This window comes from Xiphias gladius, chromosome 13, assembly GCF_016859285.1.
Source record: "Xiphias gladius isolate SHS-SW01 ecotype Sanya breed wild chromosome 13, ASM1685928v1, whole genome shotgun sequence".
Lineage (NCBI taxonomy): Eukaryota > Metazoa > Chordata > Actinopteri > Istiophoriformes > Xiphiidae > Xiphias > Xiphias gladius.
The window spans coordinates 10,497,249-10,641,427 of record NC_053412.1 but is presented as its reverse complement, the minus strand read 5'-3'; the positions used below and the strand labels follow the sequence as shown (position 1 = coordinate 10,641,427).

Here is a 144,179-nt window from a genome sequence, read left to right as displayed (position 1 = left end):
AAAACCAATGACATTCTCATCAGCCTCAGCTGTACTTTGCGATTCGTGCTAAGTAGCAAATTTTCACATGCTAACAAGCTAAACTAAGATGCTTAAAATTATAAATGTAATATTTGCTGATGTTATGTTGTATGTTGGCATTGTCATTGTGAGCATGTTATCATGCTGATATTAGCATTTAGCTCAAAGCATTCTCCAATACTCCATCACAAGCAAAATTTTACTTAAGTAAAAGTGAAAAACAGAGCAAATGACATATTAAAAAAACTTAATATGCTGCTGTAAGTATCGTGAAATTCCTTTTCTTTATAATAAAATTTGCTTTTTACATCTATAGCTAACTATAGCAGTAACAGATATGATTCAAAAATGTGGGTGGTGTAACGCTACTTTGAATTACATCAGCTGATCTGAAACCAGGTAACACTGAAATGCATCAAATTATCTATATACAGTATCTGACCCACTGTATTTGTCACATACAATTCTTATCTTCTGAATGATTATAGGCTGTACTAGCTAAGACGACTTTAGTGTGAAACTAGCTAGTAGTTACTAAGAGCTTAGGAAGTATTTTGCGCCCAAACTTAAGGATCGATTTAGGAGCAGAGGGAGTATCATATTTTATAAGATTGTCAAATGTAGGGCTGCTCATTGTTGATTAATTTGCTCATTATTTATTTTGTTTAGTCCATAGAATGTCAGAAAATAGTGAAAACTTAGGTAAGTTTATGCCTTCAAATGTCTTATTTAGTCTCCCCAGAACCCAAACATCTCCTCTCCTCTCCTCCTCTTGTGTCCTTAAGCATCCAGGACACCTCTTTTTTGAAATTCATCTCTTTTAATCCACCAAATTCCTTTCTCCTCCCTGTGACTATCCGAGCTTTTACTATTTATTAAACGCAAACTTTGAATCCTTTAATCCTAAATGCAGCGCTTTATCCCCTGAAGCAGTGAGAAAATAAATCAGCATGGTTTTTTTTTTTTTCCTTTTTTCCAGCAGTATGGGGGCTCACAAATACCTACTTGGATCTGCTTCCCCCTGTTTACTCGTAGCAGTATGTGGGCTAACAATGGCCCCAAGTGACAACCAAGGTTAATCCTATATGTCGCCATTATGCGGGGTCAAGCTTTCTCACCATATATTTAGTGTGTCATTAATTTCCAACCTGCTACTGCTGCGGTAAGAGCAAGCTGCCGCTGCTCATGTCCCCCGGTGCTCACACACGCATGAACATTCGTATGCAGATTGATACACACACACACACACACACATGCACACACGCACACACGCACACACGCACACATGCACACATGCACACAGACACACACGCGCGCATACACACAATGACTCGCTACATTAGCCAAATAGCTAGAGCTCCGTCTCTCTTTTCCTCTCTCTAATGAGACGGGTTTCTGGATCGTGTAGTCTATTCATCATTCTGCTTGTTCCAATCTAGCTCTTCTTTTATCAGGGTTTGGTCGGAGGGCCGAAGTCGTCAGAGACGACATAAATCACTTGTCACCAGTGGTCCCTAGGCTCCCATAATGCTCTATTAGTGGGTCCACCATCATTATTGACAAAACAGCAGACAGGTATTACAGCCACAGTGGTCAGGACCATTCCTGTTCATCTGTTTTATAGAGCATGGTTATTGTTCATTATTGTTTTGTACTGTATTGCTTAAATGTGTTAATGCTGTTTTGGCCAGGCCCTCCATTACAACATGGATCATGTGTCTCACCAGGGCTAACCTGGAAAAATACAGGTCAAATAGATAAAAGTCAACAGGCTTTAGCCACCATGCCTGCTCATAACTCTGCAATGGCACAATTTGGCCAAGTGAGAGTGTAAATATGACCAGCAGAAAGCATGTCTGCATCAAGTTTTAGCTCATCCAAGCTCAGATAAACTGAATGAGATTTTAGTTTGGAGGAGCTAATTCTGGCGGCTCTGGTTCCAAAAGTATGTCCCATTCATTTTCTCTACAGAAAGTCCAATATGTACAACATATTCGAGAAAATGAAGCTGACACTGAAATTATGAAAGAGAAGGGTCAGAAGAAGGGACTAACTGAGGGAGGGATGTTATTCAGTTATTCAGTCATTCCTTATAGACATGTTACATTTTTGTTTTTACACTGCTCTGTCACGGATGACAGGTCATTTCCCCCAAAAGGCTGCAGTTCTCTCCCCAAATATGATGTTCACAATCAAAGCTACCGCTGGGATGATTGCTACCAGCAGTCATGTAAATTATTTGGATCTCCATAAAATAAAATAAATAAATAAATAAAAATCTACATAGCAGTACATATCTGCTAACATACAATATGCAAAGAGGCTTAACAGGTTTGAACTGAATGAAATAAAACTACGATAAAACTCAAATTGGATTGTATTGCCTGTGTTTGCATTAATTGTATGTTTTTTGTTTTTTTCTGATGGTTTTTAGCCAGTGAAATTATACTCATTTTAATATTTTGAATCACAGAAATTCAAGAAAGAAAAGAAAGAAAACTGAACTCACCTGAAACATTACAGAAAATAATATAATGTTCTAATGCAACATTAGCTTAGGATCATGATTTAACATCAAGTGTAGAATCCAGGCAAATGTAATGAAAACTTAAAGACCTCAGAGGTTTTTGCCAGCTGAGCCTTAGATCTCCCTTCCCAAAAACCTTTTTAAACATTTAAACCCTGAAGTGCACTTGTGCATATGGCAGGTTCATTACATGGTTCAGATGTAGAGGGCTCCTCAGTATATTTTGGTCACTTTACTGATGGTCCCATGTGAGAGAACCACCAGTATGAAGAAGCATTTAACCTCCTCCAAACCCTGAGAAACTTTGAAATAAGTAAAGGAAGATGACGGTGCTATCTCTCTTCATGAGAAACTCGATCTCTCAGCCCCCACATCTGCAGCCGGTCCCTCAGGTCTGATCAGAAAAGACAGGATATGACCTCATCCGTGACCCTCGGACCCAAGGAAGTGCTTCAAGAGAAAATTAGAGTTCATCTAGGGAAGACTTGCACGAAAGATGAGGTTACTTTTTGACCTCTCATGGAACCAGCTCTCGGATTTTGTTTTTGTTTTATGATGAACATGTGTCAAGTAAATCAGTTAATGCTGTCTGTTTATTCTGTGCAGCTGTAAAGGGACATAGTGGATCCAGTTTGGTGTACTCCCACTTTAAAGTTCAGGTGCATTCCTTAAATGGTGGATCAGAGGATACAGCATTTCATCCTTCATGTGTTAGTGGAGTTCTTGTTTCAAGCCTGTTTAAACAATGATATCAGTCTTATACGTTTCTAATGGGGATCTAGTGAAGAACAAAAGCCCAAAGAAGGCATTGAAACTAGTGAAACTGCACTGTGATCACGAGACTTGATGATATGGTGGAATCTTTTTACAGTGTAGAAGCAGTGATGTTTTTTAATTTTTTTTTAATTTTGGTTGCGTGGACAAAAAGAAATATCAAGATTTACTTCAAACCACCCGCCTGTCTGTGTGTTTGGAGGGAGGTTTTCTTCATGCGTAGTTACTCTCCCATCACCCTCCCGCACTGAACACCGTTTGTCTGGTCATGCATGGTCGTGCACGTGTGTTTGTGAGTTGTGCCGGTACCGACCGACCAAGACAAAGGAGGGGCCGCTAGGGAGAGATTGGAGGTATCCCTGGAGACACGCGCACACACATACCTCTGTGTTGACTGAGACAGAGAGGGAGGGACAGAGGGGAAGAAAGCCAGGGGAGATGGGTAAAGACAGAGAGACAGGCACGGGGGGGCTTTACCCAGCAAAGAAGGGGGAGAGAGGCTTTACCCAGCAGTCTCTGGTTGGCAGCCAAGTGCACAGATCCGCCCGACGGTAACACACAGTCTGTACACCTGCTCAAACCAGCTGGCCACCACTACCTGTCTCAGTGGCAGCTTCACCCTCGGACACACCCACACACTCACCCGGGAGGGGGAGAGTCGCGGTGGGTGGGGGTGTTTAGCTGTTGAGTGAGTGCAGGTGAGGATCTGACACAATCGGCCATGCATCTGCTCACTCGTACATGTGAAGGAAACAAAAGTAGGTGAGAGAAAATGTGTAGGTGAGTGTTAGTTGTAGGTAGAATCGTTTATCATTATAGACTATCTGTTGTTAAACCTACTGACCTATTCACTACAGTTGTTTTCAGTTTTCAGTTTTCAGTTGACTAAAACTCTGGACATTTCAATCAGGCTTCAGCAAACTGCTCTCAAATAAGATTTCGTCCAACTGATTTTAGGCTGAAAGAAAACAAAAATGAAAATAAGCCACAAAATGAAATGTTGTATGATTAAGAATAGAGAATAATTATCCAAGTACGCAAGCATACAACGAATGGGTCTTGGCGTTTGATCCACAAATGCAACATAGAAGTATAAGAATAAAAATGGAACAATGTAAGGTTATAATAAATAATGAAATAAAACAAAAAGTAACGTTAAAAATAAAGTCTATTTACAGAAAATTATGATAGTTGAAAGGAAATATGTACTGGGCTATAGAGATAGAAGTGAGGTATATGAAATATGTGAAAGTGACAAGTGCAAAAATGAGATGGGACATGCAACCAATAATTTAATGGTCTAACATTAAAATGAGAGAGAAAATGGGATCAACCTCTTATTAAGGAAACATGAAGTGTGTTTCCATCCACCTGTTTGTATGTGCATTTTCACTTTGTGCATAAAAACATTGAGAGGAAAATTTGTAAAAAAAAATCTCAAAATACAGCAAAATAGTTTTTTACGCTTGGCTGAGGTGGAAAAGTGGGTGTATCGATAAAAGCAAAAGGTGACAAAGTGCAATGGAAACAGACCTAGTGAATAAATCACGATGCACATGAAGCGTGCGACTTAAACGTCCACTGAAGCTTCCACTGGTGCGACGCGATATAGCGGAAGATGAAAACATCAGATCTGTGACTGTAACATCCCTCAAATTAACACATGAAACAAACATAAACGACCGATTTCCATCCCTTATTCCGTATTGCTTTTTCACCATTTGAGATGCGACTGGCGCTCTTTGAATTACTTCATCTTGTGTCAACCTCTTCTTCCGCAATATTTTAATGACCCCCCCCCCAACTCGAGAATTATCGCCATCAGCTGTTTATCTCGATGAACCAACAGCTAATATTCGTAAAACAGTAATGGATGGAAAATCCACAATGATTCGCATTTTCTTTCGCAGATTTTTTCGCGGTTTGGTTAAAATTTGCGATCGATTTGGATGGAAACCTAGCTATTGATTTGTTTATATTCTTGTTATATAACTGCATGGCTATAGTCTAGAACAAACGGCAGAGAGGACGATACTATGCATGGCCTAGGACATGCTTAGATAGTGATAGGGTTAGATAAGACTTAAGTGGTGACATTAAGGAAAATAAATAAAGTACATTTTAAATCAGTAAAGGAAAAAGCAAACAGTAAAAAAAAGAATGAAAGAGGAAGCAAAAGGAGGAAATTTCCGAATGAATGAACAGATTGACCCCTGGCTCCTCCCCTCCTCTGGGCGCCACAGATGTGCGTGTGCGCCGGGCGATAAACGCCAGACCAATTGAAGCGATACGACAGCGGCCGTATTCAAAGGCCTAAATGGCATTTGCATGGCGTAATTACTGCTGGCTGGCCCGCTCTTTGTGTCGGCAGCCACCGGGGTGCTGTAGAGAAGTGATTCCCTGAATGGGTGCCAGTGAAATGAGGTGGGGAAAGGTGCAGTGAGGTCGGAGCGGTGGCATGTTTGCAGCTGACTAGCGCTCTAAAAGCCACGACCGAATGGCACACTGTGCGTTTCTGTGGACACCATCCTTTTCCTTAAAGCTGCAAGACCAGCCTGCGTGTTCAACCGGGCCGTTGAGGGTAGCACCTTGCTCCCTCCCGTATTCAATTCCTCGCAGGGATAATAATGTTCTCGACATGGAAGATCACATTCAGCAGGCTTGACACCCTGACACCAGCCGCCAAGGCCTGCAAATGTAAATCTCACCAGATTAGATGTCTGTAAACAGCTTGTGTGTGTGTGTGTGTAGCCTGTAAGAGATTGATAGATGGATCGAGGCAGAGGAAAAAGGTGTTTATGTTAATACGTGTCTGTGTACCTCTGTCTCCGATCTCGTCCCCTGAAATAGACTCTAAAGAGATCTCACATCGTCCCATCCCGCGGTGTTCCTGATCCCTTCGCTTTACACTGGAACCAAAAACCCCCTCTGCTTGATGTTTTTATGGGTGTTACCCATTTAGCAGCCTCGTCCAGGTGTAGGGAGGATTTTGTGTCAGACTGTGTGTGGAAAATAAGTCTCATTTGCTGCGTTGATTTATGACAGAATTCATGGCCTTTGAAAAGTAGGAAGATTTACTGGCTTTCCAGCTTGCTGTAGTTATAGGCAAGTATACAGTAGTTGGCATGACTGGGTCAACCACTTAGGCCCCGCCACCCCCACCCCCTCACCCATGCCCCACTTTCTGTGCAATGTATTTCCTGTTACCTACATGTACATGGCAGCTTTATTATTTGCCGATGCAGAAACCCAAAAATACCCCGCGCAGTTCGTTTATTTTAATTTATATGGTTATATGCATCATATGAGCACAGAGTAATTATCTAAAATAATTAACTTATAACTACATTTTCACACAGCACCCCTTCGATAGGACAGTGCCACAAAATTATGTAACAATGCGGGATGCAAATTTGGAAAAATTTGGTAGCTGGTTGGAAGTCGGTAGGCCAGAAGGGCAAGGTAGAATATTTAAATCATTTTCTTCGAGACAAGGCGCGCTTGGCTAGTATCAGTTATCTTCAGTTTTACAGCTCGCCTTTCTGCTGAAATCTGGTCCACACTCGCAGACGTAGCTACCACTATTTCTGCATCCATTAGCAGCCGCCTCTAAGGAATGTTTGGATGACTTCATTGGCTAAAATCACCATCGCAGTGACCCATAGTATCACAGAGGGCCTGTTGTAGATCACGACGTAACTTTATAAGTGCACAGTGGCACACAAAGAAGCACACAAAGCGCACAGACCCACCGCTGTAAATCGCTCAAACCAGACTGACACTTCTAACAGTTATATTCCCTTTTTTTTTTTTTTTCTCAGTATCACATAAGTCAATCTGGAACGTAAAAATGGCTTAATGACAAACTGCTTCCGTGGCATTGCCGCCAAAATTAGTTTTTAATGCTCGATGTAAACACATTCCTATTTCCCAGATCCCAGCTGATATAACCCAGCCTTCGTGTTCTTTCGAAATGTGTTTGAGGATTAAGCCGAGCAGGTGACAGTATTGATCACTGATGCATGATATCTTATTTTCTCTCTTACTCACTGGCTATGTATGTGTCAGTGTCTATTACAGCAAAGTCTGTCTTGTACGTCTGTTTTCTGTTTTAATGTCTTTTAAACTGTAGATTCTACAGTTTTATTTGCGTCTAATATCTTATGATGAAAATGTTGTTCCCTCATTTGCCTTACACCCAAGTGTGTGGGTTTGAAAAATGTGTATTAAAATAAGTTTGCCCCTGATAATTATGTTAATAATTAGCCTAATTGGTGGAGGTGCTCCTTCTATAAACACAAATTTGAAGCCACATCCTCGCCTTAATGGCTTTAAAAGGGAATCTGCTTGTCTCTGTTTCAGCCCACTTTAATGCTGAATTTGAGCTCAGATACAGGAGCACGTCGTGAAGTCAATACTGTGCACTCAATCAGTGACTGACAAGTGATTCCTCTGCAGTAAACCCCACCCACCTGGCACTCCCAGTAGGGTTAAACAAACACAACAATTTCCAAGCAGCATTTGTGCTTCAAATCGCTGAGTTTTTTTTTTTTTTTCCACTTGCTGAGCCTGAAAAAACGTCTCTGCATCTGAGCGCCCGTGCAAGATTGTGTGTGCATGTGCAGGCTGATATGAAACTTGCACAAGTGCTCGTATGTGCCGCAGAACGGCTCTGCGCGTGCATACGTGCGCTCTTTTGAGTGTGTTCCTGCTTGCACGAGCGCGCGCGCACTGTGTGTGCGCAGCCGCCGCGTGCGCGCGTGGCAGCGTCGCCGCTCCATCTCCCACGGCATCTCCTGGAAGCTGACAACTGGATAATAGCTTTTTACTTTTCCAGAGCAGGGCTCCGGAGAGAACTAATATGATTATAAATCATTATTCAAATAGAAAGGTGAGGCGCGGCGCTCAGGATACTATGAGAGCATGATAATAGCATCATTACCTTTTATTTATAATTCAGATTTTTTTTCTATTTTTTTTTTTTTTTTTTTTTGCAAACGTGGCAACTCAACCTAATGCAGGACTACAGGGGATTTCTCTCCGTGATATGAAGAGATGTACATGCATCAAACCATCCTGGAGGACAGGAGAGAGAGGGGAAGATGAAGTGATTTGAAAGGGGGAACATTTGTAATAGGGGGGGCTGTTTGGAGGCATTTAGTTTGCTATTATGATGAAAAGCCTTTACATGTGATTTTTTTTTGGGGGGGGGGTTTAGTGTTTATTTGCCGAGGGAAAACCGGTTCGCATTTCTTAAATGTGTACTCCAGCGCTTTAGGATTGCACTTCCATAATCTTTGGAGACTCAGAAGTGACCAATTCCAAAAGAATGATCAAACTCTTCTCTTTATTTTAAATCAATTATTCTTGTATTGATTTTATAACATGCAGCTTAGAATTTTAGCCTTCCCACTCCCAGTCCGGTGGTGATCAATCCCTCCCTCCCCAAGTCAACATTGTTACAGTGACACAGTGATCGAACCCAATCAGGTCATACAGCATTTTTTTTGGATGTATAGTGCCCACCCAAAAAGCTAGCAAGACATGAACTAAAACTGAAATGCAGTATGTAAAGACTGCAGGCAGAGTGTAAGAGTGACATAAAATACAAAAAAAAAAAAAAAACTGAATACAGCCTATTAAAGTAAAAGCACATCGAGGAAAAGAAACAAAGAGGGCATACCAAGACATCAATATGTCATTTCAAATGATTAATTTAGGACGGTTTCATTCAGTATGGCTCACGACTGAAGACATGTCTCTACAAAAACCCAGCAGACACACAGATTTCAACTGGAACAATCCAAAAAAAAAAAAAAAAAAGTTCCTGGATCCCTACAATACTGCGGGTAGTATTTTGTAAAAGGAACATTTAGAAGAGGGAGACACTTCTTGGTATTGAAAAGAATCCTGTTAGCTGTTAGTGTGCAATGTAGGATGCCTTTGTTCTCTAAAAGCAAAACCTTGCGATTCCTTCTCAGATTCATCTGTGATGGCTTGCACTTGGCTGACCTGGACAGCTGAACTTTCTTGTATATTGAAATCAGACTTTGATTCAGCTCTGAGTCCTCATCCATGTCAGAGTCAGTTTCTGTTCTGACTGTAGTTTTAGGGATTTATCTGACGCTCTTATCCAGACAAAGATCCAGCGTGATTTCAATGGGGGAGCCATCCTGTGACTTAACTAACCGCTTTGTTATTCTGCCGCTGTTCGGGTACGAGCTCCTGATGAGCAGGCAGTGCATCGGATGTCACTAAAATTTCGGATGATTTAGCAGCCGATTAGTTACGAAGCCGGGGCTTTTGTGTGAAGTACGACAGGGAGGGAGAATAGAGCAAATCCATCTTTGTCAGAGCAGAAAGATGCTGCTTGCGTCAGAGCTAGCAATTCCCCTCGCTGACAATTCAGAGCGATGTAAATCTGGAAAAATAGTGAAGTGACTGAAACAATGTCATCTACAGTTTAAGATAAGGCTGCCATTACATGTCCCAAGAGTAAAGCGATTCCGACTCGGGAGCTGATTGAGGATCAGTTTTGCCTTTGAGGTCATGTCAGCTCTTCCCGTCCGCAGATAAAAATCGAAGCCTTGATGTTTGCTCCGACACAACGTTTTCTGTTTAATCCAACCATTTAATGAGGCTTTTTGCCGCCATTGTGTGCATGCATCTGTGTGTAGTGTGCTTGTCAGCGATTGCCCATACAGTAGAGGTGTGTCTGCCAATACCCTCGTGCGTATGGCTGTATGTGCGCATGGTTTTTCACTGGGTCTCACCGAGTAGGAATCTCACCATTTGTCCTCCAGCTGATTTCTGTAAATGGAAGCAAAGGGGGCCCAGCCCAATAACTTTATTTTTGGCTTTCCAGCTCTAAGGCTTAACAGATGTCACTCTCAGCTCCTCTGCTGCTCATTGAGCTGCATAGGAACATGAAGTAACTCTTTGGAAACAGTGATTTCAGTAATTATGGACATGAAAGTCCCCAACGTCACCTCACAATCATCCCCTGCCATTTTGGGTCACACAGTGCAGCTTGACACTTACACACAGCAGGTTTGCTAGAATGTAAACAAATAAGCTATAGACTTAAAACACAGAGGTGTAGATAGTTTTAAGTTTGATATTCAGACATTCCGTGAGAGTTACCCTCAATAACTTTTCATCTACTCTTTATCATTAGTTGGTCAATGCAGGATAATTGTTGACTGATGTTTTACAGTTGTTATTTTTACCTCTTGACCAGGTGCCGAGGGCTGGCACCTCGCCTGCCTAACTTGATGTTGCATGGAAGCTGGTGAGCGGTGGTTAGGGGCCGTCTCAAAAGTGCACGCAATTCAGCAGAGTTCAACCCTCAGTATCTTTACAGTAACTTCAACCAGATAAATTGTGTGGTGTCGCATAAAGCATTACCAATGTTGCACAGGGGCTTTCTTACCTCCCGAGCCGATAGTGAAGCGACTTGCGTGAAATTTACAGAAGACAGGAAACTGACGAGCTGAATTTAGGGACCGCCTCACGAGCGCATGACAAGTGGCCAAGGGAGCTTGCAGGCTTTCTTTTTTTTTTTTTTAGCTCTCTTGTTTTTTTATCATAGACATTTCAGACCAACTTAATTTTCATATGGATGTAATCCCTCATGCAGGTGCAACCAATTTATAAAAAAAAAAAAAAAAAACGACAATAAAAAAAAAAAGGGTTCTTATGGGTTGTTTTTTGTCAATAGCCTTTTTAAAAAAAATATATCGTAGATTATATACATAGATTGAATGCCGGTTAAACCCTGTTCTATTTCCACCATGCATATTTAACTAGAGTATTAACAGTTACAGTTTTTATTTAGACTCAGCTTAGACTTGGGTGTTGGGTTGAAATACATATTATTTCCTTTCATACGTTTTATTATTTGTTTAATTCAGCTACATCATTGATTATTTTGTTGGCAGCTGAACTTATAGTTATACGTATAAGAAGCATAAATGTCAGTAGAAAAAACTCTCATGCAGACAATGAAGCGTAGTAGAAAAATTTTTAACAATTTCTGGTGCAGGCCCAGCCCACTTCTACAGGTACAGATACAGCTCTGCATTGCACCCCTCATGCACATGCTGACACACAAACACGCACTCATGCACTGACAGACAGACACACAGAAATTGCACCAACGCAGTCTGCAGAAAATCAAAGTAGAACAACTGGAGCCTCCCCATAGCCGACTGCTCCGACCAATAACAGTGTTTTCTGCTTATCGGTCCTTCCAGTTGAAACTAATGGCAGCTTCCTCAGGCAAACGTGTGGTTACCTCTTCATAGAAAATTATTTCCGAGGTGCCCTTAAGCAAGACCCTGAACCTCTCATCACCTCAGTGTGTAGCACTTTTAAAGAAGAACAAAAGAAGAGTAAGGACTTTTCTTCGCGAAAATGCTACAGTGTGGATGTGAAACAGAGCGTCACTGACAAAAGAACATGCAGATTCAGCAAACCTTTCTGTTTTTTCAAATGTAAACTGGTACTGTTGCTAGAGCAATAAAATAATTAAACCCATGGTGAAGACTGTCAGAGCTGCAGGCTTCTGCTCGGGGATGATAAAGCGGGGTGGGCTGGGAGACTTGACCTTGTGGCCCAGAGGAAGGAGGGGACCACCATTAGTGTGGCACCAGGAAGGTTGAGCACTTGACCTGACAACCCTCGGTGTCCAGATAAGAGTGACGGATGAGCTTCAGATCCTCCTACCTCCTTCACTTGCATCCTCCTTCCTTTCCTCATCCTCCAAACAGCCCTGTTTTCTCCAGTGTCCAGTAGAAAACCAACCAGGTATTGGCATAAAAAGAAACAATAAAGGATAGAAGAATGAAACCTGACTGCTCAGCTCCTCGCTGCCTCAGCAACACTTCTTCATCCCACTCCTCCCACTTGCCCTCCCTCCCTCTCCCTGGCGACAGCAAAGAGACTTGTTAGAAGACTGATGTCTGCCCCAGTTTAACTAATTAATCTTTCTTGACTCGAGAGCGTTTCCTGAAGTCCAGCAAAACTGATCAGGTCACTGACCGATCTCCTGCATTTTGTAGGAGAGGTACATCACTTTATGTCAGGTGACAAGAGAAGAAAACTGAGAAATGCCTGTTTTTTTTTTGTTTTTTTTTAAATTTAATTTCTTTTTCTGAATATCTCCGATCCTCTGCAGCGCCACACTTTCCTCTACATCAGGCTCTAAACCTCTAAACCTGTCAGTGTGTTAGCACACTGAAAATTGACATGATAAATCACAAATTTAAATCATCTGTGATGGCTATGCTTTGTTCAGGTAATATAAAAGTAAATTCTATGGAGCATCTGCTTTATTCTGTGGCTGAGTTACATACCATATACTACGAACGCAACAGTTTGATTCCAGCTGGGGACCTTTGTTGCATGTGATGTGCCCTCTATCTTTCCCATTGTTTCTTGTCACTTCTCAACTATCCGCTGGTGAATAAATATACCCGGCTGTTAGCCAGTTTCTACTAGCTATTATTTTTTTTCTCTCAAGTTGACTACATCCGACCAGCCACCTTTAAGCTGCTTGTTGCAACAGGAACATTACTAATGCTTTGCCTGGTCAGAGTTTCGAAACATTTTCTTCAGCAGCAACTCCAGCTCCTGTACTGTGGCCTTTAAACCGTGGGGTATGTACTGTATGTCACCGGGGAGGAGGCACTACCCCAAAGTTAAAGAAAAGAAAAGTCTCCTGTGCGAAGTTTACACCAGATTGCATGATGTACTATAATGTAAATAGCTTCAGCCTTACTTTGCAAGATAGACAGTGATGCACATCTCCTCCTTTGTTTTAATTGAAACACGGCTACACAGCGACATTCTGGACACGGACGTTGAGCTGGACGGGCTAACGCGCTACCGAAATGACAGGGAATCTCTGGTTGTGTTCAAAGACCATTCTCAGCTAGTGGAGTTTACAGTCTGAAGTGCTGGCCGTTTCTATCTGCCGAGGGAGTTCGCCGCTGTTGATGTTGTAAGAGCTGCACAGCAGCATCAGTGATCGACTAGCAGTATACCCTGATGTATTTTTCACCAGTCGCTGGCGGCTTTGATCATGCAAATTTAAAGACTGTTTAACAGACGTTCCACCGACATATCAAGAGGAGAAAAAATACACTTGACCTTGTTTACATCCAAGTTGTTGCTGCAAATGTAAGAGGGCTTGCTCTCGGCCTTAAGACTGCGAGCTGTTTGTATTACTGTTCTGTGCTTCGAGACGAACATTTTGTTTCCCTGTATGTACGTCAAGCACATATGTGGGAAAAGACAAAAAAACCTGAACTTGAACCTGAATCAAAATGTATGCAACTTGCCAAATACATAAATTAACATGATTTCCTCGTTATGTTACTATGTGTAAAGTTGTTGGCAGTGCGTTTCTTTCAAAATGTATTTACTCTTGAAAATGAGTTGTATTTATTGTAAACAAAACTTTTAGGGGACAGGGTTGCTGTGCCTCATCTTAATCCTTTCAAACAGAAGTGTCAGTTATGCAATAATGAGGTCCTCAGAAATCTCTGTGCTCCTCACGAGTCCAGTCTTCTTTTGCCTCATCTTGCCTGCCTGTATCTATAGTCTCATTATTTCTGTGACAACCCAAAGCTTGTTAGCAATGTTCAGTGCCGAGGCAGAAAGCGGTAACCAAAATCGTTCCCTAACCTTAACAAAGTGTTTTAGTTGCCTAACCCAAACCACAATTTATCAATAGAGGTTTTGTCGTGACCATGTTATTCCTCTAACCTTAACCATACCATAGTGCCACGTGTAGATAGTCTAGAAAGAGAGTATTGAAAATTGCCGTTGGGAAAAAAAAAAGAAAAAAAGGAACTTAATCTGGTGTCTTTCAGACTCGTCTGATATCTTCGCCTTGTCTGGTGATAGGTTTGGACCATATGCGAGAGCTGTAATGAAGACTGGGCTTTGCTGAACATCTCGGCTCCTTCTTCATCCTCACGGTCTGATACGGCAGCCTATGTACTTAACAAGCCATTAATCTGATTGGACAGGTCCCTCCAAAAAATATCCTTCGTCTGACAACTGTGGAAAACCTGAATTAAGGTTAAATAAACACGTTTAAAATATTTGATTGAAACCTTAAAACTGCTACCGTACAGTAAGTCTAGCATTGTGACATCAGTAAATCACATTTTCAGACATTAGTTTAACTACAGCAAATAAATCGCTGTGGTTAAATGTGCTTTTTTTAGACCTTGGCAGATCAAACTGGGTCTTGGCTGCACTGAGATTCTTCTGTATACAGACACACACAAAAAAAAAAAGGAAACACATCTGTCTCCGTGGAAACCAGAATAGAAACAAAAAAAGCCCTTCGTAGTCTGTTTTTACACAGGGATTATTTATATTGAGCAACAAAAGTAAAACCGCGGCCAATGAAACCTCCTCAGAGAGGATTGACAGCTCATTGTCGCATCTTATGGTGTGTGCTGCTGGGGTTTTTTAGGAGATGTGCTGGATTGCTTTATAAAAATGATGCTTTTGGTGTTTCTGACATTAAAAAGACATTCCTAATGTGGACAGTAATTCCCACAGGAAACAAGGGGAAATGGGAAATGTAGTCTTAATGCTGAAAGATAACCAGCACTAACAAAATCTCTATCATAGATCATCTCTGCCATGATTTCATTTGTTTGTCACTATATCCAGATGTTACAGTTAATTTGACAATGATTTAGCGATGTTAATAATTACGGCACATAGTAGCATTAAAGTCTGACCTCTTGAACATGCAGTGTTTTCATTACACGGTAACAAATTATGTCTTGTTCATCATAAATCCAGAATAGATAATGTTGCTTCACTGTCTGGGCCAGGTAGGAGTGTCTGTCTGCAGGACGGCAGGGTATGAGCTCTTATGTCAAAGCTTCATTAAGTCCTGGTCCATGCTGATTGTTACCAGCTGCACTCCAACATACAGTCTGCGTGTGTATACATGAGTTTTCATTGGTTCATAGTGGAGGTTGGCTAGTGAGGGACAATGAGTTACATCCTGCTCTGATCTAATGAAGGTCCATGAAATATAATGCCAAATAGTATACCCGATGTTTTTTCTTTGCGTCAGAGTGGCAAGTGATATGATATAGTGTGTGATGTTAATGTCGGAGCAGCAGCACAGTAGGAACCCAGACTTTCCCAGCGCACTTCGGTAACCCAACCTAAGGTCACTGTGAAGTAACTACTGAATGTTGGGTAAAGGAGCAATATAGGTAAGGGGTAGTAATCACTGGTAGAACAGACAAAATGTCAAAGGAAAAACTAGCTCAGATCTCAGTTCTTGATTTAATTAGTGGAAATGTCTACATCTTCTGCAACCCTCCTAAAAATGTATTATCTTCATCTAAGATTATACTGATTATACTGTATTTTTCTTAAAAAAAACTCAAGTAGGGAAAGAATTAGAATACGATATTTTATATAGCCACTTCTACTGTATCTGCCATTTTTTTGAGTGTAACGTGCATTTAGAGGCATGTTGTTTCCTACGAGATGCTGAAAAAAGCATGTACTTTCTGGTCTGGGAACTGGAGGAGGAGAGTGGTTCAGTGGTTTAACCACAGGGCCACTGGTTCAACCCATCAACAGCCACGACTCCCATTAAGGACTCTGACATTATAACCATTTGTTGGCTGTTTGATAATTCCTACAGATACACGTTAAAGGACCAGTGTGTAGGATTTAGTTGGCTGCAACCTCACTGCTAGATGCCACTAAATCCTACAAACTAGTCCTTTAAAATATAAAATAAGGTTTTCAGGGGCATGTTAAAAGAGGATACTGATTTGCAAGTCACAGTTGGAGTGTCCTAACACTCAAAACTCTGGCCCCAGTAGTCCTAAAACAGCTAACAGGTTCCTGCCAGAGGACATTGTTCGGTTCAATTTGGAGTCTTTGAAAACTTTTCTCATTTAAGGCTGTTAAAAGATCATTACATTAGTCCAAACATGAGGTAATAAAAACATGGCTGATTGATTCAGTATCTTTAAAACTTAAAATTAAATAGATTATAGCAACATTCCTGAGATAGTAGAGGCAAAATGGTTGGGGCCAATAATAAGAGTTTAGTTGAACAAAATATGCAGAAATCCATATTTTTTATATCTTTTAAACAGTTGACAGGTTTAACATGTACATATTTCTGTGCATCTTCATCAAATAAATGGACTGGAATGCCATACTTTCTATACTTAGGTGGCCAAAATGAAAACAAAATTAGTCCCATAATGGATCCCAGGGGCACTCCTAAATTTATCAAGAAGGTTAAAGATGCTTTGTTGTCTCAGTAAGTACTATATGGGCCAGATTAATAGATGACCCTGATTACAAGATGACAGATAATTCAGTCTTAAATTCTGCAGTAAAGAAATGGGAGACACTTCTGATTTTTCACATGACAGGAATTTATTTCCTCTGTGGCAGCAAAACATGTAAAACCAGCCTTCAGAAACTGCTGTAGTTTCACCTTTTAAACTTTTAGGGCTAACAGACACACTATTAATGGACTCAAATCAACAAACTCGCTAGCCTACCAACATTAAGGCAGCAAACAACCCAATGGCAATTTCCAATTGAAAAAGAATATTTGCTGCTGTGAAGATGCAAATGTCTAGTGCTCAAATATAATGTTACCCACACTTTTTCAAAGAGGAAAATATAATAATATACCCAGTGATGTAGCCTGTTACCCAGAATACCATGGTCAATTGTATTAAAAATCTGCAGACAAATCCACCCATCCAGAAATTCACAAAGCCATAGAGTTAAACTCTTCTATGCGGACATGACCAACCATGTCTGAGGTCAGACATGTATAAAAAAAGGCAGTGTTTGAAATGAAAAGGTTTCAGTGGATGAGTTGATAGGCATTGACTGGCCCGTCGCAGAGCCCCCTTCCATGTTGATTTAATAAAATCACACCTCCTTCCCTGTTGGACTCTGACGGTAGATTGATCCTGACTCTCACTTGACTTCCAAAGCCAATAAACAGCTATCACATGCTGATCAAGGAGAAGTAAAACAGTTACTTTTGGCTCCCTGTTCTCTGCTTTGATGTGAAATCATAGGAGGAACTTGGCTGATAGACTAAATATATACAGACATCTGCACCTCACTTCACTCGTGTTTTATCTTCTTTGCAAACATGTTATTTTTTTCTTTTAACCGGCAACTGTCGAGAGAGTCATGGTAGGCTAATGAAAATCGTCTGTCGCTTGGTGATGGATTTCACGAACAGCCAATTGTTGCCCTGCTACTCCCAAAACTGATTTCATGTAACCCAACAGTGGCACTGTTGCTTCTTCATTTCATTTAACGTACTGGGGCTTCAATCCTTTTTATCTATGACTTGTATTGAATGAAATATAGCCTGACAGGATAGCTATAGATCCAAAACCATGTGTGCGACAGTGCAAAATATTCCACTTTTCATCAAAAGGATAGAGTTGAAGAGAGGAGAAAAACAAAGCATGTGCCAGATGAATTAGTGAGGTATATATCATGGAAAATGACTTCTTTACAAAGCGAGGGTCATGTACCTGTGCAGGATTTAAGAAGCTTCTATGAGTTATCATGCTATCAGTCCATGCTGTCGGTGCCTTATTATTTGGAGGATCAGTGACACTTGTATCATGTTTCACTCCTTACTCCTTTCGGGAACCTTCCATTGCAGCCCTGCTGGGCCCACTCATAACTGGGGGAGTTTTAGGACTTCATACGTTTTCCCGGAGAAAAGCCACAAGACTGATTTAGCTGTAATCTTATCCTATGTCTTTATAGAAGCCAGATCTGGTGATTCGCAAGCCATGCAGTCAGACTCTAGAGCTCAGTCAGAGCTATAGTATGAGCTGTGTACGTAACAGAGTCATGTCCTGAGTTGTACCACTACAGGGGTACGAGTTAAGAGATGAGCTATTGTGTGTGATGGGCAAAAAAAAAAAAAAAAAAAAAACAGCTCCAGAGGTACTGTCGGTTCTCAAAAAGGTGAAGTGAAACAACAGAATTGACAGGAAAAAACTGCTGCGATAAATGGCTGATTATGTTTAAATACCAAAGTTTTGTTTGAGAGAGTCATTTACAAGTTATATAAACCTACAGTTGTCAAAATGATGAAATTCTCCTTACAACGTATTTGTCTAAAAAGTTAAATACTTTGTGGAAAGTTTTACAGATTACAGGTTCCAAGGGACTAACATGGAATAAGTCACCCAATCACAGAAAGGGAGAGTCTCGTATGCGCTTTGCCCATTGATATAGTAAAGGAGCTGCGTGTATCACTTTAACATCAGTGAGTAATTAGCAGATTCATTTTTTAAAACATCAGTGCAGTTACCATAAACAGGTATTTCTCACTGAAAAGCCTCTTACAGGACCACTGTACGTTTAACATAGCCCGGTATCCCCAAGGCTCACATCCATATCGGACGATATGGCACCTCACAATTTATATCTATATGCTTCTGTGCCAGTGCAGGAGGTAGCGTTTGGAAGTTGAGCAGCAGATGGGTGTTAAGCAAGTTCAGTTTTTCACGCAGGAGATTTAAGTTTGTGTCCCGTCACAGGCCTGCAGGTGATCTTCACCTATTTATCGACCGTTACTCCGGTATTAGCTGCCTGACCCTAAGCGCACCCTGACCCTAACTGGGGGCCAGATGTATAAACGATCCAGACTTCACGCATACTACAGACCAGAGCGGTGAGTAATCAGAAGATCATATTACAATCTAATAGTAAGACAAATAAAATAAAATAAATTCTTCAATTTCCTTTTTTAATTCTTAATTCTTTTTGCTGTTCTTTAATTCAAACACTGGTGCTTCAGGCAGGAGTATTGAAATGCAAAGAAAACATTAAGGGCATGTCTACAATCGGAACTTAAGTTGCACCCGGTTTTATAATGATTGAGATTCATAAAGCAGAACGATGCGTACACACAGTTTTATATATATATGATGAGAACAATGCATTTGCATACTTCTATCGATGAGTGTACAGAATTTTATGTATCTCGCCCCACGTATTTTAGTTGCCTAACCCTAACCATACCTTAACCAGCATGTATTTGCCATGACCAAGATCTTTCCCTAATCTTAACTATACTGTTGCAGGCATGCACAAACATTGTAGAAAGGAACAATATTAAAAACCCTGGCAAAAGACATGAAAAACATTGTCGGGGACCATAATCTTTGGAGGTTTTGGAGAATTGTCCAATAATAACCTTCTCGTCTGGTCATTACGCTGCTTTTAGTGAAAAATCTGACGAGTTGCTGCACAGCACAAAACAGAAACTGGTTTTACATTGCTAGTAATAAACAATTTTATGCCAATTCCAGTATTCTGCAAAGGATGGGCATCAAACTGGACATTTCTCGGTATTATACTCTATCCTTCCTCTTGCTCTTTAGTGGTGAACCCCCACTGAAAGTGAAAAAATCTTAAATGTATGGGAAAATGTGGTCTTCATTTCAAGAAAACTGTTACACATACCCTATTTAATAAAGTGAGAAATATGAATGACATTTGATCCTTGAAGAAACTCTTGCCGAGGAGACTGAGGTATTGTCAGTTGATATCATGACCTAGTATAATTTGGTATAAAGAGAATGAAAGTGAGGCAGCAAGTGAAGCACATGCAGACTGCACAAGAGAAAGAGAGCAGATGAGATAGCTGAATGGAGGGGAGGGGGTAGTTGTAGTGGTCACGTCAAAGTCAGGTCAATTTTTGCTGCTGAATTCTTCAAGGCGTCTGCTGAAAGCTGGAGGGGGGCCGGCGGCATGCTTGTTTACCACTGATGAGAGATAATTTCATATTCTCTCCGCTCTGTAGTGGGAGTCACCTGATAGTCACTCATACCACTGTATGAAATATTGGGGCCACAATCACAGCAGGGCTCTAATGACATATCAGTCTGCTACAGTTGGAAGGCTATTGTATACCTTGCGGCTGGATGGGTCAATTTAGATCACATTCGGAGTATAAATTAATCAGGGAGCTTGGGGAGAGAGTTTCAATTAAGCAAAGCTGGATTGAATTATGCTCGTCTTTTTCAACTGAGTGGATTTTCATGAACATATACATACATACTGTGTCAAGAAAATGTATTAATATCATATCTACTAGTATTTGGATGGAAAATGACCTTATATCCTTTTCCCAGCTTGACAAAAAGAAACAAGTCCCTCATTCCTGCAAGCGGCGTATCAGATTCTTCCGCTTTTATGAAAGCATGCATCTGAGCACAGTAAATAGTGCATCTTTAGATAACCCACAACAGAAATCCTGATTCATGCATGCTGTTTTATACCAATGCATGAGAAGCAGTGCGTTGACTTATCCCAAATGCAGATGTCAGAGCAGGCTTTCTGGTTATCTGATCTGACACATAACATGGCAGATCTATCTGAGCAGTACATGGCACGAGACAGGAAATGAAAATGCCTTTACTCTCTTCTTTTCCATTTAAATAGTATTGGTTTGCGCAGTGATGCATGTCTCATGTTTATCGGGGGGGGGTATGTTGAGCAGCGTGGTTTTGATTTTGGTAGATGAAGAGTGCAAGCAGTTTTTAAGACCTGATAAATCCAGGCCAATCAAAAGGTAGGGAGTGGTTCACAGTCCATCATACACAAGTCTATATGTGGCCTTGGTCAACTAAGCCATCAGAATAGCTCTTTATAAAAGAACGTGCTGTTCTCGCAGCCTTGGGGGACATATTGACAGACATATGAACATCTGTTTGCAGACTGTGGTTAAACTAAAAGCTCAAGTGAGAAAAACAATTTAGTTCTGAGCGTTCAGAGATTAGTTGGTTTGTGATGGCATGTAAACTTGGCAGACGTCCGGTAACAGTGTGGATACTGCGTAGCGTTGTTTCAGAAGAATGAATAAAATGAAGAAATCAGAGGGGGACCAAAGTCACAGCAGAGAAAATACAGACTGCATTGACTACAATATGGCTGCTGTGAGTAAAAAATGTCATTAAGCCAGAAAATATTTGATTTCCCGACTTTTTGAATGGATTTACTTTTCAGACCATTTTCCTCCAATGTACGTAGCAAAAGTCTTACCACTTTTTTGAACATTAGGGGGGACAATGTTAATATCTTTCCTCAAAGTAATCCCAGCAATTTATACCTGTTAAACCCCCTGATCTGGCTCATAGGAGCGTTTCTTGAATTGGCGCCCCTAACATGTGGTTAAGGTTTGAGAACGATCGCGGTCGAAAAACACCGTTGACTGTCGGGTTTGAACCGAGAAAACAAACAGCGGTCTCCCTTGTTAAATTCGATGTTTTATCGGCGCCTCCGTCCACCCCACCATCCTCCCCACGTGGTCTTTGTGGCTCTTTAATATCATCACCTGGCCTCCTCCTTTGCTGAAACAACTGATGCTGTCTCACACAACCTTTAGACGTGGCTTAACAATGAAATGTAACTATGGGTCGTAATGAGCTGCTTGCAGAAATGAGCTATGGGGTTATTTTATATGGGAGGTCGGTCTCCCAAAAAATGGCCAGTCGAAGTCACTATGACCTGCGAGGTTTGCACGTTTACTGCCACTTAACCACTATTGGCCGTACGAACTGTTGTATAATCACAATGTTTTCTTATACAGCACACTGGCTGTGGGTTTGACAGTGTTGCTTAATGAGTAGGAATTTATTATTGAAAATTTTCTTGTCTTTTTACTACATTGGCATTTAGCTGTACTCTTTGTCATCTGATAGTTCTTCAAGACATTTTGAGTAGAACTTTTGAGGACAGACCCGCGCCTTAAATAATTTGTGAGAAACTTTTGTGATTATTGGTTTTGAAAATCTGATTAACTAGAAGTTATGTTTGCATAAGTGCCTATGAAGTGTATAATGGGATATTTTGGAGGGAGGTTCCCTTTCAGTCTGATTACCTTCTTACAGTACACGTTAACATATACAAAGTTTTAGTCCCTAATATGCAACAAACTCCAGAACATTGGATCCCACACTAGCAATAAGGCAACCTGATCTTTCACCCTTCCGAGAGTGTAAAAACCTGTGTCTGTCAAACTCTGTACACCCGGTTTGTAATTGAGACTTTCTGTTAAAAATTCTTAGTCTCCAAGTTCCCCACCAAGAATACTCAAATTATGTTGCTTGAGTTTGTTTTTTCAGGCATTGAAAAGCTCCTCCAGAGCCACAGAAGATATTTACAGTACTGTGTACAGCTGTTTTCACAGGCTGAATAGTACTCTTAATGACTCATAAACTAACTTTGACATGTAAAATCAACAGAACCCCTATTCAATTCAATATGCTACTCAATTACGAAGCAAAAATAAATAGGTTGTTAAACATTTTGAACACAAACCACTTTATCAATGTTGTCAGGATCCAGATGGTCAGAGGATCATTCTTAAATTATTGCATTTCAAGCTTTTTTTCCAAAGCAGAAAATACCAGCAGCTAAACTCAACCACAGTACACAGAGTTCATTTTCATTTTGTTTGTGAGAGGGTGTTTCACATGTGGTTGGCTACATCTTTTCCTGGAACGAAAACTCATCGTAAAGTTTGTCCTGCCACCTCCCCTGATTACTCTTGACCATCAAAATGTGGACGGAAGCACATGTTCCCGATCACAAATCAGTCAACTGACAGAGATTTGATGAAGACGCAAACAAAGTGTCTAGCTGAAGATCTGAAGGACGCTGGGACTGGGCGAGGCCGTCCCGCGGGTTTGGCTTGGCTCTGGTGAGGAACATAGGCTAAAGGAGACGTTGCTCAGCACTGAGAGCACTGTGTTACACAACTTGATGAGAAGTCAGAGAAGGCAAACGCGGAGAGGGGTAAATTAGAGGTAAATAAAGAGACACAGCTGATGAAATGGGGGAATTTAGAGCTGGTTAGCGGCTGTAGATATGAATCCTGGCTGAACCCCCTCAAGCTGGCTGCCTCCGTTGCAGCCTCAACAGGATGAGGCATTCGGGTACAACTCCGAGAGCCTGACATCAAACTGACAGCAAGACATGATATCTTATTTTCCTGAGCCTCACTGACACAAATTCAGCACTCCACTCATTATTTTTTCATCCATGTAGAGAGAGAGAAGTTTCGCACAAAAGGAAAACTTGCCAGCAGTCAGCTCCCAGATGTTCCTGCAGTTCCTTCACTTTTAATTCAAATAATTTGCAGATTGTTTTCATGACGGATAAAGACGTTCCCCTTGTCAGAAGTCTGAGTTTTTGATTGAAAGAAATCCTTGACCCTTGAGTGCCTTCAAATTAAGCTGAAGAAACACGATTGCATGTGCATGCAATTGTATCTGTCAATCTCTGAATGAATATAAGACATGTGGACAAGCCTTCACCGTATATATGATTCAGTATGTGTGTGTAAGTGAGACGGTGAGAGAGAGATTGTGTTGCAGCTCCATGTCTGTCCTGACAACGTCATTGATAAAATTCATGTTGAAAATATACACTTAAATTGCTTTAATGGCCGAAAAGTGCAAATCGCCTTTATCACCCAACATCTGACAGTCACACATATTGGTGGAGGAATTTTTCGATTTGGTTTCATGCTAATTTGAAAGTGGGAGTAGAACGGTATCGAATTGTCCTGGTCCTGTGCCAACGTGTCACCTTTCTGCAGCTGTGCTTCCCTGCCTCGCTGACAGGAGCTTCAACAATTAAAGCTGAACAAATAAATGGCTATCACAATCACACAGGGAGGCGAAATTGGCCCACTTCTAGCATATCAATCGGAGCAGATGTGTGCTTAGATAATAGAAAGACCGTAGCAGGGCATGTTTCTATCAAGTGTTAGAGCAGGAGTGTCTGTTTTCCATAAAACCTGCTTCACTGTGGATGAATGAGTATAATAGTAGCAGGTTTCAAGGTGTCTCATTAACAAATACTTAAAGCCGCTGTTATCAATATTTTTACATTAACAATGGCTCAAATGACTACGTTTAATTTGAAATGGTTCCCTGATAGTGACAAACCTACAGAGAATTATCACCGACTCTCAGTTCCCTTCAGCTCCACTGAGCATTTTAGTGTCTTTCTGCTCCTTGTTTTGGTTTTGCGACCAGCAGCTTTAATGTTTTGGTTCAGTCTCACTTTCTCAATTAATTTTCCAGGATTTTCCTATATCACAATATATTTTGATGTCGTGTTGTAAAATTACTCATTCCGTGACGGAGAATTTTATCCATATTGCCCACTCCTACAATGACAATTACCTCAATGCAATTTGTTTTTAAGATTTAAATTACAGAAGTTAAGTTTATGGAACACTATATTTAGCTGAATTTAATTGTATTTAAAACATCCACAAATGGCATATTGCACAATAACATAAGACCTGAGAGGCATAAAACTGTTTTATGATGTTTTGAATGTGGCATTTGAATGACTGGTATGAACACAGAAGCCTGTTTTCTGTATTTAAAAGCAGCTATTTACTAGCCTTCAGGCGTACGTCTTGTTTTATTGATAATACCAGTGCCAAATTACCAAAACAAAATCCATATTTTTTGAGACAATCTGTGTGTTGTGTTGGCTGTCTTCCATTGTAACATACAGTCTCTTTTATTCAGGCACCCATCCACACAGTACTTGCCCTTTGAGCTTTCACCGCCTAACTATGGCTGTATGTGTTGCTCTCCACCATGGCCAACGAGCCTGTGGAAATAGCTTCGGCCCAAGCAGCAGCGTCTTCGAGCGCTTTGCTTTACTGCCACAACTGCACATTCCAAAAGGAGTCTCAGCTGGGTAAGAATGTGCTTGGTGCTGGCCAAAAAACGAGGCGAATTAGCATAAGTGCCATGTTCGATCCATCAGAGGGGGACTCAAATGGCTGTTGGTCCTCATCCCATCCCACTTTTGGCCTTGTTTATGGAGGAAGTCGTGAACTTAGGGAGAAGGAGAAGGGAGAGGCACCCTGTTTAAGTTTTTATTTTCTCTCAAAGTAATTTGGAGCAGATTTTTTGGAATCAGTGAAAGGGCTTCGCTGTAATTCCCTTTCATGCTCATCTTCTATCTCTGAAGTCACCATGGGGCCTAAACAGCAGCATAAGGATGCCAGATGGATTAGAGGGATTCTCTCTTTCTCTCCCTCTCTCCATCTCTTTCAATCGCAACATGTTTTGTGTACAAGGATCCAGAAGGCAGATGACAGAAGACCAAATCACACTGGCTCTTTCTCACTGTCACTCTTTTTTTTCCTCACAGTAACTTACTCTGACATGTCTGTTTTTTTTTCTCCTGGAGCTTGTTGAACTGATTTCCTCCTTCACATAGTGACCTGCTTGAGCAGCTGCTGGAAAAGGATGACAAAAAAAATGCTCGGGCTATAATTGGTTCCTATCAGGATTTTTTTTTTTGTTCAATTCAAGAAAAACATAAAAGTGTCTCATACTTCTATGGTAAAATCCAAGTTTCATTTCTTTTGGTTGATCTCTTCTAAGCTCCTATTGTGTGGTTTTACTGCTCAGTTAAAATGCATTAAACAAGTTCTGAATATTCATTTACAAATAATGAATGACATGCTTGCACAGCAGGAGTCAACAATTATGTCTCAGACATAACACAAAGCTACAATAACAGCGGCAGAGAGGGTTATCTGGTGGGCACTGGGGTTTATTTGTCTTTAGCCATAAACTCCTATAAAGAAAATGGGTGCCAGGCATTGCCATTAGCCATGGGGGGAAAACTTCCTTATAAAGCAATAAAGACTGCTCCACTGCTACACTGCATTTGTATGGCATAATTGCTCTTATGAGAAACAAAGCAAAAAAAAAAAGTTGATATTGGTGTTTGTCTTTTAGCTTTAAAAAAAAAAAAAAAAATATATATATATATATATATATATATATATATATTTAAGCTCATAGTTAGTGTGCTCGTCAAAAACAGCATTGACCTATTACTGATGAGCTGCGCCTTTCTTTAGATTGCCTCACATGGTAAAACCCAGTCCCCTGAATGACATCTGGAGGGTAACATGTTAAGTGCTATCATGGAAAAAGCGGAGCTCCCCGGATCAGAGTCATCTGCCTGTGATCTGTTTGGCTGGTTACGAGGATCCTCATAAATATCTCTCACCAGCTCATCAGCTGCATTGCGCACCATTTTCCAGCTCGGAGCCTGAGCTGCGGGCTGGCGGAGACGAGCTGTGATGGATGCAGTGTGGCAGGGCCACTCGCAGCACTGAGGGCCACGCTGATAACACCAGACAGTAATTGTGTGTTTGTGTGTGGAGGCCCAGGATAATTCAGGTTTAAGTGGACAGTAAAGTTCTGTTGTACTCAGATGAGCAATGAACACAACACTGAATAGTTTGACATTTTGGAAAAACAACTTTTCACTCTCTTGCCAAAAGTTAGATGAAAAGATTGATACCACTCTCACATCTGTATGCTAAGTATGAAGCTATAGGGCCAGGAGACGATTAGCTTAGCTAGCAGTGTCAGCACTGTCCAAAGCTAAAAAGTACGCCTACCAGTACCTTTAATTTGCATAAATTAACATGTTGGATGTTATGTGTTTAACTGTAAAAAAGACAAGTTGTTCACAAGTTAGGGAGTTACCTGCTTGAAAAATTTCTCTTCCTGGGCATTTAGGTTTTTGTACCACTGAAACAATTTAGCTATTGCGCCCTGCTTCCTGTCTTTAGGCTAAGCTAAGCAGCTTCATATTTAGCTTACAGAATTAATGTTTTTTCTGCTGAAAAGATCAATACCACCCTCATATCTGTCTGGTAAATATGAAGCCAAGAGATGGTTACCTTAGCATAAAGACTGGAAACAGAGGGAAACAGCCAGCCTGGCTCTGTCAGAAGTTAACAAAATGCAACTACCAGCAGCTCTAAAGCTAAACAATTAACATGTAATGTGTTGTTCATTGCGTATTTAAGTGTATTTCCCCGACTTCTTCAGTTGTAACATACAGTATTAGATGCATATGTGCTTTGTATGTGTATGTCATTCTTGCCAGATTACTGAAAACTGTGATTCTCCAAACAGATAATATCCTCACCAATCATGTGATAACATCATCTGGAAGGAATGTTAAAATGATCCGTGAACCCTGCGCATCAAAAACATGCAAAATTTTCAAATCACTGTTTGGCAGCAGTAACGTAATCAACTGTAAAGGTTGCCAGTTTGAATTTGTGCTTGGGAATTAAGGGCGGAGTTATTGAATGAGACATGCTCTTCCCTCCCTGTTTAAAAGAAAAGAAAAAATCCAAAAACAAAGCCCTTGAGCAAGGCATGGACCTGACAAAGTCCTAAATTCCTGAGTGCAGAGCAGGTTATTTCCTCAAGGCTGTTAGTATCTTCTTTGCTGATTTCCCTGTTTAAATGCAGACTTAAACAGGGATATTCTTAATGTGACAGCCACTACGTGCTTGTGCCAAAATATATTTGCTGCCGAGACGTGTCCCCGGACAAACGTGAAATCCTCGTGTTGGTTGCCATCTCTCCTGTCATGCTTGTAAAAGAATTATTCGCTCTTGTCTGTAGCTACACTTGTGACAAGGCTGCAGTGTCAGGCCAATGAAACTACAGCTGTCGTTAGCTGCAGCGCAAAATGACAGGAATGAGAGGATCCTGTTGCTTTTTGTCAGGCTTTGTGCTGAAATGGGCCAAGGTCAAATGGCGGAGCATTGAAAATGTAGCAGATTAAGCCTGTAAAATAGCTCATAAGCGCAAATTGTTCACGTGATTTGGCAAATGTTCTGACAGTTAGTGCCAAAAAGCTGCTGCAGCCAACTTAGCTGCATATCAATAAAATACTTGTCCTTTTTTTAATCCTTAAAATTGTTCTTGCAAGAGAAAAAACACCCAATTATGAAGCCTCAAATAAGAGACAAAAACATTAAAACTTTGTTGTGTTATCCCAGGGCTGCCTCCGTAATCTTAGATGAGCTTTTCTAGGGTTTGCCTCTTCCACCACTAACTCACACCTCCCTCGGCGGCTCTACCTCACCAGGTGGTTTGACTTTGCAGCCACTTTTCCACTTGAGGACTTAATGCAGACACACAGGCCCAGCTGGAACCCATTACGCCCATGGCCCAGCCACCTAGGCCAAAAAGATAACACCGGCTCAATCAGCTGGTACAGGAGGCCATCCAATGGACAGGATGCCATTGAGTGTTTTAATGGTCTTCCTAGAAATACATTCACTCTTTTTAATCCGGACTGGGCCTCGATGTAATTTACAAATGCTTTTCAGTTATTTATAATTGGGTTGATGCAGTTTTCTATATAAAATAATATGATTATCAAACTTTTTTAGATGGACAGATTTAAAATAAACCTTTCATCAATTGTTAAAATGGACAAATAAAGTTCAAAAGTTTTAGTAAAAGGTTTTTTTTTTTTAGAGAAACGGCTCGCCTTGCAGAATTATTTAAATGAAAACATGCATGAATATAAAACAACTGAAACATGAAACAAAAACAAAGAGATAAAAGGCACTCAAATGCTCTGTAAAGCTGAGGGAAAACTGTAGAATCAAGGGATAATTCTCTGTGGGGTCATCACTTCAAGCGGCTCATTTCATTACACATCATCGTTTGATCCATTGCTAATATAAAAATACTTAGTATGGCAGCCTTAAGTTTATGGTTATGTTTGCCTAGCCAGTTTACATGCCTTTCTACGTGTCTGACTCATTGGGACAAAACAACTAGCTATTGTTGTTGAATTAGATTGCGTTATTTTTCTAAACTGATGTTAAGTCCAGCTCTAGTAACTTGATAACAGTAGTCCCTGCCAACTTGTGTTTATATCTCAGCAAATCCTCTATTAATGACCCAATCCAAAAAAGATTCTGAAGACCACTCACTGGTCGGCTAAAATGTTACCACCGCAGCCAGACGCTCTTCGGTATAATGTAAGAGGTACTGGATGTCCCATTTTAGGCCAAACGCATCATCTGATACTGAGTCAAAGTCCGTCACTATGGACTGCGCGTCTTCTGATGTGTGAAAGATCAAGGTGTGTACAGATGGTCGTCAGGTCATGGAGGGCAGTACTGCTGTGTCACACCGACAAACCACAGGCTGGTTTAGCCTCTGGCTGACCTGGCCTTGGCATGTTGTCAGGTCATAAAACATTTGGCCATTATTGGTAGCAAGTTTGTTTATTTATCTACTTTCAATTGCACTGAAAATCTATTGCAATATATTAAAAAATACATAGTTAATCTCCGTGTCAAAGTCTCCTCTGCATTTGTAGCCTAATTTTGGAGATGCAAGCTTAGTGAACAAAACTGTGTTTTTGTCTTAGATTAAGTAAGTATTCCTTAGTCTGGTTTTGGGGTGGCCTTTTCTGAGTTTGAAGTAATACAGTCTGGCGGCGGTCTGGTCTGGGTTTTGGGAGCCTGAATCTACACCGAGGGTCTTTAAAGGTCTGTGAGGTCGCTGAAGGCTGAGTCGGGCTGAACAGAGAGACATCTGTCCAGGCCTGGAAGGATTTCACGCTTCTGGCCGTCCAGATGATTTAGGCTCTCCAGGACTACCTGCTGGGAGAGGCTCCCAGCAGGTTAACCTGACACAGATGGATCCCCACGCCAGCACTGAACACACACATGGAGAAACACACGCACAGACACACACACACACACACACACACACACACACACACACACACACACACGTGCACGATGACATATCTGAGGGTATAGACAGATGCTAGTGTGAACATATAGGAGTAAAAACACATTTAGATACAGAGCTGACATGCAGAAATCCACCACTGACACACAAAGCTGATTTTCTCTCACTCTCTCTCACACACTCACTCTAACACACACACACACACACACACACACACACACACACACACACACACACACACACACACACACACACACACACACGCTGTCGGCACAGGAGGAGAACACAGACAGGCTGACTGATATACGTCATACCGCACAGGCAAGTGGACAAGGACTTAAGAGTTTATTCTTAAATACCTTTTTATTGATCTGATCAGGGCATTGTTCCAGTCGAATTTGGATACAGCTTTTTAATAGGTTTTGAATACAATTAAAAATTTCTGAAATGCTTCACATGTCAGATAGTCAATCATAGTTAAAGAATCAACTGATTACCTGAGAATAAATGGTTGTCAGCGTCATCCAATCAGCATTTCAATCTTTACCATTCAATTTCAATATAAATTCAATTAGCTATATTTTGGCTCCCCTTTCTTGTAATTGATCCTCGTGGGAATAATAAGCAGCGCAGTCAGCGATAGCGACCTTTTTTTGTGGTTTTTTGTTTTTTCAAAGAATTAATGTGTTTTTGTGATGAAAAGATCAATACGGCCTTAAGTCTGTGCGGTAAATATGAAGCTTGAGCAAGCGGTTGGTTAGCTTAGCTTATCCTAAAGACTGGAAACGGTTAGCCTGGCTCTGTCCAAAAGTAAATAGACCCACATACTGCCTCTAATGCTCGTTACTCAAAACGTTACGTCCAGTTTGTTGCTAGCCAAGCTAGCCGTTTCCCTAGACTTTATACCAAGCTATGCCGACCACTGAGATCGGGGCTGCATGCGCAGAACTAGTGGAGTGCTTCTTTAATAGAAATAAAAGGAACATTGCAAAAACTTGAACCTATGATAACATTAGCATTAGCAACAATGATTATTCAATACCCCCATACTCAATTTTCCAGAATGGTTATAATTTATAATATATATATAGATATATAGATATGTATGTATGTATGTATGTGTGTATCTATGTATGTATATGAATGTATACATGTATAGATGAGATATAGATATTTAGATATTTAAATATATAGATAGATATATAGATGTGTATATTTTTAGGTTATTAGCAAATCATTTCAAAATACTGTATATTATAATATCTTATAATATTTTATGACAACATCCACTTCACATTGCTATTATTATTAGGGCGTGAAAATACTGCAATAAATGATCAAAACCCTAAGCTGTGCTATTGTACAGGGGAGCTGGAGTGAAAGCTACATTGATACAAAGGTCCAAGGACCAAAACATACTTTATGTTATAAATAAATTTCGGACCAGCTTTTAGGTTTATGTGGTGCTTTCTATGATGCGTTTGAAATTTCTCTGAGAGTTACATTATGTATTTGTATTTGTGAAATCAAATAACTCCCATTTTAAAAAAAAAAAAAAAAAAAAAAAATCTGATTTTCTTTTAATGTTTCTTCTCCTCCTCATTTCTCCTAATTCTTTAAAGCTGGGTATAAACTTCTCTCTGTGGAGTGGCAAGGATCAGTAACATCTGGCCAGGACATGAGGAAACGCCTCTCTCTCTCTTATTCTCTAACTCACACACTCACACACTCTCTCACACACTCTCTCACACACACACACACACACAAAGACTAAGGCACACTGGTACTCAGACGTGCACTCCACTGAGCGTGAGGCTCATGAGCATCTGGCTTCCCAGACTTCCCCTACAGGGAATCAACTTTTTGTTGTTTTTAACCAACTGCCTCTCAGTTCATTTCTGGTTCTGCTCTATGCTTTTGAGTCCAGATAAATTATGGACAAAGTGTTAGTGTTGTCTTGTTTAACCCTCCTTCCTCCAACACTATAGCTAAGCTGGTATGTCGTCACGTCGGAGGTTTGCACATGTACAGTAGTTAATTAGCGGATGTGTCAATTAATTGATCCTTCTCTTTAACCACATATTTCATTTATTGTTGCCTATACGCCATCTTTAATTTTGATACCAATTTCTAATAAGGCACTCTTCATAAAGGGTTTATAAGTTATAACCTCATGAGTGATTTCTAATTCAGTTTAATGCTGTATAGATCAGATATAGGCAATTAATAAGGACATCTTTTGGGTTGTTGCTGGTGTATATCCTCCTCCAGCATCACTCACTTTGTTTCGTTTTTTTTTTTTTTTTTTGTTGCTGTTTATTTATCATGCAGACCCTTCCAGTGGACAGTTTGACCCCTGACCCCCTAAAAAAAATTGCTGCGTGGCATCTGAACCAAAAATCATTTATTAAAAACTTATCGACACTTACAACTGTAGACTCTTTTTCAGACCTATATTATTGTAAGAGCACTTGATCAATCACCTCTTAATATGACTCACTAACGTTTGCGAATAGCTTATTGGAAACACTTTTAAATGCATTTTTAAATGTAGACGATGTTCTTTTATTCTTTATTAGTAACATATTACCATTTATGATTGCATACTCGATCGCTTATTAGAGAAGGTGGAACTTTTGACCCTTTATTAATGACTTTATCAGCAAATTTAACTACAGACTGGGAGTAATTGTTGGACAAGGATTAAAACTGATTTATACAGCATTAATATATGATTAATTAACTAATAATAGAGTTATTAGCTGCAATTTATAAACATGTAGTTTTTTTTTTTGGTTCAGAACAAATTTTCAAATGTATTTGAGACAGCCCTTGCAACAAGAAAACATGTTTAATGTATACAACCAAAGCGCAAAGCAATCTCAGAGTACCACAAATGCATTCATCTCAAATTACTCCTCTATTTAATTCATCTTTTTAATCCCTCTTGGACTTCTGCTGGGCCTGTTTTGGTTTCTTTGTGAAGCAAGTGAGCCAAATAAACAGTCGAAGCAAGCTGCTGCGTTAGTATCCTCGGGGAGCCCCCTGCTTTACCATTGGCCCATCAGAGGCCAGTTTCTACACACATTAGTGGTTAATTATTATCAGCCCGCAGCCGTAATGAGCGCTGCATCGACCTGCGGCTATATGTGTAGCAGTAATATTACTTAATGGAAAAACAATCAGCCCGCTTTTCCCATTGAGCACTTTAGGGAGTTTGCATAGATAATAGTGGATTGATTAGAGAGAAGATAGGACAGGATTCTGTGTGTGTGTGTTTTTATGGGTGTCTGTACTTGGAAAGGGAGCTGGTTTGCTTTTATTTTTTATAGTACACCCCTTCTTTTACCTTTATAGTAATATAATTAAAAAGAAAAAGTTTTTGACAAATGCAGGTAAATTAAAGAAAGGGAAAATATATGTACGAGTATGAAAAAATCAAAAAGGCCTAAGAAAATAATCAACAATTTTCATACATATTCTACATCTCCTCCCAGACAAGTAAAGGTAGACACTATTGTTGTTTTGCGTGAATATTCTGACCACCCAGTGAGTCGCGAAGCTGTCAGAACTTGTGTAATCCATTACATTATTGAGCAAAAATGACCTTTTGACATGCTGACATATCTACTGACATATGTACTACTGACACGTGGGAGCGGAATCATTGCTGCTGGTGTGGACGAGAAAATCTGAAAAAAGCAAGAAAGCGCATAACGGGGAGATAAAATAAACATAAGTTGAGAATCAATTCCCAGTGTTATTAATGAATAGGCCGCTGTAACACCTCGGCTGAATGGCATTATGCAATGTGTGTGCTTTCTGCGCTCTCGTAAACGTAGGTGTATATGATCCTCCTGCAGCTACAGAGAGCATTTCAAACTCACCTAATATTATATCAAAGACCTATTAATCCTATTGAAAACTCATCGATGTGATTATTATAAGCTAAACTTAAACCTTCAAGCTGTTGGTTCCCTTTGCTGGGGCAAGCTGTAAATGATCTTCTCTTATGTTATTGATTGGTAGCACAGTCAGTTATGTTGATTTCTGAAAATGGATGTAACTGAAATATAGTGCTAGGTTCTTCAAGTCTTAAAGAAATATATATCAACACTGCCCTGCCTTCCCTCCTCCACTGATCTGTTTCTCGGCTCAGTCAGAGCTGAGTGAAACTCCAAAGAGGACAAAATGTGGCCCAACTTAACACTATAATGAAAAACTGTGGCTTTTCACATCTGTCTTCAAATAAAGCTCTGACCAAAGAAAAATCTTTGCAGATAAAGAAAACAAATAGAGTATTGCTTCAAATGTAGCCTTGCATGCTATTTTTCTTTTGTCATTTGTGAAACGAGCGCAGAGTTTCCAGGTCCTCTGGTAAGACATTCTGCCGACTCACTGCATGTGACTAGTCTGCTCCTCACATGTCACGTATCCAGTACAGCTGATCCATCAACACCTATGGAACAAAATCTGTTCAGTATTAGGGCTAAAAGCATCTTGCATATTACATATGGCTATTCTTTCCACTTTATGATGATGATGATGATGATGATGATGATAGTAATGATGATCATGATATTATTATTATCATTATTATTATTATCATTATTATTATTATCATTAGTACCTTACCTTGCAAAAGATGCAGTTAGCACCAAAGAAACATTTCCCTTCTAACGTTTTTGAGGCTCAAAGACGTCAAATTATTCAGTGTTTCACAAAAAGTAAAGATAAAAGAGTAGTACAGAAAATGAATATAGCAGAACATTGTTTTTTTTCTACTTTTATACCCCTTTAATCTTTTCACAGCCCCTCAGATTTATCTTGAGACCGTTTGGAGGGGCCTGACCCCTGGGTTGAGAATCACTGCACTAAGCCTTCAATCTCTATATATTAAGTAGTTAAAACTATCCCCACTTCAACCAGCTACAAAAGTAAAATGCTGCTTACACACTGATGCGTCACTATTCATATATGATAGTATACCACTCACAGGGGAGATTTTCTGTGGAACGTCTACTTCTAAATACATTTTTGATGATCATACTAGTGCCGTGCATTGTTGTACTTTTGACGCAAGTGAAGGATCTGAGAAGCTCTTCCACCGATGAACTCGCCTGCACTTGACTTGGCTGGACTGGAAATACGACAAGTACCCGCACAGGCACGCTTACCGGTATCATGTGTCCCATATGTCATCAGTTATTTTTTACCGTTTGACTTCAACATAGAGAGAGAGTGTAACCAGAATGCTATACTTACATACAGCCTGATGGAGCAGCGTCACACTGCTCTGAGGTCTGTATTTGTGAATTCCTGTGGAGACATGGGAAAAATGCGCACGCACACACACACACGCACACAACCTCTGATTTCCCATCCACCAACCGAAAGAGACTGGTGTTTTTAAAAGGTTGACATGTAAACTTCTAGTCTTAGATGGTTCTTTACCACACACTTGTCATGGCGCTGGGGGTAAAGTTTATCCGCTTGCACTGCAGTTAGCTTTTACAAAGCCTCTCCTCTAAGTTTTGATGTCGTTCCTTTCTGAGAGCACTGGCTAATTGCTAGCAGCGAGCCAGCCTTTTCCTTAGTGGGTGGCAACAAGGAGCAATTCAACAATCAATTTCTAACAAACTAGGATAAAAACTTTTCTTTCTTGTCACATTTCATGTGATTTTTTTTTAATTTTTTATAACTTGTAACAACCAAAAAAAGAAAAAAAAATCTTTATTTATCTGTCTTTTCTTTTTCTTTTTTTTTTTTTTTGAGCGTTGCTCAAGGACTCTTCTGAAAATGTTTTGGGTTTCGGGTTGGACCTCAAAGACAACCCGTCTCACTTTTAAAAATCTAAACTTTCAGTCTTTCCTCCACCAGCATGTGAAGTTTGTCTCGGTACGTCTGCTTTCCAGCACGTTATAGCGTTGCCGGGGGTCGTCCACGCACTGACACAAATCTGATCCCCAACCAGCTGTTAGAGACGGCTCATCTTCTGTCGACAAACATCTGCGGTTCATCTCCACAGTTTGACGGGAAATGCAGGACTTCAGCTCCCTTATGCTCCTCTCTTTCCTCCCATTCTCTCATTCCTGCTTTCTCTCTGATGTTTGTTTTTGTCTCTAGACCATCTGCTCTTGATGATTTCTGGAATACAGAGTCTAATACACAGGAGCAGGCGGAGGTGAAAAATGTAGTTGACATTTAAGTAGAGCTTCCACTTCTACTTTGTTTGGTGAATGACTAGAAAATCACAGTTTATTCCAAATAATTTATATTGTGGTGAATTGAACTTGGTATTCTGTGCGTGTTGTCACCTCTTGGACATTATCTTTCACTTGAGCATGTCTTCCACATTGCATGTTTGACCTTTTTTTTTTTTTTTTTCAGTCAAAACACTGGAGAATGTTTGCCCACTGTTTCACTGTCAAATTGCAGATGATTCATTACCACAGCAAAGACACCGTATCCTTTGCTGAGTATTTCAGCAGTGGTTGTGATTATGAGTCCAACATCACATGAAAAAAATATCAACATTTTGTAGAGGCTGAGATGAACAGTTACTACAACACACAAGGAAATGTCTTTTTCTCAGGACATGTTGCTTAAATATGGAACATTTTTCTAACAATGTATATTATGTATAAAAACTACTGTTCCGCTCAAAACTAGCTTGTTTGAGTTGAAAAGTCAGTCAAGCTGAATTTTGCAGCCACTCTGAAGAATACTGTACATGTTATGACCCCGTGTTATTAGTTGCCGTACCAAGTGCAAGAGCACCCCGCACTTCCGCCCCTGTAAAAAGAAGCTCAACTGATTGTGATTTTTTAAAAACATTTTTGCAGTTCTTAACCGATTACGTTCATTGTCAATGAATTGGTGGATTATTTTTGCGGTCATGTAATCATCTGCCCTGTAAAATGTCTGAAATGTCCAATCACAATTTCCTAGAAACCAAAAGTCCAAAACGTAATCAGTTTACAGTGATATAAAAGCAGCCAATCATTTGAAAAGCTGGAACCAGGGAGTGTTTCAAGCTTCTGCCAGACAAATGACTTAAACGATTAATCAACTATCAGATCTTTCTAATCAATTAATTGTAGTAGTACGCTGTACATTTTACAGTTGAAAAATAGACTTGTCAGTGCTCTATGGTGGACAAACAATGTAAGGATGACACTTTCTAAGTTGCCTCAAATATACACTATCTCACTTACTTATTGGCTTTCATATATACTGATCCTGATATATCTGTGATAAGCTAGTGTTGGCCACTAATCAGCCATGTTGATGTTAGTTCATTTTGCTTTGAAAATACCCAAAAAAAAGGGCTTTTTTTTTTTTTTTAGCTCAATCCTTGTGAAGAATGTAGTTACATTTGAGCTTGAACTATAATTATTTAAAATTAAAAGATCAGCTGTTCCTTAACACAACAAATGGCTAAATGTGTGTATGTATATTTATATGTATATATATAGATAGAGATATAGATATAGATATATAGATATATATAGATATAGATATATACATACATACATATATGTATATGTATATGTATATATATATATATATGTATGTATATATATATATATATATGTATATATATATGTATATGTATATATGTATATATATATGTATATATATGTATATATGTATATGTGCAGTCACACTGCGTGCAACTTTCATGTGTAGAAATAAAATTTAGACAAAAGTAGAGATAAATATAACTTGAATACTTCAATAATTTTAGTATACATGCATAACAATACCCAAAACATAACATTACCATTGTTTGATCTGTGTGTTGTCACCGTGAACAAACACCACCACAATGATATCATCAAACAGTTTTGAAATCATAACCAGACAAGCCCCATTGCATAGATAATGAACACACACGTACATGACAGGAAAGCAGAATGATGGAGATGATACACAAGTGCACTGAGAAACTGACGTCAGAAACACACACACACACACACACACACACACACACACACACACACACACACACACACACACACACAGACAGAGAGACACAGAGTTATGCTTTAGATGGCATGTCAGAGACCACACATTGTGCTGCCTGTGTGTTAAAACAGTTATTCACGGTCTCGCATTCTGCTGGCCAGATCCAGAGATGAGTTGCCCCGGTAACCTGAACTTTTGGCCTCCGTGCGTGTGCGTGTGTGCGCTTATGGCGATGCGTGCACACGGGCATGTGAACATATCTTCGAGAGTGCATGTTTATGTGTTCATATGGTTGAATGTGGATGAAAGATGATGAGGATGATAATGATCAGATAGATTAAGAGCTAAACCTCGGCCGGTGCACTTGGAATCGTATTGCAGTTACAGTACTTGGACGCACCCAGTTGTCCAGCAAATGAATTGCTTCAGCGAATCGGGTTCATCGTCGCTGATGGAACAGATAGACTCGCTGAATATGGGAAGCTTTACTGTCTTTTGTCAAGCGAGGCTTCATAAATAACTTATACTTCCTCTCCTGGATGCCTGCCAGTGGCTCCTCACCATAAACTACACAAGCTCCGACGTTTTCTCTGAGCAGCCGACTGCAAAATGGACTGCCGGCTCTTGACCCCTCGAGGAGTTCAGAGCCATATTTGAGCTGAAATAATCGACCACCCTCCTTTCACCACCTTGTGTGTGCATGAATGTGCGTTTGAGTATCTATAAGTAACCCAAGCCTGTTAAACCCAAACCTTTTATTTTTGACATAAAAACTTATTGGTTGATAATTACGTGTGTAAATGTATAGTGTCTCCGTGTGTTGACACTATGGTCATGGTGTTACCGTTGAGGATGAATTAGAATTTACACTATACTATTTAGATACTACAAAGATACTGCACCTATTGTGCATATTTTTCCACTTTTGAAAAGAAGATAAAGGTTGCTTTACAGGCTGGAGCACGTGACAACCCTGTATAGCCTATGAATGTTGATACAAGACATTTTCCCCTTTGCCCACATAATGTTGGCTTTGTACCTTTAGCGGTTTACGATGGGAACCTTTAAAAGACTCACTGTTTGCGAGGACTTGTCGTGCTACAAAATTTGCTTTCCATTTGAAAATGGAAGCCAGCGAGCTAGGTTAACCTAGGAACCCGCTTCCATCTCGCATCTTAAAAAAAGCACTAGGGATGTAGCTCTCTAAAATGTTCTTAGACACTTACTGGGAAGGTTGCACCCCCATTTTTCAATGATATCTAGCGTTGTTCCTTTTGACTTTCAATGTACATACTTTAAGTTACTCGGGACCGAAGTGTCTGCCAAATGAATGAAGTGTAGTTTAAAAACAGCATGCACTCAGAAAACGGAAACTATATACTCGGAAAGTGGAAGGTACTGTAGTTAGCCTAGCTTGCTAACATAACTTTTTGCTCGTGTTATTTCAACACCGGCTGAGTTATTAGCAGTTCGCACGCTCTCTGTGTCGTTTCCTTCCCACAATATTGAAAGTATCGGCTAAAAAAAACTCTATTCCCCCAAAACAAGGCAGTCTGTACCAAAAATTCACACTCTGTAGGGGGCGCTATTACTGCCGAAAGATAAATGAAACTTGAAGGCCATCTTTTTGGTGGTTGCAATTTTGATTAAATAAGCACACAAGTCAAACACTAAGGATATAAACTGATTTTTTTGTCTTTTTTCTTTTTTTAATACTACTGGCCTGCTGTCATTCAGTATTGCCAATTCCATGCTACACGCACACACTCAGATACACTCAGTGCAAGCACATGCACAAATTTCACAGCTTATAAAAACACCTACGTGCATACATGCACACAAAAGTGCCACCCCACATTTATCATACCACTTGAGCAGTAATAGTGCTCCCATCAGGGGGAAGGTTTTTCTTCCCCCCTGACAGCAAGAAGTCTTCCCATCCGCCGGGTGGCCACAGAGGGGCCCCACGCACGGATGACATCAGCGCTGAGCCTGGAGGAGCCCGTGACAGCCGTATGTAAATTGAATATGACTAATCGCTTCCCCGCCTCACCTCTCGCCACCTCCGGGGCCGCCACGATGAAAGACGGAGGAGAGGGAAATCTCCAAAAGCGCGTCCGCTTTTGAAGTCTGGGGAGAGGGTGAGAAGGTAGCCAGCCAGACGGACAACACGTAAGGCAGTCAATTTTTTAAATTTTTATTAGCCATATAAAAAAGTGAATCCACAAATAATAAAAAAAGCACATACTAAAACAGTGGCCCGTTGTCAATCTACACAGGGCTCCATGCTAGAGTGTTACTGGACACACATGGATGTTGTGGTATCTGTGTTCTCATCACTTAAGGGCTGAGTTGACCAACATGGCAATCTCCCATAAAAATGTGGTACATTGCTTTAACAGCGAAGTGTAATGCCTCTCAAGGGGGCAACAGATGAAAGCAAAGTTGAATTGCTATTCTCATCGATGACCGTCTTCTACCCACAGCTTTGGTTTCCCGCAAGTGAAGTCGTTCACACACACACACACACACACACACACACACACACACACTCACACAGACATAGAGTAGAAGAGACAGAGTGAGGGAGGCAGTGGGAAGATAAAGTGCTTCCACATGTGGAAGGCATGAAGAAGAGGCAGAGGTGCATGTGACCACCCATACAACTGGGGAATCCCAGGTGCCCCTGCCTTTGTTCTCTCTTCGTTTGCGTGTGTGTGTGTGTGTGTGTGTACACGCCTCTATCAGAAACTAAGCGTGAGAATAAGAGTGTAAAATATGCAACCCACACATCACTGTATGGTGTCTATATATATATATATATATATATATATATAATATATATAAAATCATATAGATGTATATATATGTCTTTTTGAGGAATATATAGTCCTCAAAAAGACATGTATATACATAATTTTGGAATAAAAACCTTTAAATGTTTTCTTCTTTTTTTATGAAAAAATGCACAATTTTCATGAAAACGCTTTAAATACACAGCACCTCCATGTTGTTTGGCAATCAAAGTTTTTACACTGACTAATGCCCTGCATGATTAAAAAACACTCACCCGTCTAAATTGATGTGTTTTCAGCCACATAGCTGTGGCTGGAGCTGCGCAGTCATTTCCTGACGCTTGCTTTTTAATTAGAGTAAAATAACTGTCCTCAAGTGCACCGCCTTCTGAGTAGCACGCTATATATTGAAAAATTGCATCCTTACGTTCTGGATCATCCTAAAAAAAAATCAGACTAAAAAAGAACACTCATTTCATACAAGACTCCCATAGAAAAATTGCATTTTTTTAGAGAAAGAAACCGCCCTTTGAATGGACTTTCTCAAATCTGTCTTTTTTATCTTGTTTTTATGACACAAAGAAGCATTGTCATATTTGTAAACTTATATTTTTTTACACAATTAATTTCTTCACACAGCATTCACATGTAACAAAAACAAATAGCTGAGAATTTTCCCCTCACTTTTGGCCTGAACAATGCAGTTTGCATTACATATAGTGTGTTAGTGCTGCCCCCCTCCACCCACTCCACACGCCACCCTGCTCAAATCACCCCCTGAAGGGCAGAGTAAACAAGTGGCACTGTGTATATCCTCCATGTAATCTGGATTTAACTCGGTGAGATCACGGCTGTTGGAGCAGAGAGCCCCCTGGACGCTCAGCTGCATTGTGGGAGGTTCCCTTTCAATGCCAGCTTTGTCTGTTTGTGTGTGTGTGTGTGTGTGCGTGTGTGTGTGTGATAGTCCAGTTGACAGGCCACAATAAGTCATGAGTACAGTTCCACATGGTGACAATTGATATTGGTGTATGCGTACCCTACTTCCAAAACAAAAACACTCAGGGTTAAATAATCAGGGTTAAAATAATTCTTATAGTTTTTTTGAAAGCTGAATGGTCTGACATGGATACTGTCCTCACACACACACACACACACACTCACACGCACACACACACACGCACACACACATATACACACACAAAAAAACACACACCGCAAATGTTATTCCAAGTCAAGTGCGAAGTGGACTTGACCTCTCAAGGGTTCACAGCCAAACCAATAATATTTGAAGAGTGAAGAGCAACACTTCCTCTTCATCCCCAAGTTAGAGCTGTAACTTATCCTTTGTCATACATTTAACTTAATGATAAATTCAGCTGCATTATACAATCCTTATTTGCTGGTTTGATTTTATTCACAGTGTTTACATATTTGGTCAAACCCGACTGGAATCTAACCTCTACTTGTGTGTTTTACCATGGAAGAAATTATTATGCCCTTGAAATGTAGAATTCCCTTGAAAACAGCATGAAAATCTGGTTTAGTAATCTGTCTACACCATGAGCCGCTGTCGGCCTCTTTATGACAGAGAATGAACCGACTAGACGGCTAAAGTGACAGAGCTACATCAAGTAAAAGCTAGCTGGATAGCTAGCCACAGCTAGCCTTAGCTGAAGCTACCTATAGATTTTTTTTGCCTAGCCATATAAATGAAAAGATACACATTTTGATGAGCTGACATGTTGGTACTTCGGTTTGTTATTCCACATAACTAAATTAGGCTGTAGCTGAATTAAGTCATGATAGAAAACGCTAACTAGCTTAAACAGCAGTCAACTGCCATCTCCGCTTCTGACGTCTATGCTAGCTTTGGGGAAACTCCAGCTAGTGGAATTAATGGGATTTGATGAGGTTAAGTTATTTTGAAGTGACATTTTTAAATATATGAGATTATAAATCAATTTATTACATTGATTTCAGTATGAATACTAAGAGTAAACACAGGCAAAACGGTGAAAAGTGTTATTCTAAATATATTTAGGTTCTATTGCTTTATTTTGTTTCTAAATTGGCATAATTCGAAGGAATTATTACATTTCTTTCTGTCACAAAGTGCTCTCTGCCTTTGTATTTCAGTAACCTTTTCTGTATCTTGTTTATTTGCTGTTGTACTGTTAATTTCTTTTAAGCTCTTTTGTGAATTAAAAATGCAGCCTTTTTTTTTTTTTTTTTTTTTTTTTCTTTTTCAAAATCTTAAAATTGAAGTCTCCTGAGGTGGCCCAGCAGACCTACCATGTAATCTGTGATATCATGGCTTCGTGCATACTTCCTCTGTCCTCTTGAAACCCTATGTTTCCACTTGTCTTTCTGCTGTACAAACAGCAAAAAAAAAAAAAAATGAAAAGAAAAGAAAAGAAAAAAGTTGAAATGCTGAGATTGCAGTGGCTTTTTACTGCCTGCCAAAGGCTTCTCCTGCTGACTGAACAGTCTGATTTCTATACAAGTGCACGGACACACTCCACTAAAACCGGTGTTTAATTAAACAAGTGAAGACTGTGTTGCATCATAGAGCCTGATGAGCTGCACAGGACTTTATCCTCTAGATGGGAATCCAGGGAGAAAATAGATAAGAATAGCTTCTTCTATAAGTTCTTGCAGTGTGCTTACTTGCAAGTGTTTTCTGTTTGTGCGCAGCATGACAAATTGAGAAATTTTGTACGCAGTCTCAATCCAAAGAGCAATCTGAAGTGAGACCAAATCGGCATTTACAGTTATTTAGGGAAAAAAAAGTTGGAAAAAGGAGAAACATGAAGGACCGCTCTCTTTGTCTCCCTCCCCTCCTCTCTCCTCGCATTATAGAGGCAGCAGCTGGCAAGGAGAGACTCCCAACTTCTCTACTGAGCACCAGCACCGTCACAGGGTAGTGATCTAAGAATCTCTTTTAAATGGCTTGCTGTCTGTGTGCGTGTAAGCCCAGGCTCTCTTTTCCTGCCTTTTTGCACATGCTTGTATGTCCCTGCATGGGTGCATTTCATTGTGTGAATCTTCCTCTCTGTAGCTGTAATTGTTTATCCCCTAAAAGCTTTTTCTACTTTTGTGTTGACATGTATTTTCCAGCAGTGTGTATCACACTATATAAACAACACTCTGAACACTTAATTTTCATGGACGTGTGAGGTCACCCTTCCCACTTTGTTTGAATGACAGGTGGTTAGCCAGCATGCTTCTGTAGCAGACCCTAGTTTCTGTACTGTGCACTCCCATTATCTTATAATGTTACAGCTGGAAAAAAAAACAACACACTTTTTCTAGTGGTGAATAATTGAATCAAAACATCAGGAAACTCGGTAAACTGCAAATATTCACCATAAATGTGCAAATGTACACAGAATTTTGAAACCTGTGACATTATTGTACACTACAGAAACTACTTACTGAAACTAAACTGTATTTGCTTGAAACCCAATGGAAATATAATTAAAATTTTTTACCTTGGAGGTTTTGTAGGATAATAATTTACTGATTTTTTTTTTTACTTGATTAAAAGTAGAAATGCCACAATTTAGAATATTTTAATTATATATATATATATATATATATATATATATATAAAGTAAAAATACAGATTTGTCAGCTGATGCATATTTCAAGTGTCTCATTATGCAAAATGACCCCTTTCAAAATTTTAATATTAGTATGTATATTCTTGTTTTGTTATCACAGATTTTTTTAGCATATAAGCAAAATTTTGATGTTGTAGCTGCTAAAGGTTAAGCTGATTACCACTCAGTATGGGTAGTTTATAACAATGCGTGGCCATCCTTTGTATGTTAGATTTTAGTCTGCAAAGTAACAATTAAACTGCAGTTGTAAAGTGAATGTAGTGGAGGAAAAGGTTCAATATTTGTCAGTGAAATGTCGTGAAATTGCAGCCTTAAGTGGCAGAAAATGGAAATAGCCTACTTGTGAAACGTGTGAAAGGTATTTTTAGAAGGGCTATCAAAGGTATGGAATAATGACTTGGGGCAAAACAACACAACATCAGTGCAGCGTGTGAAGTCCACAAGGTCACCATGCACTGGCAACTTTCCGAGGCGATGCAAATAGGCTGCATTTTTAGCAGAGGGCATGGACAGAGAGTGGAGTGGTGTGTGTGCGTGTGCGTGTGTGTGTGTGTGTGTGTGTGAGTGAGAGAGAGTGTGTGTGTGTGCACGCGTGTGTGCTTGTGTGTGTGTGTCTGTCTGATATAAGTCCCCATCTTCAGCATGTCCAGACTCTTTGATCTAGTTTGCTGCTGCTGCATTTATTGCCTCTTCAGAGTAACTTTCCCGCTAATAGAAACCTTATTTAATTCGACCTAACACGAGGGGTTTGCAGTGGTGCATTATCACACACCAGTGCAATCTTTGCTGCAGTTTCTGGATATTATATAACATCATTGCTCTCGGCTGAGGCTGATAATGCTTTGATTTGTGCATGTGTGCTACTCACTCTGAATCCAACTCTCCCCCCTTTAAACAGCAGAGATTTCCAGTGTGTATTCTCCTTTTATTGCTTTCATTTGCATATAAATTAAATCCATATTGTGCCTGCGAGGCAGACTATGCTAACTATGCAAACGATCCTGGGCTTTTCTTTGTTTTACAGATAAACCCTCGGCTTCCTCTAAGTGACAAGGTAGGAGGGGGAGAGAGAAATCCTCTCGCTGTATCATAATTGTATGAATTTTAAATACACTGTCATAAGACCCTCTTCCGCATTCACAGCAGGGAATGAAACTATCATTATAATATTAGAGCTACAGGGTTAGCTGACCGTGAAGAGCCAGGCAGCCTCTTCACCTCTGCTCACACATGCAGGCCAGATGGCCGAAGAGACTGGAACAATGGACCTGTGTGTGTGTGTGTGTGTGTGTGTTTTCTAAATATAATGACAACCTCTGTCTTAATTCCTACAAAACATTGCCCATGAAATTGTTTTAAAGTGTCTTCAGCTTATGCAGATACTTTTTCAGGTGTATTAGAATATTATTTCCTGATGTATAAGAAAATAAGCTACACATTAGCTCCTCAAAGTCCCATTTGATGATATTAAAATTAAATTAGATTTAGTGTCAAACAGAAATCAAGTCCTATGAATATTCATTCATATATTTAAGTGAATAGTGAAATTTAATTAGTGCTACTATTACTGTGGGTCCCCTGGAAGGCCCTTCAAGGACCCCTGGAGGTTTTCGTTGCAGCGGAGACGCTGCCTTTAAAGGACGGTTTACCTGCGCCAAAAGCTTGGCTGCTGCTGAAAGAAAAGAATCCGTGTAGGAATTTTTTTTTTTTTTTTTTTTAAATAATAAATTATCCATACTGTCGACAAAATGATAAAATGATACCTTTGCCTTTTTTCAAGTCCACTCCTATTCACTTGCTGTGACTTGGGCCTTTTCCTTCACAATCCACTTCAAGCCGTTACCCTTTTAACTGGCGCAGTAATGTCTGCTGATGGTTTGCACCTACACCCTGAAGTGTCTAGTCCTCATAAGCAGATAACCTCGATGCTCTCAGGCAAACATGTTCATCAAAAATCGGAAACCCGCGGAATAAACTGCCTGTTACCGAACAGCCAGTGCCTCAGTCCGCCCTTATTGAAATCAATGATTAACAGGCTGTGTACTGTGCGCTTATTAAATCCCCGCTCTGTAGGCAGAGCTGAACGCGAACGCAGCAGCAGCAGCAGCAGCAGCTCTCGAAATAATTAAACAGGAGCGCGGAGGCCGTGAACTCCTCCGCTGCAGAGCTCTGCAGGCTTGTTAGCTCTTAATTAAATAATCCGATCCGCGATCAGTTGTATATCAGCGAGGTAACAAACAGAAATAATATCACCCCCCCCCCCCCTGTCAGTGTTGGCTGTTTAGAGCACGGTCGTGCGCGTCATGAGCCACTTGGAGCGGCCTACTTAAGTCGTTCACTTTTTCACGAAATAAACAATCAAATCAATGTGAGCTCTCTCCTCCTGCAGATTTATAGGTGTTAGGGAAAAAAAAAATCTAGATTATATCATAGTGGAAATTGTATCGGCGAGAATACTTGAAGGTTTGGGGGAAAAAACAAAAAACAAATCTTGGCCTCTCAAGCCTCCCATTATACCAGATGATTTGTAAGGAAGGAGAATGAGTTGGGGCTTCACATTTTAATCCGTGGTCTAAAAACTAAATATTGGCGAGAATCAATGCAAATAACATGGAGCTCAACTGGCTTATATAAGTGAAAGTATGTAGGGCAACTAGAAGCTGTAAATCCATCCCCCTACAAGTCATAAAAACAAGGAACAAAGAAAGAAAAAGAAAAGGGAAGAAAAAAGATGCCAGAGTAGCCTAAATATGGGTTTAGGTTGTTTGTTGTTACTAATATAAACATGTTACCATAAATTTGAGACTTACAATATCATATATTCACGATTCCTGTTTGACCACATCCCTGGAGATAAAAGGGAACAGTAAAAGGGACAGTTTTTCCACACCAATAAAAAGCTTTCACATCAATAAAATTAAAGTTATGATAGTATTTTGTAAATTTAGTGCCCCGCTCCAGAACCCCCTTCCAAAACAGCCCCAAAGAAAAACCAACATACCTTGTTGAAATAATCATGCAAAAAAACTTTCTCATAATCAAACAAACTATTTATGCACAGGCTCTTAAGTTTTTCTGCTCTCACTGACCTTGGAGTAAACACACACCCACACACACACACACACACACACACACACACACACACACACGCTATCCCAAACACACACGCCATGTCACAGGGTTCACAGCCAGGCTCTATCAAACCTGAACCTGAGGTCACGTCAGGCCAAACAAACCAAATGAATCTCATGTAGGAAAGAAGTGTGTCTCCCTAAAGAAGAAGACTGCGAGGACTTTGTACACTGACACTTTTCTTCACTAAATGTATTCATTCCACTAAAGTTCATCGAGGAGCGCCTCGGAGCGAAAGTTTAGCAGAGATGTGAAATTTCGTAAATGCCCAGAAAAGATTCACAGGTCAAATGTTATCCACTATATGGAAACAAGCAGTGTCTGATTATAGTGAAAGACGATCTGTGAAATAGGAACTGTGGGAGGCCTCTTGTGTGTGCGTGCGTGTGTGTGTGTGTGTGTGTGTGTGTGTGTGTGTGTTTCATGTTTCTGTATTTCTGTCTCTGCCTCATCTCAAGTATCAAAATTAAAAAAAACAAAAAGCTACATAAGCCTCGTAGGTATGACCATATGGTCTGAAAGAATTTAAAAGCCTGTTATTAATTACGGTTTACTCCTTTAAACGTGCTGTGGGAAATTTATGTCGCCAGTCTCTTTATTTTATCCCTATTTTATCTTCACAGACAGTTTATAGGGATGTTGGGAAATCCAGCTAAGCCACGCTTGTAATGTGGTTTATGTGTAATAATAATAATAATCATAATAATAACTGTTTTTATCCTACAAATATTGCAACAAAACTCTTTTAAACGCTTTTAGACTGAATTATCTGTAGAGAGGAATGAAAGAAAGAATAATATAGTCCATCAATCTACCGTTCTCCTTTTTTTTATTTCAGACTACATGTGAACATATTAAAATCTTTGGCTTGTTTGAGTCTGCGGACTGATGTGTTGAAGGAAAATATGGCGCAAGTATGGGGGACAGGAGACCACACGAACCTATAGAGCCAATTAGACATTCTAAAAACAATGAGAACAGACGGAAATGATGAGATGGGAGATGAGGCTGAAATTAATTATACTGTATACAACATGATAACTGTGTGGCTATATAAACTTTAATAACGATCGTTCATTTATATAATTATGTCCATATACTGTCACCATAAACAGAAATCTGTGTTTTTAAATAGTGTTTCCCCTACTTCCAGTTCATTTTTCAATAGCTCCAAAAGCCAAACAGTCAGGTAGTGGCCCTCAGCAGGGAAATGTCCAGGCCTCTTATTCACTGTCCTCCTTGTCCTCCTGCACGGTTGTTGTTGAATGGTTGTAAAGTCCTTGAGCCATGAGCTGCAGGGCCAGGCCGTTCTTGTAGCCGCTGGCCTTTTTAATCTTGGCCCTCTTATTCTGGAACCAGATTTTAATTTGGGACTCGTTCAGGTTGAGTTCCTGGGCCAGAGACTGTCTCCGCTGCTCCGTTATGTACCGGTTGGCCTGGAACTCAGTTTTCAGTCTCTGCAGCTGCTCGGCCGTGAACGCTGTCCTGGGCCGCTTGTCTTCCTTGCTGCTCTTCTTCTTTTTCAGTTTCCGTGTCCTTGGGCCTGGCGTGGAAACAACAATGGAAATAAAATATTTATTCTACGGCTCGACAACGAACACAATGTTACATTTGAGGCGCACAGAGTTCCTCTAATATTCACCATCCAAGCTCCGGCTCATATCGACTGATGAGTGATGATAGCGGCTGATTATCTGTGCAATGTGATCAAACGTAGGTCGCCACACTGTCCGGATATGAATGTGCTGAATGCACATTTTATTATATTTTTACATACATAGAATTTCAGCATTTTACCGTCACCTGCCTCACTCCTAGCTCTAATATGTGATATATTAAATATGCACGCATCGAGGGTAAATGACACCAAAAACAAGGCCATACCTTGCCCTGTGGGCCTCATTCCAAACCAGGCATTAAACATAAAAATATACAACTATTCAATACCTTTTACAACACGATAAAATACTACAAAGCACTGATAGTGTGTAAATAGCAAGAAGAGATTTATAGAAACAGAAACGTGAGAATTACAGTTGTTTTAAAATCAATGATAAATAAAAGCATTATATATTGACTGAGAATTTTTCCCCCGCCAAACAATATACAGTGATGGGGGTTGCAAAGCCACACAATAAGGCATGATCATTACTTAATATTCAACTTATATTAACTAATAATCAATCGGAGTAGAGCTGTAGAGGTCAGAGGTTTGTGTTCATGACTGTCTTGAATGTGAAACATGACTCAAAATCAGAAGAGGACAGAAAGCAGAGCCAACTGTCCAACAATGGAGAAATACACCAATAAACAGCAGGCCAAACATTTGTTGTATCTGTCACAATTTGGAAATTATGGTCTGTTTTAGATGGAAATGGTCAAGAAAACATTGCTGGAAAAAAAAAATCAGCAGATCGTCGTAGACCTGAGTAAGATCTAAAGACTGTTGAGTCTCTCATTGCCTCATCTTGCTGTTCTCATAGTGTTCAGTTGACATAAACCGGTTTGGCGGTTTTGGAGCCATTAGATCCAGGCAGGCCTTTGCGTAAAGTCTAACGCAGGCCCATGACATCGGACTTGTTAAGGCGCCAAAACAAGCAGCAGCCCGGTGCCACGGTTTTGACAAGAGTCCCACTGCAGACTTCTTGGGTCCACATCATCGCAGTTTTCTCTGCAAGCCCCCCACACACACACACACACACACATATCCTGTGATACAATTAATGGAACCCATCCAGGACCATGACTTCTTAATCATATAAACATGTCTGTAGCGCACGGACCTGGCCTGAGTCCATGCCTCAAATAAAGCTCAAGTAGCAGAATAGTGATGGTAGCCTGGTCACACAGCTAAAACGTAGAATTTGCATTTGAGAACACATTGTCATCGCCGCTGCAGGCCCAATGAAAGCAGTGATTTAAGGACGCTGTGCCGTGCACCGTGAATGCGTCGCGCAGCCAGACCCGGGTGACATAAGCTGACTGTTAATTTGATCCGAGACGAAGGCCAAGAAAAGCACAGGAAAAAAAAAGAAAATAAAACTATCATTGCCATGGAAACTCCAGACCCATTAAAGACAACGAGATGTATGTAATAGGAAGACGCTCGAGGCCAATAAACACAACAAAACTACGTGTTCAGACGACATAAATCTATATCGTTTTTCATACGTCGCTTTATACGATGTGGTTAGTAAATGCTGCGCACATTTATATCAACGAGGAAGCCTAAGGCTTTTTTTTTTTTTCTTCCCCCCCCTGTGTTCTTGCGCTGCTCTTATTATTACTTACAAGAACACTTGACGTCCTCCTGCAGCTGTACAGTGCGAGCGTCTGCATTATCGTAACCCACCCAAACCTGTCCCCGGACACTAAATCCATCCTCTGCAGCAGCCGGCAGGGCGCAGAAGCATCCAGGTAAAGAGAACCAAAACGAAACAGAAAAAAAAAAAAAAACAGAATTTGGGCTGAGTTGAAAAACAAAAAACCACAAAACAAAAAAAACAAACGTGCGGGTTCCTAGTAATGACCTGAATGTTTTTTTTGGGGTTACACACACTTCAAACCAAACCACTACAATGGCGGAGATTCTAGTCCACTCCATCAGTAAAACCACCTTTATTTAAAACCATGTCAAAACCACAGGGAAATCAGATCACTGAGTAGTTCAATCCAAGAGAAAACACCTTAAACTCTATATGAAACTAAGTCCTGTTTCGCATAATTTATGTGGGTGAAATCGTTGGGTAAAATCCAATAAGGTCCTAAAACAAACCTCTCGGATAAATACTCTAATAATACCAATTAACTAATAATAATTAACAATTTGCAGTGTTAACTGTGGTGATATGTTACTGCTGTACCAGCCTTTTAAATCTCATATCAATATAACATTTATCTAATTGAATTATAGTTTAATATTACGTAAACGCCCGTCTTTCGCCCTACTCTAAACCATCCACCAAGATATCAGAGCATTTGCGCTGTGTGTGCTTTTTTTTTTTTGTCTCACCTGAAACCAGAGCCCAGCGGAGCGGTAGCCTCCCGCTAGCGTTATTGTCAGCTTTCGTGGTATTTTTGTCAACATACTCTGCCTTTGCTGACAAAAGGGGGGGGGGTCAAAAGAGGCCCTTTCCCTCTCGCCCGCCAAAAAACAGGTAAAATGTGCACACAAGCGTGTGCAACATGCCTGTATTGATATTGCATCTATTAGGGAGGGCTGCTAAGCGCGTTGTGACGAAGCTGCGCCTTGAACTGCACTGGGAATTATGCAGATTTATTGAGCCGGCGTATTGTACGGGCCAAAAGTAGCCTAAATACCCGGGAACAATTAATAGATACAATAGCCCCATAATGCGCTTTTATGCGTGTGTGTGTGTGAGCTTGTGAGTGTGTGTGTGTGTGTGTGTGTGTGAGAGAGAGAGAGAGAGAGACAGATAGAAAAAGAGAGGAGTGAGGGTTTGGCGGTGAGGTGTTCAGTGACCTTACGCTTCCCTCGTGAACCCTGATTTCACATTCATTTTTTTTTAATCTTTTGTTGTGCCTGTTCCGTATTTTTCCTTCAAAATGGCTCTTATTTAAAATAAATTAAAAAAAAAAAAAAAAAACCAAATCTCGGTTTCGACTGGCTCAGGTAAAAAGCCCCACGGGGAATCATTTTCAGAAAAGCGATAGCCCACGTCGATACGGCAACCTTAACTTCCCTCCCGTAACTTTGAGGGTGGCACGGCTTTTTGGAGCAAGTATGTCAGACACTACGAAGGGGTTTAATATCACTGTGAAGAAATAAAAAAAAACAGGGAGGCCAACCCAAGAAAATTCCCCAGCGCTCAAGCAGCCGAGGCGGTATAATTCAGGGACTATTAGCTTACCAGATGAGGGCCGGTCCGAGTACCGTGTACAGTAAACCCAAGCGGGCCACAACAGCGGCTGGCTTTCTTTCATTGTGGGCGGAGAACTTCCATTGCTGCCACTCATAACCATAATTGACGAGGGGCTGTCTGCGTATCTGCCCGTCCCGTTGCTCGCCGGTTCGCCTTGTTTCGACGAGTTCTGCTTGGACGAGGGCGAGGAGGACGCGGACGACGAGGAGCAGGGCGACGACGAGGTGCTGTCGCTGCTGCAGTTGGAGTCCAGGCAGAGGCTGCCTGTGTGCGCCGGCGGCCTCGCTCCCAGCGGGTTGACGTTCTCTCTGCCCGGCGTCTGGCTCCGGTCGCGGTAGCTCGGCTCCTTTCGGCAGCCGAAGTCCGGCCGCAGGATGTTGTCTATGAAAAAGTTCGTGGTTCTGTGGGCCTGCTGGGCGGCCTGGTGGGGTAAAATCATGGGAGGGGATGGGAGGTTTGGCGACAGGGACATGCTCTCCTCCTCGGTCGAGTCCCGGCCGCTGTTGGGCTCCTTCTGCTCTTCCATAGCTGGCGACGGTAAGGAATTTCGGCCTCTCCGCTCCAAACTCCACTTGTTGCTCGCTCTCCCGCCCCCTTCGGTATCCAATTTAGACAGACAGCATGTAAAAACAAGCCTTGGCGCTATAACAAATACCTGTGTTCATTTATAATATCACCTACAGCGGCGACATGTCGTCTCCTAATAGCCTTCCGAGACCGGGCATAGCGAACGGCTCCACGTTATAACCAGTGTCCCTGTCTCTTCCCGGTGCAGCATAATATCTGTGTATTCGCTCTTCCTAAACTCTCCTAAAACCGTTATCCCCCCCCCCTCCCCCCCCGTCTGTTTTTTTTTTTTTTTTTCTTCTTCTTCTCCTTTCTCTTACACCCAGCCGGAAGCACGTGTGCGCGTACACACGCGCAGCAGACCAATCGGGCGCGGAGATCGTCCCTGTCACAATCGACGACGGCCAATCGGAGCCCAGGGTGCGCCGCCGACTGGCACGCGCACTCTCAGCCCGCGCGCAGTTCGATCAATTTCGGCGAGGCACGTGCATACACATGTACACAGCAAAACAAAAACAACAGCGCGACAGCCACCATTATGAATGTTACACAGCACGACGGAAAGTACGTTTTTTTCATTTCAATACACGTTATTTAATCACATTTTTGCTTTAATATTTTAATGTTTACTTGTAAGAACGCTGTATATAATGAATGGCGAATAATGTATATAAAAAAGAAATACATCTTTATGAGAATTTTAATTAATTAATTTATTTTTTTTTTAAGCTAACTGACCGCCTACAGGCTCATTGCTGGGCGGGTGTGTTGCCTCGAATGCATAATGTAATATCTTTAACGGGCTTTGGGATACCCTTTTATATTTCTGACTGGCTAACACCTACGGGACAATTAATTAGCCTAAAAATCAGGCACGATTAGCACGAAACGTCGCTATTTTAAAGAGAAAATGAAAGATGTGCCCTTATTGTCACCGACCTCAGTGATTCTCGAGGCTCGGTGTTACTTTAAAGTCTGTAGTAATTTTCGGCGTCACTGGCATTTTTCTTCTTGCTTTCTCCTATTTCCATTGGCATTTGCCTTGCCCCTCTCCTCCGTATGTGGAGGCTCCTGTTTGAACCATTTAGGCCGTATTTATAATTTAAACAGCCAGACTTTGCACAAGCCAGCTTTTGGCAACAGGATAAAAAAAAAAAAAAAAGGAAAAAGCTCCTCACATTCGTATCCACTAATACAACAAGTAGAAGTGTAAAACATTAAGTTTATAGCAACACGAAGTGGCCTAGGAAGCTGGAATGAGTCCCGATAATAAATAGTGGTTTTGTAAAATCTCCAGAGTAAGATTAAGATTGCCACCAGGCTCTAATTGGCGATTTGAAATAATAATATTAATAATCATAATGGCAACGGCGTGAAAGTGCGGACGTGTTGATGTTAACGCCGCCGCAGTGAAATCTTCATCCCACAGGCCGAAGCGGGAAGCCATGGCTACTTAATTAAATTCCAATTAGGACAGTATCAATATGCTGTTTAGCCGCAGCGCCATTGTGAGTAAACGAGCACTCTTATCTGGCGCCGCAACGAGAGGCTCCTTGAGAGGGGCCTGCAAAAGATAATTTATAGCTTTTAATTAGGCTTCATTCCGCCCGATCAGCCCGGCGTTCATCACGGGGAGCGGGCTGAATGGAACCGGAGTCAAAGGCGCTGTCACCGGTCCCTGGCAGGGCCCTTAATCAAAGTGAAGCAGAGGCCGCGCTACAAGCCACGTAATTTCCAAGGTGCTGATAAAGCTTGTTGAATAATAGCGGGGGCCCTCGGAGACACCATTTACAGAAATGACTTTATTGACGGCTTAACGTTGGTAATTCATTTTACCTTTCATGTATTGGGGGCCGGATTTGTCGCCGTAATAGGATGATAAATGCACCGACGGATCGCAGCCCCGGTTTTATTGAGTAGGCTATAGACCCGAGGTGCTTCAGCGGCAGGTGTACACACACACAGACACGCGCGCACGCACGCACGCACGCACTCACACATGCACACACACACACACACACACACACACACACACACGCACACACAGTGTCATGATGAGCTTCGCGTGGAAAAGCCGATGTTCTGTTCGAAAGTAAAGCCACGAGGGTGTGTGTGACTACACTGCTTCTCTGATACAGAAAAAGAAAACTAGTGTTTCCACGTTTTGTTTTTTTTAGGCCACCCAGTAGATCCCTTCCTTCCGGTGCGAAATGAACCAGTGTAGCCTAACGCCAAAGGAAGGAAAACGGCCGTGCAAACGTTACCCTGCATTCTACATTTGTCTTCTTTTATTGTCTCTATCTTTTTTCCATCTCAGTTTTTGCTCTTGTTTTTTGGTTTCATTCTGGCTCGTTATCTCGTCCAAATTACAGGCCTATAAAAATAGTCTGAAGCCTATCTGAGGCCATGCTGAAAGCAACCAATATCATCTCACCATGCAAACTGTTCGCTTCTAATTATCTCTGGGAATGAGTTTAATCACCTCCCTGTAGCCTGCTTTATCGTTTTTCCTATGATTATAAATTACTTAAGAATGTGTTTTAAATTTCTAAAAAAAAAAAAAAGAATCTACATTTAAAGTTATTATTTTTTTCATTAAGAAAAAAGTACTTTTTCAGTCAATAAAGCACGTTAGGCCAATACTCGGACGTGATGTGTAGCTACAAAAAAAGTGGCCCGTGTGAGCTTTATTGTGAAGAACTATTTCACTGCTCAGTGAAGACAAAGAATCAAACAAATTCGGGAATCCGCTAAAGGAGGAAATAACAGATGCTTATTGTTTGCATCAGATTTACCGAAATAGTTCAGTCCAATCTTAATTTTTAAAAATGTTAAAATACACAACAACAACAACCGCTTCATAATCTCCAGACACCGTCATGGAGAATATTATGAAAAACTTTCGCCCTCAAATATGAGGGCTCAAATGATTAAAGTGGATTATTTTTTTCACTCCCAAAAAAAATGCATTTATTATAACAATACACGGATCGCTACAAAAATTACAATAAAGATCTGCAACTTCTTTCGTGGTCACTAAATCTAATCCGGCTATTGGCTCATGCCCACCAATGGCTTGAAAATACAAAAATGCCTCCCTGCGTTGTCGAGGAGAAAGTTTATCATGATACTGTTACTTCTTCAATTTTTGACTTTAGATTAAAACATTTGAATCGCATTGTCCGACAGATAAATAATTTGCCAAAATAATGTGTTAGACTCAGGAAAGTTGTGACGCTTTGGCTGGACTCAAAGCCTCGCGGCTCTGCAGCTGCGTGCCTGTGCTTTCACCTAGTGGCGGAAGATGTGAAACAGTGGACTGTTACAGAAAAGGATTCTCCCCATCTACCCAGGTTTCTGGGTTCATGCGTGTCCATTCGGGTTAAAGAGCAAAATGGGCAGATTTATCAGAGCCTGTTATTAGTTTTTGTTTGCTGAACAGTTCAGGTAATGTTAGTGTGTTACAGCCAAGAGGGACCACGTCTTACAGGAAGCCGTGCAGGGTTCTGTACACGTTTTATTACAGAATACACCAGTTTTAATGTATTCCCAACAAAGTAAAGATTAGTTTGATTTCATAAAATTGTTTTCGGTTAAAGCTTCCATAAAGCAGACAGTGTAATACCTTTATAGGGCAGTAGTGTAATGCTCACCTCACAAAATTCAGTTAAAAGGTGCAGAAAGGGTTTCTAAATGGTGAATGGACTGCACTTATACATCGACCACTCAAAGCGCTTTACACTACATGCCCCATTCACCCATTCACACACACACACTCATACAGCACTCTTTTCTATACATACTGCGCTTTCTACACGAACACACACACACACACACACACACACACACACACACACACACACACACACACACACACACACTCGCACACCGACGATACATCGGGGGCAATTTGGGGTTCGGTATCTTGCCCTGGGACAATTCGACATGCGGACGACGCGCTCTGCGTCCTGAGCCGCAGCCGCCAATCGCTGCCCGGTGGAGTCTTGGCGTGAAACAGTGTGGGAACCGCTGGGCTCAAGTAGCCACATCTGGCAACCTCCAAGCGGAAACCAAGTGCAACCCTCTGGCGACATCTAGCGGTTCAGACGTGTAAGTGGTGCATGCATCTTTGACCCGCGTGTTACTGCAGACACTGCATGTGGCAAACAGCATGTTCTCTTAACTCAAAACATTCCAAACCACCGACATCAAAGTGATTTCTCCTAGAAAAATAATTCCCTGCACAGAAAAGAAAAATACTCTTCAATACAGTGGTGGATGATGACTAAATACATTTACTCAAGCGCCACACTAAAATACAAATTTTAGGCACTTGAGCTCTACTTGAGTATTACCATTTCTTGCCACTTTGTACTTCGACTCCAGTCCAATTCAGAGGCAAATAGTGTACTATTTACTACATTTATTTGACAGCAATAGATTAAACTATTCTAAATTATGTGAGTTAGCATAAAAACTAGCTCCACCTTAACCAAGTAAAACAATACAATGGTGCTTACACATGAATGGATTAGTAATAATAATATATTGTAGTATGAAACTCTCATGGACTACTTTCTGCGTTCAGCACTTTCACTTTTGATGCTTTAAGTACTTTTTTGGTAATTACAGCTACTTACATGACATTTTCGATGAAGGGCATTTACCTACAATGTTTACATTGTGTTATTGCTACTATTGATCTGAATATTTCTTTCACCTCTGCGTGTAAACAAGAAAGAAAAGAAAAACAAAATCAACACCAAATCAAAAACTCTCCTACTACACATTGAGCTAGAACTTAACTTAAAATATAAATGAATATATCCAGGCAAGCTATTTCATTATATAGGTAAAAATATTTTATGTGAGCCTAATCCAGGATGAATATTTATACATTAAGACACCTAAATATATTCATTTCTTGGGATAAACAACATATCTTTGAATAATATTCATTTGACGTTTCACATACAGCAAATACATACAAATGCATTTTTAATTTAATTTAATTTAATTTAATTTAATTTTCATTTTTCGATGACGACACTCATTTCTTTCAAAAACAATTGCACAACTACAAATTAAGATTTTTTTATATACCTGTTCAAGGTTTCTACAGTATCAGCTCTTTTTAGCAAGGCAACAAACGCATCCTTGCACTACTCTGCATGTCCACTAGATGTCGGAGTGAAACAGGGGGAAAAACTTGTTGAAACGTTCTGCCCATTTCAGTACAACCAAGGAGAGACAAAAACAAGGGTTACGAAACACAAAAGGAGCATTAATCAATGAAGATTAGTGGCATGCAAGCAAGATGGATGGGCTCCGTCCACAGTGGTTATGAATATATCTCTTCTTTCATAAAAGTCATCAAAGCCAGTAAAGCCAAATGCAAAGGCTGTTTTTTATTTAAAATGGCTAAAAAAATAACTTGTGTTTGTTTAAAAATATCAGAGTTATAAAATCAAATTTATCAACTTGTCTAAGACATAAAAAGTGCAGTTGTGAGGTTGTAAAAGCAGTCTACAAAAACAGCAATAAACAGCAGCACAAGACGGAAACATCAAGACAAAAGAATACATTTACGTACGTTTATCATCATTTGCTGATTCTGAAATCTAATTCGAAGATCAAAACTGTTGAAGCAAACATCTGATTATCACCTTCTTCAAAATAGTGAATAAATCTACGGTTTTCCAATCTTTCATTGTTTGATATTTTTCAACGTTGTGCCACAAGTGTCAAATTTAAGTAGCTTTGCGGTGATGCGAGGGCAAACGGGCAAATTTACAATTTCAGTCCCATCACTGTCTCCCATACAAGACCCTTCAAATATTGAAATGCCAGCAATGTACAGAGGACATGTTTGGATACTAAATGATGATTATTATTCACAGAGTTTCCCATCTCTCTCTCTCTCACTCTCTCTCTCTTTCCCTCCTCCTCTCTGTCTATCTCTCTTTCCAAGGTCCAGGCTCTCCGCAGTAATAATAGATGAAGGGCTCCTCTCCCTCATCCATTAATCAGGAGGGAGGCTGAGGTAAAGGAGGGCTGATCTTTGGCCTTCGCTCACATGCACACCCACTCACCTATCATCAATAATTGAAGAGATATTAATGCAGATAAATAATTAAGCTTTGGAGGATCTCTTAAGAGTCCTAATGAGAAGTGGGGGACAAATTGCCCCTTAGTCTTATTACGTCTTGCTGAGAAGTTTGTGAAAGCTGAAGGTGATGATAAATGGGCCCCATTTAGTAACCGGCAAATTAAATCGATGCAGACACTTTGCTTGGCTTGTCTACAAAATTACCCGTCTACATTGCTGCGGGATGTTGCTATAAAGTAGAAATGTATATTGAATTTTTTGTCTCTATACAGCAGCGTTGGTCAGTGTCAACGGTATTACATTGTCGTCGTGGGCATTCTAGCATGCTGACGATAGCATTTAGCTCAAAGCTGTGCGCGCTTAAGGGCAACACATCAAGGGCATTTTCCCATTCGACAGTTTCTCTTCATCCATTGCGACTGTAACTGCTAGAGAACCACAGAAGAAGAGGAAGTGAAGGTTTGGTTGCTGAGTTGTTTCAGCCTGGGGAGCGGATTGCTGCGTCTCTTCAGAAGTGGTGCACGTTGATGCTGGGAAAATTGGACAATGGCATCGATCTGCTTCGACGCGTGTCAATGCACCAACGGTGTGTGGGCTTTTCGACACGTGTCACACACCGCCTATATGCGTTTCCCTTCGGCCTTGTTATTAATGATGGCTATGTCAGTTGGTATATCCACCACGTTGGTCAAGACTGAAATATCTCTACAACAATTGGATGGATGGCCATGAAATTTAGTATAGACATTCATGATGCCCAGAGGATGAATCCTACCGACTTTGGTGGTCCCCTGACTTTTTCCTTTCGTGCCACCGTGACGTTGACAGTTGTAGTTTTCAGTGTTCGGTGAAATGTCTCGAACTGTCAATCCATCCAACATGTTGGATCGATTGACATGAAATTTGGTACAGATGTTCATGTTCCCCTCCGGATGACTTGTCGAATCTTGGTGAGCCCTCAACTAGTGCCATCATCAGGTAAAAATTGAATTTGCTCAAAACTTTGTCTTATGGCCAAACACCTGCAAAACGAATGACATTCCCAAAGAATTACACCTGCTAAACATCAGCATAGTAGTGTCACCATTGTGTCATTGTGAGCATGTTAGCATGCTGACATTAGCATTTAGCTCAAAGCAATGCTTTGTCTAGGTACAGTGTCATATGGCTGCTTGCATGATTGTACTCTTAGTCTTGTTGTACCATTAGGGCAGATAAGAGAACTGTTATATTTGACTTCCATCTATGGAGGCCATCATAGAGCCAACATCTCCTCTTGTGTGGCTTTTCATGTCCTGAACACACGATTATTGTTATTATTTCATTTTCCCATTTTTAAACATTTTGAAACTGTCCTAATAATCAGCATCGGCGTTTTTGTTTCCCCCCTTTAAACAACCTGTTTCATGACACACATCAACCACATCCTGCAGTGAATGCATCATTGTATGTATGCGTGACTGAAGGGGTCTCACTGTGTGTTCACTTGTGTCTGTGTGCGTGTGTGTGTTTGTGTGTCCTCATCAGCCATGCTGCCTGGGGCCTCTCTAACCTTTCAGTCGACTCTCTGAGGATTGTCTCTCTCATCTGGCATCCTCAGCCTGTCACTGTCATCAGCTAGAGGAGAAATGAAAGATATAGTCCTCATTGGCTTTGTTACAATAAGAGCCACCTGCTCCATTGACTTATTTCCTTAACCTTTACTCCCATATATTAAGAAATGACAGATTGCATGACATGGGATTCCGAAAACCTCCTAAGAGACATGGTGATAAATTAAAGATATCCTGGATAAGTCATTATCAGATTTGAAAGCTGACGACGGCCATTTTACACTGTTTGAGTTGTCCAAGGGAAATGATAATAAAGCAAAAGTAAATGCTACCACTAAAATTTTGCAATAGAGAAAAAGTTGAAGGATCACCAAAGGAACATTAGTGTCTATAATCTTATATTGGACTGAATTTTAGCACAAAACGAGGCTGTTGGCTTCATATTAACAGAAAGACATCAAAGAGCTTCAAATTAGGCAGGAGGTGAATGGTGGAACTATTTTATAGCTTCTAAAACTCCTGTCTGTCATGACAAGCTGAGGGAGAAGACAGGACATAAATAATGACAAAATGAATGGGCAAGCGGAAGTGGAGGAGGAGAAGGCAGTCAGCAGGGAGAGGTGGATGATGGTTGATGGGATGAGGGATAAAATGTGTATGTGTTTGTGTGGGTTTGTGTGTGTGTGATTGATCTCTTCATAGTCTCCTTTAGCCTCTCATTATGGCCCGGCCCTGAGAACAAGACAGAGATGGGTTTCTGACAGTTATGCCATTTTCCTGCCTGCCTGCAAATCATCTGTGCGCACGATGTGTGAGTTCTTGTATTTGCGCATGTCGGGATCAAAAGTCCTCACAAAGATAGAAACTTGCCTTCGACTTGATAGAGTAAAGCTTGGGTTTATGGTCTAAAAGTGAGATTAAGGATTACATTTAGGGAAAAGTTGAATTTATAGTTAAAATTAGTTTTAAGATTAGAATTTGGATCAAGTTTAAATTTGGCTAAGGAGTGTAGAGGAGAGGGTTAGGCTTAAAGGAATAGTTTGACATTCTGAGAAATACTCTTATTTGCTTTAATACTGAGAGGTAGATGCAAAGATTGATACCTCTCTTGCCTGAACGTTGAATTTGAAGGAGACTGTCCTCCCAGAAAGAATAGCTCCGTAGCTCGTTTGTGCCAGCTATGGCCTTCAGCAGCAGCTGGTTTAGATAAGTTGTGCTGTAAATAACCAATTCACGTTTCAATATCAGTTCATAGCAGCTACATTAAGTTTGAAATAGGACATCATGCTCAAGTGGTAGCTTCATGAGTGTGACAAAACATTACAGTGAGAGTTATCTTCATAAAGTCAAAGCGCTCACAAACACTGAGTGCAAAGGTAAGAGCCTTTTTATAGCCTTAAATGACCATATTGCGTATAGAGAAGATTTTTTGCCTTGCATCAGGGTCAAATATAATCATTTTCACTATGGTTATGGAATGTCCTCTGTTTTACTTCTGCTAAGACAGGCATATTATGGCTGCAACCCATGACTGTTTTAATTATAAATTAATCTGCTGAGTTGATTAGCTGCTTAATTGTTTGAGCTATAAAATGTCAGAAAATAGTAAAAAAAAATGCCATCACCATTCCCCAAAGCCCAAGTTGGAATGTTCAAATGTCTTGTTTTGTGTGAAACAACAGTTCAAAAGTCAAAGACAATTACTTAAAGACAACAGAGGACAGAGAAAACCACAAATGATCACATGTGAAGCTGAAAGCAGAAAACTTTGTATGTTATTTTATGTTTTTTTGCATTGCAAATTACTTAAATGATCAGTTGGTTATTAAAAATTGTTGCATTCCCAGAATAGCTCTCACAATGATGTTAAAATGTTTCAAATAGCAGCTTTATATCAGTGAAAAGCAGTGTCTACCAGCTGCCACTGCAGCCTTGAAGGTTTCTGTCCATTCATGTGTTTTAACAACAATACTAAGCTGTGACACCATGACACCACTGTTTCAGCGACCCTGGGCACATCGATACGATTGCTCAAACTCCGAGGTGTAAGTGGTGCAGGTGACTGATGATGAAAAGAGGTTAAAAATAATAAATGAGGCGGCTGACACACTGCACACTAAGCCCGAGACAAGAATGGATAAACACACGTGCAAGTATTTACAGTGTTGTGCAGCATTTGACGGAAGATGTGTTCACAAAAGTGGAAGTTAATTGTCTTTGCAAAAAACAGCCACAATGACCCACACAATGTTATTTGTCAAATGAGCTTAACCCTGAGTTTGCATTTACATGCATTTGCCTTTATTCTTTTCTTTTATTTACCCTCCATGAGAAAAAAAGATGTTCAGTCACTACTTTCTGTTTCACCCCGTTCTCTCTGTGTCATTTCTCTTTCCCCTTATTTGGCCGAATAAACTGCAGGGGAGCTGTAGTTTTCAAAGTGCGGACTGACAGATGAAGTGAGTCAGCATTTGGTTGAATCATTATCCAACATATAAATCGTAATACTGAGAAAACATTCCACGGAGGCAAAAAAACCCTTGAGTCTCTCAGCCTCATTATTTATTTTGCTGTGTATTGTTTAGGTTCACTTTGGAGACCTTTGGGACAGACTTCGTTGTCGCTGTCACAATGAGAAAGACATAAAAAATGAGCAGTAAACCAAAGGTTTTATATTATAAGACATGAAGCAGTCTTTAACCATTTCCCATTTAGGACTAAAACACTGATTCTACAACTCTGGAAATCTGCTGGAGGGATGAACACCATTCTTCTAAAAGATATTCCCTCATTTGGTATTTTGATGATGTTGGTGGTGAGCGCCGTCCAACACGTCAGTCCAAAATCTCCCATAGGTGTTCAACTGGGTTGAGATCTGGTGACTGTGAAGGCCATAGTATATTATTGACATCAATGAATTTTAGAAAAAGAAACGCGTGGCCACTCTTGATTCTTAACAGTGATGAAAGAAGTATTTAGATCAGATAGCAATACCACAATTTAAAAATACTCCATCACAAGTAAAAGTCCTGAAATCAGTTTTTTACTTGATTAGAAGATCAGAAGTGTTGCAGCTAAATGTACTTAGAATATCAAAAGTGAACGTACTCATTATGCAGAACAGCCTTCTGTCTGCGTTGTATTATATTATTTTATTGGATTATTACTGCTGCTGCATTAACATGTAAGGAGCATTTAAATGTCGTAGCTTGTCGAGTTGGAGCTAATTCTAACTACTTTATGAACTGTTGGGTTGTTTGATCTGTAACAGTGAGTAATACTTTATAAACTGATCACGTTTTGTGTGTAAATCTGCAAACTACCTAGTAAATTTAGGCGTGAAATAAATGTAATGACGTAAAAAGCACAATATTTTTCTCAAAAAAATGAAGCTCCAAGGGTGATGGTCTGTTCAGCTAACTGTAAAGTGTGTGTTCAGATCGCTTGCACTCTTGGACTGATTATATAACGTTTAAAATCCGTGAGTCTGCAAACAGCAAACGTCAACATGCTTAATTTGACTTCGCTTAGAAGAGCAGGTTGGCAGCTTGTGATGCTGAACTTGTTTTTACAGTATAGGCTATCTTTAAAAGCATAGCTTGGGGAAAATGCTTATTTGATAGAGGAAGATCTTTACTACTCTCATACAGCTCATACATTTTCTGTACAGTAAATATGAAGCTAGGGTCAGCTGACGATTAGCTTACCTTAGCATGAGGACTGGAAACAAGGGGAAAACAGCTAGCCTGGTTCAGTCCAATAGTAAAATCACCTACCGACTCATCTAAAGCTCACAAATTAATACGTTATGTTTTGGTTGTTTAATTTGTACGAAAAACTGCACTGGAAAAACATCAAGTTGCGGTTTTAGAAAGGAGTTATGTGCTGGAGCTGCGTCCTTACTGTGGCAACCAGACTCCAGCCGCGTTATAGAGACGACACTGCTGTCCTCAGCATGTGCCAAAGTACACCTTTATGAGCCAAGTGAGTATAATAAAACACCCTTCTCTGCTCTACCAAAAAGTCACGCTGCTGTTAATTCAGCAAAAAGAAAAGGGAGTAACCTATAGGAGCAGCTCTAAAATGATCACATGATTACTCACGTGTGTTTTGATCGGCAGTAGCCAGTCAAAGACAATTTACCTTACACAACTCCCACTGTTCACTCTTAAATAAAATCATAATATTTTACTCAGTGATATGTTATCATGCGAAAACATTTGTCATTTGAATTTTTAAAAAAATGTACAATACTCTCCCCCTTTCCCCCTTCTAATAATTCTCAAACAGTTCCTAAAAACTTAATATATCCCTTAAACAAATGGTCCAATAAAGTTTACTCTCCTAAGCAATCAAACAGTTATTGTCCCACTGCACACAGTTACATCTTTAATGTGCCGTCTCTTCAGTTGAATTTAGTTTGCATTTAGTTTTCCAATGAGGATCTTCTTCTCCCCCCGGCTGCGTCGATTGTGGGCACGCCAGCTTGAAGATAAGCAGAGGGTTTTTTTAGGTGTCAATTAAAGTGAAAATTCTCAGCTTTCATCCTCTCTGCAGGTCCCTTCAGATGTCCCTCTTTATATTTTCCTCATGCCACGCCGGCATTTGCATCTCAGGCATGAACGTGGATCAATCATCGCGGGGATAAAGTCGGTGGAGTGAAAGAATGAGGAGAGGTTTTTAAAAATGTCCTGATGATTGGCTGCCTGTGCGGAGAGCTTTGTTGTCTGCCATTTTTCATGGCGATTCGGCAATCAGACACTCGCGGAAATCATCTGAGGCAGACTGCGTTTTGCTGCTGGAGACGCGCTTGTGGGCAGCAGGCGGGTCTTTTTTGGCATTGTAAACTCTATTATTAGATTAGACTCACAGGATTTAATTAAAAAAATCATAGTTAATGAAGGTGACAGGCAAAACAGGCAAAACGCACACACATAGACAAAGACACACACACACACACACACACAAAACCTGGCAAAGCTCAGCAGCAGAGTGCCGGGCAACACATGCTATCACTACTCCAATACGATGCCTGTTGCTCAGCTGCCTGTCAAGCCAAATTTCCCTGAACACAAAGTGTGTGTGTGTGTGTGTGTGTGTGTGTGTGTGTGTGTGTGTGTGTGTGTGTGTGTGTGTGTGTGTGTGTGTGTGTGTGTGTGTGTGTGTGTGTGTGTGTGTGTGTGTGTGTGTGTGTGTGTGAGAGTGTGTGTGTGAGGCCTTGTCCCACTTATCTCATCCATCAGAGAATTTCACTACTCCGTCTGTCAGTCAGCAATCTCTCACAGTCACCCCAGACTAGGGGGATGGAGCAGCCTGATCATCTATCGTGTTGTTATATATGTGACTGTGTGTGTGTGTGTGTGTGTGAGAGCATCCATCTGGAAGTCAGTGACACATACTGCTGCTGATGTCTCAGTTGGTGTCAGCAGCTCCACTTTTCATCCTAAATGTGTCTGCAGTGGGGGCTGAGAGACTTTATAAGGCCATCATGCTTTGAGCTTTAAAAAGTTTAAGAGGCCTCTGCTGGTGACATCATCACTCCGGTTCACATTTCTAAACCTCCCTGAGCAATGATCATCTCAAACAGTGAGTGAATCCAGCCTGGTTATAGCGTAATAATACTAAATACTTTAATAAACCTCTACGGAATGTCACCTTAAAACCTTCGCCATCTTTTTGAGGACATAATTTCTTCGCCTTTATTTATCGAACCTCAAAATTACACTTAAAAAAGGAAGAGCTTACCAGGGACAGTTCACTCTACATAGGCCCCACATAGTTCCTACTGTTCACTAAAAAATACTTCAGTTTTTTACTCAGTGATATGATATTCGGGAATAATATCTGCAAAATGTGAAATCAACAACAATCTAATATTTACTATACTTTATAAATAGGGATTAATAAATAGCGATTGGCTACAAATTGGCTGAAATGGAAGCAAAAAGAAAACTAAACTGGAGCAGGGAGGAAAGTCTGCTACTGGCACGGTCTGGCAGGTACATCAGAGAAAACATATCAGGAGAAGTTAGTGCCACTCTTTCGGCCTGGTGTGTCTCTCATAAGTGTGGCCATTCCGGCTGTATGGGCCATGCTAACTTTGAACAGTCCACCTCTGCTGTATAGGTTCAGGGAAACAACGATCGGGATTTACAGCGATAGGGATCTACATCCCGGTAGGTAAGCCGGCAAGTCGCCCATTCCAGGTAACTACTTTCTGTGTTTACTTTGTGTCGGACAGACAGCTGTTTGAAAGAGTTAAAATAATAAAAGTAATGTTCATTTTGAAAGCTGTGGGAGGCTTGCACAACTTGCCCTGATATATGTTGTTCTGCACAAGTGTCGTTTCCCCGATCTCTACAACAGAGGTGGTTAGCGCAAAGTTAGCGCAACCCATGGAGCCACCATAGCCACATTTCAGGGAAAGACACAGGGTTGAAATAAGCTGCAATTTTCCTTTAAGAGACTTGTTAAACTTTTTTTAAAAATTGAGAGCATTTTTCAATACTTGAGAAATGTGTTAAATATAGACGTTTTGCTAACATTTGCATATGGGGGTCAAGTCCAAAATGGTTACAATGTTGTCAATGAACCAAACTAAAAACCAGCCGATGAAGACAGAAACTGCAGACCACTAAGGCTAATTGGGAGTACGTTATGTGTTAGGCTTACACACGTTTTCTTCACACAGAAATTGCTTGTAATTTTTTCTATATATGCACACAAACTGTACCATTTTTGTCATAAAAATGTGGCGACAACAGTCTCCCAGTTTGTTTTTTCCTTGAACAGCTAAAGAATAACACAGTCCCTTCTGAAGGGAGGACAAAGTTAGTTTGCAGAGTGCAGGAAAATCTGCCAACACCTTAATAGAGGTTTATCTAACCAGACATGCTAATATTTGTTTTCCATGATTTCCATTTAAATTGACAAGGATGGTGTGTAAACAGCTGCGTCTGTGTGTTCCTGAGGGCATGGGCAGGAGTAGAAAATGACGCACACACAAAACAGCCACCATCCTAATGAAGGCTTACAGCAATATTTGAGTTGGGTACAGTATTTGCAAATCTCAGTACAAGTTCATTAGAAGCGAAAGAAGATACACAGGCTTATTCTATCGAATAAGCACAGGAGAAATGTACCTATTATAAAAAATTACATATTCTTAAATTTAGTCTTATACAGTATTTTTATGTATTAACTTAGCGCTAGGGCTAAAACCATTGATAATTATCGATTAGTCTGCTGATTATTTTTACAATAAACAGCATGTGATGTTATTAATACAATATAATGTGAGGTTGGCAATGTATTCAACAAATATATATATATAAATATAAATATATATATATTATATATTATATAATATATATATATATATATATATATATATATATATATATATATTATATAATATATACACACGCAGCTATAGTGGCTCGCAGTACAAAAAACAGCCCCACCCGACTAAGTGCTGGGGAGCAGAACGGCATCTAAGGTTCACTGACTAAAAAATGACTGCAAGCTACAGCAGAGCAAAGGACATTCAGGGAGGCACCTGGAACCTGTAGGAGACACCGTAGAGAGGCAGGTTTATAGGTTACAGCGCAATACAACGCATTCAGACAGGCGACAGTTTTCAGGCAAAAAATATGCACAGACAAATTTCAGGCCACTAAACAGCAGATTGCTCGTAGAAATGTACCTCTGACAAAACAAACACCAATTGTCTGAGAGCATATAAATGACAACTGTTCCATACTTTTGTATGCGAAAATCATTTGCTCATGTCTGAAAGCTTCCTCTGTACCTTCTTTCTTCCTCTTGCCCTGATGAAGAGATTTTCACACAGTGCAAACGTTTTGTCAAACAATATTTATTGGCATATATGAGAACAAAATAGAACAGATTCAGTATTAATTCAAGACATCCATTGGTAAGTTTCATTTGTAAGTTATTGGGTCATTTTGTGAAACACACACAATCAAAGTACTAGCTTAGAACTTTTTGTGTCTCACCTAATGCGTTTCCCATGTGACGTCTGTCGGCTTTGGCACTTTCCACTGACGTCATCAGACCATTTCAGTCGATCACATGTTCCAAAACAGGTGCAGCTCATCAAGTTAAGGTGCATTGCATTTGAATCATGGGCATAAGGATGCACTGTATGCCTGTTTATGTTGTTCGTATTTTGCAATTAATTCTGATAATGTGCTTACTTTTGGGAGAATAAGAAATAAAATTGGACACTGGGCTTTCAAAACAAGTAATATCAAGGGGCTTAGATGTATTTTAGCTACCAAGGCAAAGGCCTGGTCACACCAGAAATTGGCACAGTGAACATTTGTAGTAGGCTAGTTTGTAAACTAGAGTAAACACCGGGAACATGCTAGCACTAGTAAAATTTAAAAAAAAAACATGCTAGCTCTAGTCAGTCAAAGTAGCTTCTTTCTGTTGTCTCTATACTGGGATGTCTACGCCTCCTTGGCATTTAGTTCTCAAGTTTGTACATCATTTCATTTACTAAAGGCGGGAAAATAGCTCTCCAAGCTAGCTAGCTTGCTAACTCTTAGTTATAAGCTTGTTAGCTTAGTCGCTAATGGGAAATTCAATTTCTCCAAAAGAATATCTGTACCACTGACTCGTGTGTGGTTACTATGAAGAACAGTTTATACTCCCAACATAAGAGGTTGAATAAAACTGGATGTTTCATCACAGCTAATGAGCTACGTTAGCTTCCTCCATTTTGGACTCTTCCAAGATGGTTTGCAGTTGGTTAAGGCTGCAAATTTTTGGGTTGAAGTTCACCAAAACTGAGCTTGATGTATAAAGTGTGTGCAGATTAACTTTGTCCCTGTGTGTAAATCCACTGATTGTGCCAATTTCACTGAAATCTGCCGATTTTTGCAGCAAAAGTTCCCTGTTTTCAACGCTGGTTTGACCAGGCCTTAAGGCTTGACACTGCTGGCTAATTCATACTCCCAAAACTGCTAATCTGATGTTAATTCATTTCCTTGATTTCAATGCATTTGCGTCAAAATATTACATACTGTACTATACGAACCGCTATGCCTGTGAGCAGCCAGTAAGGCTTCACCTTAACTCAAAGAAACTTAAATAACATATTGCTGATACTACATATTGTCTGATGACGGCAGCCTCCAGCTGACCTTAAGTTAAATCAAATACAAATGAAAAGATGTCTCACTAAATAAACAGACCATACAGTCATGTTCTGGCACCTATCTTCAACAGAAGAGAAACAAATTAGACCACATACTTTGCTGGAAACAATTTTCAGTGATGATTACTGTCCATGGACCTGTTGTGATGTGTTTAGTCGGGGTATAAGATAAAGCCAGAAAAGGTGCTGTACTTGTTGTTGTTGCCTCCATGGGCTTTGCCGCCGTCCAGTTTGACGTAGACCTCATCTCCAGAGTCCAAGTGCAGCACGGCACTGTTGCTGGCATAGTCGTAGTTCTGGTCTGCATCCTGAGCGATGGCACTGGCCCGAACCTGGAGAAATACAGGGACACGACTCCCTGTATTAAGCGTGAGCTAATAAGGAGGAATGTAACGGAAATAGAAACTGAGTAGAAAAGATCATGTGTACCTGAGGGGCAAAGAGAAACAGCAGTGGCGCAGCCATAAAAGTAGCATCTGGTGTGTGAAAGGAGTACGTGTCTAATTCTAAACTACCTAGTGGAAATCACAGAACAGGACCATTGAATAGAATAGAATCAAATAAAAGTTGACCTAAACCCTTAATCTGCATTTGAATTTAACCCCCTTTCAGCATCTATAATTAACAGTGGTAATGTTAAGACTAATGTCCGACCCTTCGTCCAGCTGGAGCTAAGAACATCTGAGAGTAAACCCTCATCCAAACAGGATTTACGCATGAGTGCCACTGCCAAACAGAGCATGCAGACATGCTTGGATTTGACCAGACATATCACAGATGTTACCTTGAATTCATTAAAGATATGAATTGTAAGAATAGGCAGTTATGTAAATCGCGTTAAGGTGAATAAAAGATCAAGCCTTAGGCGATGTTTTGCACATCTTGCGCGTAAAATGCGCATTTTTACATATTGGCGAACGTGCTATGGAATATTAGTCTAACCTCTTTTTATCTTCAACCAAATGGAATGAAATCTGTTTGTTTGCTGTCATTTATTCTTAATGTAAAGCGCTGTTGTTAATAATGAGTTAAATGTTTCCACCAACAAGTGAAACTGCGTTGGAATTTCGTATAAAACGGTACAGTGGTCGTCACTGTTCGTGCTAAACTATAGCTGTACCTGTCCGTTTTTGCACAGGTCGGCCCACATGCTGGTCCCGTCTCCTCCCCGCATCAGCACATGGTAGGTGAAGAAATAGATCCCGGACACATGGCACGTGAACTTCCCGGTGCTCGGATCGTAGTGGTTTCCCAAGTTTGTAATCACGTCGTCGAACTTTAACACCTCGTATCCCTCGTGTGGATTCTTCAGACCGACGTAAAAAGCGATCCTGAAACTGTTCGTCGTGGAGTTGACACCGTCCGTTTCTCCGTTCTCAGTCCCCACGGCGCCGGCTAACGCGGGGAAGGCGAGCTTACTGTCCCCGCGCTCTCCCGGTGGCCCCCTCGGACCCGGGGGTCCCGGTTCTCCCGGCGGGCCCCTGGATCCCGGTTTGCCCGGTCGCCCCGGCTCCCCGCGACTCCCTTGCGCCATCGGCGGCAGCGGAGCGACACCGTTCACGTTCTGGATCACCTCCATGGCGGTGGCCCCCGCCGGTTTGGGGCTGTACGGGTCGCAGACCATCCGACAGGTGCCCATCATCTCGTAGTAATGAGCGGAGGTTTCCGAGGTGCGGAGCAGCAGTAGCGGGACAGCAATGGCCAGAGCCAGCAAAACCATCGCGACGGCGGTCACCAGAAAGACCACCGACCTCTTCCTCCGCGCGGGTGGGGGACAAATGGATGACAGAAGAGCCGTGGAGCCGCTCTGAAGGGGAATCGTGACAGAGGACGGACGGGCTTTCAGGACGATAAAAAACAAAGGACTAAGTTCATTAAGTGCGCATCCCTCGGTCCGGCTGCTCTAGATAGTGGCTCCAAGCCCCTGGGCAGCGGCTGTGACCAGGGAGCGGGGGCGCGTCTGGGCTGGATGGATGGGAGCGCGCGGACAGCCGCATCCAGCTGCTTCCAGCTTTCAAAGTGAGCGAGAATAAGACCGGAAGGTAGGCGGTGGGGCCTACAAATTAAAACAGTATCTTACGGACGATTTGGTTTACCAACATAGAAAATATAAGAGAGTGTTTAACAGAGTATTTCTACACTGTGGTATTAGTACTTTTACTCAAGTAAGAGATTCTGAATACTTCTTCTGCCACTGTCCATCTTATGCGGCTTAATACTCCTAGTCCACTACATTTCAGAGGGAAATACCCCACTACTCCACTACATTCATTTGACAGCTATTATTAGTTGGGCTAGTTCTTTCAGAGTATTTTTTTACATAGAAAAATATGATGCATTGGTATATTTAACTGCCCATATTACACTCCTGCAACTACAATAAGGCACCGTGCACTGATAATAAAGATTTAAGGATACAACAGAGGTAGTTCTGCATAATGAGTATTTTTGACAGGTTAAGAAATTAATTCCTCTTATTTTTTTCATTAAGGTACATTTGTGATTGCAGGATTTTTACTTGAAATTAACTATTTTTATGATACTTGAGTAATCTGAATACTTCTTCCACCACCGCCTCAGACTGACAACTAAATTATGCGACATACAAAGCCGATTGGCAGCGTCTTTATCAAGGAGGCTTTTACTTCTAAGCGCTTCACAGGAAGTGCTGTGTTTGATTTCGATTGGCTTGGCAAGAAGAGCATGGCAAAGCCGGCGCGTAAAGTTGAAGTCTGCGCAATGTTTATTCAAAAATGGCACTAAATGGTTCCAAACGATTCACCAGTATTTACATGTAGAGACACACCTCAATCCTACAGCTGGAGGTATAAACCCATGCGTATATATACATAGCCTTAATATTCCAGAGGACTGCATATTTATTTTCACAAGTCTCAACGGTATGGAGACGTTTACATAAGTTCTTACGGGCAGAATACATTAAGGCCCAACATTACCACGCGGTTTATTCATTCATTCCCCTTTGGGAGCTCTGGTTTCAGAAACGGATCCATGAATTCTTCAGTCATAAAACTCTGGATTTGGATTTATGTCTAACCCTTCGGACAGATTGTAAGTCGGTGCTGAAAATGTGTTTTCTTCGCGTATCTGTCGGGTCATCATGCATGCGTCAATTAGCAAAAATTAAGGGTTTAAATTTTGAGGATTATTAAGGTGAATGTCCAGGTACGTGGCTCCATAACTGCATCCAGTAGACTTCCGAAATCAACAGAAATGAATTCAAGATGTCGGTTATTGTTATTTTCAACCTTAATGCATCCAGGTTAAAGTCGGATTTAACAAGTAGCTTAACCTGGTGATAAGAGCAGCTAAATACATGGCTAAATATTTGTCTCCGACCATGAGGGGTCTTTTCAAAGTCAGAACCAAACGCCTGAGGGGCAGGATCACTATGGTGATATCAAATGACCAGCTGCATTGGTCACTGTGCACAAACATACACAGAGTCCAACCCCCCCAGCCCTGGGGTGTGGGGGGTGGATAATTTATGCAGGAAATGGACCAGAAATGTCTGATGGCTGTCGACACCTCCAGCCCCCAGCTCCCCAGCTGCAGGGACATATTTGATGTCTTGTTTCACGAGGTGCAGAGCCACAGGCCTTGAATTTAGATTCTCCAACAAATTAAAATTCTTGCTGGGTGCAAGCGATCATTACTCTATTGCATACAGATTTGTCTTAAATGCCTCTTTAGCGCCTTTTGTTTCTTTTCCAGTGAGGCCACTATGCACTTATTCTAATCGTGTGGTTTATGAGCACATCGGCTGAATACGACTATTATCAATGCCTTTCATTGATTATTTCCAAACAGTGCAAGCTTTTGAGACACTCAATAAAGACAGCCTTTGCTCATTAGAAATAAAAGCATCTATTGATTTTGTCCTCAAGCTCAAAAATTCCCCCAAAGGACCTATAACCCTTCAGAACGGTGGTTTTGGGAGCTAAGCACCTGGAATTGGAGCACAGGCGCCACATCCACAGTAGAGGCTTTAGAGCTCAAGGCGATGTGCAGAAATCTTCAGAGGCCAGAGACAAGGCTTAGCTGAAGCCCTGTGTTCGCACTGCAGAAGCCCCACACCCCCCTTTCTAAGCAATTTCAACTTGTGCTCAGCTCAGCTTTAACTCCCCAGAACATGGCTCCGGCCGGATTGCTCATGTCTGAAGGTGAGAAGGAGCACGAGAAGTCATGAGAGCTGGGTCGAAAATGAGACTGCTGTTAGAATTTGAGGATCTGAGAGTCCTGGCGAAGCTGGAAATCTCCTGTCATGTTGTACATTTTTCTTCATCTACCGCTCTCTGAAATGAACAATGCAATAATCAACTGCAAAACAAAACCCTAAAAATAAGTATCCAGGAAGGCATACAGAGCACATTATGCTCCCGACTCTCTTACACGACTGCAGAAATGACCTTTACTCAGGATCTGTACAGTGAACTGTACCTTTAAGCTATGGTGAGCCATGCACGACACACTGTCCACATTATGCACTGGAGCTGCTGAGATGATCCCTCCCTGCGGCGCGGCCATGCTTCTGATAATGCTGCATGTTAGTGCACTGCCGTGTGATACACACCAACCATATGGCGAGACAAACAAATCAGTCCATCGTCAGCTGCCGTCAGACTTTAAACTGTATGTGATCAGGTAATACTTGAAACCTGAAGACTGTTTTCTGTGTGCTTTTGTTTAATGTCTTTGAGGGAAATTTTAGAAGGGCACAAGAAGTATGGTTGGCCCTGAGGGCCCAAAGTACTGCCACTTAAGAAAACGCATGCAAATAGAAACACAAGCACCGGAAGAAAACATCTTCACGCATTCCACAACGCATATGGAGGATAATGAAAAGCGGTGCACGTACAGAGAAAACACAACCAAATGCAGACAACACCAGTGGTGGAGGGAGGGATCAGACCCTTTACTTAAGTAAAAGGAGTAATACCACACTGTTAAAATACTCAAGTAAACAAGTACATGTCCCGCATTTTAAATTTTAAAGAACAGAAGTATTAACAGAAAAATGCACTTCAAGTCATAATCCTTGAGATTTTCATGAAATTTAACCCCGTGTTTGCTAATATTTATGGCTGGCATTGTCTCTGCAATAGCCATTCAATGATTTACATTCTATGATTATCTCTATATATAGTAGTTTTTACTGGTAGTGTCAGAGTCTGCCATTCCAACACTGGTTTCAGATTGCCTAACTAAACATGAGAAATTATGTTATTATTATAGTGTTATTGTTCATTTTGATGCATAAATGTATAAGCAGCATTTTAGTGTTGCAACTGTTCAAGAGTGGGGCAATTTAACCGCTTAACAAACCGTTGAGTAGTTTAACCTTTAACAGTGCATCATAATTTAAAAGTACAATATTTCCCGTTGCAATGTAGTTGAGTAGAAAGTGGAGGACCGAAATTTTGTTTGTGTTTTGTCTATCTGCAGCCGTTTGCTTCAGTCGCAGGCGTTCTTTGGTTGTATTGTGTTGAGCTGTCACGGCCACCGTGAAAAAGGGATGACAACCCTCTAATTAAACATCGGATAAACATCTGCTGCAAGGACACCAGGGAAAAGTTGTGTATCAGTATGATTTTATTACAGGATGAATTACAGGCGAATCACTCTAATTACATAAATTTTGGAAAATCAAAACATACTGTATATACTAATTTAAAATGTCACATGGTGTTACTGCAGATCTGTGCGGAAACCTTCACTGAACCACTGCAAGACAGCCATGAGAACTTGCAACATCAGCTCCTGTCTCGCCATGTGACCCTAATCCCTGATGAAGGGCACTGGAGAAACCACCACCCTTGAAAGCGCAGAAACAAATGTCGGCCTCCATGTAACGTTTTGACAGTGAAGTCCTGTCAGATGTTAACAGAGCTGTACCTGTCCAGCTCAGGCTAACCATTTATGACCTTGTCTTTACTTGTCTGCCGCAGTATTTCACATCCAACCCATTTACACACTGTAAATCGGGATTAAATGTGCTCTACCCTCATTAACTGGACTTGTTGCATGTTGGACTAGGGTTGATTTTGTGTTGTTTCTTTATTCAACTCTCTAACTCTTAGGTTAATGTAAAATAAGCCAGACCCTGCCGTATACTTTGTTGGTTTATCATTTTAAACAGGCTTATTTTAAATAGTAGTGAGCTGAAATCTTTCCCCAGTGGATCAGAACAACTTCAGCTGATTTGACTTGTAAATTTAATGGCTTACCACATCGGGAGACACCAGTAGTTAATACCTATGAATGAAGAATCTCAAAATCAGATATGTGTGTCTGGGACTATGACCTTGAGCATTGTAAACAAACATGGCAGAGAGAGGGTGAAAGAGAGAGGGTAGCAGAGCAGGCATTCAGTGTGTGTCTGTGTGTATATCTTAGCGTGTGGTGACACTGATGCAGCACTGCGAGCCGGGGGGTTCAACCTTTTGCAAGTGGCAAAGGCAGACATGATGAAGTCATGTTGACAGTGTGTAACCTGCGGTCAGACATCTTTTTAACATGATTTTGCTTTTCAGGGCCGGTGGTTATCATATACACCAGTTCTACAGCAACAGGGGGAAAATGGGAACCTACGATTAAAAATATACTCACAATGCCAAGCGGTTCCGGAGATACAACTGAAACTATTGTTGGAATCTAAACAAGACTGGAGAGTCCGCAGTCATGCTAGAAGCTCCGTGAGGCTATACTCACGCACAGTGGTGCCTTCAGCTAAATGCTAATGTCATCACGCGAACATGCTCGCAATGACAAGGCTAACAAGCTGATGTTTACCACCTTAGCTTAGAATGTTAGCATGCTACTATTTGCTAATTAGCAATAAAGACAAATTGGAAGTTTAGACCTGATGAGGGTGCTAGCTTAAAAGTTAAGTGATCACCTAAGTACGTCCAGAGGGGAACATGAATGTCCGTCTAAAATGTCATGGCAATCCATCATCACCACACATCAGCCCATTTCATTTTATGGTGTGCCACAGGGGTCGGTTCTTATCGCGGTGCTGTTCTCTGTGTACATGCTGTCCCTTGGCCACGTGATACGTTAAATCCAATTTAACCAGTTCCATGTGGAATCTCCGTTTTTTTTTTTCTAACTGGGCAACACTGCAAAGATCAGACCCTTCCTTAAGCCCAAAGATTTGGTAGAAGTCATTGATGATTTTATTACAACGACAGTAACCCCTCGTTCACCTGCCTTAGCAGTTCTCCTTTATCCCGACTCAGCTGGTCCAGAACTCTGAAGCCATACGTCACACCAATTTTTCGCTCCTCGCCATCGGCTCCCCTATCATTTGAGGACTGATTTTCAAATTTTCCTCTTGACACCTGAGGCATTGTTGGCCAGTGCCCTCTGAGTTGTTGCGACTTCTGATTGTTCCAGGGTCAGGGCTGAAAACACGATCGTGCTTCAGGTGTTGTCGTCCCTTTACTCTGGAACAGCATCCTGCAAAGTTTTCAACACATTTGTTTTCTTTGGCTTCCTCTTGATTTTAAACCTTTTTGTTTTACGGTTTTTGCACTTCATTCTGCTTATTTTTATATATTGTCCCCTCTGCCTCCTATATCTCCCGCTTTCCCTTTTTCTCCTCCCTGCACACACGCACAAAGTTTCCATTTGTCCTCGGTGTAAAGTGGAAAGCGTTTGAGGTGCTTTAGATATTCAGACATTTGTCAGCCCACTGTTCTGCTTTATCTTCTGCAGACACGTGGGGGCGTGGCCAGGGCGGGGCTTTGACCGTTGCGTCACCTTATCAGGAAGAATCGCACCAGCTTACAGCGAGCGGAAAAGCGTGGTGAGTGACTGAAAATAAGTAAGAATGCCACTCTAAGTACGGGCAGAGGCTAAATTGTGTCATGTAAGCTGTCGTTTCTTTTTTATTTATTTATCAAAATGTTCCTCTTTGTTACCTGTTTGTGAAGGAAGGGTAACTTTGCTCCAAAGTAACGTTTCCAGGAGTTCGGGCCAAGGACAACAAGCAAGGTGGCTTCAACCCGCTGTGCAGTTTGAAGAGAATACGGATGCGGAATTCTGTCAGTTTTAATGTTTGATCGCTCTCCGGTCAGTTTTACTAGACGATACAGCGTTGCTGGAAACGCTCCTGGATTATGGCGGTTTTCTGGTAAATCCGGCGAACAGCTGAATGGCTACCTGTGTAAAACTTACATAAGAGTTGCCCCTGACTTCGGAATGGCAGACTCGCTTAAGTGCGCATAAAATGACTTTCATGTCGCCTGATGTTTTTCGAGCCAGCTGGGCATAAGCAAAGCAGTCCGTTTATGCTATTATTGGATGCCCACTCATTGCTCCGACAATGCAGAGTAGCGGATCTAGGACGTGTCAACTGAGAGAGACAGAAAATGGGAATCCTAGTTCTGTGGTCTAAAAAGGAAGCAGACTTAGTCCTTCACCTGTATTTCATAAATTCTTTATTACTGTGACTTTTATTGTAGGTCCCATGCTGGATGAAATAACAAGCCTCAACCATCTAGACCCAACAATCAGTGTCTGTAAGTAAATAACAAGTCAATAACATTGAAAGTTCTTTGCTTTTTATTCTCTTTTCTGTTTCTTGACCTCACACCTCACAAACCAGTAGAGGTTGCATGTAAACAAACATAAACCAAAATCAGGACCCCGGTGTCTTCTCCGTAGCCTTGTCAGTCCGTGATGCCTGATGAGATGTCGAGGCCTTTAGTCCGGGGAAGGGGCGGAGGGGGAGGCTCCAGGCATCTTGAAGCCTCCGTGGCTGAACCCGGCGCCCCAGTGATTGGCATCCTGGGGACGGGCGACTTCTCCCGCTCACTGGCCAGAAGGCTGGTGGCCTCCGGCTACCAAGTGGTGGTGGGGAGCCGAGCCCCCAAACGCTCTGTGGCTCTGTTCCCTGAGGAAGCTGAGGTAACACACACACACACACACACACACACACACACACACACACACACACAGTGACACTGACACTCACATTCAAACTCCTCGTGTAATTGGTGTTTTTGTTTCTCTCACTATGTCTATAATTATATTTTTACTCCGGCTTTCCCCACTAGAGATAATAACTGTTGTCATTATCCTGAATACATACCTAATAGATATCTTAGTTCAAGGTGTGAGACAGTTGTGGTATGGGAACAGTAAAAAGTGGTTTATCAGTCTTTTTGATGATCATTTCCCTTTTTATATCATCAGTGTTTAAGTATCTGTCAACATCTGCATTAAAAAAAGCATTCCCTCTATCGGTTGTCTAATATTTTACTGGCAGTGCATTTTATGACCTTTTATTTGAAAAACTTTACCAGTTTTGCTTAAAAAGTGTTGCTACTTAAAAATGCATTTTTTTTTTTAATTTTTTTTTTTTTTTTTACAGTACAGTATCAGAATCAGCCGATATGGGTGGAGAATATCTAATACTGACATCTTAAAAAAAAAAAAAAAAAAAAAATGATCAGTGCAAGCCTAGACCTTTGAATGAAAATGTGAAGAACTAATTCCAATTCATGTACTAAAACTCTCAGAGCTGCATGATTTCTGAGGCAATTTTGTGATGACAAAGCCCAACAGAGGTAAAATGGTCTTGTAACTGACATAACAATTTTAATCACTTATGTGATTAATATAGAAATAGCTGATATTTACTATTAATATATTTTTTATTATAGAAATAGTTTGACATTTTCATCTGTAGGATGAATATGAAGCTAAAGCCATCAGCCATGAAAGCGGACAAAAAGAATCTAATAAATAACGGGATACATATGTTTGGGATAACTCTTAATTTGCAGTGAATGTAGGTATCATAAGTATAATGATGATAATAATAATAAGAATACTAAGTGTTTGAAGTTATCCCAAAAATAGGAGTTTAAGAGTTCTTGAGGTGACTATTTGTCACACTTAAGTGCATACAATTATTATAATGTCTAATGATGTTCCTGTGATTATTATAATAGTCTTCTAACGTGCATCTGCTCCTCTTAATGTAGAGCATGACCTGACCATTTCAGTCTTTGTCTTCCAGGTGACCTCCCAGATGGAGGCAGCCAGTCAGGCAGACCTGGTCTTTGTTGCTGTGTTCCCTGAGCACCACTCCACGCTGGTGGAATTAAAGCCGGCACTAGCCGGGAAGACACTGGTGGATGTCAGCAATGGCTTGCAGATCAACCGAGATGGGCCTTCAAATGCCGAACAGCTGGCTGATCTGTTTCCAGAAAGCTTTGTAGTCAAAGGGTTTAACACCATATCAGCGTGGACACTCCAGTCGGGCCCTCGGGATGGAAGCAGGCAGGTAGGACACATCAACAGCCCCATATGGTTTACGTTCATGGAGGTCCAGTGATACTTTTAACTTAAACATCAAATGTGTTGGGGAAAATGAGGATGGAGGAGTTGAGATTTAGGGAGTAAGAAAGAGAACATCTAGTGAGGAACTCTGCCATCTTACATCTTTTTGTCATCGTTCCTCTTCAGGTTTTCCTGTGCAGTGACAATAGCCAGGCCAAGAGCTCAGTGATCCAGCTGTGTCGCAGAATAGGCTTTGTCCCTGTCGATACGGGCCTCCTCTCCTCTTCTCTGGAGATCGAAAACCTTCCCCTCTATCTATTTCCCTCCTGGCGCATTCCCATCCTCTGCACCTTGGGCCTATTTATCTTTTTCTACCTGTACAACTTCACCCGTGACATCTTGCAGCCCTTCATCAAAGGAGACAAGAGAGTTTTCTACAAAATGCCCGTTGAGACTGTCAATGTCACTCTTCCCTCCGTGGCCTTGGTGATGTTAGCGCTGGTCTACCTGCCCGGTTTGTGTGCTGCTTTCCTCCAGCTCCGGTGGGGCACCAAGTACAATCGCTTCCCCAACTGGCTGGACAGGTGGCTGGCCAATAGGAAGCAGTTTGGGCTGTGTAGCTTCCTGTGTGCAGTTCTCCATGCCATCTACAGCCTGTGTCTTCCCTTGAGGAAATCTGCTCGCATTAATCTGCTCAACGCCGCTTTCAAACAGGTGAGAGGAGTCTGTGCAAGAGTGAGATAAATGCCTCAAGCTAGTTCTGACGCTTCCATGGGACAAACAGATGTGAGAGTTACAGTGTTAAGGGATCAACTCAGTAAGGGTCTGACTTTCTCCTCATGTAGTGTTTAAATTATGAGATTTTATTTGAATCCAGTGTGCACTGGGTTTTCCCTGGTACAAACTGCTTCCAGGAAATAGCCGCAACCTCGTTGAATCAAAATGAAAGTATAGAATGCTTAAATACTGTTACAAACAGTATATTGAATATGTTTTTGGACTGTCGACAACAAAGGCATGTTGAAGACATCACCTTGAGCTCTGAGATGTAAAGAGTGCCGTTTTCCCGGTTTTTATTTATTTGTTTTATTTATTTATTTGTTTTTTTAGAGGTCCCACTCTATACTGAGGCAAGATAACCTCGAACTTCCTAATACTATCCTCATCCCCTTGAGAGAAATGCTGTCACAACACCAGAAGTTGGTGTGAATTGTGCCACTCTGCGCCCAAAGGTCCTGAGATAGTCCTGTAAATTGGAGTCCAAGCAAGCTAGTTGCTTTCCAGACAGAAATGGACAGCAGCACAATGGTACCGACTTGAGGCATACACAGCTTTCTAAACAAAACAGCTAGATTGGTGCTGGTCATTTTATCCGCACCGTTATTCCTCATTCTGCCCTCAGTAGTGTTATCTTACGGTTTGGAGAGCTAATTCACTTTGGTAGTATGATATGTCAGTGAGTCCACAGTGTCAGCTCAGATGCTGTTGACGTGGACTTTTTGGCTGGCGCTAATGCCCGTGCTTTGAAACCACTCACAGTCAGTAGCTCACGGGCAACTCCCATATCCACTACAATGAAATTGTCCTGCAGTGTACCTCCAGGGTCGATTTTGGGCCCCGTTCTCTTCTTTATTTACACGCTTCCCCTGGGCCACATATTTGTAATCATAATAAATAATTTCATTTGTATGCAAATGACACACAATTAAATCTTCTTGTCAACCCCACCGATTTCTGTTGCTTGGATACCCCAGGAACAAGCTTTGCTGACATTAGGCATCGGATGTCTTACAACCTTCTCAAGCTTCACAAGGACAAAACAGAGCAACCCAGCCTGAAAACTGACTTTTGAGAAACGGCTACAGGGAATGAAGCAATCTTACTTTTATCAGTTGCGAACCACCTCTAAAATCAAGTTAGTTATTTCTGCTGTTGACCTGGAAAAAATAAATCATGCTTTAATTTCATCCCGTCTGGACTATTGCAACTCTGTGTACATCAGTCTGTAAAAAAAAAAAAAAAAGCATTAAATCGTCTTCAGCTGACCCAAAATGCGGCAGCTCGGCTTTTAACTTACAACACCAGTCTTAATATCCCTTAACTGGTTTCCCATTGCTTTTACAATCATTATTCATTCATAAAGTATTGAAAGTTTGGGCTCCAAGCTACATCTCTTGACCTTTTTGGCCCCTCACAATCAAGGGCGTACTCTTAGGTTGGCAGAAAAAGCTCTTCAGGGCAGTTCCTAAGCCCAGACTTTACACAAAGGTTGGCAGTGCTTTTGCTGTTTTAGCTCTCGGAATGAATTACCGATCACAATATGCACAGCTACCCCTGTATTTTCTTTTATCGGCGAAATCCCCACCTTTTTAAATTGGCCTCTAACAGCCCTGTATGATTTCACTAATCAGAACTTATTATTTTATTAATTTTATCTTATGTTTTATTTTTTTAAGCACTCTGTAAATATGTTAAGAAAAGTGCTATAATAAATACAGTGATTACTACTTTTCATTATTCACGTGAAGCGGCATGATTTGTACCATATAATTGTAGTGATGTAGCTGTTGCGGTTGCACAAGCAGTGACCAGCGTTTCTGGACTTTCATTTTGGTACAGAGGATTGAAATACCATGCAAACGTAATCATGTGACCATATACATGAAATCAGTGTACTATTGTTCTGCTTTCATCAGCGCGTCGATGCATCAGCCAAAAAACTGCTCTCCCAATTGTATGCCAAACCGGATTGTCGCTACATATGAAGTGCATCCCAAATTGCATCGCTGGGGCTAAATCTACCCTGGACACACTTAGGAGTTTTGGTGTTTATTGTCCAGGTGAAGGACGGGGTGGAGGACTCGTGGGTTGACGAGGACGTGTGGAGGATGGAGCTGTACCTGTCTGCGGGCATCATGGCCCTCGGGCTCCTCTCTCTGCTGGCTGTCGCCTCGCTGCCCTCCGTGGCCAACAATGTCAACTGGAGGGAGTTCAGCTTTATACAGGTACACGCAGACATTTCGTGTTAATAAATACTGACAAAAGGGCTGGTTCCTGTTCCTCTTGAATACCATAACAGGGTGGAAGACAAACAGGTTTCAGACAGATTGATGGCCAAAGACTCACACACATGAAGCATGACACATAGACAGACAGGTGTCAGGTGCATGTGTAGACAGTGGCACTATGTCTCCTATACTATATGCTCACGTGGTCTTGCAGTTACAAACATACAAACACCGTGACTCCAAGTGTTTGTCCTGCTGCAGCTTCCCCAGATTTGGCGTTAAACTTGGGCTGTGACAGAGCCGTCAGGAGTGTTCTGATTCACACACTTCCTCCTCTCCTCTCCTCTCCTCTCCTCTCCTCCTTGACTTCCCCCATCTTGGCTTCCATTTTTCCAGGACCCGAGGTCCGTCTGAGCTTTTTTTTCCCCCCATTAATCTTTCTGTAATCTGGTGGCCGTCAGATTAGTCATGTGCCGACAGCCTGCGCGATGAAAGGCAGCTTTCTGCCTAGGACATCTAGACTTGCTGCCCACAGCTACACACCTGAAAGCAGAACATTGTCCACTTGACCTGTATCTTTTGACTGAGGTGACAGTAAATGTAGGGACCAGACTAGATCTAACCTTCTTTTGGAAAACACGCTGCATAAAGCTGACTTTTGAAAATGCTCAATTTATTTGTTGATTATGCTGTATTACTGAAAATATAGATTATAAATAGAGATAATTACTGTAAAGTCATACCCTAGACTTCATTACTTATATTTATAGTATTAGAACATATTCAATAAATTAAATGAATTTTCAAAAGTTGTTGTTCTGCATCATCTCAAATACTGACTTCTGCATTAACTGCACATTTTTCCTCTCTTATTTCTGTTCGAAGAATCTTCAGGAGACAGCACGGCAGACTCAAAAGAATTAAACGTTAATGACCATTTATTTTAACATGCAACAATGATTAATATTCTGTGAGGGACACAAACTGTGTTTTGTGGGCTCATGTAGTGCTGATGATGCAGGATGACGTCAGCATAACTGTCCAATGAATGTGTCATCTGTGAGGTGACTTGATGCCTTGAGCCCTTGGTTTGTTTGTCAAACGTCAGTGTGGACACGAACCGGGTCGGAATGCGTGTGTCGTCTTCTTTTTTTTTTTTTTTTTGCTTGATCCAGACAAAAACAACAGAAATGCAAGTGTGACCTCATTTGATTGCGAGTTTTGAGGCCAAGGTTGTTAGTGTAGCATTTTGTGTTAGGGGTTATTGTTATAATTATAATTGCTCACAAAAAAATCCCCAAAACAACACAGTGGTCACCACATCATGTAAGAAGACTACAGATGGAAAAGATTTGGATTTGTAAAAGAAATATATTTATACAAAAGAAGTACACAATAACACTTTTTTTAACGAATACAAATCCTATCTATAAACGCACAAACTTGAATTTCTCATGCAGCTTTACAAAGGGTGATTTGCATCTACGAACTTTGGAATGATTTGTGAACGTCGCTTTACAAGCTCAAGATCTTTTTGACCCTAATTTGAGCCCATAATTATTCTGTCCTTTTTTTTCCCCCTCTGAATAATAACACAATTTCAAATTGCCGCTGTTCCCCCTCAGTAATTTGAGAGCACTGCAATAAAAAGTCATCACTCTTGTCATGTATAAATAATTACGATCCACTTAGTCCAGGTAGGGTGTGCGGACGAGGAAAAATTAGGCTATATTTAAGCCCTGGCTTCTACCGGAGTTAACCTTTTTTGTAATTAGTGAGCACACACACACACACACACACACACACACACACACACACACACGCTGGTGGGGTTCATTCAGGTCATGAGTGGTAGGTCAGTGTGTTTCCTCTGACGCCTCAGTAGTCTGCAACAGAGTGAGCTAATGTGGTGGACTGGCTGGACTGTCGTGAACCGAAGAGGAGTCACTCTGACTCTTTCTCTCTTTTTTTTTTTTTTTTTAAAGAACAGTCTGGGTCACATAGTTGGAGGACAGGACGGTTGTTACGGTACATTTCTGGTGCTTTCGCAACTGTCTTCACTTCCAGATACACCCTCCTGACACCCTTCTTTCACCTCCTGCAGTCCACACTAGGTTACTGTGCCTTGTCTATGGCCACCCTCCACACACTCATCTTTGGCTGGGACCGCGCCTTCCATCCGGCCCAGTACCGCTTCTATCTGCCCCCCACCTTCATACTGGTCCTGATTCTTCCGCTTGCGGTTCTGCTGGGCCGCCTGGCCCTCTTCGTGCCCTGCGTGGCCCGGCGGCTCGGGCAGATCCGCCGCGGCTGGGAGAGGAGCCGACACATCCGCTTCGCCCTGCCGGATGCCGACTGCCACAACGGGCTGGATGATGTCAGTAACGTGTGAAACGCTGCCTGTTAGATGTGTGTATGAAGATCCAGACGAAAAGGTGTAAAGGTAGAGCTCTTTGTGTGTGCACTCATGAATATAAACACTGCCCAACCACACTCACACAGAAGATAAAAGATTTATACATGGTTGGAATGTATTGAAGGCTCGTTTCTATGGCCTATCGAGAGATTTCAGATGTGTGTTTCTTTTCAACAAATTAGCTGGTAGCTCCTTGACAGTAGAGATGTCGGCCTTATTGCACTATGCATTCAAATAATGAGGATTTAGTTCGTCCTCACACTTTGTTTTTTAATTTATTATTTTCTGTTGATATTCAGTTTGAAATTTCAACCCAGAGCTAAGGAAGAATATTAGTTTCGGGTTTGATTTATGCAAAACAGTCACTTTTACACGTCTAATGAACCTGCTGAAGACTTTATCACAGTAGCAGCAAGACTGAATTTTACACAAGTTCATATCTGAGTCTTTTGAATGAGATTTTTTCACTCTGATCATCACAAGTAGACCTTTTTCTTGGTACTTGTATTCTTGTCATCAAAAGGTTTTGACATCCGCCTGGTTGCACTTCAAGACTGTTCTGTACCGGTTTTTGTCAGACAGCCTTCAACATAGCCTATCATCCTGTTTTGTTTTTGTTCAGGTTTCTCAATGATATGATGTCAGTCTTTAAAAAAAGCACAACCGTCCCCAGCATTATTATTATTATTATTTTTTTTTTTTTTTTTGGGACCCTCCCAGTGAATAGCAGCACCTTCCCTCCATTTTCTCAAAAATAATTTAACAATAATGAGCTGCTGCAAGTCCTTTTAACCATCAGAAGAGTTCTCTACCCACACTTAAAACAAATGGAAAAACACCTTGAGGTGAAAAATTGGCAGAATGATTCCCCTTAAAGTAAAAAAGGCAATGCATGAAGAACATCAAATATCTAAACAAAACATTAATTTTTCACAATATGCGCCACCAATCCCCACTTTTTTTTTTTTTTTTCCCTTTTTACACGTCATGAATTATTTTTTTTTTTAGTGTTGTACTAATCTGACCTGCTGGTAAGTACCCATCAATACTTACTAACTATATTTACCAGTAAAAATCAGTATTTGTTACTTACTAAGAACTCGATGTGATTGATTAAAAAATCTCAATGAGCTTTTACAGAACTTAACTTTTTCTACTATGAACATAATAGACACCGTTTGCTGCTTTTTAGTGATTTCAGCAGTTTTTTATGTTTTATGTGAGTTTTGTTTTCTTGCCAAAGATGATATTGTTGTTGAAAATCCATCTGAATCTAAATTAAAATGTCATAGTAGTTTACTGAAATGTAAGTTAGTGTCTATCACCATGAAGATATGAATGTAAAGATTTCAAATGGAAATTTCTATAACATAGAATAAAGCATTTTTTTAATCAACATTTTTTTCCACTGTTGTATTGACTCTGGGTCCTTACTGATGTGAAACACGTTTGCAGATGTGAGGCTTATTTGGTTGTCTAAATGTGTTTATCAGCTTCATGTAAGGACTTCTCAATTGAGTCAGAGGCTGAAACCAAACATAATTAGCACAAGTTATTTAAGGATTTGACTGACACCCACCATTACAAAATCAAGTAAAAGCTAAAAATGCCACAGCAATGAACCCATCAGATCATTAGATGCGTGGATGCTGCCATCTTGTGGTGAAGAAACAATGTTTCCCCTGTCACCCCAAGCAAAAAGCGTTTTCCTTGACATGGAGATGTAGTTTGTAAAAACACATGAATAACAGACACGTTTTAATGCAGCTCTATCACAACAGAGTCAGCAAGCCCTACGAAGCATTGGACAAGCGTTCTCTAAAAGCTGATGGTTTCTTGTCAAATGTATGAAAGAGGCGTGAGGTTTTACCAAAATGTCTGTTTTGCCGTACAGCAAGTGTAACTGGAAACCCGCAGTGTCAACTAAAGGTAACATGAGTGGGCTTATTATGGAATAGAAGCCATGGCAATGCCAATTATTTCGACCTCAAGATTCAAGATATATGTAACAAAATATGGGATAAAAAAAACCTTGAGTTGTCATATCAAATTATACTGTTCCCTTATTAACACAGAGACACAGCTGCCCTTGCTGACAGTGTTGACTCAAGAAACTACCTCCGGCTTTATTTTCCTCTGCACCTCCCAACACAGACAAACTGCAGGACAAGTTGGGCAGGCACTGATTCCCATCTGTGAAGTGCATTCAGCAGCAGAAAAGGTGTGTTTCACACTGCAGTCATGACTGTAAGTATGATCTGTTTTGAATTGAATCTTTTCCGACAAAAAAATAGTCCGGTATTTTTTACGGTATTCTTAAGTATCTCTCGGGAAAGTTGGCTTACCCGGATTCACCGGGACTGTTATAAGGTTGGAACAGCAGGAACTGCTCTGCTTAGCTACATGTGTAGTCTTGTGTGAATGTAAGGAGCCGATAAGTCTAAGCTTGTTCCTGATTTGTTGAACAAGAACAATTAAGTTCACACTGCCTTTTGTAAATGAAGTGGGTAAGTAAGTTAGGGCTGTTTCAAGATGATTTCAAGACCATTTCTCTCTTCCTGTCAGGAATCCTTTGACAAAGCAGCACAGGAGGTAAAGGAACTGAAACAAAGACCAGACCAACAAGAAATGTCTGCACTATATGGTTTATATAAGCAAGCCACGGTTGGTGATATTAACATAGGTGAGCCACTGTACTGTATTTGTTTTTGAAGGCTTTTCATGTTGTGGAATTCACATGGAAACACTAAAAAAAAAAAAGACTGTTCCCGTACTTGTCCAAAGGAGGACTTCCAGTAGGGTGGGGTTGAGACAAATATGAGGTCTGACAAGTTGGGTGTCATTTTATGAATGATGCCAAAAACTGATTAGTTTATGTAAAGCTGTTTGTTTTTTGTTTTTTTTGTGTGTGTGTTTTTTTTTGTTAATCCGTACTGGAAGAAACATTGCACTTGAGAAAAAAAAGCAATTAATACTAAATGAGGATTTTAAAGCCCCTGCTAACTTAGTTTCAGGTGTTTAGTATTTCATGATAAAAGTAAATATTCATGACTAACTGAAAAGAAATAAAAGTAAGTACTGTACTTAAGTACAAATTTGAGGTACTTGTTTTGTTTTTACTTTACTACATTTATTTGACAATTTTAGTTACCAGTTGCTTTATGGATTAAAGCTGTAGATACAAAATGGTTATTACAGAATAGCAAAGTTCCAATAATGTAATATATAATAATCATGGTCATGGCCAGGGTTTTATATCGTAATACTCCTATTACAAGTCCAAGAACCTGACCCCCTGCTGTAAATGTTATGTTTTTAATTACTTGTATTTTCGTATTTTGTCTACTAAGTTAAGGGTTGAATTATAATTGCAGTGTTCAACGTTTTGCGCATCTTTTATTTCCCAACGCTGAGCTCTAAATGCTATTTCAAAGCCTAACATCCTGTTGAGAAATGCCGAATCGTTTATTGGCTTATTCATTGGTCCAAAACTAGTCAAATTTAAATATACTGAGTTAAAAAAAGCTTGAATCTGCCTTTAAAATACCTTTCATACAAGTTTTTAATTGTAGATTGTTGTTTAGTGGCTTGACAGTTTGAATTAGAATACATGACGAAACTAAAAATACAAAGAAATGCAATGCTTATTGCAAAGCCCAGTTATTAATGGTTGATTTTACATCCACAGGGCGTCCAGGCTTGCTTGACTTCACGGGAAAAGGAAAATGGGATGCATGGGAAGCAAAGAAAGGTCAGATTTATCAAACAACAATCAAATAAGGAGAGTTACATCAAGGGCTGCAATGTAAAACATAGTGTAAAACCGATATGCCTACAAAAGAATGTTTAAGGGAAGATTATTCTTCAGTGAAGCCAAATTTGAAACATGTTTACAAAATTGTCTACATTTCCCAAAACTGTCATGTTTTTTACCATGACATGAATGAAGAGAGTTTTTCCTGTAAAAAAAACCAACTCCTTTGTTTGTTTTCTGTTTCCCAAACCAACAGGGCTTTCCAAAGATGAAGCAATGGCCGCCTATGTTGAGTTGGTGGAGAAGCTGAAGGCAAAATATGGAATCTAGAGGCAGTTTCGCTGTCGTATCTTCACTGTAATATCTCCCTTATTTTTACCAGTAGAAACTGCAAGTTGAAGGGCCACCCTTTAGATTTTACACGCTGCTACACTCCCACACAAGACAAAATTGGTTAAAATGCTGGACAACAATGCAATTTGGAGTACTTTCTGCTACGCTACATTGTTTTTTCTTTATAGGAACAGGTCAGCGTTTTGGGAAATATACTTATTTGGCTCCTTACCAAGAGCATATTTGTATGTCTGTATGCTAATTAGGAGGCGGGAGCCAGCAGGCCACGAGCTCAACTAGGCATGTGAAGTGGAAGCAGCGGAGAAAGCTACCTGGTCAAAAGGTCAAACAATCCAAACGATCTACAGACACTTTCACGCAGCAGGATAGTTGTCCTCCACCGCCTCCGCTCTTTACGCCACCTCTTGGCAACAAAGTGAATAAGTCTGTTTCTTGAAATGTCAAACAATTCCTTGAAGTGCAAATACAGTAAACATTTTCATATAAAAACAGTTTCAGAGCATCTTTATACAGGACTGGCTATCAAAAATAAAGCCTTGTTCTTTTGGCCTCAGACTCAAGCTGTTTCTGTCCCCAAAGAAACAAACCTATAAGGCCAAATGTCCAACAAGTTCAACCCCTGCCGACAGTTTCACCACATTTATCTGCGTAAGAACCACATCGTCCCACACTTGGCCGAATGAGCGCAGTTTGGGTGAATCTCTCTCGCGTTCAGTCCGCTCCTGCAGTTTCTCCAACTCGTGGCGATCACAGCGCAGCGGGAAATTCACTTGCATGGTTCAGGACAGTCACTTTAATTTGACTGAAGGTAAAAGGTGGTTCATGTTTTTGGGACGTTTGTTGCATTTTCTAAAAAGAATACTTTATCATTTTGGGAAATAACGCTTCTCTTTTTTTAATAGAGAGTTAGACGAGAGGATGGATAGCAATCTCTTGCGGGTACAACAAGACCTCAGGAAGTCCCTGGTTCCTCTCGTTTCTTGGCAAGAGCGCAAATCAGTGCATTTCCCAAAAAGTTCAAATATTCCTTTAAGACCACAAAATTAGGTTTTAACTTTATTTAAAGGGGAGTTCCACCAGTGTTGAGCATGACAATTGGTTCACTCATTTCGTATTCGGTGTTTCTGGGGCAGATTTTGTCAAGTGTGAGAAAAACAACCCCGATGACGTCACTGTGACGTCATGAGGTTTACGTCGGATTGAGCCTGAGACTTCAGACTGTCAACGGAGAGCCCGTTTTATAAACCGGGGGCACGGAGTTTGAAAGACGATCGGATTCTGTTGAGCTGCATATGGGAAATGTAGGATTCAGTGTTGTTGGAGCTTGATAAATAAAATAATAAATATAATAATGATCCTAATTTATAACAATACTGAGGGCAAACAGTCAGGATATTTTGGAATCTACTGCAACAATTTTTTCCATTCCTTCTTTAATTTGTCTCTTTCAAGTCCCCCATCTTTATGGAAGTGCAATGCCAAATAGCTGGAGTGGCCCCCTTTGATTTGATTTTTTTTTTTTTTTTTTTTTTTAAACAGAATTTCATCAGGTTTAATATCCTCGTAACTCTGGGCAGTGGACGGAGAGTCTTGCTGGATTCCTTCCGTAGTCCGTCTGCCAAAAGTTTACACATCAGCACAATTTTGGGACATTGTGACAAGTACTAAGAACAAGTAAGCCCGATAGCTTACGGACTGGGCCTCCACGGTAGGAAAATATGCATTTTGCAGTACCACTGTATTTAAACACTCAAGCTGCAGTGGCGTACTAACTGACAGTCCACACTAAGCCAAGATCCATTATGTGCGAACGGCAAGAGAGAGACAATGAGCCAATCCCGACTTGAGTCACATGTCCACAGTATCGATAGGGAGTCCACCGGCTGATGGGCTGCCTGGAGAGCAAGGCAGCAGGGAGACCTGTGTCTGAGGAGACCCACTTTGGCTGATGGAGCCGTGATGCTGCCTGGGCCGACTGGGCAGGAGCTGAGTGAGCCTCCACCTCCTCCACCTCCTCTGAATCTCATGCTGCACCTGGAAGTTTGCACATCACAGATCCCTAAGTTGCTCCACACATTCGCAGCCCACATTGCATTGAGGAGTTTTGGCTCCAACTGGCTAGCCGGTTCTTACCTCTCCGTTCATGAAGCAATAAAGGACAGCGACCACAAAACCCTTGGAGATGTGAAGAGAGAGAGGTCAGTGAGTGAAGCTGTATTCGTCATCATTTGAAGATGATTAGATGTTTTAGCTCTCTTATGCATGCGGCTGATTTACCTGTGTGGATGACAGAGCCAGCTCTGCAAAGGTCCAAATCTTAAACACCAAGCTGCTGACTTCCACAGGTAAGAAAACAAACAGCATGTAATGCAGACCAAACAGAGCCACGAGAAAAAAGGTGGATTTGATCAGCCTCCTGGTTAAAGAAAATGAAAGAATTAATAATAAGTACACAGAAAAATAGTCTTCGCAGTTTGCACATATTTTTCTGTGATAGCGCCAAATGTGCGGAAGCTTCTCTGACTTTAGGCTGCAAACTCCCTTCTCAGTCTCTGCAAGAATGATTGAACGACTGGCAGGAAAGCAAGCAAACATTTTGCTTGAAATAGTATGATATCTAACAGGCAATTACCTACATTTTAACGTACTTGCGTTTTCTTCTGTCCCTGCAAAACTAACCTAGTTGTGCATGTACTTTTACTCAGATTAACAAAGCAAATGCCAAGGATCTTTACTCCCTTACTCTATGCATAATACATGGCCTATTCCTCAAGACAGTGCTTTTACATATAGAAACGACTACTGGCCTCAACTTTACATGTCAGATACATAATATAACGGAGCAACAATGCCACAGTGTGATCACGACTCACTTATACTGGCTGAATTCATTCCTCTGTGCGTCTGGCATTCTCAGTTTGCTCACCAGTATTCTCAAAATTCCCAAGAAAAAGACGAGATTCATCTGAAATGATCAAAACCTGTGAACACAATTGTTACGCTATTTTGTAATAAAAACTAATAGTAGGACATTTTGGGAAATATGCTCATTCACTTTCTTGCCGAGAGTCAGATGGGAGAAGACCGATACCACTCTCACGTCCGCATGCTAAATACGAAGCTAGCACAAGCAGCTGGCGACCTTAGTTTAGCATAAAGACCGGAAACGTGGAAAACAGGTAGTCTGCCTCTGTCTAAAGGTGAAAAAAAAATCTGCCTCACAGCACCTCTAAAACCCAACGTGTTATATCATTTGTTTAATCTCTGGAAAAAAACAAAACAGTGTAGAAATGACAAGTTGTTAATGGGGGTGTTATGTACAACACTATTTTCGGATGGGCTGCAGTGACTTCCTGGAATTTTTGTCATCACTGAGGTTGCCAGGCAACCAGCAGTGACTGGTCTGGCCCAGAAATACTCTGGTCTGGGCTTCAGAGATGCTGCTAAATGGATTTTTTAACCATTGGTCAGAGCCAGGCTAGCTGTTTCCCCGTTTCCGGTCTTAATGCTTAAGCTAAGCTAACCGGCTGCTGGCTCTAGCTAAATATTTAGCCTACAGACTGGGGGGTGGTATCAATCCTCTCATCTAACTGTTGACATAAAGGTGAATAGGTGCATTTCACAAAAGGTGGAACGATTTTTTTAAATTGATTTTTTTTAAAAAGGAATGAAATTTGAGTAAAAGAGAGAAACTGATTACAGATATCGTTAGAAGAACTGGCACTCGAAGTATCCACCAAATCCATTCATGGCTTCTGGTTTCCCAACAGCTTTGGCAAAGAAATAAGAAAGAGCCATAAAATCTTACTATCCGATTGCCTTCAAATGAAAATGAATGAATGAAACAGATTTTTACCCCCCTTACCCTTCGTCTTCGTAAAAATACTTGGCACAGCCCCAGGAGACAATAACAATCAGTGGTAAACCTGTGTGAAGAGATCAGTCTTGGTTAAATCTAAAAAAGACGCAGAGTCAGTACCTGCTATATTGAGCTGTGAATATGTGCATGGGTGTGAAGCAGAGACCCTACCCCAGCTCAGGACGATGTACCAGGTGAGGTGTTTCCTTAGGGAGAAGAAGGAGCGGCTCACCAGGGTGAAGAGGAAGTGACCCTCCACCAGCAGCCAGCTGTAGTTTGCCAGGATGGAGTAGTTGGAAAACATCAGGACCACCTTACACACCACCTGTCGCGCAGGGTTACAAGAGAGAGGGTGAGTTAGTGTGCGTCTCGGTTTTGCTTGAATTCTAATAAAATTCATCAGCACCATCTTTTTACTGCATCATTCATCTAACCATGAGGGACTTTTCCAGTCTAATTTTTAACCTTTTGGCGTATCACATCTTCCTCTTTATGTTTTACACATTGAAGAAGTGAAACTCTGCACACTAGGGATCGCTGGCTGGGTTTTTTTCATGAGGAGCAAATGTACAATGAATGTCTGTAGTAGATTTTAGAGAGCATTCGAGCTTCAGCCGGTAATGTACCACAAAACTGGGTTCATCTGTTCATACCGGGTAGTAGTCACAGTGGTAGAGCTCTTCATCAGTAAATAGCAGAGAGTCTCTGATGAAGATGAAGATGGCTCTCAGGATGAAGGAGACGAACAGCTGGATGTGAATGTAGTTCCTGGTACAGTGCAGCTTCCTGAAGAAATATTAACATACGCAGTTTCTTTTATCATATGATTCTTCAGCTCTCATGTGGCAGGTTCGATCCATGATCCGTTGTTTGCCTGTGATATGCAGAAAAGGTCCAAAGGAGGGCCAGTGCTAGATCAGATGAGAAAAAACAAACAGTTTCTTACCTAAACAGGCAGAATATGGTGATGGCAATGGTGAGAGAGATGAGAGAGAGCGCGTATCCAGCTGTGTACATGGTCTTCACGTAGGAGAAGTACAGATGGGAATCTGAGGACTGAACAAACGGAAGAGAACAATGCTAATCATTTACAAAGCAGTATGATCTGACAGTGTATCGAACACTGCCAGTCATTAAAATGGCCACAGTTTTGCTTATAGTAATGTATATAGTGTATATATAGTAATACATATGCTGGATTTAGTTGGTGCTAAGTCGCTGACTGTATTTTCTGACTATATACGGTACTTTAGCCCATGACTTGGAGAATCAAGCAAATGAGTTAGACATTTAGCCTGAATGCAGTGCAGGCCATGGATAGAAAGACATGTCTTGCTGGGAAGCACAGAAATACCATCTATAGTGATACAGAATTCTTTCAATCCTGGGTGTATTTTATGCCTCATAGTTAGGCTGTGTATTGGATAAACTACACATAATGTCCGTATATTAGATACCACCGACCTCTCCAAGAAAGTGGAGAATCTCATTGAAAGTGTAGCCGCATGCATCTTCATGTGGGACGAGTAGGTCTGTCCAGCCACTGGCAGTGCAGTTGCGATGTACTGTCCCTGCAAAGTAGCAATAAAATCACAGGTCATTTGTCTATAAAGGGTTTGTTTTTTTTTTTTTGCTGGTCAGGGGTCTTTGTCGTGTGTGGATCTGTGTTCTCCGATTTATTGGACGGTAAAAAAAAGCCGCAAAACCATTACTTTCCCTCTTTGGGTGCTTCATTAAACCTCTGGTTCTTCCAACAAATCACTGCGAAATCTATCATTCTCATCTCCCAACGTAAATGTGGCACTCCAACGTGTCACACGGTCTCTATGTACACAAGCACTTAATGGTCGACTGTTTGGATAGAAACCTGGACTGCGAGAGGCTGTTTTGGTTCCTAATAAAAACAGTTTTTCCTGGCAAATAATTAACCGGTGCAACGTTGTATACATAAGGGTTGTGTGAATGTGTGTCGCCGTGTTTGTGCATGTGTACGCAGTAGCTCACCTTCTGAATTGTAAAACTCTGGACATGGTTGAGAGACGGTTTCCCCAAGAGCAGCAGGTGGCCAGCAGTTCAGGTCATCCCACATTCCCTTACAGTGCACACTGATGTTGTTTTCTTAATAGATAGAGCAGAAAAGGCACGTTTTTATTTTGTATTTTGATTTGTTGGGATTTCACACAAATAATGGAGACATAATAAAAAGTAAAATAAAACAAAAGTCATGGCTCTGATTGAATGTTTTTAATTGCAGGGTAAACCCAAACCACCATATCTAGAACAACCTCGATCCTTCAATATAAAGTGCGTTCTGTTTCTGTCGCGTTTCGTGCCCGCGGCCTCCTGGGTGCATTGTGCGATTACGGCCGCTAGGTATCGCTAAAACATTGCATCAAGTTTCTGTTGGTGGGGAGAAAAAATTCTCGAGATTCATTTCATAGGTCACCAACATTTTCTCAATGGAACTTGTCGCCGAGCGGTAAATCGTTTGCTCTGTATGAGCATCAGATAAAACAGCAGATCCAAAAAAAAAAAAACGGTGTCGACTCACCCGCTTCTTTGTGTGACATGAAAAGTAGCACATCTTTCATGCACTTTTCCTCCTCTTTCACGAGATTAACATGAGGATGACAACCCGACGATGATTTTGCCTGTAAAAGACGGAAGTAATAATGCACTCGTCTTAAAGATTTTTTTTTTTTTTTTTTTTTTTTAAATAGATTCATCGCAAACATGCATCCGTTTTCTCACCTGTGGTAGCACCAACAATCCTAGTAGTGCAACTTTTTTCATTGTGTCAAACAGGTCCCCTTGGTCCATCAAGACAGGTGCCCACGTCCGGACGTCAAGCGGCGTGTCTGATTCGAGTGGAGAGCAAGCATCCTGCCATGGAGCAGATATATGCGGTCTGAAAATCAAACGTAGGCCAGGCTCAGAGTGTCGATAACTACTCTGAGTATTCTCCAGGACAAACTGATAAGCTCTTTTATAAAGGTAGCTATTATTTAAATATGAGCGACCTGTTAACACTTTCAAAATAAAGTAAATTGTTTACGCGCACAGGTATGTGTGGTGCATCAGTGTGAAAACACCAAGTATATCTAGGGGCAGATCTGTAGCAAATGCAAATGTTAATTTTTTAATCTGTTTATAATACATATACATCCAAACAAATAGAATGCAATACACACCACTGTATGTCAATGGTGTAGGCTTTTATTTTGAAGGTGAAACGGCTACCTTCAGGTCTTTATTTGGAGTTTTTTTTGACGCAGTTTAATGGAACTTGCCGCCAACAAATCGTATTCGCCCACGGGACTGTTTGTCCCGCCCCCCCTCAGAACACTAGCGTCACTATAGCAACGACAGTGTTTGATAGTGTTGTCTTCTCCATCAACAGTAGGAGAAGGTAGCTAAACGAAATGCTAATGGTACGAAAATAAAGGGATATGGCTGTTGAGTTTAAACAACTAAAAGCGGCCTTTTTTCTAAAACATAAGTAAGTCCTGAAGTTGCCTTGCTTAAAAGCTTTTCATTAGAAGCCGATGAAACCTTTGCTATGTCGCCCCTCTTTAAATTAAAACCAGTTTAATTAAGCTAACTAGGTAGGTCATAACATCTGAGTTATTAGCTTTCTTGCTAAAGCTGCAGACTGTTTTCACACGTCTGCAAACAACTGCTGTGCTTTTGGTGTGAGTGGGTATTAATGTACTATTAATAAATATAAGCAGGCAGCACAAATATTCTCCATCTTTATCTTCTAAAGTGTGAAAATTAATTTAAAAGGCAAATTCAGTAAACTGACTGAGTAACCTGCTGTCCTTCCACGTTTTAGAATATTTCCCAACCCGCTGGTGTCTCCTTGACTGTCCTCCAGCCTTCTGTCATTTCTCCCATGAGGAGCCAGAGCTGACCTTTTGCCAGGATGGAGGTGGCTCTCTCTGCCCCGCAGATACTCTCAGAGCCCCTGAGGAAGGGGACTCCTCTGCCTCTGAGCCAGCTGGTGGAGGAGAGCAGGAGCAGAGCCAACATCCCAAATCATCTACTGGAATCAAGTACATATTAATAGAGAGCCTTAATACTGTTTACTGCCAGTAATGAGTATTAAACTTTAAGATAACAAGCAACTTACATACAGTTATATCATTTGTGTTATCTTGTCAAAAAAAAAATCCTCAAAATAGCAACATTCATATTTCAATTTTTTTGCATGCTTGGTACACCTCTTTGCAGATGTGAATAGCCTGCATTCAAAAAAATTTTATATTATGCAAAAAACTTATTTAATTTCAGTAATTAGTACGTTTTTAGTTGTTTATTTTTTCCTCATAGAAATCTATGCCAAACTGAAAAGCAACGGCCTGATCCAAGCAGAGCCCCCAGAGCTTCACTTCAGTGGGTTTGAGCTTGCGAAGGAGTACTTAAAGATTCTGGTGAGGAAAATACTGCTGAAGTTTTGATATCCTTGGGAGTTTTTACAATTAGTCATTTTAATTTTGATTTCACACGGTACATTAGACAGCCAATTTACAGATAGTAAGTTATTGTTTTGAATTAATATTATAGTGCCGGAAAGCTTTGCCTGTCATTCCTTTATTAGGACGAATAATAATTCCCTTTCAGTGTGAAATATAAGTAAACAAAAACAATGAAGACCAGACAATAGGGATAAAAAAACACAGTATAATACAGTAATCACAATAAATACAAGACAAATAGAAGTTATGTGCAGACTACGTGCTGAGAGAGCGAACTGTGTATGTACCAGGCTGATTTATCACAGTCAGTGAAGAGCCCCGGTGCTATAGTGTCATCAGCAAACCTGATGATTACCTCAGCATATGGTTGGTGTCCAAGAATGGAGTGTTAGTAGACTCTGATGCCCTGACAGTGATGCAGCAACATACTATATGAATGAATGAATAACATTTTTATCGTGTCAAGCTACTGTATGCCCAGCGACATGGGCTTACAAAACACCATAAATTATTTAAATCCAGAACCATAGTGCTGCATATACATTGTCAAACATTAAAAAAGTCTTCAGACCTTCATTGTCTTCAACAAAATGTATAAATCACTGACAAAAACATTTACTATATAGTACTGGAGAAAATTAAATATTCATTAAATAATCCATCTGGCCTTCTTTTCTAGGCTTTTGAGAAAACGTTAGCAAACTTAAACACATTAAAATTAAACAATCATTCCAGTTTTTGATCATCTGAACACCAGAATATTTCAGGGTTTTGTCAAGCAATTTCATGGAAAATTAACTCTCTCAAATCATCAGAATTTGCACAGTACAAAAGAAAATGGGGCTCACTTTCCACTTCACCCATATCACACAGCTCGGAATATTTTGAATCTGCTAAATTCAATGGCAGAATAGTAGTAATTAATGGAAGAATAGTAGTTGTCTGCTGTCCAAGTTAAGATCTTTGGCTTCTAGATAAATGAAATATAACATAATAAAGTTAATATTACAAAACAATTTATTCCTGTAGATAAACAGCACATCAAGCTCATTAAAAAACGTTTTTGTTGTACTGACCCTGGTACCCAGCTAATGTCTTCTTGATTTGCCGTCATGGGAGCAAACACTGTAAGGCTCCACACAGTATAGAGCAAAGACTGTATATAAAAATATACAAATACACAGTTATACAGAGTCTTTGTTATACTGTCAGCATTTTGAATATTTTAAACCCAAAATCCTTGCAGATCTGAATATAGCATCCACGGCTCTAAGCAGGGAGTAGAACTTGGTACTAGACCAGGACCTCGGATTGGGTTGTTTGGTAGCAATATTGTGTCTTTTACAATCAATGTTTGGTGAAGTGGTGAGAAGGTACAGTTGCAAAATCTGCTAATTTCTTTGATACGGAGTTTATCTGTATGGTAAAGGCTAGGCAGATCTCAGTAACCTTTAGGACTCCAGCAAAAGCACATGAAGTTTGTATTTAGAAAAACAAAGTATTAAAATAATTATAAAAATCCTATCCCATCTTAAGTTCCTCTCCTTTGGTTTCCATCGTGGATGAATTTGATTTAATTAAATGCACACTGATTTTATCCTCTCTAAGCATGATGGGGCACTGTAGGCTGGATTCAAGCAAGAGGAATTTGGAAAACAGTTTTTCTCAAGTGCACACGATTGGATGGAAATGAAATATTCTTGTCTCTCTTCTCTTCTTCTCCCTCAGAAACTAGTCAACATCTCATCTGAAGTTGTGAATATTCATATCATTCCCACCCAAACCAAGCACTTCCAAACAACTTACACCAAAAAGGTATTTTTTTCATTACAAATTCCTGACCTGTATATAAGATTATGATTCTACTTGTCCACTCGTGCAATCAAATTTGTTTGTGACGATTCAGCCTTGTTCCATGTGTTTTCTCCGAAGTATCGACTCATCCCTGGGCTTGCCTACACACTGAAGATTGGATTCTGTCCTGACGAGTGGCGTTACTTCTATGACTGCATTCGGGTTCACTGCAAGGTTCGGATCCAACCGTTGCAATGCCACCGTGGTCGCTGTGCTAATCACAAATGCTAATCTCAAAGGACATGCCATTGACATTATCAGTTACTGGAAAGCCACCGCTAGCAACTAAAGCGAGATCATTTAACATACAGTCTCATAGAGTCCAGCAAATAGTCAAACAATCACTGCTGTCTTAACTTATCTCTTTTTATGATACTTCCCCATGTTTACCCTGAAACCTCTCTTATCTCTGTGTTTCTTTCACTCTCCATATCCTCTCTCTCATGTGTTCTCTCTACCTTGTTTATTCCACTTGCCTACACTCACTCTAAGGGGGAGGAGAACCTGTTAATTCCAGTTCATGCTTACCCTGTCATCGATGACCTGCACATGCCTCCTCATATCAACCTATCACCCGTACCACTTGGACAAAGGTGTGTGTGTATGTATACTGTGCACTGTGTGTTGAGATCCACAGTGGATTTTTGTTTGCTGACCTCCAATCTGCCTGAGGGATTTCCAGTCTCTTTGTAGTTAATCCGTACAACGAACCATGCTTCCATTCAGCCATTGGTGTCAAGTCATAAAAAAATAATCTCATCTTTTTTTTTTTCTGCCTGTCTCTAGTGTAAGCCATGCTATTCCTCTGAGATGCAGCTGTCCCATTGACTTTGAGTTTCAAGTGTACGTTATTCAGCCCCATGAGGCTTTCTACATCCATCCCCTCACAGGTAGGGGCTAGCGAAACCATTCATTTTAACATCATAAACGTCTTTTTATTTCATATGATTTCAACATTACATTTCGTGACTGAATTGTAGTCCTTTTAAAGATAACACATTAGCACTCTGCATTTTTACCCTTTATCTAACTGTGAAACACAACTTTAATTCCAAATTTCAGAATTTGCCTTTCAGGTTAAATGGATAAATAAAGTTGTTTTCCACTGATAGTACTATTTTAGGCTACAGAAATTAAGAGCACATCCCATTTGGAGAGCAGGTGAGCTGTGCTTTCTCAAAACCTTGCACGGCTATGTGTTGTGTATTAAATAAGTCACTACAGAACTTGAAGGAGGCCTCCAGTTTCCACTCACTGACATTAAGCAGTATTCACGGTCTGGGAAGCATCATAACACATGGCGGAAAAAGGCACTTGGGATCTGAATTACAGCTGCAGTTTTAACTCGGTATAAACCTGGAATGAGAAAAAGAGATACAAATGAGTTTCTCCTTTTGGAAATTTTTTAAATTTTTTTTTTCTTTGTCCTCTCTACATACACAAAAAACCACGGCCATGTTACAGCATCTGCAGCTCACAATATAAAAGCATTCAGTGACACAGTTGTAATTCAACATGTTATTTTTTTTTATTTTTTTTAAGTCATTTGTCTCTTATTTGTAACCAAGGTCATTACTCCATACTCCTGTCAGCCCTATCAGATGAGCTCAAGTAACCCTGCAGAGACGTAATGTTTCAAATGTGTTCATTCCAGTTGATTTTAAAGTGGATCTCACTTTTTCTCATATAGTAGTGGGTATTGTTACAATATACTTATATATTGTATACGTGTACTATATTTATACATTTCAATTGTCCATGTTTGGGTTGGTTTAGTCAAGTTTGCCCTTCTACTACTACCACTGGGAGTGGCAGAAACTGGATGTTTTAACCATTCTACTTTTATATATCTATTTCAACCATGTATCCATTAGTCTTAGCTACCAGATTCAACTGTTTATCCAGTACTTTTATCTTACAATTTCAGCTGTTTATACATTTTATTTTTTAGCTAACTGTTTTATTCACAACTTTAAGCTAACTCTTTCCACCGTATATCCATTACTTTTACCTAACTATTTTAAGTTCTGCTCGCGTGATAACTAGTTTCTATGCACTCTTAATGGCAACACGTGGTGTTCAGGTGTAACAACTCACTTAGGTTGGGCTGAGGTGTGTACTGTGCATTCAGCCAATCGTAGCTGGTAGGTTACTGCAGACTTGCCCCCTGGTGTGCATGTACCACTGGCTGGAAATCACTGACTTAGCAAAGTCAAACACACAGACCCATTCATCCATATTGTTTTATCTTTGCTATTGCAGGTGTGATACCAGCCAATGGTGAGGTGAAGCTCATGGTGACCTTCAGTCCTTCCCAGTACGAGACTTCTCAGGTCACCCTCCAGCTGGTCATCTCACAATTCAACACCAAACCCTACCTCTGTACCATCACTGGGAGCTCTGCCCCTCACACAGCCCTCAGGTAATTAGAGCAGTTGACTGTTCAACTGAAAAATCCAGAAGTGGCCAAAAGGGCAATGCAACATTGTGTTCAAAGATTTTTAACACACTTTTAAAAATAGTTTGAACGAATGAAAAATCGCCAGCTAACCGAATCTTCTTTATAGAGTCACTCTTTTGCATTAAAGGTGCACAAATAGTACACATACCATTATCTCGCCTACAGTAATGTCAGCTGATCAGGAGCCACCAGAAATTAATTGTTTACGGGGTGGTGATGTGTTTTTTTTCCACTCTAATGCATCTTGCTGTCTTACTCTTATTATGCTATCTTATCTTACTGTGCTATATCATACTCTAAATATAGATTTTGCTCACCTCATGACCTCACAAGGTCATACTCATTCTGTGGGTTTTATTGACACTCTATTATGTATAATATAGTGTGTTTATATATATATGTGTATATATATATATATATATATATATATATATATATATATATGTGTGTATATGTATATATATATATATATGTGTGTGTATATGTATATATATATATATATGTGTGTGTATATGTATATATATATATATATGTGTGTGTATATGTATATATATATATATATATATGTGTGTGTATATATGTATATATATGTATATATTTATGTGTGTGTGTGTGTGTGTGTGTGTGTGTGTGTGTGTGTGTGTGTGTGTGTGTGTGTGTGTGTGTGTGTGTGTGTTTGTGTGTGTATACGTGTACAAATTTTTTTGCATCCATGTTGTGCTTTACTTAGTTTTCATGAGCTTGAGAAACCCTGAATAATAAAGTAGAATATTGAAGTAAAACCTTTCCCTTCTCTTCTGCTGTTAAGTTGTTCCAGCTCTCAGGTTGCATGAGCAAACAAACTACCAAACTCCTTTGTGCTAAAAACATGCACCCAACTAGATTCAGATAAAATGGTCTTGTGTGCTGGTTAGAAGTTCCCATTTGCTTTTTTCAGCTATTATAAAACTTATGTTAAATTTTGTTCCCATGAGAAAGAGGGTGCTTTCCATCAGACAGCAGTAGCTCCATTCACTGCACTATCTTCTATCAGTGTTATCTCGGCCAAAAGTTAATAATTCATGAAAATAGCTTGGTAGCTGGTGCAGTGATATCAAGATGGATATGCCACCCGATGGATGTTTAGCATATAAAACATTCCCCCTCTGTTTGTCTTTCCCTGCAGTGGAACCAAATAAAAAAAAATTACACATGTGCAAGGGAAAAATTAAGAAATATATGCTACACCCAATGCCCTTCCAGCTTGAACCAACTCCCGACAGTCACTTGTTGCTAAGTGTCCCCTGCCCGACTAATCTGATGTATAGCAGGTAGAGGCTATTTTTAAAATAAACAGATGATGATCATTTTAATATCTGAGTGACTTTGCTTCTGCTTTGCATTTACCATTAATCTAATCAATCTGATGCAATCTAATAAAACAGTCCTGCAGTAAATTCTTAAATAAATCCAGTTAAGCTTTGTGACACTTACAATGTTCAGCTCTTGTTGACACAGTGTCAGAGAGGTGTTGTGTCAACTCTGTGGTCATTTAAGGCCACGATTAGTGATGCTGCTGCATTGGACTGCATTGCTATATTGAAATGTGTTTCTAATGTTTTGTCCACCCGCATTTATAAAAATGAGCGGAACACTGACACTGAAAAAATGTGACAGCTGGAAAATTTAAATATAATGACATTTTTTTATCTGGCTCCTGACCTCATGACTCAGTCTCCCTGTCACCCCCACAACCCTCAAGTCTCTAACTGTCCATATATCCTTATATAAACACCCCCAATTTAGAGCCATTCTTACACTGATTAGAACCAATCCTGAAATGATTCCATTCAGATCTTTCTACTACTAATGACTTTGCAACCTGAGTTAATTGAAAAAAATGTCACTTGCTTTCAAATTAGGATTATATAGTGTTGAATCTATTTTGGCCCTTACTGATGTGCACAGTTATCTTATAATCAAAGCAAGTTTTACCCCATCATGTCTACTTTTATTTATTTCTCTGCATGATAGTCAGCTGGAAAGAAAGTTGGGTCATGGAGTTGCAGTGCCTGCAGAATACAAAGGACCTTCACCTACCACCCAGGTGCCTCCTCAAAGTAAAACCAAATACAGATCAACCAAGGAGCCTGACAAAGCAAAGGTATTGTAGTTAATTAAGGGAAACAAAACATTTTTCTTAATTTTAAACGGCCTTTTTTCCCCAGTTAGAAACCTAGTGATACTTTGTAAATCGAAGAGTAAAAATGTTTATTCTAGACATCACAACTATACTTTCACTATACTGGTCATTTCTTGCAGTGATGTTGATTCATCCTTCATGTCTCGCTGTTATTTCTTTACCTGTCCTCTAGACATTGAGAGATCAGCCTGGGCTGAAGCCAGCGGTGGATGTCTCTACCCCTGCAGGGGTTGCAAAGATGCTGATCAAAGACACCAATAAACTCAGCTCTAAAGCCCTGAGGGAAGGTAGATGCAACCCACTGATCTACTCTTTCATTTGTTATGGAGTTTGTGTGACATACCTGTCACCTCATCAAACTTGTTTCTATATGTTATAAATGAACTACATTGCATAAGGGTCCTGCTACACTCTCCCTTTGCACAAGTTCCTGCCATGACGTTAACTGCATTTCAGGTTGTGCATATGGCAAAGTACGCCTCATGTCTCTTTTTCTCCTGGTATCCCCTTCACTTCAGCCATGTCCCGTGGCAGTATGGTTGGTCTGCAAAACAGGCAGATGAAGGAGGCCCTCTTCATAAAAAAGGTTCAACAAAACGTGAAGGGGGAGCAAGCCAACCACGTCGGCAGGTAGGTTGGTAGGTTACTCAAAAATATAAAATTTCAATTTTAATCCTTGTGAATGTTTTGATAGTTGCATTTGTATTTCCTTATACACAAACTAATGTTAAGAGTCAAATTAAAAGCATATGTACAATAGTAGAACAGGGACAAGATGAAGATGTATCAGCTAAGACAAAATAGGAAGAAGATCTAGGAATAGGCTTTACTAATCAGCATTAAAGGGATACATATGCTTTTTTATAACACCAAGTAAACAAACTGAATATAATTTTTGGAGAGGATGCAGTGAAAACCACGTTTTATTTAGTCTTATTTTTTGTTCTTGTCCATTGTTGAAGACATTCTGGAAATAAAAATAATTACAGAAATGGAAAAACTTATTAGAAATATTCTTATTTTAGGTGTCAAATTTGTATTACTCTGTAGAATGCCAACAGAAATTCCTTTTAAGAATGATAGACTGTATATTTACTTTTTCTTTTAAAGTTCCTCTCCACTCAAAAATATGATTTTCTTCTTTTTGCCACGGTTGAATGTTGGAGCTTCACTGAACATGTGTATGTATGGGGAGTGTATGTATGTGAGTGTTTTCACATTCATCTGCTGAAAGTGGAAAGTTTCTATGTACTCACTGAAAATCCCATTTTAAGCGCTGGACCTACAAACATGATTTGTAACATCACAAATACTTTGGAAGCCAATTTGGGTCCAATATTCAACTTGCAATAGTGTGATGTGGAAACTTGAAGCCCAACAGTGAAGTAGGAAACACTTGTTGTCCAGCAGTTCAACCTAAATTTATAGATTCTGGATTTTTAATGAGGGAGAAGGAGTAGATTTAATTTAGAAGATTTTAACAAGATAATTGAATTTTTTTTTTGGTGAAAAGAACATGTGAGTTACAAATTATTATTCAAAGTAGTGTAATTTAAATACCTGTTAAAATATGTCTGTAGGGGACAGAAATCATGTCCATGCACTCACTGCAGGAAAGAAATAATAGAAAAGCAAACCATTTACACCAATTACCAATCAAATTTAAGTTAGAAGGACACTTGCATGAAAGTAGAATCTTTCTTTATTTTAATATTTGTTTTTTCATGAAAGATCGTCTTTGAACTCTCTTATTCTGTTACAAATATTGCTGTTTTCAGTACATTTTTTGTTTTTCACGAGTAATTAATAATTATGTATATTTTGCCTTATATTCAGGCAAGTTCATCTGGGTAAGGACCCTGTGTCGGAGCAAACCAGGAGGCAGATACTGGAGGAGCGAGAGATTGCGCTACATGAATACATGGTAAGATTTTTAAGTTATTTTGGACATAGAGAAATAGACTGTCCAGTGATATTTTTACAGCAAGTTCTTTTACAGAACTGTTTTATGTGGAGCAGGGGTTTACATAGTCTGATACTGTGGGTCCCCCATCAGACAAAGCCGAGACAACTGCGCCCCCCTAAACTCCCCTATGTTTTTTTTAAGCTTTTATTTGTTTACATTTTGACCTATTGGCACCACTGTTGATATCTAATCACTTATGCTAGAGTCCATATGCATACCAATGTCATAACCTGATGCAGCTGATGTTTTGTTGGATATACATTTAGATTTTAGCCATTTAAAATAAATCCCTCTACGTCTGTGATTATATTGAGAGTCACCGAGGGTATGTTCAGACTCAGCCAAAGTCACCTCAGTTTTGAAATATGAGTCTGTGTGATTTTCCCCGGAAAAGTTATTTGAATAGTTCACACAGCTCTCACAGACACTTAACAGCACTTCCTCCCCCATCTCCTTTCAACCTAGACTGTTTATAATGCACACACACATACACACACGCACACAGATGTGTTCCCCGTTTACAGCCGTCATGTCACTACATTTCAGTATTTTATGTTTTTATGATAGGAAGAGCGAATATGTTCTTCTATAGGTCATCTTTGAAATCTTGACTGCAGGCCAAAATGAGCCAACTGATAAACCTTCTTCCTTCTTGCATCGAGTGAAAGTGTTTACAGTTCTGCGACACAATCGTTTTATTACCCAGACCATTTTGGCAAATGAGGCCGTGCTCCAAATGATTGGTAGAGGTTGCTTGATTCACAGAATTAAGACATACCCCATCAATATAATTTCTTCCTGAGACAAAGAGAAGGTATCCTCATCAGCCAAGGAATTTCAAGTTGTCCTCCACTATAGAAGATAAACTTGTTGAGATATTTTTTACGTTGGCCTTGCACCATCTATCACTGCCAGAACTATTAAGGATTTGGCAAAAATAGAAAGAACAACATCTACGTTTGCTTATATGCCAAATACCGTTCTCCCTTTGTACTGTAACATTTATAGCAGGTTTCTTACAGTTTCTTACCAATTCTGACAGCATGACACCCTATGAAATGCATGTAAATTCATAACACTCTATATGATAAAAGAGAAGCTACCCATTGTTTGATAGTCATCTACTTCTTGTCAAACTAAAAATAGTCATTTGTGACTGTTGCTTTAGGAATTGATGTTTTTAGCAATACTAGCAGCATGGCTGAGGGGATGGCAGTGTCGTTCAGTTGGTCCACCACTTTGTTGCGGAGTACTGAATGGATCAATATGCAGATTTTCAGTTTGACCAGAATGTTGGTTTATTAAGAAATACCTGCAAAACTATGACATTCCATATCAGATTCAGCTGTTCTTTGTGTATAGTGTTAACTAGAAAATCTTATCATGCTAACACGCTAAACTAAGTTGGTAAACATGGTAAACTTTAAACCTGTTAAACATCAGCATGTTAGATTTGTTACTGTGAGCATGTTAGCATGCTGACTTTAGCATTTAGCTTAAAGCACAGCTCTGTGCCTAAAAGTACAGCCTTGCAGAGCTGCTAGCATGGCTGCAGACTCTTGTTTTAATCCTGGCACAAGGTTTGTCTCTTCTGCAAATACTGTGTAGTATAGTATATAAGTATATAATGTATATGTACTACTACCTAATTGTGTTGTAGGTAAAAAGGGGAGATGTGAGGCAAGAGGAAGACTTTGTTTCTGGACAACCTAAACTTTCCTCCAGACGAGTGCTTTGTGAAGCTGGACAGGTAAATGTCTACTCTTGTATGTTTACTTTGACACAGAACTTTCACTTTTCACTCAGTTTGCTTTGCTGGTAACATGAAAATTAATTACTCCCCACATGAATACATCACTGGTTGTGTAAGTTGTTGTTTTCAAACTGCTGCTGCATTAGACTGAGGTTCCCATCATCGCTAGATTAACTTGAGCATCACGCCTGACAGGTTGACTTACCGATAGTGTAGTGAAGTGTTTCTTCAGCCCTAAGTAAAGTATCTGAAAGTACAATATCTCTCCACACCAAAATCTGGAGCTGAAACATCTTGGTTGCAAAGACAGTATTCACAATGTTCAATATTTTGTCATGGTAAATGTATGGATAAGCCTCCACTAGGTCCTAGCAAATCAGGATGATATATTTTCTTTTATTCTTCTTTGTAGATGAGGACTTTCACTAAAAATCCTGTCACTCAATGGTCTAAGATTAAATGAATCTGTTGCTTCCAACCCTTTTCTGCAATTGAATTCAATCTAACATTCACATTTTACACTCCTACTTTCCTTTTCTCATTTAAATACTGCACTACTACAAGCTGAGACCTCATGAAATTTCACTGTATGGTTCTTTTCGTATGCACTCAAATAAGCAAATGAAAGTCAGCAATAAATGTCTTTCTAACCCCTTCCAGGCCCCAGAGGGAGCCCCATCCTTCCAGTTTTACTCCAGTTTTCAGTGGGAGGTGAGACAAAGAGCCCTCAGACTGTTCCAGCAGGCTTCACGCAAGGTACACAGATCCAAGTACCATAAAGTCACCGAGTTACATGTGCCACTGCACACATGCATGATCATTTACCGAGATGCACAACACATACACACACTTCCCTCTTCCCTCAGGAGGCGGCTAGTATCCCTGCGGCCCTGTCCCTTTAGTTCAGCCATGTGTAAATTCCTCACACTAAATGTATAATATTCTGTTCAGTACAGTCATTTTTTTTGGATGTAGTGCATTCCAGTAAAAGCAGCGTAATCTCACATGGCCTCTTAAAGCCACAAGAAGAGCATGCCTCTCTTTTCCTAGTGGAAGCAGTAAGTGTTAGTGCTATTGCTGAACACTGAGTTGACCTAATAGGTTGCTATTCATGTGGGGGTGCAGTCAAGTTAGCTGACTCAAGCTGACACTCTTTTTATAAATATAAAGTACTAGTAAAAAATAAGTATGTATCTCCTCATGGTTATTTGAGTTATTGATCTGTACAAAATCTTAATTTGCTTGATTGATTTTTTTAGCGGGTAACCCTTCATCTTCATCTTTGTTTGAATTACTTTTGAGTCAGTAAACTTCGTAGCCACTGTAGCTAGCAGTAACGACAGTGTTTGCCACAGGTCTGATGGTGATGACTGATAACTCGACAAAAAGGGCTGAACAGACTCCAGACAGCACAATCAACTGTCACAACAATCCCACTTTTAGTTTATAGCTGTATAATATCTCCGGACAGCCACAACTACACGCAAAAACAAGTCATAAGTAGTGGTACTTTCTACACTAGGCAAGAAAAAATATTCAGGAGTTTTGTAAATGAAATTTAAAACTTTTTAATTTCTTCCAAGGCCTTTTAAACAATTTTAAAGCCCTGCAGTTACCCCGTCACAGGATTAATTATAGCACTGGTAAAACTGAAACAAATATTTAATACATTTTTTACTTTTTTGTTCTGAAAACTGACATTACATTATGTTTCTTTTGTTCTTCATGTGTCACTGTGTCTATATAGTATCTTCTTGTGGGATCATCATGTAATAAAGAAGTCTAAAATGTCTACAGTTTTGGAATTGGTATTCATGTGAAATCTTTCTCTGGCACATCTTCTGAGAGTAGAAGAGGCGTATGTGAATGACCAGTGACTAATGTAAAGCGGTACCATGCTGTTCTGCTCTCTCACAGGTTGTGATCCGATGTCGCATGAACCGGAGACTGGCATGTTTGAAGAAGCTGGCAGTGAGCATGAGGAACCTGCCCTCGGCACAGAAAGGTTTTGATTATCCTATGATCTCCTCATTCAGAAATAATCTCATTATGCCGTGGCAGCAAAGCATGCTTTATTGATTTTATTTCTAGAGTGAAAATTGAAATGAAATCCCTCAGGTTATTATGAGGTTCTTGGAATATATATGCATGCCTCAGGAACAGGGCTAATTATCGTACTCTGTGCATTTAGTTATACTTTAAATATTTAACATTTCTTACTGACCATAACAACTAATGATGTACAAATGTAACTCTTTAAAAAAATGTATCATCATCTCATCACTGCAGTTGAAGAGAAGAACACGTGTGATCTGAAGATCTCACCGGACAAAGTCTTTCCATTTTCTTTCCCCATTTTCTCTGATGAAGATGATCCACTGGTGAGTAATGTTACACATTTAAAGTACCCAAACAGCAAACTATAAAAAGTACGGTCCTAATGCAGATTACAAGTTGATAGTAATGTTTGAAGTATACCTGCCCATTTATGTGAGATGATTGTCAGCAAAAAAGTTTGTCACTTGTTTGAAATCAGTTTGTCTTTTTAAATCCCAAATTAACTAAATGGGAGCTCAGCAGAATGAATACAGCTTTTCGGATTCTGATGTATAGAAGACAAAAAACCAATGAAAAGTGAGTGCTGGCTATTGTCCTGCACATGAAACAATTTTCATTCATTATTTCCCTTGAAACACGTCTTTGATCTAACTGGAATCAAATAGGACTCAGTTTCCCACACTTAAATCTTTCATTTCCCTGATGGGGAAGGTCTCAGTTTTCAACTGAACAAATAATGCCATTTGTCTCCTTGATATATCTAGGCTCACAGTAATTTGGTCACAGTGCCTGTGGATCCTATTGATGTGACTGTGACGGCACATATTCCTTTCTTCAGGCTTCAAGTAGGTATTTACTGCAGCACCTGCTTATCTGAACATCACACTGATAAAGCAGCAGATATTTACCCAGCAGCAGTGGTGGAAAGTAAAGAAAAATATTGATGTGCGTGTATTTCATCTGATTATATCCACTTTATGCCACTTTATATTTCTACTCAACTACATTTCAGAGGGAAACATTGTACCTGCATATGATAGGCTTATAAAATGCAATGCTAGTAAAAGTTTAAACCAGTGGTTGCCCAACCCTTTTGGCTTGTGAACCCTGACAAAAATCTGTTTCTGGTTGGGGCTCCTTGTCACATTTCAGATGTCTATGAGTTGTTAGCAGGTGCAGCAAAGAGACGTTTCCTGTCTAAACTTCTCACATAGTTGCTTTCAAATAACTGTTCCTAAAGATGTCAGATCCAGTAAAGATTAGATAAAAAAGAATACAAATTTGTGTCGCTTCTTCTTAATCATTTTATGTTCCCCCAGATTTATTTTGTGACCCTTTAGAGGGGTCTGACCCCTTGCTATTCTAACCATGTTATTTGTTGATATTGTTGTGGCACTCTAGGTTCCTCAGCACTATAAGCTTATGGGCTACCAGCCTGTGTCAACCTGGGAGGCATTCAACTCTTATATCCCCACTACTTTGGCCAGACCTCTGCGCACTGGAGCTCTGGTAAGTACCTGGATTCATACATAGAGATTTAGCCAGTATTACGGCAAGATATTTATTCATTCGTTATATATCATCTGTACATCATTTATTCTAATCTTTCTACTAATTAGGTCTTTGATTGCCTTTTAAAATTTCTCTCATTCTGTTTTTGTCACTTTCAGGACGAGATTGGAACCCAACCTCCCCCAACAATGGAGCCCAAAGCAGAAAAACAGCAGCAGCATGAACATGAAGAAGCAGCTGTGGAAGCAAAGGAGGCTGTTAGTCTCAGCTTCACTGCCCCTGAAGCTCTGCTCAGACCTTTTCCTGCAAACCCACTCAGAATCTTTGTGAGACTCCTCATTCGTTCTCATTAATCCAGACAAACGTGTGTGTTTTTCTTGATGTTTTTCACAGTGACAGTATATTTAAACTACTATTGTTTCTATGTTTTTCTCATGATATTGTTGTTCAGAATCCAGCTCCGGGCCTACAGACTTACAAACCAACCCCTAAATACCTGGAGAGTGATCTGGAGTTCCACCTCTGCCCTCTACCCAGGTAAGAAGAGTCATCTTCAGTTACATTATCCATTTATTCCTATTGAGCATCAAAAACAGTTGTGCAAGAGTGCTTTTCATATGCAGGTACACAGTCCCTGAGAGCAGCATAAGGACAAAAACTCTGCACACTCAGAAGAAATTTCTGGACCGCAAGGTAATTGTACAGACTTTGTAGTTTGTGAATTTCTTTGGAATACTTTTACACACAAAAAACACGTTAATGCTGGACTGAAATGATTGATAATTGAAGCAGGCATTTTTGAAAGATGAGTAATCCCTCTCAGTAAAAGTTAATCTAGCTCCTGTTTTAGTTCTGAAAGGCTCCGATACAGATGACTGTTTTTTTTTTTTCTTGATCAACAACAGGAAGTGATAAAAGGGGTAATGACATGGAAGAATTTTGATTCGATCACCTTGAACTGTCTGTCCAAACAACCTGCTCTCACCAGTGGCTGTGCCCTGCCCAGGTATGTGAAATGGGTTTTGTGCTTTGCTTGGACCATTAAAGTGATAGCTGGAATCTAACAGAGCTACATTATAATGTGAGCTGTGTGGTAATTGCCCTTTACCTACCTGCCTTGTATTTTGTAGAATAGATTTTAGTCCCACGTTTGATGTTAACTGCAGGAGTTTGCTACCTTTTATTAACACTACATCACTATGTACAGTATCAAGTTGTGCCTCGTTTTTGCTAAACAAGGCAAAAAGAACGACTTAATACTGACGGCAGCCACCCAGAAGTTAAAAGAGAAGGTATATTCACACAGAGGTTCCCATGTTAAACCACCCACATGTGCAATTAGTTGCTGAGAAGCTCCAACTGGAGCATTGTAGGATCAAAAAGTACTAGTACATGTTAACACTACCTGTTTACAAAGTAGAAAGTGGCATTTGTTCACCTCTGCTGTCCATATCTTTCTAGCCCAGGGAGGAATTTGAATTTATGACCCCCTGGTTTCAAAACTGCTGATGCAGATTTGACTTCTGTCACAAGCAGAATTTTTATAAAATATATAAATCTAAAAAGAAAAACAAGATGTGAATGGGAACCTTAACAATGGAAACCGTTATGTGCATATTCACCATTTTGGAACATTTTATAAACGAAAAAATTAATCCAGTAATTGACAAAATAGTTGGCAGACTAATTGATTAAATTATCGTGTATTTCATCCCTAGTTACATTTGAAAGGTTTGCAAGACACAGACCTATGTCCAAACAGACAACTTGTTTCTGTCTACCTCTTTCTCTTTCCTCCCTTCGAGTAATACCAGGAGTAGATATTTATCCTCTCTATGACCCCAGGACACAGCGTGAGTATTTAATAGCGTAGGATTCCACTCATCATCTCACATACGGTTTTACGGAAACATGACTTCTCGCACTCCTCCAAATAAATGTGTAAGAGCCCCGTCCACACAACCTCCAGCACCTGCCAGGTTGCAGGATGTCAAAAGTGTCTACTTGTAACATATCTGGAAGAAATAATTTGACATTCATAGAGTTGGAGTACATTATTTTCCACTCAGAGCAGTTACTTTGGATTTCAAGTATTGGTGTTTCTGATTCATTACAAAATAAGATGCTTTTATTTTAAATCCCATTGGGTTTTATAAAGATATAAGAATGCTTTGTAGAGAGTGTGCTTCTTGTATTCATCAGTTCTGCTCTTGCAAAGTAGCCTGTAAAGTTTTACATTCCTAAAATCAATCTTGAGTGTTGATTGTGATTAGTTTTGTTCCTCGGGTTTTAGAACCTTGGATTTCATCAACCTGACAAAAACACAAATTTTCACTTGATTGTAGTGCAGATGACCACTTTTAGTTCCAGTTTGTTTTACTTGATTTTAAGACCTAGTTGCTAAAAACAGTATATCATTTGGAAAGGTAGAAACCTCTTTTTATAAGATCATTCTTTTCTGTAGTACTATTGTAAACTTCTCTGTTTGGAGAGTCTAGGTTATATGGAGGCCAAGATCCCTGCACACTGTCTCCACTTACACTGTGAAATAATGATTTATTCAGTCTTTAGCCTAAATGGGCAGTGAATAAATTATGATATTTTGATGTAGCTGATGTATTAGTGTATACCACATGGGGCCATCCTGTTCCACTGGTGGTACACTGTACGCTTCTCTACGCATCCTGTCACAATGAATACAACTCAGGACTGCAAAACACTTTCTGTTTCTGACCCTTTCTATAAAATAACCTCATGTATATTGTAATTTATCTTGCGTGATGGAAATTCTTGTCTAAAGATCATATAAGTAACAAAGTGAAAGTTGCAGAGGTAATTAAGCAATGTACCCGGAGAGATCTGAAACCATTTTAAGACTTTATTTGACAAGATGCCCAAGTAATTTGGGCATCCACTTTTCACATGATGTAATGGTGAATGTGTTGGTTTGACTAGTATTTAGCTACATCTCTCTCTCCTCTCTTTTCTGTCTACTTCCCATCTGTCTTCACCTTCCTTGTCTTACATAATAAGATGCCTGGCAAGACAAAATATTCTCTTTATGCCTGTCAGCACTGCTCTGCAGGATAAGTAAAGATATATTCTTGTTTTTTATGCCAGAGATGCCTTTCCCCAGCCTCCCTGCTCAGGCTCATTAGTTTTCTATCACTGCCTCACTGGTTACATTCAGTGTCTCTACTTATCTTACAAACACAAACAATGTGATTTATGTCAGCTGACCATTATAGCAAATGACAAACGAACTTGACAGCAATTTGACGTTGGTAGAAAGAGAGATGTGTTTTCCTTATACAGTATGTGTGAAGGATTGAAATGACTCTGTTGTATCTCGACTACAAACAAACTTTAAAACAGCAACTCAGAGAGTTACTCAGAGGTAGAGAGTTTACTTAGTTTGCAGCCGTAATTATTGTGAACCACATAAACTGCAACGGAAGCCTGTTATAGATTAGAGTTTTATTAAAATGATTAATTTTTTACAGCACACTGTACTGTTTTATAGCATAGAATATTTGTATTCCCCAGGCGCTGGTCTTGGTAGGGTCAAACTAAGCCCATAGTGGCTGTAACTTAAGTGTTTACTAAATAGAGATTCATGCTCCAATAAGTTAAAACAGGTTGAACCAAACAGGCTAGTTCTACATTAGTCTTTACTTAAAGTGGCTATAACCTTTGTTTTTAGAATAACAATGTATCAGATGACTATGTATGTGAAAACAATGTTACATTGTGAAAGGGGTTCGCTCATAGTGATTAACTCACTGGGTATTATCACTTGAATCTGTGGCTTCCCCTCGGCTTTACAGAGCTTTGTAGGGTTTTTTAGATCATTGTTTAGCCGCTTCGGGCTGCAATTTTACTTTTTTTGCTCACTCTTACAGCTCTCACAGCATCATTTACCTTAGGCAGCTGATTTCATAGAAAAAGCTTTAAAACCTACACTACAGACAGACCCAGTTTGGTAAAGACCAAAAACTGCACTAAAAGAGAGTGAATCTTGGCCTTACATTCATCAAGTGGTCGGAAACAAAACTTCAGAAGAATGTGAATTTTGCTCCATAACTCCTGGATGTGTAAATAAGCAACTTTTTGAATGTAAAAGGTGATCATATGTGAAAGTTGTGTTAACAACCTATTTCTGCTGCCCGAAAGTGGCCAAAAAATCATTTATTACTGGCTTAGTTGCCAAGTGTAACGTGTAGATAACTGAGCTAGCTAACTGACAAAACTAATGTTAGCATGCTAATATATGACCTGTCTAGACTGAGGACTAAAAGCTTATATGAAATATCTACCTTGAAACATCAAACTGCTGTTTAAACAGTTTAAAATGGGTATATTTTAAATTACATTTCACAAAAATTAAACAGTATACCTAAAGGTTTCAAAACGCTATGCTATTAACATTACACTAAATGACTAGCTAAATACTATTGGTCACATTATCATAATGGCATATTTCCCACTTTACAAAACTGCATGAATACTATCAACTGTGAAACAGACATATTTCTCAATGGATGCTTATATACTGTATATAACAAGCTCATATGTACATTTACAAAGGAAGGGCTGTTATGTTTAATATATTATTTAGCCTGCAAATTGTCATTGTAGTAGTAAATCACTAGTTTGAAACTAGTTAGTAGTTACCAAGAACTTAGGAAGGACTTTGCAGACAAAGTTATTGATGAATTTACAAATAAGTGGTGCAATCCAGTCCATGTCATGACACCTTAATTTGCAAATTGTGACTGTACGTCTATGTGACCATGTGTCCCCATGGCCCTGCCCTTATAAGTTGCTGTTCAGAGCGATATCACAGCGTAGAACACGGTTGCTTCCCAAAGCTTGTCAGTGTTTAAAATCTATTTTGCCTGTAAGTGATACCAGCTTTTACTCAAGAATATATTTATCATTCCTGTTCAAACTAAGATTTCATACAATCATAAGCAGTCCTTTTGTTTAAGTAAGATCGAGTAGATATCTGACCATTATCTCGATTTGGTAATGTGTGGTCTGACTCTTAAGGGGAAAAAGCAGTGTGTGTGTCTCCTATAGGTCCATCGACTACAGCACAGATATACTTCCACTCACAGCACCACCTCCTCTCACCGCCCTTCCTGATGATTTGACATCACTAATGGACAATCCGTAAGCACATACAGCACTAATGACACTATTGATCTTCATGTTGGAAGCTTCTTCTGTCGGGTTTCAAGTAAGATCACTGCTCTGATACTCAGATTATGTACAGTATGTTTTATATGTGTGCAGGTATGAAGGCTCAGAAGTCAAACTGACTCCAGAAATGATCAGAGCAGAGTTCTTGTCTGGAGAAGCTCTGGTCTCCATTGGCAACCTCACCACAGGAACGGCAGCCAGGTAGGTCTACTGGTATGATGTTTACGTTACCAAGACAAAGATTTTTCATGCATTGACAATGAAGAAGAGATTTGAGAGATAAATAGATTTAGGTATAAATCTAGGTTAGGTTTTTAGGTATAATGAATGGTTACTCACCTGATGGAAGTACTTCCCATGCAATAAATAGGATGAATGTTCAAGTATACACACACACACACACACACACACACACACACACACACACACACATTGTAGATATTGGTAGCTGGAGTGGGCTATGAAGATTGTGGTACTTTTAGATTTAAGAGGGGAAGTCCTCAGGATAAACCAAATATGAAATTCATGAATGTGTACCTGGACTTCCTTCTAACACAAGCTTCCTAGGAGCTGGAACACACTGCATGATGCTACCTTTTAATTGGCAGATATTAGATATAATAGATAAAGATTTATAACTATGATTATGACTATTTATAACTTTTCATTATCTTTGAACATTAATGAAGATTATGTTTTGATGATGGTTGAAGTTTCAGCCTTGCATAGTTCAGAAAAGACCCAAACACATTCTTATATAAATTCATAGTGTACTGAATACTGTTGTTACTTTTTCATATTTTTTAAAAAGTTTTAAAACCCTTTTAGAAATGCATTTTTTCATATCTTGACAAATTTTTGCACAATGTGTCGGAGATTATTTTAAATGATGATTTTTTTTTTTTAATTTTAATACTGTGTTTGAATGTGTTTTATAATAATTTTGTGAGAATATATAACATTTTCAAGTTTTTTGTGTTTTCAGCCTTTTAGAGAAACATTTTAATGCTACATTTAAATGTGTTCTTTAAATCATATTTATGTGGGAATTTTTTACATTTTCAGGGTTTTCAAAGTGTTGCCAACCCTTTTGTAGAGTTATACTATCATATTTTGACAAATTGTTATATCATGTGTCTCATTTACCAGTCACTCTATTCACTGCTGAATCTGTCCAGTTCTTCCATTTGTAATGTTAAATTTCTTCTTCACAGGCACCAGAGGGAGATTCAGATGGAAGCAGCCCAGAGGTCTGAGTTCAACCAGATGGGAAAGAGAGTGATGACCAGGCTGAAGCAACTTGGAGCCACCAACAGAACTCCTCATTCACCACGAGAGGACTGTGAATAGGCAAAACAACCCCACACACTTCCTAGAAGCACATGAAGACCTGCAAATGGGTTATGTGCGCACACATATTGTACATACATTCACACGAGTAAATACATTTTTGAGGATTACAAATGAGCATTACACCCATCCTACCAAACCATAAAAGATTCTACATTGTCTGCCCTCCCACTTCTGTAACATAAAACCTGGTTACTTTCTCGCCCACCTATAAACCTTCCTCCTACCCACTCAAAATTACCAGTAAGCTCCCCTCCTGTGCTCTCACAAAGCCTGGAAATTTGTTATCCCTCCACCCACACAGATCCATACATAAGCACAGCTACAGAATATTCTAACAAGCTATGTCACATTACTGACGACTGCATTCAATTAATTATAATCCGGCATTTTTATACTGTTTATGTTGTTGTAGAAGCAAAGTATGGCCGCGGTTATCGCTATTAAACCTTATTATGTTCCAAACAAAAGTGTCATACTTGATCTTTGGTGACAGTTACATATGATTGCACCTTTTTGGATTTAAATGCATTTGCCTTGAAAAGTAATTCCCATGCTTACTGTTGATATGACAGGGAGTATTAATTGAGTTTTTCATTGCTAGAAATGCTAATTGGGGTAAAAAAGAAAAAGTTACATCAGTTCCTGATATTGATTTATATTCAGCTTCTAGTTTGTCTAACTGCTTGTTGATTTGTAACCTATCCTAGGAACATCAATTAAACATTTCAAAGTTCGTACCTAAGTGGCTGTAAAAAGAAAGCTGCTTTTGTCAGGATTGAATTCTCAGAAGAGCTGACAGGCCCTGAACTCACTGGGATGGAGTCCTGTACAGCACACGTGTCTGCTCTCACCCCTAGAGGGAGCCCCAACTCTATGAGTTGTACAATTAGAGCAGGTTTCCAAATTTTATTTGTCCTTCAGTGAGTGTGGGTGTGTACTCACTTAATGGCAGTGTACTTTAAAAAATACATTGATAGTACAGTGCCTTTTTGAACCCCCTTCTACAGCCAAACACTTACCTACAGTTTTTAAAAAAAAGGGTCACACACAGGAAGCCTGTAGCCACACTACTTCACTGTCAGAATACACTGAGTTGACAGTAGAGGGTGGATTTCACTGCAGCTTAAACTCCATTGAGAAATATATATTGTATTATTAGTGCTCATGTAGTTTTTTTTTTCTTCTTTGCAAAGGTTGATGCTTGATTTATATGCTTCACAGGAAGCAATACTATAGCTACATTTTTAATTAAAGCCACAGCAGTGATATACATTTAATAAGCAATAGAAAGTGTAAAAATAGTAACAGAAACATGTGTGAGAGAGAGACAGTGTATGTTTGATGTGTGTGAAGAGACAGAAAGAGAGGAAAGGAGTAGATATAATACGGTAGAATTTCTGATTATATAATGTATTATATTATACATTTTATTCACCCAGCAGTCAGTATCCGTTTTCTACCATTTCCAGTAAAAATATAGCATCTAACAGGGTTTCTTTGACTTTACAGTATAGCTTTCACCCTGCCAATACAGGATCTATTACACTTTTCTCCATCCTGATTGAAAAATGCGGTATAACACAACAGTGAAAACAGGAGCAGTTTTGCTTCATGCAGCTCCATTTGCGCGGCACCCGATGCCAAGAAGATAGCCTCGCGCAGTTGACATGTTCGTCCCAATGGCCTGGCCATCCTTAAAAATCTCCAAAGGAGGACAGAATCAAAGCAAGATGTCATTTGTGAGACAGAATCTGCCTCTATTACTCCATTGGCGACAATTTACAACAAACCAACAGTAACCAGCAGCAACAGACGTGATTGCAAATTTAACAGCGTCCTTTTTTTCACCCGTCCATCTCTCTTCCTTGAACACACTCCATCCCTAAGTCACAGTTACGGCTCTTTCCTTGCTTTTCACTTCACAAATTTCACTGAATTACTGCCTAACACTTCATGCGTGAGAAATTATGTCATGGTTTTGGTAGGTTTTGCCTCAGAGCGATGGCTCCTCAGAGATACTACATTCTCCCTGAAATTCTTTTGACTGGCAATCCAGCAACTTCTGTCCAAAGCTGAAAAAAAACTTGGTTCGACTTTGAACAAAGTATTTGGCATAGAGTGTGTTTTTGGAATGGCTTCAAGTAGAGCCTTGAATGGCTTGAAGCCCTGAGACATGCAAGATATATTTCACATCAAATATAAAGCACTGACCCCCAAGGCTATTTGAGTATTGAGTAAAGCTAAAGTGTAGAGTAGAATTAACTTCTTAATTCATGTCTTCCACCAAAGACAGAAGAGAAGGTAGAAGTGTCTTGTCACTGTTTATGATAGAGTGGAAGCCAGAGATAACAAACAAACAATCTCCACGTCAGTTGTTTACCCACCATAAACAACTTTGCTCTGAATAATAGCCCTGACATCTTCACTGACTATTTCTGAACTCGGCTAAAGGTCGTGCAAAAGTCTGCTCCACATCTTGTCCTTGGTGATAGGGAGGCGTAATGGCGGTGGCAGTGGCAAGGTGCCCTGAACCATTTGCAGAACGAATGTAAGGCCTATCTAAATTAAGCAATGGCACGCTTCTACTTCTGTCCAAATTTTGTGCATTTAAGGGGAAGGAACAACCGTACCGCCATAACACGGTCATGACTGTGACCCTCTCACGCTAGTTTATAGTGGAAGCAGCTCAGAAAAGCAACAAAGGTTGAACAGACTCTTTGGTCATGCAATTGCCGCTCCTTTTCCACTTACTCAGAATCAGAGCTCCAAAGGCGTTTCTTATACATATAATTCACTCCATCAAAAAGTCTCTGATTGCAGAAACTAGATGGTGTTATGCATAATAATTTGGAGTATATTTATAAATGTTCCACTCATGACCATGTGCTAAAACTAATTTAACCCAGTGGGCCCTACAAAGTCAGGATGCAGTCAAAACTGGTCAAAATTGAGTTAAGACTGGAACCTGACTTTCGGTGTCAGTTTTACCGTTTGAGAAATTACTAATCTAGAGAAATGTGTAATTTTTGTGAAAACGTGGTGCAAAATTTTTCTAGAAACCATAAAACCGAGCTAAATCTGCACTTACTGTGGTCTTCACCGCTTAAAGACATCCAACGAGACAGCTAAAACAGTAGAACTACATCAAATGTAATATAGCCGGTGAACAAGCCACAGCTCGCCTTTGCTAAAATTAAAACTACATTCACTTATAGGTTTTTGCTAGCTATTGTTTATCTGTAATTCAAAAATATGCACGTTAAAAAACAAACAAAATCTTGGTACTTTAATTTGATATACTATGTAACTAAATGAAGAATTTGCTAAATCTAATCATGACCAAAAGAAAAAAAAAAAAACGCCAGCTAATGGTAACTAATGTTAGCTTAGCATAGTAGCAGTCACAGCTATCTCAGCTTTTGACTCTAGAAAATATGATTTGTTGTAATTAAGCTGCCTTTAGCTCACGTTTAAATTTCAGTGATATCAGTATTAAACGTAGATGGACAGAGCAAACAGATGCATTTAGTTCTTATGAAGTATGGACTGTAAATAGTTAAGGTAAAATTTCTTTTCTTAAACAAACTCGGTAAAATGGACAGGAGAGCTGAAGAACATATTTTGTTTGTGGATACATTTTTTCTCGCATTTCGTGAAAGTTATCCAAAGGCAGAGTGAAATATCTACATTTTTCTTTAGATATTATGTAGGTTCTATGGCAATGATTTTAAACATAAGAAATGGGTTTTGAACATTTTAAACCTATTTTTCTTACTTTTGTAGTAACTGCTCTCTGTCGATAGAGGACAGGAGCATTCAATATATGTACAACAAAAAATGGCAAATGAAGCTGTCTGATAGGTTTGCCTTGCGACCCCAAATAAAATATGATGCAATAACTTAAATGTAGAACTACCAGAGGTATAGCCTGATTTGATTCGACAAATTTTCAGAGGTTATCAGTTCAAACTAGTCACAAGTTAGTTACAGTAGGAATTATTCTTTTTTCTGTCTGCTACATATATGAAGATCCTTTAAAATCAAGGGAAGATGTACTAAACTTAATTTCTTTTGAACCTTCAACCTTGATTGAATAGTTGATATATCCGTTGATCAAACTTTTTTCTATCTTCTTACAGTGGTCAAAGTGAGTTGCAAAACTACTAAGAATTCCGTTATTTGATAGTATTGATTGGCTGCTCAATACTTTGTAGCTTTTTTTCAATTACCAGAGTAATTTTTCAAGCCTGAAGTGGTTTTGATCTTGGAAAAATAAGGAACTAGAATCTCAGCATCATATCTTAGACCCAGAGTGCTATGTGATTTCAAAAATTACGATTTGGTCTTTCTCACTCGCACACTAATAATTGTGGTGCTAAAAGTCCTTTTTTTTTTTTTTTAAAATGCCAGAGTTGTCATCTCTCCATAGCCTGCAGCCCTTTTTCATAATCATGCAGAAATCATGAGTCACCTTTGAGTGAGTTATATGGAGGTGCTGTGTTTTTTTTGTTTGACGCACTTAAACTCCAGTTATTACTGCTTGTGTTGAATGAAAAATCAAAAATGCGAATGATGTTATTCTCTTGTCTTGTCTGTGGGCTTTTTTACCTTTCCTTTTAATGTCGTTTACATTTTTTTTTCTCAATCATACCAAGCCTTCATTTTTCTTTACCCCTACATACTCACTGAACTTCTACTTTGGAATAAATTACTCCTTTGTTCTACAGTAGCTTAGTCTTGATTGCGCACCTTAACAAGAGAGAATTGCGCTACAAAACGTTTATCACTGACGCTTCTCTGTTTGCAGTGTTAATATGTTGTAGTTTGAAATGTCAGTGTTCTGCAACCCTTGACATAGCCTCGAGCGATGTAAAATTGCTTTTTTTCTGAGTCATCCCTGGGTATTGTGGTTACAACGCTTGTAATGCTATCAGTCTCTGTTAGCTTTATAAAATTATTTCTCCTTAATGTTAGCCCCTACTAAATTCTATCAGACTGTCAGATATGTGAAAGCCACAAATAACTCACCAGAGTAAATGCAATAGTGATGTTTGAAGAGTTATGATGGATTCTAAGATGCATGAATAAATGGAAGTTTTTAGCTGATTAGGCTGAGCTAAAACCAGTGGCTGTGCCTCTTTATTCAAAATGGATTTGGCACATTAACAAATCTCCATCTGTCATCGAGGAAATATTTCCCCCTGCCATTGCATTTAAATGTTGTCTTGGCTCCATGGCCTTAAGGCAGAGAAGCAGCGATGTGATGGAACAGATTCTTTACTCAGTCGTGCTCCTAGATAGATGTCTTTGGGGAGAGAAACTGAAAAAAGGCGCCATCAAATGTTTAATTCAGTTTCCTGAAAAGACTGGTTTAAACTTACCCCAGATTAGACTAATCAAAGTAGCGCAGGGCAGAGCGGAGCCAGAGGCCAGAGACCTGTAGGTATTTGCTCAATTAAATCGCTCAAATAGTGTTGTCATATGTGTGGGTGAACCAGTGTGAACGAGTTTTCCTTCAGTGAAATTTAGAGGGTTTCTTTCAAATACCAACTTTACCTGACCACCGTCGTCTTTTGAACACACAGGATTTACTCAAAGAACCTGAAACTCGGGTCTCGGAGATTACACCACATCTGAAAGCTTCCAAACAAGGGAGACCAACAGGCAGGCATCACAATACCCAACCACTTGACAGGGGGGCTAATACTCTGGATTCTGAGAAAAAAAGGCTAAATGGAATCTGGGTAGTCTTAAAACCAGTTTAAGACTACCCAGTTCATGTATCTGTCTTTGTATAAATGTTCTTGAGCTAGAACTCTCTGCTTTCATCTCTGAAGGACAGCAAGTAAAAACTACTCCTGCTCGTGTGTATGCATTGAGTACACGCAGCATAAAATTTAAACTGTTGTAAAGGACTAGGGTGATTCTTTATAATAGCAGTAGGAGCAGAAGTTGCTTGCAAACTTGTCTGCTAAGTAGCACTACAGTCCCCAGAAATACTTCTGCCCCATGGGTGAGGCCTGAGTCCAATCTTTTTAAATTTTGCATCAACTTTCTGGTGTTGCTACCTCTGCCAAGAGGTGATGTTTTCATCTTTGTCTCTTTGTTTATTTATTTGTCAGCAGGATAACCTCAAAAACTACTGCACTGATTTGCAGTTAACTTGGTGGAGGGATGTGGCATGGGCCAGGGAACAACGCGTTTCATTTTGGGACAGATCCGGATCATTTACCGTGAATTTGAATTTTTTTTTTTCTCTGAACTCTGGTAATTGTTTTTTGACATTTGCCCCAGTGGAGGTCTGCGATCTCTGAGTGCCCGTATAGTTCTTTGGCGAGTTTAATTCAGGGTATGGCAGATCAGAAATATGATTCATATCAATACCAGGAAATACATTTCCAAAGATTAACTCTTCAGGAATCTTTGCTATACTTGTCAGTTTGATAGGCAGTGAATATGGCTGGCTACATAAAGAGCTGTGCTTTCATTCCATGTGGTGAGGGGTGTGCACTGTGGCATTAGGGTTAGGGTTAGTGCCTATTTAGGCCACCAACACAAAAAAGGGACCACATAGATCCCCATGACATTTCTGCTGGAGGATTTCAGGGTTAAAAAATGTTTTTTTTGTACCTCATTCAATTCATTTTATATGTCTGAACTTACACTATTCTGTCTCTTATTTTCAGAGATAAGACAATTTTCATTAAACCATTCATTAAAACCATTTCCCATAGAAGGAAATTTGAGCTATTTTACACTGTTTTTTTGTGAATGTATTTTCTGTTTAAGGTGGAGCTTTACAAGTTGTCGGGGTCAGGACCCAAATCACTGCTGCTTGCGGGCATGTGCAGTGGTCCCAGCTACCTTATTAGAGGCTTTCCTGTTCTCCTTGCATCTTGTCTGTAGGTAATCTTGTGAAATTGCAGGGTTTGTCTAAATATCTGCACCTTACAGCCCTGAGACAATTTGCTATATATTTCCTGTACTTGGCAAATGAAGTGATTGTGATTCAAAGTGAGACTTGTCCTATCCTTTAAACGCTTTATTAAGACTGTGAAGAGGGCAATGGGGAAGTAGTTAGAGGTATACAGAAGAGAGACGGAGACAAGGCAGAAAGTAGCAGAACACATTACACACAGAACACAATTCTACCATAAAATACTATAATAGTAAACTTTATTTTAATAGCACTTTTTAAAGAAAAGTTTACAAAGTCATTTTAAAGACAGTTAAACTGACTTAAAATGTTTTACTTAATCTAATTTGCAAGTGGAGTCTTTGTACCTGCAAATCATTTAAAGCATTATGGTATCAGCCGATACTTCGGAGGCAGTCAATATACAGCTACTTAAAGGAACCTGTGAGATCTGTAGTGCATCTTTCCTTTTGTAAGACATCAATATAAAAACCTGTAGGGTATTCATTTCTCAATGGGATCCAACTGCCCGAACCTGTCTTACCTCATAAATGATCGCGATTATGTAGTGACCTCACAGACTAGGAAATGTGATCATAACAATGATAAAAATAATAATGAATTGAGCAGAATATAAGCAGAAATTGGAGTCCGATTTTGAATACATGTATATCAGATGAAATACATAAAGCAGCAAAGTTATAATTAATAGATTCAGTATATTACAGTCCTTAGAATTAAGCTGTGAGAAGACAGTGAAAGACTAGAAAAGTTATGTGTTCTCACTGGTGAAGAATCTAAACGGTTGAGGTTGTAGTTGAAGTGGCAATAGAAATAACATAATAGACAAGTTGAATTTGCAGTTGAATCGGAAGTTCTGAAAGCACTTGAAGTGGCAATTTAAGTGTTATCACAGAGTGAAGTTTAATTATCAGCTGAAGTGCTGAAAGAGGTTGAAAATTCAGTTGAAGTTTAGGCACTGGAAGGAGTTGCAATGTCAGCCATAGTGTCGAGCAGGTGATAAATTGACCTGGATGTTAGAAATTATCGCCAGTTCAAGCATATAAACCGAGAGATGGTGGCAGTTGAAGTGGTGGCTGAAGCGTAAGCACTGACAACAGTTGAATTGAGTAACTGGTGTATGAACAGTGGAGGTCGTGGGAGTTTGGAGTGCTGAAGAAGTTTTATTGTTGTTGTTCAAAAGACCTGAGACCTGACAGTGTCAGTCAAAGTGCATCCATTGAAAGGAGGCGAAATGTCAGTTGAGATTGGTGCAGTTGAGTTTAAGCAGTTGAATTGTCAAGTGCTAACAGTAATAATAATAATAATAATAATAATATTAATAATAATAATAATAATAATAATAATAATAATAATAATAATAATAATAATAATAATAATAATGATAACAATATTGAAGAGTGCTTTGCTGAGAATGAGCACACTAGTTAGAGTGTTTTTTTTCTCAAATGGCCCCGTATCATTGTCATGTTTCTGTAATATTGATAGCTCTTTTTAATTAGGTTCATTAGAGAGCCTTAAACCTGCAATTCTTTACACAAAACCTGCACCACCGTCAGGGTTAATCCTTTCAAAAGGCCAAGAGTATTGGAAAAAGAAATACTGCTCTTATAGCACACTTGTTGCGAAAGCACTGCTTTCAGTGCCATTGTAATGTAAGATAATTAGAAACCCTAAGTGGTCTCAACATTGGTGCAGTTCTTTCAATTAGAGCCACCCCCCCAGTAACTGAAGTTGACGCCGCACACCGTTCAGCCATATGACTTGAATACTCAAACACGGTAATACCCGAGAATGTCACCGTCGCTTAAGGACTGAGAGGCTTCAGGTGAAGCGCCTCGAAGGGGGGGTATTGCTGTTAACAACAGTTACCAGCGCATGACTGCCGTAGGAAAAGATGTTTCAATGTAAGACACAAAACAACATAGGAGAATCAGAAAGTTGGTTACTAGCTGCGTGTTTATCGCTAATTAGTTTGGTAACCACAGCTCAAACGCAGTGAAATAAGCTTTACAGGCTCCGAGCTATCTATCCAATTACTGAGCTAGAAAAGCCCTTTGTAGCCAAGAGTATTCCCAGTGAATGCTTGTAGTACTCCAGTACCGTAGCATTTCTTTTTTTTTTTTTTTTAATAATCTTTCTGCCTTCCCGTTTGATTTCATTATATACGGGTTCCTTTGAGATTGGGGTTGATTTCAGGGGAGACCTGGTCAAGACGAGAAAAATTAGAGAAAAACAGGGTAGAATTGTTCTCAGACAACAAGCTTGATTAAAACATAAACACTTTCCCAGTTTCATAGTCACTTGTCCTACGGTAACAGCTGAATAAAACTCATATTTGTAAATTGTTCTTGAAGAAATAATTCCGCTTGCCCTGTGATGTCCCTCCAATTAACACTTGCCATACATAATTACATTCCACTGTGTGCTTAAATATTACTGCATAACAGATACCATGGGATCTGGGGAATCCTTCCAATTAAACTGACCTTCAGAGTTCATACTGTTGCATCATTGACTCGCCCTTCCCTCTGGTGCAGACATTTGAGTTGTTGAAAAAATTTGTATGTAATTTGCAAGTTCCTCATTTCAGTCCGCCTTAGGAAAAACCGTTCCTGTGAGATGCTGTTATGGTTTGCGTTACTCTTGTAACCAGGCGGAGAATGTGTGGAGTTCGTTGAAAGTCAGACCATCCCAGCATGTTGGAGGAGCAACAGGGGAATTTATATAGTCATAAATCACAAAGTTGCCTCAGAGAGCTTTATTTGACACCCTATCCTTACCCTTACCTTAGTCCCGTTGCTCGTACTGTTGTTAAACTTGTCAGGCTGATACAAAAAGCTGACACTACACTTTTACAAGGATGAATTGTTCAAAATTTGAAACAAATCATTGTAATGACTATGGTCTGTAGCCAGTAAAATTAATATTTGCATTTGAGACATTTTATGCCAACTACACGACTTTGGCAAACAATTCTAGAAAACATTTACAAATATGGGCTGTACCAAATTTGTTCAAGATTCAATGAAATACGTAGGAGATGATAAATCAGGGGGAAAAAAAAATCATCTATAGAAAAAAGAAACCCCACACATTAGGGCTCATTTGTTATTAGTCATTGGTAACATCTTTGAATATGCTGAGCAACTGACCAGGGGCCATGTTTTTATGTACAATCCATTAGATCCATGTACACTCCAGTAGAATGCTGGCAGCAATCGCACCGCTAAAGACTTTCATTTGCACCGCTACAGTGGCGCTTTTCCCCCTTTTCCTTTCTCCGAGCAGAAGAGGACATTAAGTGAAAGTGCGTTGTCATACCTTACCGACGGCCAGCCTCCAATCAGTTTGTGACAGACATGCATCAGCTGCTCGCATTGCTAATTATAAAATATTTGGTATGCACAGTATGTGAAATGCACAAAATATTCTATAAAATTATATAATATTTAATTTAAAAGTGTGTAATATAAAATGTAAATATAAAAGTGTGTAATATAAAATTACACACTTTACCATACTTTTATTAATGTATTATAATGCTAATATATTCCTCCAGCCTGTGTAAAACAGACAGTTATATTCCCAATATTAATTTAATGCACCATCTAATGATGGTCATCAAGAATGCATGAGGTCAAATCCCTTGCAGTGATGACTGCCATTGCAGTAATGTAAAAAATAAACCCTCTCCCGCTCAGGCATCTTGGTTGTGTGCCTGGTGCTAAAATGATTATTTTCTTTTTTTTTTTTTGTCTGCCTCCATTCCTCTCCTCTCCGTCAGTCATTTTTGAGCAGGAGAGCTTCATTTCTAACCACTGCTGGATTTTCGTATCCTGCCATGCACTGGGTATTGAGCTGTAATCAGAGATCGCAGTGTGTTTGGTGAACCTCGGAGCCTTTTGTAACTGCATCCTCTACCTATGAGAGAACAGGTTCGTCGTTTTGATTTTTCAGGAAGAGACACGTTAGAAAAATCATTAAAGGCTTGCGCTCTCTCTACTTTCGAGGCATATTCAACATGACCTTGAGAAGTCCTTTCCCTTATTCTAGACTCATTTTTCTAAAATGAATTGTACAGAAAGCAAAGCCGTTTAATTAATAGACCTATTTCCTAATTTTGATCAGCAGTAATGCAAAAATGTTCAAGCCATCAAAACTGCTAAAAATGAGAGATAATTAGAAAACAAATTGTGGAAATTTCTTTTCTCTGTAATTGTTTGGGTGTCTGCATTCGCAAAATGAAAAGGACTTTGAGCCCAGTGTCTTCCAGGAGAGGGTACATGGTGAGAAATAGTTTGATTTGAGTTTTAATGTTCTAACAGTACATCAGTTAGGTGCTGTCAAACTGTGTTCCCACACAGCTTTAGTAAATGCAGCACTATTTTTGTTTTGCAGGAAATCTAAATTGAAAGACAGTGGAAAATTCTAACTGCAATATGAAATAAAGGGTGCGTGCTACATATGTGGCATTAGCCCTCCTCAGCTTTTAGACAGACTTATGTCTTATTTTACAGGATGACACAATGCCAGATTTGCTGTTCACTTTTTCCTTTTTTTTTTTTTTTTTTCCCCCAGCTTGCACACTTAACAGCTCAGACACATTGAGGAGCTGCTCACTTTTGCGGCTGTACAACCCCCCCGTTTTGTCTGATGTATCCCCACAGCCCTGTCAGATGGGCCCAAGCATCTCTTCACCTACCTGTCATGTTCCAAATGTGTTCCTCTAAAGTGATTTCAAAGGGATTGTATGTGTCAGTGGATCTTACAATATTTTTTCCATACAATTGAACTGAGGTCGGTTTGGTTAAGTTTGCATTTCTACTGCTACCACTTAAGAGTGGCAGGAGCTGGACATTTCAACGATTTGTCCATTGCTTATAACTAACTATTTCAACTGTTTATCCCTTTACTTTTAGCTAATTGTTTCATCCATTTACCTATTACTTTGGCTAATCCTTACAACCATGTATCCGTTACTTTTAGCTAACATTTCACCATCTTTTTCGTAAGGAGGGCAAATTTATTTATTCATTGAATTAAGATCAGAGAAACTCTCATCAGACAAAGCCTGTTTACGATTAAAAAATGGCAATAAACGAAAAAGAGGAAGAGCTAATTTATAAGGTATAACTAAGGTAAAACATGGTCACACATTTGACATTTACGCAGTATGTTTTTAGAAGTCAAAACAAGTCACGATAAATAATGCAGTTTCATCGAAGCTAAACTTCAAGTGTTTGACATACTGGATGTTGGCTACTCAGTGCTCCTTACCATAATGAGTGTGACCTTAAAAATGTTGTAACCTGGACATTACCATATATTATTTCCTTATTTATCAAAATGAGATTATTCAGACTATTGTGTAGACTTTACTGGAATTTTAATAAATATCTGTAAGCTTCCCTGTTTCATTCCTCTGAGGTGTTATGTGTAGCAGAAGGACAGACGGACAGAAAGACACAATGCCCAGGGATGATTGTCCCTCTGCTGATTTCATCAAATCCAATTTTCATCAAATCAGCATCAATTATGCCTGTGCATTGTCATCTTAAGATATCAAAGGGCTACCAGGTCTTTACTCCTTTCATTTAAATTATGCCTGCGCTCCCCCAATCAAACATTAATGATGACCATTATGTTGATTTTTAGAAAAAAATAAAGTTACAAAACTGCTTAACAACTGAGAAAGATATAGAACTGATAAGATGACAGGAAATATGTCACAGTACAATGAAATAAATAGTAGTAAATAAACTTTTCAGCAATTATGCAACGCATGAATTCATGCAGTCAACAAAAAGACTAGCCATAGAAAATGAAATAACCACAAATCAAATAATACTGAAGGTGAATATAAACAAACAATAAAAGGGAACTTAACAGCAACATGAAAATAATAAGAGATTTACAAAAACAGTATTGACTCTGTCAGCCTGAGCTCTCCGGGCAAATTGGTTCAAAGCCAGCCCTTGCAAAGTCTGAAAACTAATCAGTAAAACTTTGCAATCAATTATAAAACAGGAAATTAAAGCATGGGAGATATATACTTTTGTTATCTGAAGTCTTCAACCTACATCATTCTGCACAGGAATAATTTTAAGGTTTCGTTGTTAAGTCAGGTAAAAAAGGATGATAAAAACTTGTATCATCCTCACTTTCTCACCGAAATTCGGAATGGATCTAATTTTAGAAAAAACAACAACAAATAAGCCTTAAAGTGTGTCGTTCAAAACTGATGCTTGGCGGGAATCACTCTCAGGTCCATTAAATTTCAAACACAGGACAGTTTTCAACATCCGCTTCGTAATGGTTGAGAAGCAGTTTATCAGTTTCATTTAGCTTGGCTGACACGTAAAGCTGGGTGCCGCCGACATAAAGCGAACGGTGACGAATTGATCAAGTGACTTAGACTGAATTTAGTGTTTCACCACATTATCAATGAGTGCAACGGGCTGTTAATTGACACCACTGACACTATAACTTGCAAATGCTGCACTGAACTGAAGCAGCACCAACAATGAGCTAAAGACTCTTTGAGTGATGACACTAACAAAGTGCTCCACAGGAAAGGGCCTGGCGGGAGCCGCAGTAGGAAGCTGTTTCCAGCTGTCCTCAGAAGGGACCAAGCATGGCAGTATTGAAAAAAACTCAGGACCACGTCCAGAAGACGGAGAGCTGTTGACAACGGAGTGGAAACCACTGTCAGTAATGATGTTCAGCGCAGCAGAGGCTACTCGCTCTGATCATTTAGATACATATTGACACAGCCTATGACGATACTGGGTTTACAGCAACATCACAGAAAGAATGGGGCCTGTACAACAAACTTCATACATAAGCACTTTAAGACTACTTTTGATAGATGACAGTGTCTATGTGGTTATAGTTGTTAATAGCTAACTGCTCTGATTTACAGCCATTTTTACCGTTTACATAATGGGGAAATCTTAGGGCCATTATAAGTGTCACACCTCTTTTTATGCTGCTAATTGGCATCCAGTCGAATATGACACACCTGCTGCATTCAAAATGAATGTTTCAGGATGTATTTCTGTTATGTCCCCAATCCGGTATGTATTAAATCCCATTCTGCTCTCAGCGCTTTCCAGATTTATTTAAAGATACAGTGGGTGAGACTCCCGAGCTCCATCTCCGTGGCCTGAGGCGGACGTCGCCCCGCTACAAACAAGCCCAACCAGCCTACAAATTTCACTGTCATCTAATCTGTGTTGTCAGGCGATGATCTCGGGGGGGGGGGCTAAATCTTGTGAAGCTACCCACCTAATGGTAGATTGCAATGTCGGCGCACATGCACCTGGGGTGACCTCGGGCCAGATAGAAAGCAGTTAGCGAGGTCATGGAAAGGTGAAAAAAAAAGACCACACAAGATACTAAAGGGCAAAGAATTGGAATGAATGTGCTGAGGGTGTCAGGGCAGAGTATAGAATCCTGTCTCGTTCTGATCCCAGATCAACGTCCGTTGCATGCACTCCCTTTATGCGTCGTCGAAGTGCCCCGCTGATGGAGGCTGCAGTGTGACAGCCACCTTTTAAATATGTGGAATGCTTTCAATTAAAGCGTGCTTTAGAGCTGCCTAAGTGGGATTTATGCTGCCAGGCTTCATCAGCGTGTGTGTTTGTGTGTGTGTGTGTGTGCGTGCGTGCGTGCGTGCGTGCGCACGCGCCCGTGCCCGTGCTTCGGGAAGGATTAAGGCCCATAGCACAGTTTTAATCTCAGATACAGATTATGACTCGGGTTTCTACGAAAGGCTTCACTACTGTCAGATACAGTATCAGTGGTAGTAGATGCCCCCCCTACGTTCGGGATGTGACGTGTTTACCTTTACTTTGTGGCCAGTCTTTTTCCTTTGCAACAATGCAAATTCTTTATGTCGGAAAGTTCTCTAAAAATCCCCCCCTGCTTCTTTTCCTCTACCAAACACTTACGGCAGATGTGACAACGACAGGAGAGAAGTGGAAGAAGAGGAATGAACGAGATGAGACATCATCGACTTCAGCTGTTGTTTAACCCTTATTAGCACGTTTGTGGTAACGCGCTCTTGCAGTGGCCTCGGGCTTGGAAATTTCACACATCCATAATTTTGTTAACCTGTTTTCAAAGCTCTTTTTAATTAAACCATACGGTTTTGTTGTTGCCAGTCTTGCTTTTTATTGTTGCGCACAATTCGACTGGTTGAGGCTGTTCCTACTGTTTTTCTGCATGACAAAATACCACACAAGTAAAAACTTTCTCGTCTCTGCTGCTGGGCCGTCAGTACTTTGCCTTGCTCAAAGGCATGTCTCCAGTAGTAGCTAAAGCCACAGAGTCTTAGTCATCCCATCCGACTGCCCAGGTTTCCCCTGCTACTCCGGGGCCTCAGAGCAGCAATCTTCCTGTCACAAGCCCACTTTTCTGTCACTTTTCCCCGGTCACGGTCTATTTCCTGACCACTTATAGAGATTTGCTGGTTGGATGGAAGTGTACTGAACAGACTTTCAGTGCGGTCTGACCTACCGGCTGCTATTGCATGTGGAGGAAGCTTAGCTAATGGTCTGTTTGCTGAGCCAAAGCTTGGATAACACGTTCAGTGAATCTCTTACCTACTGTACATGTTATTAGTGTTTTAGTTTTAATTTTAGTTTTCCGTTGTTTTAGTGTAGTTTTTATCTATGTTTATTTAGTTGTGTTTTTAATATGGGTGGTCTTTTTGAAGGCGTGGTAACATAATTTGTTGCTTGCAACAGGTGTTAGGACATTTTCCTTTCGTCGGTCAAACCACCACTTTGGTCCAGACTGAAGTATCTCAATAACTATGATATGTTTTTCTATGAAATTTTGTAAACGCATCCGTGGTCTCCAGAGAACAGATCCTACTGACTTTGGTGATCCTCTGACTTTCCCTCTAGAGCCACCATGTGATCGATGTTTGTGGTTTTGAGCGAGACCCTCTCAACAACTATTGGATTGATTGCCATGAAATTAAGGTTCAGACATTCGTGGTGCCCAGAGGAAAACTTGTAATAATTTTGGTGATACTCGGAATTTTCCCCCAGTGCCATTATCGGGTTTACAAGTATCTCTGAAGAGGCGTAATTCCGCCGTCTGCTGTAGTTTGTGTTTAGAGCTAATTATCAAATGTCAGCATGCCAACATGCTGAAGTAAAATGGGGAACATGGTAGACATTATACCTGCTATTAGCATATGTATTTAGCTCACAGCACTGCTTTGTCTACGTATAGCCTCAGAGAGCCACTAGCATGGCTATAGACTCTTAGTCTCATAATTAAACTAATTAAACTAGGGTCCACTTTTAGATTCTCAAGGCACAGATCATTCTTAAATCACCTAAAATTGCTAAAACTTAAAACATAATAAGTATATTGTGTTGCTAGTTAGTTTAACATGTAGTCAGGACCATTTTCTGCAGGTTTATTTTACTCACAAAGCCCCATTTTTAATATTCAGTGCAGAATATAACATAATGTACAATGGTTTTGTTTCATGTACAATATGTAAAATATGTATGTATCCATGTAGAACTGAATATATAGTTGCAGCACAGATTTGAATACAAGCACAGACACATCCTGCGCACGATGCACTTGTCAACGCAACTGAATACTGCTTGTGAGTTTTTTTTTGCACCCACATCCCTTCACTCGCTCCTACACACACACACACACACACACACTCGCAGGTTGTTTATCGTCTCCGCATGGTTTCATTTCAGTCCATCAAGTGAATTTTTTATACCCGTTAAAAAGCATTTATTCATAAAAATATTGGCAAATCTCCTGGCAAATCACTGAGAATGAATTTTTACCCCTCCCGGGCTGTCTGAGGCAGCGCTCCCTATCTGGAGGGCAAATGCAAAGAGTGGGTCGCTTTAGCCTGCATGCGTGTACACCGGTGCAAACAGCTAGTAATAATCTGTCGGCAGTTATCAATGTCAGCGATGCCGCTGTCGAATCCCTCTGGGAGCGCACAAGCCCACATGTGCGAGTACACTCAAAGGCATGAGGGATGAGTGACACAGCTGCTTGGGAGAGACAGAAAAGGCCGGGGATTACCAAGGGTTACCCACTGCTATTACACTATGCATGTGTGTAGAAGTGTGTGTGTCTATGAGTGTGTCTCCGTCTTTATGAGGACCAAATGTCCTCACAAGAAAAGAAAGATACAGAGCTTGTTAATTTTACTCTTTCACTGCGTTTGTCGTGTGTGTGTGTGTGTGTGTGTGTGTGTGTGTGTGTTCGCGTGTGTGAATTATGTGTGAAAGAACTCGACCTGTTAGTGTAATATGAATTCTCCCAACTCACCTCTAACCATCCATCATGAGTTTTAGTGCAATGCCCTTCCGATAAACATCCGATGAGATGAAATATTGATTTCCCTACCACACTCTCACCCAAACACCTAGACACCGTGCCCTCCCACCTAATAAAATTCTACCCTCACAGCTTATGTCATAACCTCTGTGTACTTGAGGGTCATAGAGCATGTAGTTAAAATGATTTGGGTGGTTTTGACTGCACTAATTGATCACTGGTTTATTTCTGTGTTCCATATTTCTCACAGAGCAGATAGGAAGAGATACGCTTAAGATGCATTTTACATGAGGAATACAGGTGGAGGTTATTTAAAACTTTATGGATTGAGTCCTGGTGAATCCTAGAGCACACAGAAGTGGCCTAGATGTGTTTTTTTGTGGATTTGGAAAGAGCTGGTGCTGCCCATCATGTCCTATGGGACTACAGACTGCCTGGGTAACTGCCAGATGCCTGAGCCTCTGAGCTCCAAGCTAGAATTGTGTCACCTTGGCACAAAGGCAAAGCACATTTAAAGTGGACAACAGATTCTCCTTGTGCTCCTTTTCCTCTTTTCTCTGTGTGACATTCAAAGGGTATAAAGGTGCAGCTGAGGTCTGGAGAGAGTCCAGTTCATTGATATTAGGCTCTTAGCTGCTCTTCGCCGATGACACTGTTCTTCTGATTTCGACGAACCGTGATGTGCACCGGAGCAGTTGTTCTTGTCCTGAAAACTCTGGCAGTAGTTCAGGTACCTTGGGGTCTTGAAGTTGGGATTATTTTAGTGCTTGGGAAGGAAGCTCCCTGTGTGCCTCCCTTTGTTGGTGTTATGCACAGACTGATCCAGGACATGCTGGTGGAGCTCCCAGCTGGCCTGGGGGGGGGGGGCCTGTAATTTTTTTGTTTTTTTTTTTGCAACCCAGTTTAGATGAAACCACGCCTACATCCATGTCGGTTAGAGTTAGGGATAGGGCTTCGGTCGTTCCGTTGAGGCTTTCGTCATTCAGACGCCCTTTGGGGTAGATTACTCGCCTGATTCCGCACCGTTGAAAATGGCCCAAACTGCTCAAGTGATCTGTCCATTACTGTTCTGATTTAGAGAGTATGTATGTATCTTAAAGGGACAGAAAATGTCAGAAAAAAAATCGACTTAGATATATATAAAGTAGAGATACTCTCATATTGATTAAAATACTAAACTGACAGCATTTTGAGCTACTCCAGTGTTGGCTTTCAGAATCCTTGGCTGAAATAGAGCTAGTATTTACAGTGAAGATGTTTTTCAAATTGTCTTTCACCTTGGAGATCCCACACAGAATCTGGAATCATTTTCTCTACCTCCTTAGAGAGTGTGTGTGCTTGTCACACGCTGGATGTGAAACTAATTGCTGAAAACTTGTTCTCAGTTTGTGTGGGATAATAATTAGCAAAACAAAGCTGCCGTTGAAGAAGAATACTCCTGTGGATTCATGTACACAAATATTACGGTGACCAGCAGCACGGAGATCTTGCTTCCACTGCCGGTCCATGCTTCCTACCAGCTCGAGGGGCTCTGTTCTGTAGCTTAACCTTATCTCTCACTATCTAAATTTTGCTACAGGAAGCAATAAGATATTGCTATTATAATATGATAAAAGACATCAGTATTAAAGAATTAGGCTATGACTTTTAATTATTTCCACCATATGTTATTAACAGAAGTTAGGTCAATCGACCCTCTGGAATTTGTGAGCTACTGGTGGTGCTATGGAGCAATGTTTTGACGAGCAGGTCCATATTTCGTTTGCTCCACCAGCACAAACACAAGGACAAGTGCGCGAGCATGGGGTTATACGATACACGGTCCTGTACTGACAGTTTCCCTCCATCCCGCTGAACACACAGTTGGCGGTGGTTTTTGAGAAGTGTGTTAGTCCAGCAAAAGGCAGGGGAGTAGAAGAAGATGGACTGTTACATTAGCTTAGCTGTAATTTAATGTTTTAAGACTCTGTTTTCTGCTGTAAACAGAAGAGTAACATATAGTTGCCTTTTAGGTTGAAATGACAAACTTGTTAAAAAACAATTGCTTATGTTGCAGATGTGGAGCAACATTAGACTTCATCTGAAATCACTTGAGGTTGTCAGTTTCGTGAACTGATGAATCAAGGTCCAATATTATCTCACCCTATAGCTCTATTTTGGTCTCACTCAACTCCTGGTGGAAATATCTGTCTCTTACCTGATTAATATTCAATTTTCGTCATCAGCTAGTTGCTAACTGTGTCTATCCGCTGTTTGGTGTTGGGTTAGCAGTGTACGGTGGGTTTTGAGAAATTTTTTGTTGACAATAGCTGCCTGATGCATTTAGAAACAAGGCTGATGAGAGTGTTGAGACTGAACAAAAACGGTGACATTGGTCATGCAACCAAAACAATGAGTTAAAAGATGCTAAAATGCTTGCAGAGCCGAGGAGAACTGCAGAGTTGGATGATAATTCTCTTGTCATTCAGAGTGAGAAACCCTGAATGTAAATATACTGTAACTGTTTGGGTACTAGAGAAAAATCCACAGGGTACATTTAAGTTACACTTTATGGAGAGATGGGATGCGGACACAGGTCCTGCCCATCCACCTCCAGCCTCCCTCCTCATGACTTTGCAGTCAGGACGTCACTTTCTGCCTTGAGACTAAACTCGTATAATTTTCAAGCTGTTTTAGCAAACAACAAATGCTGCCTTTTTATCTGGTGAGGACATTCTCAACAGCTATCACGATCAAGGAGTGAGCGACCCTCTCTTCTACCCCAACAGCCATGATCAAGAAGCTCTCGGTCAGAGCACATAAACCCAGTTTTCTGTGGAAGAACTGCTCAGTCACCAGCTATTGAAGACTCCTGTTGAAATATAAAAGCGCATAAGTCCTAACAAAGCCCTTCCCTGGCTAACTGTCAAGTTTAAATGAAGGTATACTTTGAAAGGAGGCTGTTGGTCGGGGTGTGGGCTCCCCGAGGTGTTTCTTTGTGACACCAGTGAGGCAGACTGTTGCTCTGTAATGAGCTAGGAAACTGCACCCTACTCCTTAGTTCTCTGGTGCTATTTTTGACGAGAACTGACAGTGTGTCCATTTTGCTCAGAGAGAAAGGGAGAGGACAACAGAGTGACTGGACTTTTTGCTCTGGGCTGGCACCGGGTCATCCGACAAGCTCATAGCTGGGGTTAGTGTTTTCTAAGGTGACATTCCCTGTGAACATTTTATTTCTTTTCCACACAGATGTTCCAGACATGACAAAATAAAGTTGCTTAGTGTTTACTTTCTTTTTTTTTTCAATAATACATAATTGTTTGGAGCATTCAGCAGCACCTAGTCAATTATCTAAAAGAGGACTTGACATCGAGCCTTTATATTTATAGCATGGAAGCTACATCGTATGTGCCTCATAACCATTATAGCCTTGGAATAAAGGGTATATAGTTATCGTAAAAGCTCTTCATATCCATTTAAAACTATTGTAGAGTGGAGAGTAGGTTTTATTTTATAAACTGGTCACGTTCTGTGCAAAACCTGGCATCTATACAAAAGTTATTTTTTCCTGAATGTCAACCGAGATGTTCTTTTTCCTGTTTTTCCCTTTTTAGCATCCCCTCATTTTCATTTTGGACATTTTGACACTTATTATTATTCTGCTTGCTTTCGGGGGTTTCACAGGCCCAAGCAAAATGGGAATTTCAGCGCTGTCTGCACAGCTCCACACGGAGTTTTGAGAGAACTGTTCCCGCGGAAGCGAGGCTCTGCATATTAGTGATGACTGCAATCCGTCTTTTCGGTGTTGTCTGCTGGCTATGGATCAGCCGCTCGTTTCGGCCATTGGAATCTGGTGGGCGAGTGAAGCGCAACAGTTGATGTTTTCATGACGCAATCCCAGTATAAAGTGGGTAAAGCACATCATCAGTACCTCAACAGTCTCTTTTATTTAGTTGTTATTCACTTAGCAGTTCAGCCCCTGGGTGCGTGACTCCGTGGCACAGAAAGGAAATGCTGTACAAGTGTGATCCGCATAGATGTTGCAGGCGGCTACAACGTGTCATTTCAAGAAGAACAAAAGAGTTTCCAAAGAGCTGAAAAAAAGTGTATCATTCTTCAATAACAAAATTATTGTTGATATGAATGGAAACCTAAAACAGTTGGCTCCTTTTCTTTGTCTGTTTACTTGTATTCAGTGGCAGCTGTTGCTGTTCATTTTAGTATGTTTTATTTATTCCACACAACCTGTAAATTTAAAATGCATCCCTTCCTGTAAACTAAAGGATTCTGCCCAGTAAAAGACTGACCAGTCCAGGTTCAGGGACTTTTCAACACCCACTGCAAAAGCTTTTATGACCTGGATTGGGACCATATCATTATTGTTTTATATAATAAGGTAGAAAAGGATACAGAGCAGCAGAATGAAAAGGTTTTCATATAAAAATGAAAGCTGCACTTATCAACAGTTTTGTATTTTTATAAGACTGTACACTACCTACCCAGTACCAAACGGTGGACAGCCAAGGCTGGTTAGATTAGTAGAGCATTTAGCTGTTAAAGCGCCAGATGTTTTTCTTACGAGTTATTGGAAACCAAAACGTAGGTTACCGCAGCTTTAATTTTATTATAGGAAGTATGTTTTTACTTCAAATTGATAAACAATTGTTTAAAAATCAAACCCCAGAGTATAACATGACCAAATTTAAGGTCGTGTTGTTCTTTTTAAATATTCAGGGCTGATTCTGCAAAAATACAAAAATCACCTGCCAATTAATTGGCATTTACTTTTCCCCAAACACCAAACCGGCATTTGAAAGAAACGTGGAGTGCACCCAGTCTTACCATGCTATTCCAAAGGTTCCCAAATGGCATTTTGATTTGCATGTTTCCTCTTACCAACAAGCAATTAAGGCTTGTAGCACTCAAGGAATATGACGTTACTAGGTAAAAATCACACACTGTGGTTCAACCCTTCAAATATATGCAATTAACGTCTGCTCTCCTAACCTCACTCAGCCCTCCTGGCTCTCAATAATTATTTTCAGAGCTCTCACTACCACATTAAATCCAAAAATACAAACGTGTATTTGCATGGTATGTGCGTTTTTCTTTCAGTCTCTATGAATCACTAATTTTTTAGCGAATAAATACATACTCAGGAACTGGATAAATGAAGAAAACCCATTACTGTTCATGTTCTGACACAAATGAACAGGCTCACAACACACAACATGTTAAAGCTATATGTTCTCTCCCGTATTTTTATTTATACTCTAAAAAATCCTCCAGCTAACCAATGGTCTTATACACACACACACACACACACACACACACACACACACACACACACACACACACACACACACACACACACACACACACACACACACACACACACACACACACACACACGTACACACACAAACACAGTGTAGGAAGGCCTCTTAGCTATTCCTGCCTCTTCCATTTCAGAGCAGCAACGTGGTGCATTTGCTGATGCACTACACTTAATGGCAGAAAAAGGTATACGCTCGCTCTGTTTTGAGGAGAAGTTTGATGAAGATGTAGAATCTGAGTTCACAGAAAGGACTGTATGGACTGTTGCTGTACGTGATTTGTCTCCGATGTTACTTTCTTGTGATGGAAATGCAGAAAGTGCATTAGAATCAGAAATGACTCAGACACCAAGGTAACCCATCAGCTCACTGAATATAATCTACTCTCCTGCACTAATGCTGTCTAAATGTGGCCCCGATTATGCATTTTCCTTTTTTTTGTGTAGGAGCACATGCATTTTAATTTCTTCAAACTTTTGAACTTCTACAATAAATTCAAAACTTTACTTTACTGCTGGGAAGAGAAATTCAAGCTTTCTAATCACAGCTGTTCGGGAGATATTATGTTGAGAGATGGCAAATGTTTTTTAAAAGAAACAGACCTTTTGGGAAATATGCTTTCTGGCCCAGAGTAAGATGAGAATATCAATACCACCCTCATATCTGTACATAAAATATGAAGCCACAGCTAAGAGATTGTTAGCTTATCTTAGCATAAAGACTGGGCCTCACACTGGTCAAAGTTTAAAAAAAATCCACCTAACAGCACCTCTAAAACTCACTAATTCATATGTTATATGTTATATGTTGATGCTTTCGAAAGTCCTGCAGCACAGCTTCTGCTTATTGTACCTGACTATTTCTCGGCTGGGCGTGGTGCGTTGCTGAAATCTTGTCATTACACGGCCTGGTCACAACAGCATCAAAAGGGAAAAAAATTAGGCAGAAAAATCCGTTTCAGTTGAATTCGCTGTGATCAGTGGATTCCTTCGAGTGGGCGAAGTAAATCTCAAGCTAGAGTAGTTTATTTGCTGTGTTGCACCATTCACTTGCATTTAATTTGGATTTATCTTGCAGTATAAACCGCAAGAGAGAGGCTGCCGCTAACTTGCTAACTCAAAGTCACTGAATGAAACGATGTACAGTCTTGAGAGCAAAATGCCAAGGTCGAGTAAATGGCCCAGTACAAAGGAAATACAATGAAATTCAGAGAACAATGGCGACCGAGTGCTCGCATGTACCGGCTGGCTGGCGTGTTACTAACTATTTCTTTAACTTTTTTGTCTTGCTGTAACCTTTTAGAGAACCTCCAGTTAGACATATGTGCAGCAAATCTATTGTGGATTACTGGCCTGTAAGAGAGGGTGCGTTGAAGTTGGTGCAACATTGTTTAAGTCAGCAGACTTAAGTGTCTGGTACGAAACTGTCAAAAGGAACATGAAAACTGTCCTCTAGTCGGCCTCAGCTATTAAGTTCCCTTGGACTTCAGTAAGCTGCCCATTCTATTTCTTTTTTTTTTTCCGTGATGTTTTGGGCAGCCTGTTTGCTGGTTCTCTATTGAATGATTCCCTTTTTTTTCTCCTCCGGGGGAGTAAACAGAGACGGCAAAAGGAGAGACAGACAGAAAAATAAGGACTTATGTCTCCACTGTTAGGCGTTGAACAGCACTGGTGATTTGATGTGGAGACAGATAGATACAGTTGATAGATAGACAGAAAGAGCGAGTAAGGGATTAAGAGAGAGGCCTTCTTTTCTCTGCCCAGCTGAAGCTAGGGTAATAGCACTGAGCCTTTCAGAGGAGACATGATTTATTTAAACCAGTTTACATGAGGGAGCAACATCACGCAGTTTGCCTCCCTTGTAATTCTACTTCCTTTTTTTAAAAGTAGAGATACCCCCCCTAAAAACTGTGCTCAAAATAAAGACGTTTGAGCCCTACTTTTTATATCGGCCCTGCTGATGATGTAGCATCTCTTCTCCCTAGAGAAAGAAATTAGTTCTGTTTCAGTTGTCATACATGATTGAATTAAATTGGCTTTATAGGGGGAAGGACAATGAAAACAAAAAACATAGAAACTTGCAGAATGAATAGAAACACCTTTTTTTTAAAAAAAAAACATGGCAGGTGAACAGAGAGAGGAAGGAGAGATGGAACAAACGTGTCAACTAGTTGTCTAAGCGAATTGCAGACAGATGCAGGTTTGTTATGGGTGGCTTTCAAAGTACAATTTTCAAATATCACATTACCCAATTTTTCTTGCAAATTAAAGGAACAAGTATGTTGAGTAATATGTTCAGCAGCAGATGCCAAGCTCAGACTGGGCAAACATGCATCCATCTGCTTGATAACCCTGATGGCATCATCAGGTTTATCTTGAGATAGGCTTTAGAGTTCAAATATTTGACGGAAAACCTTCATTACAAACTGGGGGCATGGAGATGCTACTGAGTTGCATTATGGGAACTGTAGGATCCAAGCGTGGCTCATTTTAGGGAATCAAATTCAGGAGATCTCAGCATCTGCTGCTTCAGCCTGACAGTTATTTTTTAATCATGTCTCTCTTAAGTTCCCCAATTTTAAGGGAGGGGAAATCTGAATGTAATGATTTTAGTAGAACCGCTGGCTACTGGTGTAGCAAGTTGTGTTTTTATGTGGTATAAGTTATTTCCAGCACAGCAAAAAACATGTCAAAAAAGTGTCAGGTTTGGGTGTCAGTCCTCAGAGCAGGCAAAGGTACCAGATCCTCTACTGTCAGCCTCAGCTGACCAGAAGGCACTGCACAGAACTGCACAGCCACAGTGTGGTGGTTTCTCTTTAGGCACTTGACTTGGACTTTTCCATCTTTTCCATTTTCCTATTGTTGCTACTGCCGCATTCGCTATCATAATCACTCTCTCCATACACATTGGAAAGTAATCAGATGACAACACTTCCACAGAAATAATTTTCTCGAACACAACAAATTTGACAGACTGGTGATATATGGGGTGCCGCGTTGTTGAGTCACACTATCTTCCACTCCAACTTGCCGACAAACAGCAGACAGATAAACACGTGAAGACAACAGGCTTTCCAGCTAATTATCCTCTTTTTTGTATCAATGCCACTGAGAAGCTCAGCCTGATTACAGCTCTGCGTGATAAATGCTCCTGTATAAATTGCTCTTCTCTTAACTGCTCCTGCCACCCTAACCGTGTTCGTCTATCAACTGGCTTAAACGAAGAATTGGGTGTTGCTTGTGGATGAGGGTATTTATCTTCAGACAAAGAATGTC

At 40.1% G+C, this 144,179-nt stretch overlaps 6 protein-coding genes across 17 annotated transcripts; 3 read left to right on the top strand and 3 right to left on the bottom strand.

Annotated features, from left to right (window-relative positions):
* Positions 1-48,319: 48,319 nt before the first annotated feature.
* LOC120798220 (homeobox protein engrailed-1-B-like) lies at positions 48,320-53,194 on the bottom strand. 2 transcript variants are annotated; one of them, XM_040142359.1, is made up of 3 exons: positions 53,056-53,194; positions 52,363-52,968; positions 48,320-49,046 (listed from the first exon to the last, which is right to left on the bottom strand). In XM_040142359.1, the coding sequence occupies exons 2-3, from the start codon at positions 52,898-52,900 to the stop codon at positions 48,715-48,717; spliced, it is 870 nt and encodes a 289-aa protein (XP_039998293.1). In that variant the 5' UTR covers positions 52,901-52,968; positions 53,056-53,194; the 3' UTR covers positions 48,320-48,714. The 2 variants fall into 2 exon arrangements, with proteins under 2 accessions (XP_039998293.1, XP_039998294.1); XM_040142360.1 differs by having other exon boundaries at positions 48,320-49,034; positions 52,363-53,194.
* A 15,830-nt stretch (positions 53,195-69,024) lies between these two features.
* On the bottom strand, positions 69,025-71,507 carry LOC120798221 (complement C1q-like protein 2). The gene is made up of 2 exons (XM_040142361.1): positions 70,908-71,507; positions 69,025-70,119 (listed from the first exon to the last, which is right to left on the bottom strand). Exons 1-2 carry the CDS (start codon positions 71,505-71,507, stop codon positions 69,940-69,942), a joined length of 780 nt encoding a protein of 259 aa, XP_039998295.1. The 3' UTR covers positions 69,025-69,939.
* A 6,020-nt stretch (positions 71,508-77,527) lies between these two features.
* LOC120798217 (metalloreductase STEAP3-like) lies at positions 77,528-87,700 on the top strand. 9 transcript variants are annotated; one of them, XM_040142347.1, is made up of 7 exons: positions 77,528-77,618; positions 78,277-78,333; positions 78,479-78,721; positions 79,839-80,105; positions 80,288-80,815; positions 82,942-83,106; positions 85,214-86,921. In XM_040142347.1, the coding sequence occupies exons 3-7, from the start codon at positions 78,494-78,496 to the stop codon at positions 85,499-85,501; spliced, it is 1,476 nt and encodes a 491-aa protein (XP_039998281.1). In that variant the 5' UTR covers positions 77,528-77,618; positions 78,277-78,333; positions 78,479-78,493; the 3' UTR covers positions 85,502-86,921. The 9 variants fall into 9 exon arrangements, with proteins under 9 accessions (XP_039998281.1, XP_039998286.1, XP_039998283.1 ...); XM_040142352.1 differs by having other exon boundaries at positions 78,277-78,337; XM_040142349.1 differs by having other exon boundaries at positions 77,571-77,636.
* On the top strand, positions 85,459-90,129 carry LOC120798222 (acyl-CoA-binding protein-like). Of its 3 annotated transcripts, XM_040142364.1 has the most exons (6): positions 85,459-85,552; positions 87,601-87,746; positions 88,091-88,208; positions 89,214-89,276; positions 89,536-89,636; positions 89,879-90,129. In XM_040142364.1, exons 1-5 carry the CDS (start codon positions 85,525-85,527, stop codon positions 89,607-89,609), a joined length of 429 nt encoding a protein of 142 aa, XP_039998298.1. In that variant the 5' UTR covers positions 85,459-85,524; the 3' UTR covers positions 89,610-89,636; positions 89,879-90,129. The 3 variants fall into 3 exon arrangements, with proteins under 3 accessions (XP_039998298.1, XP_039998297.1, XP_039998299.1); XM_040142363.1 differs by having other exon boundaries at positions 89,536-90,129; XM_040142365.1 differs by lacking the exon at positions 85,459-85,552 and having other exon boundaries at positions 87,680-87,772; positions 89,536-90,129.
* Positions 90,130-91,151: 1,022 nt separating this feature from the next.
* LOC120798219 (secretin receptor) lies at positions 91,152-96,443 on the bottom strand. Its single transcript, XM_040142358.1, has 13 exons — positions 96,244-96,443; positions 96,044-96,143; positions 95,497-95,610; positions 94,957-95,063; positions 94,439-94,548; positions 94,146-94,278; positions 93,664-93,817; positions 93,499-93,559; positions 93,334-93,403; positions 92,507-92,598; positions 91,911-92,049; positions 91,767-91,808; positions 91,152-91,667 (listed from the first exon to the last, which is right to left on the bottom strand). The coding sequence occupies exons 1-13, from the start codon at positions 96,310-96,312 to the stop codon at positions 91,482-91,484; spliced, it is 1,377 nt and encodes a 458-aa protein (XP_039998292.1). The 5' UTR covers positions 96,313-96,443; the 3' UTR covers positions 91,152-91,481.
* Positions 96,444-96,446: 3 nt separating this feature from the next.
* On the top strand, positions 96,447-118,687 carry cfap221 (cilia and flagella associated protein 221). The gene is made up of 25 exons (XM_040142345.1): positions 96,447-96,486; positions 97,328-97,547; positions 97,825-97,925; positions 99,699-99,785; positions 99,903-99,998; positions 100,317-100,417; positions 100,611-100,714; positions 102,087-102,246; positions 104,299-104,428; positions 104,640-104,754; positions 104,986-105,097; positions 106,304-106,391; positions 108,094-108,183; positions 108,847-108,942; positions 110,104-110,191; positions 110,476-110,567; positions 111,009-111,089; positions 111,646-111,753; positions 111,915-112,082; positions 112,208-112,293; positions 112,380-112,449; positions 112,662-112,762; positions 116,839-116,931; positions 117,055-117,162; positions 118,176-118,687. The coding sequence occupies exons 2-25, from the start codon at positions 97,418-97,420 to the stop codon at positions 118,309-118,311; spliced, it is 2,541 nt and encodes an 846-aa protein (XP_039998279.1). The 5' UTR covers positions 96,447-96,486; positions 97,328-97,417; the 3' UTR covers positions 118,312-118,687.
* The last annotated feature ends 25,492 nt before the right edge of the window (positions 118,688-144,179 follow it).

What these genes read in the sequence shown, in the direction of transcription:
- LOC120798220 (XM_040142359.1), bottom strand. Translation starts at nt 52,900, where the DNA reads ATGGAAGAGCAGAAGGAGCCCAACAGCGGCCGGGACTCGACCGAGGAG. An exon ending in CTCGGACCGGCCCTCATCTG is followed by an intron (nt 49,047 to 52,362) that starts GTAAGCTAATAG and finishes TTTCCATTGTTG; the next exon opens with TTTCCACGCCAGGCCCAAGG.
- LOC120798221 (XM_040142361.1), bottom strand. Translation starts at nt 71,507, where the DNA reads ATGGTTTTGCTGGCTCTGGCCATTGCTGTCCCGCTACTGCTGCTCCGC. An exon ending in ACCTGTGCAAAAACGGACAG is followed by an intron (nt 70,120 to 70,907) that starts GTACAGCTATAG and finishes GTATTTCTCCAG; the next exon opens with GTTCGGGCCAGTGCCATCGC.
- LOC120798217 (XM_040142347.1), top strand. Translation starts at nt 78,494, where the DNA reads ATGCCTGATGAGATGTCGAGGCCTTTAGTCCGGGGAAGGGGCGGAGGG. An exon ending in TGTTCCCTGAGGAAGCTGAG is followed by an intron (nt 78,722 to 79,838) that starts GTAACACACACA and finishes TTTGTCTTCCAG; the next exon opens with GTGACCTCCCAGATGGAGGC. An exon ending in CTCGGGATGGAAGCAGGCAG is followed by an intron (nt 80,106 to 80,287) that starts GTAGGACACATC and finishes GTTCCTCTTCAG; the next exon opens with GTTTTCCTGTGCAGTGACAA.
- LOC120798222 (XM_040142364.1), top strand. Translation starts at nt 85,525, where the DNA reads ATGAAGATCCAGACGAAAAGGTGTAAAG. An exon ending in GGTTGGTGATATTAACATAG is followed by an intron (nt 88,209 to 89,213) that starts GTGAGCCACTGT and finishes TTACATCCACAG; the next exon opens with GGCGTCCAGGCTTGCTTGAC. An exon ending in TGCATGGGAAGCAAAGAAAG is followed by an intron (nt 89,277 to 89,535) that starts GTCAGATTTATC and finishes CCAAACCAACAG; the next exon opens with GGCTTTCCAAAGATGAAGCA.
- LOC120798219 (XM_040142358.1), bottom strand. Translation starts at nt 96,312, where the DNA reads ATGGACCAAGGGGACCTGTTTGACACAATGAAAAAAGTTGCACTACTA. An exon ending in CAGTTCTTCTAACGATATCT is followed by an intron (nt 92,599 to 93,333) that starts GTAATCAGTTTC and finishes TGATCATTTCAG; the next exon opens with ATGAATCTCGTCTTTTTCTT. An exon ending in ATTGCTTCATGAACGGAGAG is followed by an intron (nt 91,668 to 91,766) that starts GTAAGAACCGGC and finishes GCAAACTTCCAG; the next exon opens with GTGCAGCATGAGATTCAGAG.
- cfap221 (XM_040142345.1), top strand. Translation starts at nt 97,418, where the DNA reads ATGGAGGTGGCTCTCTCTGCCCCGCAGATACTCTCAGAGCCCCTGAGG. An exon ending in AGAAATTTCTGGACCGCAAG is followed by an intron (nt 112,450 to 112,661) that starts GTAATTGTACAG and finishes GATCAACAACAG; the next exon opens with GAAGTGATAAAAGGGGTAAT. An exon ending in ACCACAGGAACGGCAGCCAG is followed by an intron (nt 117,163 to 118,175) that starts GTAGGTCTACTG and finishes TCTTCTTCACAG; the next exon opens with GCACCAGAGGGAGATTCAGA.